General features: G+C 35.9%; 1 protein-coding gene across 1 annotated transcript; it reads left to right on the top strand.

Annotated features, from left to right (window-relative positions):
- The first annotated feature begins 67,279 nt into the window (after positions 1–67,279).
- On the top strand, positions 67,280–124,989 carry LOC124353670 (ataxin-1). Its single transcript, XM_046803621.1, has 3 exons — positions 67,280–67,490; positions 110,234–111,103; positions 121,387–124,989. Exons 1-3 carry the CDS (start codon positions 67,416–67,418, stop codon positions 121,621–121,623), a joined length of 1,182 nt encoding a protein of 393 aa, XP_046659577.1. The 5' UTR covers positions 67,280–67,415; the 3' UTR covers positions 121,624–124,989.
- Positions 124,990–144,179: the final 19,190 nt, after the last annotated feature.

Genomic DNA, 144,179 nt, shown 5'->3' with positions numbered 1-144,179 from the left:
TTTAAAATCTGTATTTTTGTAACTTAAAATAAATTTTGAACGTGTATAGTTTGACATTTAATAAAAAAAGCTTAATACATTCCATAAAATCAGTGTGTTCAAAATTTGAGCTCCCGGTCTTCATTTTCCAAAGATTACCTCCTATTCTTGTTTTGTCCTGGTTTCTAATCTAGGTCAAACAAAATTAGAGAACTTACTACAAACACACAAGTAGGTCTATGACACAGTTTATGTAAAGGAGTGTCTATGTAATTAATAATCAAGGCAGATATAGAGTTGTGCCCGTAATTCTTAATATTGTCTAAGTTCAGTTTTTAGGTTGTATATTTTTTCAATTTCCAAACCAAAATACTTCGAGGAACTTTTCTGAATATAGGAAAAGTAGAACTCATTTTTATGAATCCACAAGACAAACAAGTATTTAATGTATAACATTTTGTAACAAAGCCAAATAAAAACAACGGAAAATTGTTACGAAATGTTATACATTAAATACTTGTTTGTCTTGTGGATTCATAAAAATGAGTTCTACTTTTCCTATATTGTTATAAGAATATTACGTATTTTAATAAAATATTATATAAAGAAATTAAATTGTTTATAAATAAACAATCATTATTTCCTCCATACATACTGTAAAAATGCGTACAGTTGTTTTCATCTGTTTTTCATTGGAATTGATTATATCTTGCCCAAAAATCCTCGTAAAACTATAAAAAATTATTTTTCTCTGTCTAGAAAAGGGATCTTTCGAAGATCCGATTCGAGCACAAATTGCACCACCTTTAAAGAAAATCTCCATAAATTGTGTACAGTTTAAAATTGACTAATTCTACAACAATACAAGTTTAGTCAATAATATAACATTGGACTATTGGACAGCTTTACAAAACTGTTCTCTTGGCCAAGGTAACAAATATACGCATTAGTGGCCAGATATACAATTTTAATCCATTGGTCAATTTTCCACATTTGAATCCAATCACTATCCTGTTAGGTACTCAATATAAGTAGTGTGAAAAATATTGTCTAGTTGTAACATTAAACGAAAGTTTGTTAATCCTGACTTGCACTAAAACTGATACCAAATTTCTGATCTGAGCTTTTTAATTTATTCCAAATTTAGTTCATCTTCAGGGTTTCTCCCGGCAAATGAATCAAATGAAAAAAACGGAGATATAAAATGAGATATAAAAAAAAATGCAATAACGATCATCAAATGTGGTGTTGATTGTATATTAAAATATAAATAAAAGTTAATGGAATAGTTCTAACAGGCATAATTTTTTCTTGCGAAACTGTTCGAGGCTAACTTTTTTGGATTTTTTAAGACGAACATGTCACCAGATTTCAGGAGTCGAGTCTGTTTCAGCGTCAGATTCCAGACGCTGCACTAAGAGGAAGGTGAGCTGGAGCTAAACTCAAATTTACATTAAATCAACCCTTTCCATTATAGCTACATTAGGTTATAGTTTGTTCACACATAATTTTATACGATTAATGCTATTTTCTCGTTTCAAATGTAAAAATTATAAAATTTTGAAATCCAATTTTCAAATCTCAAGAACCTCTATCAAGAATTATCGGTAAGGACTCATAGACAACGACACGATTTTAGAAGGCCTTATCGAGCTTTTAACGATAGAGATCCAAATTTTAAAATTCCCTTAGAACAGAAGTTCCATTATCACCGTGTTCTGTTGGAAAACTATTGCCATATTTCATAACTGTACATTGGATCAGGCTTTTCTTCATACTACTTTAATTTCCCAGTACCAAGGACGTAACCAGCGATAGTCCAAGGGGTCCGGCACCCCCTCCAAATTTTGTAGTTTTGTTCAATTACTTTTTAGCACACGATTATTATCATTTAAATAATTCAGTATTACTGGCATTTGCTGCTGAAAGATCGTTCCCAACACTAAAAAGGGTCAAGATCGTTTTAAGGAACAAAATTGTGAACGTAAGGTCGACTATTGTTGCCTTACTTTCTGTCCACTACGAGAAAATATCAGTCGTCTTGACCCCCCACATTTTTTCCTAGCTACGCTCTTGCCTGATACTACTACTATTACCTTAGACAAATCACTGAAGTGAAGGGCCCTGGTAATAAAAACATGGAGTCCAAATAGTGTATAATAGTTCTTGATCCTACCATCTATACAATTCACAATACCCTCTCTTACTTATCATGCTGGTTTAAGTTCGTGCGATATCCTCCTCCTGCAGTCCCCAGCACATAATGAGCCACTGGTTTTCCCGGCTACCCAGCGGTACCTCACCTCCTGCACCTCCGTATAAGGAGGCTTTTTGGCCATGCAACCCGCGGCTTTTCCGGAGGAAACGATCCGACCGGCGTCAGGTCTTTGAGTCCGTCTGGAGTGCCATCCTTCAATTGAATGGCTGCTAGAATAACCGCAGTAAGCAACTCCCTTCGTTATTAAAGCATTGAATGATTCATCATTGTTTAAATGTTCTCATCTTTGTTTGCTGTTATTGTTTCAGCTTATTCGATGTGGAATACCATTGCGTTGTTCGTGAGTAAATGAATACTACTAATACTTCGTATAATTCTTTGTTTAAAGTTTGTTATTGATAATAGAAGGTTTGGAATTATATTAAGATTTCAGAAAATTTGCCATTGTTACATACTACATGTATAATAACACAACGTTTCGAAGATTGAGATCCATCCTCTTCATCAGGCTAGAAGATAATTAATACATACATGTTAGAACGTTTGGCAATGGACTGTAACAATAAAAAGTAAAAATAGTTTAATTTTACAATAGAATATGGCAGAATGTTACATTTTGTATGGGTCTCAAAAAAGTGCCAATTCGGGGTTATTGCCCCCTAAAGTTAGTAAAAACACTTGTTAGGCCGCTACGCCGCCGTCCTAGTAGTAAGCATAATAAGTTAGGCTCTTATTTTTCTCGATCGCGATCTCCATATTTGGCCACTAGTTATCCATTAGTTTTGTCATTCACCTGAAGAAAAAGATAGCAGATCTCGAAACGTGGAGTTACTGATTATATTGTCACTGAACAATGGCAAATGTGCCGGAAAGATCTTGATCCCTTCTAGATAATTCTGCTGTTAAGCTAAATATTTCAAGTTAATAACGACTCTTCCTTTTACGTTTTATTCACCATCAAACAATACTTAAGAACTTGATATGCTGCTATCACAATAATACTTTATTGTAATCAAAGGAAAGATCATTAAAATCAATGTCAGTTATACTGATGACAACAGAGCTCTGACAGTCTATCTCGACTGTTTCGGAGTTCATCATTCCTTGTGCTCTTTTAATAACAGATATCGCTTTGTTGTTGTGCGTGACAGTCCATTATCTCTTGCTAATCGAGAAACTTTATCTGAAATACAAATTCTTAGAAAAGCCTTAGCCCTACTGATAGTTGCATGTCTATTACGCTGCAGTTCCAGACTGCCCTTTCAGTTGACTAGAGTTTTGATCTAGACTTAAATTTTATCCCAGCAATAAAACTAAGACCTAAATAAGTTTGTCAGTCCGCGCGTTGTCAAAGTTTTGATCACTCCAAAATGTACTGGTAATTATGATTTTACTCGATGTCCACAAAATAAGGTGTCTGAGCTAGTACAGTAATTTAACTGCGAATGCTGAATTTAGCTCCAGTTCGCCTTACTCTTGCGTGTGCAGGATCTGAAATCTGATGCTGTTGCAGACTTGACTCGTGAAATCTGAAGTCACGTTCGTCTGAAAGGATTTAAAAATAGTCGGCGAGGAAGAACGAAGAAGCTCAAAACGAACCCTCGTATCGTTTCGACATCAGAGACACTCAGACTACAAAAAGTAGTGCAATCTAGGTTAAGAGGTATTCTCAATTCTAATTCTAATTCTAAATTATGATTTCTTCCCAATATATCCAGGAAATGATTATAAATATTGTGTTGCTTCTTTTATTGTTTTACACTATTCCCGTCAACTTGGAAAACCACAACATGACGGTAATTTATAAATACCTTACGTTTCTTTAGAATTATAAATTTATCAGACTACTTCCTTTGTTATTTAAATTGTTACAAAACGATTAAAAATCGCATGGAAAAGTAAATAAGTATAATAAACTTAATTTATCCTTGTCACTTTGAATTTTGATTTATCAAATACTTAGTAAGTGAAGCCATACAAAAGTGTTGAAAGGAAGCACTATAATGCTACACACATATATTGCTTAGGTATTCGATACTATTAGACATGAGTGTTCCATTCTTCACTTAAGACAATGTATATTATGCCTTCGTATTTCTTTATTCTGAATAGTAGTGTTTATTCTAAGATGCATAATCGTGGTTTATATCGGTATTTGATAGAATAAATTGACTATCTCATTACCCCATTATCTCTTTTACTAAATATAATAAATATGATTTTGCCAGTATAAAGTTTACTGTTAAAATTAAAAATAATTATACCTCTCAGGCAGAAAATGATGGCGTTCCTCAAGGACGCATTCTTTGTCCATTTTTCTTTAACATATTTACTGCTGATTTGGTAGCTTAGAAATAGTTAACGACGTATACGCAAATGAATGTCTCCTTTACAATCTTTATTGAATTTACTCACTGATTCAAGAATATCTCAAAAGTATAATAATTGCTGTCAAAATAGCGATTACAATAAAATAAATATAGGTAAAATATTTTTATTCTTTATACCAATAGAGATTTCTAATTTTATTACGTAGGTAAGGCAATTTCGTGAAATCCACCTGACAAAACATTCAAATACCTTTTCTTGCGTATTTTTTTAACTCAATTGGAAATTCTTAGTAAAGAAAATAAGCAATATGACATATGCTCACCTGTAACATAAATATTATTAGGGTGCAGTTTCTTTACTTCGACTAAATTTTAAATCTGAGAAATAAAAAAAAATTGAAGAACAAAACATTTCTTTTCGTGAAAGGTTATCTGATTTTATTGTTTATAAATCATTCAACAAAGCTCCAAACTTAATAATGATGGGAACTATTTTAATATATTGTTTATAATTATTTGGTATAAATAAATACTAAATCCTGTTATTTTATATTCTCGATCCTAGTCTAACGAACAATATGATTCCCAACTAAAATTTTGTTTTATTGTTTTTTATGTTATTGTAATGATTAGTATTACATGTTTATAATTTAATTTTGCTTTATTTATAGTTACTGTTATAATTTCATTACTGTTTTCAATTCTTATCATTGTTGAATACGTTTAAAAGGCCTAACGGCCGCCATATTGGAATAACGTACCGAACTGGCCAACAATTTAGCCGAGATATTTATGAAAGGAATGTTTGTACCGGTACAAGTTTAATTTTTGGCCTCTTTTTGGGACAGTATCGTTTCCACAAGCAGCGTTATATAGCATTATCTGGGTATCGTGTTCGGTGCAGTTATGTACGAAGTTTCAGGGCCGTCGAGAGCAAAGGGGGGCCCGGGGGAAGCGCCCCCCCACATATTGTAATCTATTTGTTTCATTACCATATTTTCATGTTCTCGCCACCATACATATTGTTACAGTTACAATGCCTTCCTAGTTTCACCATATATTTATCTATACATATATAATTTCCTCTTAGTTCTACAATATATTTATATTTACAGCTACAATGCCCTCCTAGTGCCACAAAATATTTATTGCTACAGCTACAATGCCCTTCCAGTACCACCACATGTTTATTTTTACAGCTAGAATGCTCTCCTAGTACCGCCAAATATTTATTTTTACCGTTATAATGCCCTCCTAGTACCACCACATATTTATTTTTACCTTTACAATGCCCTCCTAGTACCACCACATATTTATTTTTACCGTTACAATGCCCTCCTAGTGCCAGAAAATATTTATTGCTACAGCTACAATGCCCTTCCAGTACCACCACATGTTTATTTTTACAGCTAGAATGCTCTCATAGTACCGCCAAATATTTATTTTTACCGTTATAATGCCCTCCTAGTACCACCACATATTTATTTTTACCTTTACAATGCCCTCCTAGTACCACCACATATTTATTTTTTACCGTTACAATGCCCTCCTAGTGCTACCACATGTTTATTTTTACCATTATAATGCCCTCCTATTACTACCATATACTTATTGTCACAACTACAATGCCCTCCTAGTGCAACCACATATTTATTGAAACGCATTTTAAACAAAACAGACTACTGCATGGTGAATTTTGCCAGGATGAGAGTACCACTTGACTGGAAGGACTCCCTGGTATCGTAGTTGCCTATACGGTTAAAGCTGCGGCTTTCTGATCGAGAAGTCGTGGGTTCGATTCGAACGGAAGTCAATATAAATTTGCAAATGGATTTGGACCGTTATCTTTTTAAAGTGATTGAAATTACGGTATCGATTAAATATTTTTTGTGAAAACCCCTCAAATGAGAAAAACGCCATCAAACAGCTCGATGTCCTAAACTAACTGAAGAAAACCTCAGAACTGTTCCGCTTTATTGGTTCTCATAGTGTTTCTGGCATCGACGTTCTTATAGAGAGTGGGTGTTCGATAAGGTCAAGTTCGCTGTTAAACCCAGTCAGAGCGGAATCCCAGTTCTAAAGCAGATCCTACCCAACCACTACCCAACCGCTTTATTGGTGGATTAATTTTAAACATACATAATTGGCATGAACTATGGAACAAATTTAAACCGTGGATAGTTTATCAGCACCTTTGGAACAAGAGAGTGGAGCCCCAAGACCAATACATTTTCTAGTCATCTATCCTAATTAAATTATGCATGGATTTTAGACCGATCATAACTAAGAATGTAAAGTTCAGATCCAGTTCATCTTAGACGTTAGACTTCGATGCTGCACTAAGTGGAAGGAAGGTGAACTGTAACTGATCTTAACATTCTTATTGAATAAACCCGTCCCACCATTGCTCTACGTTATGTGTAGAAAACTCGGCCGCTCCACTGTGATTTGAGATCGTCTCAGAAATATCGTAGTGCTCTCAATTGTGTACATGAGACAATGAGAACACCACTTCATATTGATTACGTCTGTTTGTAGTCCAGGTGTCTCTGATGTCGAAACGATGTAGAGAGTTCGTTTTGAGCTACTTCGTCGCCGACTGTTTTGGATCTCTTCAGATGGATGTTGATTCCAGATTCCAAGAGTCAAATCTGTTACAGCGTTAGACTTCAGACGCTGCACTAAGTGGAAGGAAGGTGGACTGGAGCTGTACTTAACATTCTTATTGAATAAACCCTTCCCGCCATTCCTCTATTGTTGAAACCGCCTTCCGCTTCATTCCGCTGTGAACATAGTCTCGAATGACAAATTAATGTTAAATTAACACATTTACTCATAGAGTTTACGCAAGCTGACGGCTAACTATGTTTCACAATATATTTTAGCGATTGGCGCACAAAGAATAACATTATTATATACAAAAACTTAAAAGTGAAAGTTTTAATATTTGAGTTTTATTTTAGACTGAATAATGGGATTCAATATTAAAAACATATAATTTAATATTTATATTTACAACATAACAATTCATAGACTTCAATATGAATATTTTCAAAGTTAACGTTCGTTGTTTGAATTTTATTTCAATTTATAACAAGTACTCAATTTCTTATTTTACTGCGGGAGTAAGACAGAAGTGTTCAACCATTAGTCGGGGAACCGAAAACTAATATAATAAAATCGATAAAGGGATTTACCCTTAGAAAGAAATCAACCTGCAGTCACTCTAAATTTTGGTAGGAATAGAATAGGAATGTAATAAAAGTGTGCCAACGATACATTCTTTCATAACTCGTATGATTATACACGATGCAGTTAAAAGCAAATCAGTTAAATAATAGATAAATAAGCTTCAAAAGAAGAATAAAATTAAAAATGATGACTTGAACACGATTTTCAGAACAATGAAAAAATCCCAGCAAAAATTCTTTTATTTTGAGAATCCTTTGTGAGGTAGACACTAAGGAGGAGGGTGCATCCCTCTTAGATACACCAATGTCTGTAGTCAATGCAGCATACTGATATACAGCTAAGTCAGCTACGTTGTTATAAATGTTCATGCGGATCCCATACATCAACTTAAACAAACTGATGTGTAACATTTTATTATGAATATTGTAAGAGATCCTTAGCTACCATCGCAGTCAAAGTGTTGTATACTGACTTAGTTACGTAAACAGGTACAGTATTAGTGAAGTGTAAGTACGGATCCAATATCCAGATGTAATTAAATCTGAAACATCTCATTGTAAATTTTGTACGAGATCCTCAGCTACCGCCGCAGTCACAGTGTTGTATACTGACTTAGTTACGTAAACATGTGCAGTATTAGTGAAGTGTATGTACGGATCTCATACCCAGACGTAATTAAATCTGAAAGATCTCATTGTAAATGTTGTACGAGATCCTCAGCTACCGCCGCAGTCACAGTGTTGTATACTGACTTAGTTACGTAAACATGTACAGTATTAGTGAAGTGTATGTACGGATCTCATACCCAGACGTAATTAAATCTGAAAGATCTCATTGTAAATGTTGTACGAGATCCTCAGCTACCGCCGCAGTCACAGTGTTGTACACTGACTTAGTTACGAAAAACATGTGCAGTATTAGTGAAGTGTATGTACGGATCTCATACCCAGACGTAATTAAATCTGAAAGATCTCATTGTAAATGTTGTACGAGATCCTCAGCTACCGCCGCAGTCACAGTGTTGTTGCATACTGACTTAGTTACGTAAACATGTGCAGTATTAGTGAAGTGTGCATGTACGGATCTCATACCCAGACGTAATTAAATCTGAAAGATCTCATTGTAAATGTTGTACGAGATCCTCAGCTACCGCCGCAGTCACAGTGTTGTATACTGACTTAGTTACGTAAACATGTGCAGTATTAGTGAAGTGTATGTACGGATCTCATACCCAGACGTAATTAAATCTGAAAGATCTCATTGTAAATGTTGTACGAGATCCTCAGCTACCACCGCAGTTAAGTGTTGTATACTGACTTAGTTACGTAAACATGTGCAGTATTAGTGAAGTGTATGTACGGATCTCATACCCAGACGTAATTAAATCTGAAAGATCTCATTGTAAATGTTGTACGAGATCCTCAGCTACCGCCGCAGTCACAGTGTTGTATACTGACTTAGTTACGTAAAACATGTGCAGTATTAGTGAAGTGTATGTACGGATCTCATACCCAGACGTAATTAAATCTGAAAGATCTCATTGTAAATGTTGTACGAGATCCTCAGCTACCGCCGCAGTTAAGTGTTGTATACTGACTTAGTTACGAAAACATGTGCAGTATTAGTGAAGTGTAAGTACGGATCTCATACCCAGACGTAATTAAATCTGAAAGATCTCATTGTAAATGTTGTACGAGATCCTCAGCTACCACCGCAATCAAAGTGTTAAATACTGACCTGGCTACGTAAACAGGTAGGGTATTATTTAAGTAAGAGTAAGGATGCCATAACAACATAAAAAATACAATAAAATACAATATATAACTTTAGTTACATACAATATTAACTTGGGTTAAGAAAATCCTATACGTTAGGTTTGAAATATAATACGGTGCATGGACATTTGAAATTAGTTAACTAAGGTAGTTTTAATTAACAAAAACTGTGGTTAGAGGCAAAGATTAAGTATAATTTCGAAGCTTAGGCTCGCAATATAATCCTGAATACTATTATAAACAGTTGCAACAGAATCTCAGATGTATTCCTTAACACGTTTGAGTTCTGCGATAGGAGATATCAATATTAATGAGATAATATTTAATAACATTGCTTCTGAATTCGAAATCCAATCTAGTTTTTTAAGGTATTTTTGATCTAAAAGTCAATGTCAAATCAGTCAAAGTGTCTTTACTCAGTTAAGAAAGTGTGCATATCATATAGTTTTGACTTCGTCAAATAAGAATTTTTCATTTCGACTTCTAACAGCGCATTAGGGTACTTCGTTTGTCAATTCTACACTGTTATTCAGTAAACAGAGTTTTGAATTCCTGTGTATAATCAAAAAAACATTTATTTACCTAGACCAACTGAATCTTTATATTGGTAACTTATGAACTACATTCTGTTACAACACAAATATCCGTTACGCTTGTTCCGTTGTACATGCGTTCGGTGGGAGATTGAATTGAACTCGTCGCCTCTTACTCCTGGACCAGTCCCAAAATCTACTTCGCCCCCCGAATTCTCGTCAAGATACGGCCCTGATGGAGGCCGTGCGGCAGTCGCATGGAACGGAATGCGGCGTCGGCAGGCGAGCGTTTTTTGTCCGCCTGCTCCCTCTTATCCGATTACTCCAAGAGAGAGGAAGAGAGAAGAGAGCGCAGAGAGAAAGAGCACAGAGGACGGTGTAAAAAGTGGTCAAAAAGAGAAAGAAGCGAGATGACTCATCGTTTAGAACAATACCACTGGCGTCTGGTCGCCTAGCAACGTCCCCCGCCCATTGACGTGCCTCGTAACCTTCAGCGCGACCTTGGTAGTGGAGGGGGACCCCCTACTGCCCCTCTCCCCCCTCTCCTATCCAGCCCAGGTTCATTTACCTTCCTCCCCTCTCATGCTCGCTACCACCCGGACCCGTCCCGTACTATCATTACGCCCATTATCCTACGTTACTCAAGCGTCGAGCGAGGCGTTGGGTTATAAAAATACGCCCTGCCTCTGTATCCACACACAGGTTGAGTCGATAAATCAAGAAGGCACACGTCAGAAATGATAAACGTCGCGGTGTATCGAGCATAAAATCGGTGATCGGGAGCTTTTATTTCACTCTTCCACTGAAACGTCATTTAGTCTCTAACCTGACTATTCCTTACAAACTTATGCAGCTATAAAACTAGAACGTTTATAATTGTTTGTAAAACGTTTGCAGATTTCGTTGGAAATGAGATGGCTTTTTATCAAAGAATAATTTTGGGGATTAATTAGTTTTGCGTTAAATCGTAATTCATAAAAGTATGTTTTTTTTAGAAAAGGAGAAACCGATCCCCTTTTATGCCTTATTCTGCCCGTCCTCATGGGCCACTGGCCTGTGGGAGAATCTTATCAAACAGAATAAGTGGGAGAGTCGATACAGTACAAGGCCGATGGTACTGATAAAAAGTGCAAGGTTCACAGACAGGATGCGAACCTGCGCTATCTTTAACCCAGACTCAAAATCCAACGCCTTAGACTCCAGAATGCCGATGTATAAAATGTTACATTAATATGGTCTAATGTCGGTCAGGTGTGAAGAGCGGAATGTAGCGTTCTCTTTGTAAATGCTTGTGATTTGTTCTCTTTGTGTAATTATTGTGATTTGGTGGCATAAAGATCTTCAAAAAGATAATGTGTAAGACCGTCGCTAGGGTAAGAGAAAGAACACTTGCAGAACAAACATGCCTTGCTTTTGTTGTACATGCCTTGCAGAATGTACTTGTAAGGCTTACTGTTCTTTAGAATAGGTTGATCTCTGAACAAATCTATTACCTAGCTAGGCTATACTCTTCACCATATCTTTTGACCAAAACATTTTATCAGCATTCGTAATGTACGATTAAGTAGCTACTATTAGAATACGTACAACTGAGTACTCCAGAATACCCCACGACCGCAGCAAACGGTTTTCTGCATATGTGGCAGTTGATAGTTGATACCTTTCAGACAGTTGTCACTGGAGTGCTGAAGAGTTGGTGGGGGAGGAGGGGTGTTTATTACGTAGTATCAGACATCAGGAGACAAACTCGAGTTAGAAAAAAAAATAATAGAAACTTTAACTTTAACCACAAACTTCCAGTGCTTCGTTTTGAAACACGCAAAAAGTTGTTCCAAACCTATGTTCACAAATTGTCATTTGAACAATTTTGGGGTCTTTTGCGTTTAAGGGCCAGCACAAAAGACTCTAGCTTGCCTATTCAAAACTCAGATCACGCGATGCTTGCCCGCTGAGCAGCGCTTTGCGCTGCTTGCTCTTTTAGAAAAAAAAATTAACTCGAGCTTGCAAAGTCCAAGCCCAGATCAACTCACCACGCTTTATTGAACAAGAAAAACTAAGTATAACTCACAGAACTAACGCAGGTTTCATTACAAGCAAAAGATAAGCGGCCCGCGTTTATCACTGATAAGATAAGACGAGTTTATACTAGAAGTAGTACCTGGACTACTGCCCTACGAACTAATAACACCAAAAAAAACGATTAAATGCACTGTCAGTCAGATGTAGTATGTTTGTAAGGTGCTGGCCCTTAAACGAAAAAGACCCCAATTTTGTTTTATCACGCAATCACAAACATTGAAATGAAATGAAATATTTCTTTATTTGAGGCGAAATTAGGGCCTCGTGGCTCTTTCTTACATTTAACCTCATATAGAAACTAGAGAAAAATATTCTTATTTTTAAATAATAATAAAACCAAATATTTTATTGTAAACATTTTCAATATGAACAACAAAAAGTACAACTTTATTTAATAATATGAAATAAAAAAAATTATAACGATAAAAAGGTATACAAACATATTTATAAACACATGCTCACACGCAAAATAATAACATGTACTTGTATATAATGAATATAAGAAACACACTATCCACACACTACTCATGCCAGAGCAACCGCAGCGAAAAGACCTATGCCGACCCCGCCTCAACCATCTGCCCCAGATAGTGCTCCTTCAGCGACGCCACGAACCGAGGACGACTCTCCAAGGATGTTATACTACAAGGAAGGAAATTCCACAGGCATTGTGACACAAACTACTTAAAGAATGTAATTTAAACATCCAAAAGAGTTGTTGTATATTAAAATGATGGAATGAAAACAATAGGATTAGGCACATTCAGTTTGATAAACTTTGTAAAGTTTTTTGCTTGAATAAAGTATTGAAGGAGAAAATTCAATGCTTTCCATGCAGTTCTAGTCGATTCTTTCACCTCTAATATCTATAGTATAAACAATATCTTCGTGTACTTGTATATAATAATTAATTTCTTTATAAACGGTAAATTCGGATTTGTAAATAACTTCACCACTATATTTTAGACAGTTCCTCCTTTTGTTATTAAAAACAGGCTTTCTCCATGGGTTTGTAGGTACAGACAGTTTCTTGAAGTGTTTGTAAACACGAGTTCCTATTTGTACTTATAGACAGCCCCTCCATGAGCTTGTAAACAGCAGGCTATCTCCACGGGTTTGTAGACAGTTTCTCGAAGTGTTTGTAAACAGTAGTTGCTCCTTGTACTTATAGACAGCCCCTCCATGAGCTTGTAAACAGCAGGCTATCTCCACGGGTTTGTAGACAGTTTCTCGAAGTGTTTGTAAACAGTAGTTGCTCCTTGTACTTATAGACAGCCCCTTCCATGAGCTTGTAAACAGCAGGCTATCTCCAATAGGTTTGTAGACAGTTTCTCGAAGTGTTTGTAAACAGTAGTTGCTCCTTGTACTTATAGACAGCCCTTCCATGAGCTTGTAAACAGCAGGCTATCTCCACGGGTTTGTAGACAGTTTCTCGAAGTGTTTGTAAACAGTAGTTGCTCCTTGTACTTATAGACAGCCCCTACATGTGCTTGTAAACAGTAGGTTATCTCAATAGGATTGTAGACAGTTTCTCGAAGTGTTTGTAAACAGTAGTTGCTCCTTGTACTTATAGACAGCCCTTCCATGAGCTTGTAAACAGCAGGTTATCTCCACGGGTTTGTAGACAGTTTCTCGAAGTGTTTGTAAACAGTAGTTGCTCCTTGTACTTATAGACAGCCCCTCCATGTGCTTGTAAACAGCAGGTTATCTCCACGGGTTTGTAGACAGTTTCTCGAAGTGTTTGTAAACAGTAGTTGCTCCTTGTACTTATAGACAGCCCCTCCATGAGCTTGTAAACAGCAGGTTATCTCCATAGGGTTTGTAGACAGTTTCTCGAAGTGTTTGTAAACAGTAGTTGCTCCTTGTACTTATAGACAGCCCTTCCATGAGCTTGTAAACAGCAGGTTATCTCCACGGGTTTGTAGACAGTTTCTCGAAGTGTTTGTAAACAGTAGTTGCTCCTTGTACTTATAGACAGCCCCTTCCATGAGCTTGTAAACAGCAGGCTATCTCCACGGGTTTGTAGACAGTTTCTCGAAGTGTTTGTAAACAGTAGTTGCTCCTTGTACTTATAGACAGCCCCTCCATGTGCTTGTAAACAGCAGGTTATCTCCACGGGTTTGTAGACAGTTTCTCGAAGTGTTTGTAAACAGTAGTTGCTCCTTGTACTTATAGACAGCCCCTCCATGAGCTTGTAAACAGCAGGCTATCTCCACGGGTTTGTAGACAGTTTCTCGAAGTGTTTGTAAACAGTAGTTGCTCCTTGTACTTATAGACAGCCCCTCCATGAGCTTGTAAACAGCAGGCTATCTCCACGGGTTTGTAGACAGTTTCTCGAAGTGTTTGTAAACAGTAGTTGCTCCTTGTACTTATAGACAGCCCCTCCATGAGCTTGTAAACAGCAGGCTATCTCCACGGGTTTGTAGACAGTTTCTCGAAGTGTTTGTAAACAGTAGTTGCTCCTTGTACTTATAGACAGCCCCTCCATGAGCTTGTAAACAGCAGGCTATCTCCACGGGTTTGTAGACAGTTTCTCGAAGTGTTTGTAAACAGTAGTTGCTCCTTGTACTTATAGACAGCCCCTTCCATGAGCTTGTAAACAGCAGGCTATCTCCACGGGTTTGTAGACAGTTTCTCGAAGTGTTTGTAAACAGTAGTTGCTCCTTGTACTTATAGACAGCCCCTCCATGAGCTTGTAAACAGCAGGCTATCTCCACGGTTTTGTAGACAGTTTCTCGAAGTGTTTGTAAACAGTAGTTGCTCCTTGTACTTATAGACAGCCCCTCCATGAGCTTGTAAACAGCAGGCTATCTCCACGGGTTTGTAGACAGTTTCTCGAAGTGTTTGTAAACAGTAGTTGCTCCTTGTACTTATAGACAGCCCCTCCATGTGCTTGTAAACAGCAGGCTATCTCCACGGGTTTGTAGACAGTTTCTCGAAGTGTTTGTAAACAGTAGTTGCTCCTTGTACTTATAGACAGCCCCTCCATGTGCTTGTAAACAGCAGGCTATCTCCACGGGTTTGTAGACAGTTTCTCGAAGTGTTTGTAAACAGTAGTTGCTCCTTGTACTTATAGACAGCCCTTCCATGAGCTTGTAAACAGCAGGCTATCTCCACGGGTTTGTAGACAGTTTCTCGAAGTGTTTGTAAACAGTAGTTGCTCCTTGTACTTATAGACAGCCCCTCCATGAGCTTGTAAACAGCAGGTTATCTCAATAGGATTGTAGACAGTTTCTCGGAGTGTTTGTAAACACGAGTATCTCCTTGATCTTATTGATAGCCCTTTCATGAGTTTGTAAACAATTAATTTAGATCCTTGTAATTACTACCTTCATGGATCTCTAGACACCGCTTACTATACTGTATAATATATCCAAGGGTTTGTACATAGTACACAAATATACCTGGGTACACTATTCCTCTTTCACATAGAAAAAATAACTTTTATTAATACAAAGGACCTCCATCTGTTTATAGATAGAAATCCCATTTGTAAACACCCTTCGCAAAACAAAACTTAAGATTTTAAAGTAACAAATAATTTTATGTTTTGTTTTCGATTCGAGTATCATTGTATATGGCATAGAAGTTTATTGTATTATATGTCTTTGGTTTTTATGATTTGGTTACATGTCATAGTTAATATTTTTAAATACTGGTTGCCAGAGTGGTCTGAATTCAAGGGGAAACTGATATAGCGGTAGAGAAATAACCCTCACCATCCTGTCATGCCAGTCTACCAAGGTGGTCTATCTATGTAAGTGCCGCGGCACCAAGGTCACGGAAATCATACAAAAATGGAATTTCCTGCTTAGTTTCTAATTATTACCTGTTCACGAGTGTATATCATCTATTGCAGATGTAGGTAGATCCTATATAATAATATTTTGTTTGGCCATTATTGCTTTAGAAATTCACAGGTAAAGGCATTTGTTGGGTATAATACTCCTTATACGATCGCCTTTATTGTTTTCTTATTTGTTAATTTTTGTGAATACTTAACCCTTATCATAGGTTTTAACCACTGAAAAAGAGTTCTGATACTTGTTCTCGAAACTTTGTGTTTTAAAATGTGTAACATATTGTACTTAAGATGTCATATGTCCAAAATCTTGTCATATTTTATAATTTCCTTTAGTCGACAATACAAAGAAATACGATACAACTATAAGACACACATAGATGTAAAATATGAATAATATAATGAATATTATTAGAAACTGCTAAACAAAAACATTTCGGCCACTCTCTGTACAATATAGTAAATAAGTTATGATCTTTTGGGTAATCTTGAATACATCCCGGAATATCATATATGATATAGATGATACGTAATATAAATATGTATATGTTATTCCGGGATGTATTCCAGATTACCCAAAAGATCATAACTTACTTACTATGTTGTACAGAGAGTGGCCGAAATGTTTTTGTTTAGCAGTTTCTAATAATATTTATTTTAAAATGTATGACTGTTTTCTCATATTTAAATCATCTGCTTCAAACTACTCCTATTGAGAATGGCAGCAACATTTAAGGATTTCTTTTAGTAGAACCCGCAAAATATGAGTAGAAATGTGAATGTTTGATGAGTTAAAACGTGACAGCCTGTTACCTCACACTGCACAATTAAAATTGAACAGACATCAGACCACATGGGTTGAGATGTTTTCCAGCTAATAATGAACTGTATTTATTTTTAACAGTGCCTCAATGAAGTTGCCAGAGTCCAAAAAGATCGGTTTTCAGAGGTGAGACTTTCGGTAGCATTACGAACATTTCGTAATGTGCATCTGAATCAAAGCACATTTTTAGAGTATCATCCTTCACTGTTATTTTGTTAATCAAATTACAAGACTTACCGTTATAGCTGTACAAGTTGAAACATTTCCAGGCAGAATTTGACGCAAATCTTACAAATAAAAATGAATCGCAAAATGTATTGCTAAGCACTAATCTTGAGAACGGCTGGACCAATTCAGCTAATTCCTTTTGTCAAATATTCGTTGACATCCGAGGAAGGGTTTTTATAAAGAGAAATATTAGTAAAGTTACTTGGAATATTTTGGAATTCATAAAATCTTTTAGTACTAATGATTCATTATTCAAATTAAACTATCACTATACAGCTATTGACACTTTCATCTAAACTAGCTGAAACATCTGTTTACATTTAAATGTTAGATATTAAATGCTTAATTATTAGTAGATAGCAAATAAAAAGTCAAATCTGGATTTGACTAATGTTTAAAAACTATGTATACACTGTTAAAAAACCAACCTTAATGAACAAAGCTGTAAATGTTTTCACATAAGGTACTCGAAACTGGTGGACTTCCTTGACATTTTGACATGCCATTGTAACAGTGGCTTATGGAAAACCTAAGAAAAGAACACTAACCTGCCTCAACAACCCATTCTTTCCAGACTACAGTCAGAAAAACAAAAAGATTTCTATAACGCAAAACCTGATAAACGATTATTTTGGAATGTTACACAAACTTAATAAGGATTTCCTTCTCATACCGGAAGTAGATAGAAGTAGGAAGGACTTCCTCTTAGGCCGTATCAGAAATCTCATTCCTACGTATGTATGTGTATTTTTTTTATCAGGACAACGAGTCAAACTCTACTATGGCACTTGAAATACTTCAGACCAATAGTAGTTTGTAAGAGCTGAACACTTTTTGACCATAGTAGATTTCCTAGAGTTAGAGCCACAAACGTATATAGGTTTTTGATCGAAGCATCAAAGCAAGCTAAACTGTGGTGCCGTAAGTGAATTTAAACGACAAACGTAGGCACATTTTAACCGAAGTAGGCGTTTCTGTACATATGGCGTTTTTCTCCATCGGTACAAGAAGGAAAACTACTGTGGTACTGGAAATATCTTAGAAGGGCTAGAGGTAAACGCTTTTTGACCGAAGTAGGTTTCCGAGGCCTGTGTATTTGTATTTTCTTGGTTGGGGTAACAAATTAGACTTATCTGGGACGTTGGAAATATAATTAATTAGAACCAGAAATGATTTTACAGATGCAAAGCATGTTATAAGAGTCAGGTTAAACTCTGATACCCCTAAACATGAACACTTAAGTCATATCTACCTAATGTAAGCGTACTTACGTTTGGACAGTTTTATATGACTCCGTCGTATTACAAAATAAGTTCCTTCACTAAGTGGTATGAGGACTTCGATTTTTAAAAGTGTGTGCGAAGCCGCGGGTAACAGCTAGTAGTGAATAATTATATACGGGATAGTACCACTGGTAATGGTTAGATTCCATTAACTGCTTTCTAAACCTGTTATATACCTCATTATTTTGTACATGAGCCTGTAATACTCTATCGGGTGATCACTATATTATAGAGTGATCAATTGATTTTTCAGGATGATCAGATCCAAAATAGTGAAATCCAGCCAGGCTGTTTGGAACTCATGGATGCTTAAATTGCAAGTTTAAGTTTTTAGGGCAAATAAGGCTACTTGTCACAACTTGTTAAGCGTTTTGGATGTTTCAAAGGGAATATCCAACTGAAATTTGAGTTCACGCAATGAAATATTTTTCGCAAGACCCACATTTGCACCGTACTCAATGGAATCTGATGACAAATGAAAACATGTGCGAGTGATTTCATAACACCCCGATAGCCGGCGTTTGCAAATCTTCTAACCGATTAAAGACTTATAATAGTCTTATCAGCAAATGGACATAACTTTCTATCCAGCACGTAAATACGTATAATACTACCTCAAAATGACTAGAATAGCCTTTATAGGCAATTCACACGAGTCTTTTATTTGATTATCACACCTTTCTCGAACTATTGTGTTGTAAGTGAGTTATAAAACTCCAACATTGTCATACTCCTGTTAATTACTTAACAATCTAGTTTTCAATTGTGAAAACCAGTTAATAATATCAGTTAAGGTAATGTTATTTTTCAAACTGATAAACTGCAAATTTTAATGGAGAAAAGTTATAGTTTACTTACATTAAAACATTAAACCAATATTTAACACTTTTATTATTTTGTGAGGCCTTTCGATATCAAAGATATCTTCTTCAGACACATCACAAAAATAATAAAAGTGTTAAATATTGGTTTAATGTTTTAATGTAAGTAAGTCATCAGTACCAATATAAGCTCCATCTACAAAAGTTATAGTGTTGAAACTCTTTAGTTGTTAACACAGAATAGAGTTTCCTCCAGAATAATATAGGAACTTCTAAGATCAAAATTGCCTTGGAAAATTACTTTCTCCGATAATTTCCCTAAATTACTAGAATTTCTTAAATATGCATGTCCGATCATCTATTAGAATACGACCTAGAACAGTTATATATAGCTTAATTGCATCAGTAATTTAATTTATCGTTACAATTCCATTCTCAATTATTATATCAGAAAAAAATACTACGTCCAATTCAAGTATTTTCAAGGATGGGAATGCATGTGAAGTTAAAAGCCATAATAAATAATTTTAAAACTAAAATAAGAAACATTCTGTTAACTTTTGTCGGTATGAGCGAAAAATTGTAAGATAGTAATGAACGAAATTAGAAGTAGACCAGTTGGCGATGACGGTGTATCACTGTCACAATGAGTCAATGAATCACTGTTTAGTAAACATTTTCCGGAAAGATGGACAACTAGTTCATCCAAGTCCAGCGGAATAGTAGTAAATGTGCTCATAGCAATAATGCCAGCCACGTCAAAAATTCGGAGAAAGACCATCTTGCACCAAATTCTACCTTATGTGAAAAGTATAAAATTATTTCCGTCTAAATTCAGAAAAGGTTATTCAGGAAGTGCACATGCTCTGGTCTTGTGAATTGACAAGTATATTTAACTAACTGATGCAAAAGATATAGATAATTTAGCACTTTGGAATTACTGGACTAATCCCATATTTACGACTGTGTTAATTATGACTTGCTGAGAACTAAAATTCATTATCGTGGATTTGGCAAAAGTCCAATCGGTTATTCAGATAGTATTTAGATGGAAGATCAAAGTTTGCAAGCTGTACTACAACAACATGGTGGAGTTCCTCAAGGAAGATGCTTGGGACCTGTGTTGTTCAAGAAGAACGCTTCTGACTTCTCCATTTTAGTTAAGAGCTGTACTGTTCTTCAATAATGCAGATGAATGTCATCTTTTTTTCCTACGTTGCGGTACTCACTGAAGAGTCCGAGTCCGTTTTTCAGATGTATGCTGGCCTTGAACGTATTGTGTTAGCACATAGATGGCTTTAAGCTGCACATTGAGAAGTGTAATGTGCCTTCTTCTGGCACAACAAAATTTGATACAGATGCTCAGTGAAAATATCTTAGGGTTGAACTTGGTGGCGAGTGCTTTTCGCTTATTAATAAGTTGAAATTGTACTTGACAAAGACCTTTCATTTTCTTCAAAGGTCAAGTCACTTATGCTATTCAAGGGAGCTGTTAAAAGTCGAATATAAACGAATATAAAACGCAGCAATACGCCATGTGCTCAAGTCGACACGTTTTGATCATATGTCTCCCTATTCACGAGAAGCCAGTATTTTTAAATGCTAGGGATTAAACAGCTGTATGAAATACAACATTCAAAATAGTCTTGAGAACTGTAGTAAATGTGCTAGAGTAAGCGGTGGTTGTCTTGCAGCGTAATTTCAAATAGCTATAACAAATAGCTACAATTCCGCTATGTGAAACTGAGGTGTGCAACAAGAACATCTGTTATTTCTGCCATATCATGTATAACAATAACAAACTGAAAACATAATACTTTTTACAATATAACAACCATAATTTATTACGTAAGGATCATATTTAAGTTATCAAACATTAATAATTTAACCTGCAAACCAGGAGTAAGTCTGAAAACATTTTAAAATCATTAAATGATTTAAATAAATCATTGAAAATAAAAATAAAGGTTGATAAAACATTTCTCCAAATTAAATTTCAAAAGAAATTAACATTTTATAGTTAAATAGTGTCCCTCTCCCAACATTCCAAAGAATAAATGTATGGTTGATTTCATCAGGGTAATATGTAACATATTGAACAATGTTTCGTATGCTGTTGATTTGTCTGAAAGCTGTTGACGTCGGGATAAGGATTCCTGAAGGTCACTAATACGAAAAGCAGCTGAGTCAAGTGTTGAGTTAGAAACTCGCTTCGAAGTTCGTAATCTCTGGAGACAACGCGGAGGCTCTTCTGCTGGCCACAAGAAAAACTGCTTTTATCAATTTGTACATGTCTTTATTTCATTCTACATTTTATTTTATAGGCTACGCGGCATGTGATCATCTACGTTTTCTGCTTCACGCCGCGTCGTATGAATGATGTCACGATTAAAATCTTGAGATTTGTTTCTGAAAAGGGGAGTCCAATCCTCCTTTGAGCCTTTTCTGTCCATCCTCATGGGCCTCTGGGCTGTGCGAGGATCTTATCAAACAGAGTTAGGGGGAGACTCGATACAGTACAAGGTCAATGGTACTGATAAAAAGTGTTAAGGTCAGAGACTGGATTTGAATCTGCACTATCTCTAACTCAGATCCAAGGTCTGACGTCTTAGACCACTCTGCTATCGGCACTCACAATGTGTTTCGACGTTGCTGTGGAGAGCCATGTTCAGTCAGCGGATGTTAAACAAAAACTGGCAGAGCCAGCAATGCACAACCACTTATGTAGAGGGCGGAGCCGCATCGTGATTGGCAAAAACTCGTATTTATGGCTACTTGGTAGGTTGTGTTTCAGCAAAATTCAAAATAATTCCAAAAATTCAACAGCCTAAATGCTATGCAGTTTCTGATTAAAATCGGATTATTCAGCGAAACAAAGGTTAGCAGTTTCTGTTTCGCTAAGACAAAGCAATTCGTCATTATATAAAAAAATTTAAAAAACCACTATCATTAAAGAATGATTTAAAACAATCGGAAAAGTTTTAAAAAGTGATTGCAGAAAAACTGTGTACCCTTTCGGTCACTTACCTTTCATAAACACATCTTATCATCACCTTATCGCACAGTTTAATAATTGATAATTTTGTTTACGAGACGGGTACGAGAATTAGTTCGAATTTTGAAATGATTGTTTAGCTTAATAATTATAGAACCATAACTGGGCATTTCATTGACACCAAGATGTAACTTGCCCAACATGAAGATTTTATTAACTTAAATAAATTCTTTAGAGAGAGTTAACCCATACTAAATCATACAATATTTAAACTACATTGATCTTCTATCAAGTTTTAAACTTATTATTTTAAAAGTCTCTTGATACGCCTTCACAGCTACGCCAGACTTTCGTTCCTGACTCTGAACATCGTGGCAAGATCATCTCTAGGCATCATCCATAATTTATTATTGTAGTCCTTGTCGTTTTCTCTGGACAAAAAGTTCCAAAAATGATTAGCTGCGAGGTAATATATTTAAATATTACTCACCAAATACATTTAACATATTCTCTAGTGAATATAAGTATTTATTCTAAGTTACACCTTTTAGAACGACTTTAACTAAATTCGTACCTCAATAAAATGAGGTAAACATATTTCTTCTTGAGCGGCAAGCAAGAGAAAGAAGAGTCCAGTCCACAATTCCTTAGTTAGAAAACTGCTGAATCGTTCCTAATAATTGTACACAACCATTAATTTACAAAATTTCCATTTTACCATAGATGATTGATTTCCTCTATTTGTTTGGTTTTCATTGAAATTATGATGAAACTGTTACTTAAAACTGTTGTGAAATACTGCTACATATAAAATATAATATAAATTCGTTGCAACTCCTACAAAACCGTTGTTAATGGAATTAGAAAAACTCATTCCACCTGTACGAACGAGACATTGTAGTTGACGCGATGTAATTAAATTCGTTCTACTAAATTTAAAGTTTTTGCCATAATAACTTATAATATGTGAATTTGACACTGCCATACTCAATATTTTTTACTTTATTTTTACAACTTTTTTAACTGTACTTGAATATAATATCACAATGATTAATATTGTAGACCTAGTATTAATTTATATATTATGTGAGAAAAATAATAAAAATACAAATGCTTATGTTCAGACAGGTTTCAAAAGTTTAAAATTGTATGTAGACTTGAACCTAATTAAAAATTATGAATGTTATTTTTATATTAATTGTACTGTACAATTATTGTTAGATGGGTAATACTTATAAAATTTGACTTGACACTTAAAATATCGCTCAAGGAATACTTTTCAGGTTAAAATAATTAATTGAATAAATTAAAAAATAATAATTGAAATAGAAGATTTATAAAATAAAGTTATTTAAATTTACACAAGTGCCAAACGTGCAAATTATGTGCAGGTTATTATGGTTTAGATGCAAATCTAGGAGAGAATCTTCTATCTTCTAATTTGAAGTTCTCAACTCAGATTTGTATGGCTCGAAGTGGTTTATCAATCTTAAAATTTGTCAAACTCTTTAAGATGCCAATGTATGTGAAACAAGCGAGCCACTGATAGGCTAATTTATTAGACCATTCCCTAGTATAAACCATTATCAGGATGCAAGTTTTAGCCCTGGACTGCCTGGTTTTACAAAAACAAATACAGGAAATTCGCGTCAGTCTTCCTTTCTAGGAATAGCTTCCAGGATGATGTAATTCTACCAGGATAATGTAACATACGAAGGAAAATTATGGTCCGAATGAGAATTGTTATTGTTATTAGTATGTATTTTTGTGGGAGTAAATAAGGGAAATATGTGTACCTGCAAAGAAATTATAATAATATAAAATAAAAAACAGAAGAGGTTATGTGTACAAAATCAAAATCAGGGTATTGTACTTATTGGTCAAAATCACCCCCTGTTCCAAAGTTTTTAATGTTAAGTTTATACATACACACACACACACACACACACACACACACACACACACACACACACACACACACACACACACACACACACACACACACACACACACACACACACATATATATATATATATATATATATATATATATATATATACAATTTCAATAAACATTGAATCATAAAAGGTACTTGCTCCGTTGGAACTCAAACTCGGATATTTCACTTGCCGGGTGAGTGCGCTACCACTACACCACACAGCCCTTACTTTTTACGATTCCATTGTATTGTACTTCGCCATTTCTGTCACATATTTATTTAAATAACCAAACTAAAATATTATTGGAAAACCAAGTACCTGTTATTTACATTCATTAATTGGCAATAGTCGAGTTTTATATATATATATATATATATATATATATATATATATATATATATATATATATATATATATATATATATATATATATATATATATATAAATTAATGCGCAGAGGCTTATAACAACAATAAAAGAAAAACACAATATAATTCTTTAATATTTCGAAGAATGTCGTTTTCAAAAAGGATAAAAATATGTATCAAAAATAAAAGAAAAGCAAAGAATAAAAATAAATGTAAAAATAAAAGCAATGTTTTTTGCTTTTATTTTAACTTTACTTTTATTATTTGCTTGTATACATATTTTTATATTTTTTGAGAACGACATTCGTCGAAATATCAAAGGATTATATGAATTAGATTAGGATTATTTCGATTAGGATTTTGGTTTTAATACAATAAAAATACTTTATGTTATATAATTGATATATGCTACATAACACGGCTCGTGGATATGATAACTGACCAAAGAAGTTCAAACAAGAACTTAGTGAAAAGCTAATTTTACAAATATTTCGGCTAAACTTGTTAAGTCAGCTTGTGACGCCATTTTGTTTTTAGACTTACACATTTTTCTTATTTCTTCCTGCGACCGAGCAGGAAGCACTATGAATGATTTTACTCATAGTGTAAATTTTACCCGCTGGCGGTCATGTGGCTGTTTTGTTTAACTTATTTGCTTATTTATACATGTTTTTATAACGCTTGTAACATTGTAAATGTCTACTTGTTTGTAGGCCACAAAGTAAAAACAACATTTGAGAATCAGTAAAAAAACATCGTTGTTATCGCTGATTAAAACTGATTTCTCCAATCCACACTCGTGTTTTTGGAATCATGATAATTGGTCGAGTTGTTCCTTGTAGGGAGGTCGTTGAGTTTGGCATTTAAGGCGTTCCAATTAATTGAGAAAATTGGCTGTCAACCAATGCAACACAGGTGTATTTGAATATTGTATGCATTCTAGATTGGGACAGCATCTTGTCAACAATATCTCGTGCAAGGCAGTTTGCACAGATACCCATGTTCCCTCAAAAATGCTCAATCATAACTGGGTCTGCTGTCTGATTTCTGAAAGGTCTTTCCTCATCAAATTCAGTAAGTATTGTAAATTCTGCAACCAAGTAATCTTAGATGGTTATAATTCTTCATTGCAGTTTTCTTAGACCTTCATTATATTTATTGGTACTTTGCTCTGTCCCCACTAGACATGTCTGGGTGTAGAGTGCCGTACTTTAATTTAGATTCTTTTAAATTTTGAATAGCCTAAATAATTTTTATTTTTAATACAAGCGCATAGCAGAAAGGATTGCAGATTTGCCACTACTGTCACGTAATAGCCATGATATGAAGATGTATTATAAGAATCAACTAAAAACAAGAGCCCATCCTGAAAACACATAACAAAATACCATACCAACTAAATATTTTTTTAGCTAGTTAATCCTTTCTTTTAACTGTCTTTCCATGCCACTGGATTATTTTCATGTACTTTTTAAAAATCAAGTTAAAGGGTTAAACGGTTTAATAACAACTAGGCTTATTGAAATAGCAGGAACTTTTCAGCCAAATACAACGAAGTTTTGGATAGAAGAAGTTCACGTTACTTAGCAGGTGCTCATCAAGAGTTGGATTTCCCCACAGAATTGATGGATCTTACCCAATAGTCTTCAAACTTTAGAAGCAATTACTGAAATATCAGTGATCTCTGGACCAAATGAAATGAAGCTTTGGATAGAAATTCAGTTTACTTCATAGTGAGAATTGAGTTTCCATTCCAAGTTCAGGACTGAAATTACTGAAATATCAGAAGCTTCCCAACTAAATACTTTGCAGGAACTCTAAAAATTGAGTTTTCATTCGAGTTCAGAGATCCACTCCACTAGCTTTGAAATGTGCAAATAGCAGCTGAATTTCCGGGAACCATATGCTTTGAAGTTTTGGATAGAAATTAAAGTTAATTTGTAGGTGCTCATTAAGAATTGGGGTCCCCTTCTGGGCTTAGAGTTACACGCCATTGACCTTCAAAGGATCACTAGCAACTACTGGAATATTATAAATTTATCAAACAAATGTAGTGAAATTTTGGATATTTGGATACTCATCATCTTACTTCCCAGGCACTTATCAAGCAATTTGTCTCCCCTCCTAATTCAGGGCTCTAACCCATTCGTCTTTTAAGCCTTCAACAATTAAGAAGTGCTTGCCGAATTAATGGTGTCGTCCGCTAGCCATAAATTATCCCAGGAATATCAAATGTTGTTTAAACAAGGGTTGCATTTGACACCTAATACACGCGGGGGAAATCCATGCCCACCTTGTAATTCATAATTAAAAAATTGAAATTTTCTAACTAAACTGTTTTTTTTTTTTTTTTTTTAGGATGGTGGCTTTGTTATTGTACCTCATACCGAGAGAGAGCATGAATCTTCTCTTTTACCATATTTCTGGAATTTTTGTTTTATAAAAGATGTTGGCGTACTTTCCAACCTGATTCTGGCTGACCCACCAGCCATAAGCATTCACGAGGATTTTACTGAATAGAAGAAGAAGGCTTGTGCATACAGTACACGATCCACGATCACAGACCATACTCGCATTTGACTCTGCTATAACGACTGGTCATCCAGTCAATGATTGTCATTTATTACCTAAGTTTCCCATTTATACTACTAAAACCAGTTATTTACGCATAACAGGAAAATCTCTAAAGTGGTTAGCCTTATCGACCAGCCATTGATTTTCATGGATATTTGCTTCGGTTACTTATCTAGCGGAGATCTTATGTTGGTCCGTTGTGTTTCTGGTACATTGCACAAACATTAGTAACTTGCACACCTCGAATACACCACAAGATCCCCGAGGTATTCTACAAGATGTGAGTTGACCGTACGTCAACAGTCCACAACCTGAAATCATCGGAGAAACCAGATCTCCGCCCAACCACCCCACTTCTGTCCAGACACATTAGTGTCTGTACCGGACCAATTTTCCAGCACTTATCGGAAATGCAAAAAGGTGAGTTTTTGTGTGGAGCCCTCGATTTACCGGCTCCCCGTCCACCTCTCGACACCGGTACTGCTCTTTTTGGCCCTTGTTTGCGAGCGCGTACCGGATCGGTCCGCGGGCTTGACAAGCCGGTTAGAGCAGCACTCGCACTCACACACGCGCGAGGTGACCTTGGCAAGGTCGCCGGGAATTAGGTTGTGTTGGAGCCGGGACAGGACCAGGAATGTTGCCCCGGCGGCAGGAGACAAGAGTCCCCGCAGTTGGCTTCCTCCCAAGAGTATCTCTTTCGTATGTCTCTGGTCTGGCCAGGACACGACTTGAGATCAAAGTTCTTCGGTTGTTGAGCTGTCTCGTATGTTATCGTCCGTGACTTCAGCATATTTCGGAGCCATCTTCCTGCAGGCAACCTAATCATAAGTTTGATGCGTTGATTGAACTCTTCTAAGAGAGAATTGTTCAATTCCAATTATGAAGGATACAGGATTTTTCCGGACATTTGCCATTGTTTAGTGAAACAAAATATCAGTAACACTACGTTTCGAGATCTGCGATCTGATCTCTTCTTCAGGTAAATAACTAACCTATTAGGGTAAATATAGATACCCGAGTTTGAATGTGGACCACAAACTAACTAATACAGCTACAATAACGAGAGTTATATATTAAACTTTAGGTTGTTTAGTTTTGTGTTTCTACATACGAAACTGTTTACTAAAAATAACTTCCAGTCTTTATGAAAATAACAACGAATAAATACAGGATTTTGGCGATTTTCAATCAAACCCCAACTTTAATCATTCATTACTCAGAAACTTGTGATCCGATTAACCAAATGTCTGTACAAGTTAAATAAACGTATAGGCCTACTATCATTGTAATTGTGCTAGGTAAATTTAAGAATAGTATGAAAAAAATTGTTATTAAATTACCACCTTAACTGTTATTCTTGATCGTATAGTCCACAAAATTCGGCATGTCTCACATTATGAAGCTGCGTCATTATTATCTTGAGCCTGTAATTTTGTAAATCACTAATTAAATATTTTAAACTTTTAACACAGATTAAATTGAGCAAGTTTTGTTAATTCACCGTAACCCCTAACTGTTCGTTTTAACACGCAATCGCCAGACTGCCCAGCAGGGTGTTGCCTCGTAGTGGCAACGAACGATATATCGGCAACTCACTATTGTTACTCATGGGTATACCGCAAATCGAAAGTACCCGGTACAGGTAACTGTTAACAGATACTTTTACGGTACAGATACTGTACACACCTACCGTCGTTCTTGATGCAAAGTACTCACACTAGTTTAGCAGTAACTGTAACATTTTAGGAGTAATCTGTATCGTATGAGTAAAAATCAGGACGAGTACATTTTGTACTTGGTTACTTAAGCCAGTAAAAATAGTAAGAACAAACCTCACTTTCGTGGTCGCAGCGTGACTGTGAAATTAAAATATTTAGTGGTTGACAAAAATTTAATTACTATATGTACAATGCCGTGTATTTCGTAAATAAAAGTAGTATGTTTTGAATTTTTATATTTTATTGTGATTTATTTCAAAATTCCAACATAAATGTTATTTTTAGTCAAAAATAGACTATTAGGTGATCGATTATTTTGAAATAAAATGCCTTTGGGGGGGGGGCAGGTCCTGTTCGTCACCCCTGCCCCCGTAGGGTCGGTGCGCCCTTGACGCAAAGCGTTATTTTTGTAATTAAACCTTCCACTGCCAAATTCGCACCTAATTTTTAAAGCAGTTCTGAACCCATTCTTTATTTCGGATAGAAGCAAGAAAATTAATAAGAAAAACTACGAGTTTTCAATCCTTGAACAGTGTTTTCAATTCTCTTACACTTGCACATCGAAACAAACAGAAACTAAGTAATAAAAATAAATATCCCGTAGGTTTTGAAAGGCGATGATAACAGCAATTGTATATTGAGACCAGCCTTGGTGATGACATAACTTAAACAGATCTTGGGTAAGTTAATTTTGTATCACTATTCAATAACATATTTTGAGCTGGTGATAAGTTACATTACATGTTTTACTTGGCTACACAGTTTTCACCAATAAAGTAAAATTCACAGAAAGATCTGTAGTCTATTTTCAAACTCGCACATTTTTCGAGATCTCTTGAATGTTTCGAAATGGCGACGGTGTAAAGTTCCAAAAAGAATTTACATAAAGAATTTTAAAGCAAAACTGGAAGGTGTTTAGAAATTTTAGAACCATGCACAATAACTGTTCTTACAACATTGTTCTTCAATACCTTGAGAGGTTTTGAGATAGCGAGCGTATATTTATCGCAATAATGTTCAAACCAATATTAAAATTAAAGTTCAAGCTAGTGACAGTTTATCTTATATAATGCATAATATAAAGAACAAATATAAAAATTTCTTTACTCTCAAATATTGAGCATCGCGAGCAACATTAGAAAGTTCTTTAACCAATCGTAATAATTGGATATACAACAGTTTTAAGAGTACATAAAACCATCGGCAACACGAGTAAATACTATCGTAATTATTTATGGATTCTAACAAAACTTACTATGCAAATAATATATAAATCGTTCAGTACATTTCCTTGTTATCACCACGTACTACACAGTTTTAAAACGACCGTATGTATACGCTAAATTGATTCTCTCAACCGTTTAATAAAATAAACTGTTATAATGGTGGCCTTGATTCCATACGATTGTGTTTTTTAGGTTATTCATGTTTATTAGATTCTATATTTATTTAATATGTTAAAAAGAACTTAGTAGAGATTAAATAAAACACAGTCTAGCGAAAATAAAAATACGTAAAAAGTAAAACGTATATAACTTCATTCGTAAATTCAATTTTAACATGATTGTCAACTCTACATAGGAGATAAATTATTTGTAACTTTCTACAACCGGACTGAAAACATCAAAACCGGTCTCGGGCGCGAAAAGATAAGATAACGAAAAACAAGGTAGGCTACTTGTCGTATCTATCTAGGTTAGGATCGCAAAATGGGCAAAAATAAAGTGTTTTCCAAACTCTAAATTCTAGATTCTACTTATGAGGTGAATACTATTTAGACATTGTAACTTAACAGGATATTACATACTGCAAGATTTTAGATGTGGGCTTCCAAATTGTATAAAATACTATATTAACTCCTGAGCTGATGATAAAGCAAACAAGTACCAATTTCTAAATTTAGATTTCAGATTTCAATACCTTACATTTTATAATTCAGAGCTAGTTGTTTGTTCCACATAAAACAATTTTTTAATCCATTCAAATATTTCCCATCTAAAATATTTCTTTCGGCACGGCCCACAGTGAAGTAAAACGTTATTCTTGCAGTGCAAAAGTCTTCATTCTAAAATAGGATCCATATAAGGCACTTTTTGTCACGAAATATAATTAATAATAACAAATAATAATATTTTAAGTTTTATGTACTGAATTCTACTTACCAATTACCTTAAAAATATTTAATATGTTTAGTATGTTGGAGCATTTTAAAGCTTTCAATGGATTATGCTCAGTTTTTACCTTATGAAATTGACAATTATCTCATAAATAATATGTACAATTGTAATGCAGCGAATATTTTAACTGGAAAGTAACAAACAAAACAGTAACATTGTTAATAATATTCATAATTGATTTAAATACAAATAAATATTATTATAACTGTAGCGTTGTGTACATGTACACATGTTTTTAAAGCCTAAAAAGTAACGTTTATTAAATATTTAATGTTTAGCAGGAAATAAATAATGATATTTGAGTTGCTATCGCCAATAAACAAACAAAGGAAATAAATCTCGTTTTACCTAGTTATTTACCCTTTAAATTACACAAGTTTAATATTTTAAATCTATAGTGATTTATTTTATAGTTTTAGTTATTATATATTTTATTAAACTTACATTACCTAAAATGATTTATATACTACTATACAGGGTGATTCATAAAAGGTGTGCAAAATTTTGAACGGCCGCCATTTTGAAATGCAATGAGATATTTGTTTTATTTTTTTTCACTGAAAAGGAGCAACACTAGGTTAACATAACTGTTAAGTTTGAATTCTGTATCTTAAGTGGTTTTTGAGTAGTAATTTTTTTCCCAAAAAACACAAACAGACAGACAGACAGTAAACGGTACGTTTCCGGACCCATGTGCAATGGAGTTTTTTCCTTGTTTTGATGACCTGTATCAAGTCCTGAAATGTTGCACACCTTTTATGAATCACCCTGTATTAATAATATTCAAATCCTAATAAATACGTTCACAGAAATTTCTGAGGCTTACAATAATGCCTTTGAATCACATCGTTAAAAAAATAAATAAAATTTATAAAATAAACACGAACAAAGAATATGTATAAAATATTCAGTTTAACAATGTTGAAAGTTCTTATTCGCTATCAGATTCGGCAGATAATTGTTCACCTGCTTGTACAAGTAATAACCTTTAAATTTATTCGTCGAAAATTGATTTGTTTCTGTTTTTTTACTCTTGATTAAGAGGTATTGATGATATAAGTGGATTTGATGTGAAGAACAATGCATGGGGAAGTTTCATATACTCGGGATTTTTCCCTTGTTTTGTGCTCTCGAAATCTTCTGATATCTTTATTTTTAGCTCTCAATGTTGCTGCTTCAGTGATGTCCGCCCCAAGAACCATCAGAGATGAACAGGACATCAAGAACCGTAAAATTGACGTAGCTCGCGACGAGTACAAACTTTCAACACTACACGCTCACATTCGATGTATGGAGTGTTTGTTTCATGTGCCATATCGTTTAGACGTTAAGAATTGGCAGATTAGAGACCAAGAGGATAAAGAAAAGTGGAATAAAAGAAAGGAACACATTCAAGATCAACCAAAAAGACAGATAGGATTGTTGGCTGATGTCAAAAAGATCTTTCAGTTAGTATGAATTACCGTCGAAGATCACCGGAATTGATTCAAATCTTATCAAGCGTGTTAAGTGTTGCTAAAAGCTTGATCTGGAAGCTTTGAACTTGATTCGAAGGCATTGGAAATGTACGCTATGGGTACAACTAAATTGTTTGTAACACCTTACCCTTGGTACAATATGCCTTCTAGTGTCACATACTACGGCACTGCTGGAAACTGCGCACTTCCGGTTCTGATTAGGAAATTTAATACATTCTCCGTAATCTGCGTCATTTCTGGCTTACGTTCTAGGTGCTAAAATGTCCGTAGATAATCTGCGCATGAATATTATGAAAAGCTATAAATTGTTATTTTGCAACCATTAGGCCTAAGTGATTAAGCCTCCCTTATCTAGTTGTCTGCCAGCGATAGGACAATTGCTTATCGGTTGTAAATACAGCAACATGGAAAAATATAATTTGTGAATAATTATCATTTCATATTTGTAACCTTATCGATACTCTCCCATTTCGATATCCACAGGACCGAGCGTGGTCGACTATCGATTTATTGCTTTGGAACGATTCCTCCATCGATTTCACGGAAAATAAGGTTGTGTGCATGCAGTGTAAATTGGCTCGCGGCTACTAGCTAATTATGGGACACGGGAATGCACTAAGGGTTCATTCTCGTATATGCACTTCCTGTCACTTCTAATTCGAGGCGTTCAAATTATCCGGGATTAGTGAATAGTTATTAAGGGGTGTCGGAACGCAAAATAGGCAAAAAATCATATTTTATTTTTTGCTGTTATTATTTTCTGCAGATATTTATAATTAGTTTAAAACAAATAGAATAGAATAGAATAGAATAGAATTTATTTTTGAAAATATTACAATAACACATTATATACATGAATGTGAATTAAATCAGGCGGTCAGACCGAATTCGGCATTGATTTTTGAGAAACAATGTCATACCGTTTTCAGCTTAAGTGCAATGACAAGATTGACCCAGACATTTTTTGTTATATATACTCTGCTGGTCAAGTGTATTTTTCCCCTCGTGTTAGTAATAGCCATCTGTTATACTACTACAGCAAGCAGATCTTACATCTGCTAGTTATTTTGATTGTTTGCTGTGAAGTGAAATATTGTTTGTTAGAATTGTGATTTTAGTTATATTTATTAAAAGTAAAAATGTGTTTGTTTCCTTGGAAATCCCTGAGGTTTGGTGCCCTTGACGCTGTTGCTACATGTAATAAAGGCAATTTTGCTTGAGTTTCTTGAGTTTGGGAAACGGCATAAATTTCAGCAAGCATTGCGCTCAAGAGTTGAAAGACATTTCCTTAATTAGGATACGCAAAGCCGGGAAATAAATGTTTGAGCTGCAAAAAAAAAAAAAAAAAAAAAAACGCAGACAATCAAGAACAACTTCAAGAAGAAAACTATAAGAGTTGTACAATGAACAAGAGAACCCAGACAACCCTTCTACTCATCTGGGTACTATTAGAGGTCAAATAACATATATAAAAAATTAATTTACTAAAAAAATAAAGTTTAAATGTGATTCCTGCAAATTCACTTTTTTCTTACTCATGTACCACCTTTTTCTCAAAATCCTCAGATGCTATTGGGCTGAATTTGTTTTACAATCACATATGACCTAAATACAAAACCAGATAACATTTCAATAAAAGCTGATCATCATAAAAGGAATACAAAAATGATAAATTTGATTTTTTATGATCATTGACAAAAAATAAACTCACTTAATTTTGCTGTCAATTGTTACAGAATTGTACAGCAAAAGTTTTTTAGAAAGTTGTTAAAAGTTTCAAATACTAATAAATTTAACCTAAGAAAGATGCGTCGATCCGATTCCCCTTAAGATATATTTTAGTATTTTCAAAGTAACAGTTTACTTTTAAAAAGTTTTGCTTCATTGACAATCAGCAATATCTCGTTTAAGATAAAAATCGGATTTCAGAAAGGTCGATCTCATGTAGGCTATAATAACAAAAACTCTAAGTACAGGGATAACAGGAAAGGCCATACATACTTTATATATTGCTTCTAAATAATTCAAGGTCAAAAGGTCATGCAAAACATAATATTGTAGTAAATACAATCGATTCGGTAAAGATAACTTTTACCTCCGAATAAAACAAAGAACTTAGTTAACGCATCAATTAAAGCATTTTAGTGGATAATATTGCGTGGACTTTCTGTCTACATGGTCAGCATTTAGAGTTTGATATCCAATGTCGGAAAGAAGCAAATGTTTGCGAGTATGAGGGTATGGATATGCCATACGCAGTGATGAAGTCTGCGGTTACCTCTAGTAAACTCTTTTTGAAAATTTGGTGCTTTAAAATCTATGCTTTTAGATTCAAGAAGGCAATGATTCTTTAAGTTAACTGTTAAGCAACACTACACACTAGTACTTTTGCTCAGAGAGCAATCCGTCACTAGGAAATTTTTCATGGTGAATTCACACCTAAAGTTTTTTTCCTTTTATTTCCGGATTCTGTTTAGCGGATTCCTCACTTACACCACGTAACTTGAATTTTGATTTTGGAGAGAAACTAACTCGCCGCTACATTGCATTACTAAGACAAATTTTGAAAAAAAAAAAAAAAAAAAAAAAAAAAAATAGGATTCAAAGTCAGTTTTACCAGCCCAAGACAGTCTTGTTTTTCTCAATTAATTCACGTACACTTCCTTCAAGGACCCCCGCACTATCTCAGGAGTTCCTTGAAATGACAGAACTTCTCCATACATTGTTCTTCACATCAGATCCACTTATATCATCAACACCTCTTAATGTGCAAGGTATGAGTACTCCGCGTAACGGGTTTCGTCGAGGCTGCTTACAAAGTTTCAAATCCATGGTCCTGCGGACTGATAGATACACAAACAATTATACAGAACATAAGTTTTACATCCATCTCCTCCCCGGCAGATAAAATAGAAATTGTACCAGCTTACTGAATAATACTCAGCAAAATCCTATGGTTGGACATGTACCATTGTTGAACTTCTTGTCTACGTAGAAATGAATTTTTATGCACAATTTAAAGCCAACATCTCTTAATGTGCAAGGTATGAGTACTCCGCGTAATGGTTTCGTCGAGGCTGCTTACAAAGTTTCAAATCCATGGTCCTGCGGACTGATAGATACACAAACAATTATACAGAACATAATTTTTACATCCATCTCCTCCCCGGCAGATAAAATAGAAATTGTACCAGCTTACTGAATAATACTCAGCAAAATCCTATGGTTGGACATGTACCATTGTTGAACTTCTTGTCTACGTAGAAATGAATTTTTATGCACAATTTAAAGCCAACATCTCTTAATGTGCAAGGTATGAGTACTCCGCGTAATGGTTTCGTCGAGGCTGCTTACAAAGTTTCAAATCCATGGTCCTGCGGACTGATAGATACACAAACAATTATACAGAACATAAGTTTTACATCCATCTCCTCCCCGGCAGATAAAATAGAAATTGTACCAGCTTACTGAATAATACTCAGCAAAATCCTATGGTTGGACATGTACCATTGTTGAACTTCTTGTCTACGTAGAAATGAATTTTTATGCACAATTTAAAGCCAACATCTCTTAATGTGCAAGGTATGAGTACTCCGCGTAATGGTTTCGTCGAGGCTGCTTACAAAGTTTCAAATCCATGGTCCTGCGGACTGATAGATACACAAACAATTATACAGAACATAAGTTTTACATCCATCTCCTCCCCGGCAGATAAAATAGAAATTGTACCAGCTTACTGAATAATACTCAGCAAAATCCTATGGTTGGACATGTACCATTGTTGAACTTCTTGTCTACGTAGAAATGAATTTTCATGCACAATTTAAAGCCTGCATATACAACCTTTTCAAAATACCTTTCCACATGAGAAATTTACAGTTTTGTTAATTAAGATAGATTAAGTAGCACTGTTAAAATAATAAAAGTTTCGGTGAGCTAGGGAGGGATGCTATAACGCATGAAGGCTTTGAAATAAAATTTTGATACCAACTTTTTTTATATTTGAAAATTTACTTACCACACTATATTTTGTCTCTTTACCCTAAATAAAATATCACATTTTAAAATATCGCATGCCTGTACTCAGTTTTCTTATACATTTATTTATTGTATTTTCTCGTTGCCATCGTGATTAACCGTAAGACCAATGTTAAAACATGAGCTAAAGCTCAGCCAAATCCCATAAAGTGACTTGCACTATAATTGAACTCAGTGTTGCTTATATAAATATTAAGCTTCATACAGGCTTTCAAGTCTATTGGTAAGTACGTTTTAGATATCGTACAGATAGACAGACAGACAGAAATGATAGACTTCGCTAACGCTCAGCCAATAAAGTAATTGTTTTTGTTTCGTTATTTGTTTAATTTATTATTTTTTTAAATTAACACCGTATTAAAGACAAAATTGACGAGTATCATCAGATACAATCTGATCACTATTTCCTGTTCATTTATGAAAGGCATTGATAAGTTATCAGTGGATTTATGTAATTGCAAATCGGATTCAGCCTAATAAACTAATTCGCTTGAGACAGAATAATACAGTTAACTTGTATAAGTTTAGTTTGACATCTCTTGGCTGAACGACTCTTCAGGACGAGGCAAATATAGACTATCAATATAGCAGTTGAGTTAATAATGTTCCGAAACCGTGTGAACCAGAAGACTTTGAAAATGGCAATGACACTGGCTGCCTACACGCAATAGCTTAAATAAGGCAAGCTAATTTGAATTGCTATGCTATCTAGTTTTTCATAGTATCCATTGAGGAAGTTCCTATAAGAAAGAAATCGGCCATTATTTTTTTCTCTAAGGACAAGAAGCTTAGAAATTACACCTGGACCTTTGCGCTGCTTCCGGAGTGAAAGGATATTCAGGATTGATAAGGTTGGGAGTAGGGGCCGCCTCCTGTCGAGATTCACAAGGCGGAATTTAGGGCACTAATCTGAGTCATGTTCCCTCGGAAGAAGGGGAAGCCAGCTCTGAACCAGCCTCGCCAGTCAAATCAGGCAAAGGGTGGCACGCCCTTATATCTAGCCTAGCAAGAACCTCTGACTCTTAGGGAACCCCACCAACTCCAACAGTCATCTCCCGCAGTAGATTTGACCTTTCGAGCTACCCTTGCACCCCAAAATCTCGACATTTGCGGATAGATATGTGCCGCTCCTGAACATCCATAAGGTTGCCCATATTTAAGTGACACATCGGTTTTTGCTGTGCCCAGTGGTGAGTTCAACTGGAAGGTATAAACTAGCCAAATGGGAACCCTCCTGGGGTAAATCGGCAATCATAGGTGCTAGTTTTGTTCGGAGTCGAAATGTCAGGGTCAATCATTTCACGAAAACTAGGTCGTGTGCAATACAAGCAGACTCTTCGCTCCTAGAATATAAGGTCCACGAACCATAAAAACACTCAAATTTGCAGGGAAATTTTTTAACTTGCGCATTTTTATTTATACAAAAATTAAAAGAGATGTTTGTGGCAAATGTCTACTACCATATTATGGATGGGGGGAGACATTAATAATCAACCTACTCCCCATTCAACTCCGCCTCTTCATCCCCCCAATCCAAATTTTAAAAATTGACATTTAAAAACTAGACAATTTGACAAATTAAAGAAGATTAAAAATTAAATATTTCTTATGAAAACAATTATTTAATTAGATAACTCGTTTTTGTATGTTTTAACCCTTTGAGTGCCAAGTATTTGTTGAGTGGGTATACTGAAAAGTGCCAGGTATTTTTTCTAGTGGGTGTACCTAAAAGTGCCAGCCCTTTTGCAGGCATTTTGCAAGGTTTTAGTAAAAAATTCACAGTTCGATTATTTAATAAGCTATCAACATGATTCTTTTTTTTATTTTTCTCTGAAAACTCTCTTTAATTAACATAAAATAACAAAGTTACCATAACACTAAATTTAGGAATACCAAAAATGGACTTACCTACAAAAAATTCAAAAATATTTTTTAATTTAATTTTTCAACCAAATTATTATGACCAAAAAAATTCATATCCTTTTCTTAGTCCATATCACTGGAAAGTGTATGCAATTGTCTGTAAATCTTGAAAAATTTATATTATTATCTTCAATAATGAGTAAGTTATACAACTTTTAAGAAACTATTGTCTCATTGTTTCTGGTAGCTATGGCAACCAAAAATGTTTATATGTGAGTTTCATAATTTAAAGTTTGATCGGAAGTCTACTATAACAATTTATTTTGAAAAGAACGATTCTTCACAAACATTTCAATATGATATTATTTAAAAAATTAAAGGTTACAATTTTTAGTGACTTTTTCCCGAAAGTCCGGTAAAATCGGACGTCGGCATTTTTCGGCCAACTTTTGTCGTCCGGTAAAATCGGACGTTGGCACTTTTCGGCCAACTTTTGTCGTCCGGTAAAATCGGACGTTGGCACTCAAAGGGTTAAAGCAAGGTTGACACCATCGTTCCAGTTGTTTTTTGTAAGATTGTTTTCATTCAACGTCGCTAAGGCATGTGAGTGTGGTGCATTCTTTCATACTATGTAGTACCGTGTTATGTACCATATGTACGCGGTTACACAATATACGTACGCACTGAACAGCACAGCTTGTTCAGGCCGTCAATTCAGTGTGAGTGTAGACCAATTTACATACATTTGTACACAGCTCAGCGTGTTGATGCCCACTTCTACTCGCAGAGCAATGTGTGCAGTTGTGTATATATTAATACTTCAGTGCGCATGCGCAAGCAAGGTGGGTGCCGTGATGACTGAACTGAACATAACCTCACATTGTTAGTTATATTTGTCAAAACGGTACTTTGCTTCTAAACGGAGGCCACTCTGTCCCGTTCTACTACTTATTACTACGCGAGATACACACACACACACACACACACACACACACACACACACACACACACACACACACACACACACACACACACACACACACACACACACACACACACACACACACACACACACACACACACACACACACACACACACACACACACACACACACACACACACACACACACACACACACACACACACACACACACACACACACACACACACACACACACACACCACACACACACACACACACACACACACACACACACACACACACACACACACACACACACCACACACACACACACACACACACACACACACACACACACACACACACACACACACACACACACACACACACACACACACACACACACACACACACACACACACACACACACACACACACACACACACACACACACACACACACACACACACACACACACACACACACACACACACACACACACACACACACACACACACACACACACACACACACACACACACACACACACACACACACACACACACACACACACACACACACACACACACACACACACACACACACACACACACACACACACACACACACACACACACACACACACACACAGATGTACGTATATAAGGGCGTAATCACAAATAGTAGATAAGGATATAGTGGCCTCCGGATAATGTTCGATACAAATTCAAATATCTTTATGGTCGTAAGACACAAAATCATCTGTGACTAACTCAAAGATGTAATTATTTATAAACTAATCTATATTACATACAACAATTGTAAAACAGCAACTTAAACAAAACAGATTAAAAACCATGTGTCAAATCTACAAACTAAAAGTTACACACCAACTGGTACTTTATAAAAACCCCCAACGAATGAAATCCCCATTGGCCAAGAAGTATTTCAGGTGACTTTTAAATCATGTTTGAATGGGTTCGTTTCTTATATTTCGGGGTAACCTAGAGAAGAATCTCGCTCCACCATTATGTGGTAAATTGCCCCCTGAAGCTAAACGAACGATGAGGGGTCTGACGTAAATTAATGCCAGCTCTAGGTCAAAGTATTTTTGCTTTTGAATTCGGAAAAAACAATGGTTTAAAACTTGACGATAATATTGAAGAAGCTAACAAGTTTCAGACAACATTTACATAAGCTTCCCATCTTCAACAGTCATCAATTTTAATTCCAAGAAACTTAACAACAGTAGCCTGACCTACCATTTCCACATGAGTGTGAATGCATGGATAATCTGAGTTTCGAACATGAGAGAACTCAATAAAACAAGTTTTGTTTGTTCAAATGTAAATTTCAGTTATTTAAGCATTGAAATATGTCTGACAAAACTTAATTATAGTTAAATTCAATAGTTTCCAATGTTTCACATGAAAATACTATAGTAATGTCATCTGCGGACATAGCGATTTTTTATAATTGACTTATTTCAACAGACTGTTAATGTAAAGATTGTAGAGAATAGGTCCAATCACTGAGCCTACAATACACTGAGGTGTACTCCATGTGAGTCCGATCGTTGTTACATAGCCTCCACACACTGTTCTCGCTGACGGATGTTAGTCCAGCCATCTCATCACAGCTCCGTCACCTATTACAGCCCATGACCCCCAAAATCTTCAGAGATTTCGAAAGACTGACATAGTCAAAAAAAGCTTTTGAGATGTCCATCATCACACCGACCATTCTCTCACGCTGTCCAGACTGCTTACCAACTCAGCAACTGCTTCTGTTGTAGATTTTTAGGTTATCATGCATTAATCAATATTATACCAAATTACCTTAAAAACAAACTCATTAGTTTTTATTAGTCTCATAATTTTGTGTGAGGTTATGGTCCACAATGTGATCAGACGACTGTATGTACGACAGAATCGACTGTATGTACTGACTGGCTTTACTAGTGCCAGAACTGGTATAGTGTAATCGTTTCCGAGAAACCGACACGGGTGTACGTACACGAACGTAAAGAACACAACGGGGGGCGGGGGATGTTCATAACACAACCGTGCACTGTCCAGGTCCGAGTGAAGCGATCGGGAACGATCGGCCCCGGCCGAACTGTCCCGAACGCCGAAGAGTAGATAGTGTGTGTGTGTGTGTGTGTGTGTGTGTGTGTGAGAGAGAGAGAGAGAGAGAGAGAGAGTGAGTGAGTGAGAGAGGACCTCTCCTTTTACCACCTCCGAAGGATTCTCGCGTAATTTTGCCGCGGAGCTCTTTGTTAGTTAGTGGCGTGAGTGGAGGGAGTGTGGCGAGAGGGGTCGGAGGGGAAGTCCCCCCTACCGGACCCGGCCGCCCCCTCCCGCCACCGCCGTAGCTGTAGTAGTACTAGTACTACACGGTCAGTCGTTGTGGTCGGTGTTGGATAGTGGTGAACAAGGATTCAAACCGGGGTCGATTCTCTACTTGTTTATAAGGTATGGAGCATTTCTATCCCATAAACGATCGAGGAAAAGAGTTAGGAGCACCATACGCTTAGTGGATTCAGTGGAAAACGACACAGTTTTGTAGAGAAAATAAAGAAAGAGAATTGTAACACATGCCTTCTGTAACGTTTCTTCGCAAACTGACATTTCTTTAATCACTTTAGTAATATATTTGAAGTTACAGTTATATCAACATTACAGTTATTACACTGCTTTGTTTCATTTTTGAGAACTAAATCTCTTCTGAAACATATTCCCGTAGTTTGACATTTACACGTTGTCATTTTTACCCTAATTGTAATAATTAATTTACACTAGGCCTAAGCTAATTATTTGGAATGGTCAACAATAATAAAGTACAGACAAGCTTTGTAGTGTAACACTCTTAATGATGTTCGAGCAACAAAGATGCATTTGTTGATACAGTGATCCTAATAGATAAAAGAATAGTTAAGGACAGAAAATCCAAATAGTGTTTGTTTTGACATAATGACAAGTAGATGATCAAGTATTATTGAAAGATTTTGTACAATCAGTTGTATATTAAGAACTGCAATCGGTGTAATTAAGAACTGCTTTTGCTTTACACACATCCTATCTAAAGCTGAATTGATATAGGTTTGTTGTTAGCAATATTTATCATAATGACAAATTTTTAAATAACTATCCTATAACTTTTATTATTTTACGTTTCAGAATTCCATAATTTCGAGATAGCCTACATATTGGTTACATTGTTTATTACAATAGAAATATATCCACAGTTTAGAATTTGCTTCTAGACTTTATATAAAGTAATAAATATAGCTAATATTAATATTTAATCAAATATTATTAATTACTACTAGTTTGGAATGTACTCAATAAAATGCTGCAGATGATACACGAAAATGAACAGTTGAATCAAGGCTATAGTATTTATACGGAAAGCCTAATCGACGAAAATGAATAAAAACTGAGTTATTGAATCCTTGACATATTCATACATTTTGAATTAAATACAGTTTACTGGGGTTACGAATTATTCATAAATTATTCACAAATTATTGCACTGCAGTTTCGTTACATATTGTGATTATGTTGTCAAAAAAGTCTAGCAATAGCTAATTAAATCAAAATAGTATGAAACGTTCTTAAATCAATCTATTTATTTAACACAACTTAGAAAATTTTGAGAAGCAAAAGTTTTAATAGTTATTGTTAGCCATATTAACTGGCTTTGCGTTCTTTGAAATGAAATAGGCAATTAGTACTTAATTAATGTGCAGCCTATATGGCCTATTTACGACCATCGATTTAATTAGCCTAAAATACTACTTTAACGGGGTACAATTGGTTTTTGGTAGCCTTAAGTAATTTTTTATAATTTAACTTTATTGGAGATATGGAAAATAGAACAAAATCTTGTTCGCCATAGGGATTTACATATATTTTCAGTAAAAATATTGAGCTGTATAATAAAAAACGTAAAAATATTGTATTTTACGTTTTTTACTTCCTAAAACATTACATTAAAAATAAAAGATATCGAGCTCTTCTTTCATTTTTCTTATACATAGTGTAAACATATCATATACTAATCGCAGTTTTGCTAAATATCTTCAGCAGTTTTTCGGTGAATCATTTTCTGCTGATTACTGGATTCGATTTTAATTATTATTTTAAATGTCCATAATTCCACGTGGAATTACACCTTTTTTCCATTTTATTATAATAGGAAATGTATCTTAATGGCCTACTGTGAATAAAACGTGTACAAAAATTGAAAACCCAAACCGACCTCGATTGCACCATATGAAATAATTGTAAGAACATCAGTAAAGTAAACAACTAGCCATTTCTGATAAAAATAATGAAAAACAACACAATTTGAAACAAAAGAAAATCTGCAGGATTAAAATATTTTGCTATCTAGTGTATTAACGGTCGATTAGTGTTATAAATGTAAAAAATAAACGTTCATGTCGGGGTTATTTTTTAAATGACATTAATAAAAAAAATATAAAGTTTCTCCACTGTGAAAATAATAAAAAACCATGATCTATTAGTGTTTTTGTGGTGGCTGGCCGGGATTGTTAAGGGTGAATGGATTTCTCAAGAAGACTTATTTGAGTTGTAATTTATAAAATACTTCGTTTATATAAATATCACACTTGCAAAGATAAATAAATATTACATAGCCTCTGTCGGTTGGTAGGGACCTAAAATTAATTTAGTATAATAAATTTAATTACTTGGGTATTAACTAAAGAGTGATTAAGGTAGTGATAAGACAATAACTACAATTTAGTTACCGTACTTGAGTGAAAATTGAGTAGAAAATTTGAATAAAAACTTGAAATAGCTTTAGTTTAGTGATTAAATTTTAAAAGGATACAAGGATTAAGGATATATTTCGGTCGTTTTTGTTACAAAATCATGCAAAATGTCCTTAAACGTTTGCTTTATAAATTACCCGTCAACAAATAAAGCATTTAACAAAATATTAAACCCTTAAATTTTGTTCAACTGGACAAAGGTGCTTTGGGTTTATAAAACTGTGCAATATTCTTTTTAGTCGGTGGTCTTTTTCAAGGAGCAGCTCAACTTTTATAAAAAAACAGTAGCCACTCTTATTCCGCGAAATATCGGAGATACGAATGTTACAGTCATTGTTCTTGTAACGGAACAAACTGAAATACGGTTTTCAGAACTCGTATCTTATTTGTTTCTTGTGGAAAATTGGAATTATATAAATATCAACCTGCCAGGCACACGTCACTGAACAAGCCATAGAGTTAAGGGTCATAACCGAGAGATCATGCGTCATAAGAATTAGGGGAGACCGGGCAAGTTGACGACGTTAAGGAATAAATATTTTTAATAAAATATTGTGATAAAAATAAAAGTCTTACGATACATAAGAGTTAAGTATAAAGTCTTTACCTACATTTAATTTTTTTTTTAATTATCATAATATCAATTTTTTGTTTGTAAATTTTAGTTTCTTATGAAACAATGCAAAAATGTCATCTTGCCCCACCCCCGGGGCAAGATGACTTTTGCATAGGGGCAAGATGACCGAATGTTATGGAGGTTTAAATAAACACGCTACTTTGTAAAAGAAAAGGCTGCTAGTCATTTTTATTTATGTACAAAAACTGACAAACTAGCAGTAGTCACAAACAAATTCCCCACCTTCGTAGCTTGTACAATTCTCGTGCCACCATTCACTGCACTTGGAACACTGGATCCACTCTTCAACTGGAGGATCGGAGTATTTTTCTTCACACCCAGGGACATCTAACTTCACTGCCTTTTGAAGTAGAAGCTGTGTTCATACACCTAGGACGTTTTTTGTAGGGTCCCAAACTTGAGTTTCTTTGAAACCTTTGAAGCTGCGAAGCTCTTCTCTTTTCTTTTTTTAAGCGCTCTTTTTCATCCTTCATTTCTTGCTTTACTTCCAAACACATTTTTACTGGCGTGGCTTGTTATAATACTAGAACTTAACTTCTGAACTTTTCTTTTCTTATCCTTTGGTTTACCTTTAGGTAAAGGCTTAAAGTCGAAGACACTTGTATTCTTCTTTACCGGGATTGGGGCACAGTCTACTAGGCCTACTGTTTCTTGGCGTTCACTCAGCTCAATGGTTTCTTCTTCAGGTTCACCTGGAGTTTCTGTTGTATTTGATGTTGTTGATTGGATAGTAGGATTTTCATCTTCATTATAGCTAGGGTCTAGGCCCTACATCCAGGTTCTGATCAGTTGTTTGTGATGCAGCAAAGTCATGTTCGTCGAATTACAAGTGGATATAAGGTTCTATTCCTGTGGACCTGAACCCACTAACGGCATTGCCAACAGTTGCAGCCTTGAAATAAGCAATGGTCAAAAGCTCACCAATTTTTTAAAGTCACTGATGGTCTGTCCTGGATTATTGACCATGAAGTTGTCACAAGCTTGACTGTAAAAGGTTTTCAGCGAACCAAAGAATGAAACGTCCAAGGGCTGAAGACGGTGTGTTGTATGAGGAGGAAATCCAACCATAACAATATGGTTATCTCTGCATAAGTTGATTGCCTCTAGGGTTATGTGGGTTCTGTGATTATCGACAAGTAGCAGGATAGGAGAATCAACTGTGGGTTTTGCATTGAGGATAAAGTGGTTCAAAAACTTTACGAACAACTCTCCGTTGCTCCAGCCATTATCGCTGCAGTGGCCCACACTACCTGGTGGAGCTCTTTCCCATGAGTTCAGGTCGCATTCGCTTTCTGGCAAATACCAAAAAAGGGGGTAGGTAAGTTCCCGTAGCATTGATGCAACAAATAATAGTGACGTTCCTGCCTCTCTCCCCAGACACAACTTTAGAAACTCTTCTACTTCCTTTTGGTGAAATTACCTTAGGTAATTTATTGGGCACAGTAGATAGTCCTGATTCATCTGCATTGTAGATATTAGCAGCGGGAAAATTGTGTTTTTCTCGCACTTCCTTCAAAATGGAGAAAAATTTATCAACACTAGGTTTGTTGAAACCCATTGCTCTTGCAACAGATGTTGCTTGTTCTGGCTTATACGCATACACTAAAGTTGTGTTTTTTCATAAAGGTAGCCAGCCAATCCTCACACCAGCCATTTTAGTTTCTTTATTAAACGGATGAGAAATCCCTAAGTGTTCTGCGTATTCAAAAACGAGTTTTCTGCACTGCAACACTTGGTCATTCCAAAAAACATTTGGTCCATTACCGTCAAATAGTTGTGTAAATCTTGGAGCTGCTCTTCATTGAATACTTCTCTATATCTTCCTCCATGGACAGGCATATCCTAAAAAAAAAAACTTGTTTAAGGGAGCAGGAAAGGTAAAAAATTTATATTTATTTTATTTCATTATTTTAAAGTTTGGTACTTTTTAAGGTTTGGAAAATGTAAATAATAATCGTTGTAGGTTGCTTAGAAATGTTGTGATGAAGTAAATGAAAATGTTATGTGTATTTGCGTAAAAAGCTGGGGTACGGATTATAGTCTTGTCTTTGTAACGTGAGAAGTTTGTTATACCAAAGTAAATTTTGTTTTAATATCAAAAACAAGGTGGTAAATAATTTAACTTAAAAACAAGTTGTAAATATAAACGTGGTGCAAGGTGTAGGTGAAAATTAGTTACCGAAAACGTTCTTTTTCAGTCGGCGTCGAAGTGTTGCCTCTGGAACATTGTAAGTTCTCGCTGCTCCCAAGCAAGTCATTCTTCCCTCCTTGACCTCTGTGAAAGCAGTATCCATGTTGGTTTTTTTCCCACTCTCCTCTAGAGGAAGTCTTTTTGTAGTTTCTCACCATCTCTGGAACCAAAGTAAAACTAAAAATCTGTACCCCGCATATTAAATTAATAAAAATTCAATTCTAAAGTAAAATTGTTTAAACAAAAGTGTAGATTAAATTTTTTTTAAATAAGTGGTTAAGTCTCACAGTGTCGTCAGTTATTAGTTTACTTAAATCAAAATTGTATGCATAACCATACTTCTTAAAAGTTTCAGCTTTGCACCAGTAAAATTAACCCGGGGCAAGATGACGAACACGCCCATCTTGCCCCCACGTCCATCTTGGCCCCGAGCGGCCGTAATAGAGTAGGTAAATTTTATTGGCATTAAGTTTAAGATAAATTATAAACAAACATGGTATTTATGAGTAGCCTAGATACATAAGGTAAATATAGGTAAATATTGAAAATTAACATATCTTACCTGCGTATTCAATAAACCTTAACGATGCAAAGGCCGAAAGTTACAAAAACGCACTCCAAAAACAACAAGCCGCTGTAACAACACACACAATGGCGAACTTGTCTTCACTGCCAGTTATTTCAGAGGCCATCCGTGTGGAGCGGCTACTGACATTCGACCGTGCTACTACCTAGCAACTAATTTGAGAAACTAACCATTCGTCGTCTTGCCCCGGTCGTCAACTTGCCCCGGTCTCCCCTACCTGGGTCCAAAAACTAATACGAGAGAAACCACGATCTACGACACGATCAACCACGACTGTAGTTTGGTACAATCAGCTGTGACTTAAATTTTTTTTAGTTTTTTTTAATTTTTTCTTTTAAAAAAGTAAGTAGGAGAGTGGGGGTGGTTAAACAACATATATTTTACTAGTTGTATCTCCTGAATCGTTAACGGTACTAATTGAAGTGGTGTATATATTTATTTTTGTAATATATATATATATATATTTATTTTTGTAATATATATATATATATATATATATATATATATATATAAAATTTCAATATAGGGATGCAATGGTAGCACATTCACCCGGAAAGTGAGAGATCCGGGTTCGACTCCCGGCGGAGCAAGTACTTTTTGCGATTCAATGTTTATTGAAATTAAATAAGGCTATTGCCATTTATACAAATTTAATGTATATATATATATATATATATATATATATATATATATATATATATATGCATGGATACAATACGGCTATGCTGGCGGCCATCTTAAATTCCATTCCATTAGAACAATTAATATTAAATTCATCAAAAACTTTATCACGTAGGGGTTAAGTAAGGTTTTGGTCCTGGAATGTTGATATATTCATATTGATTATTCAAATAAAACTGGAACTTTTCTTACTAAGCCGTTTAAAAATTTTAAATAAAAAGTATATGAGAGAAATTCATAGTAATTTGCTTACCGATTAATTATATCTTTTAAATAATATTATATGTTCCTTAATTCAATGGCCAAACAAGTTTTGAGGTTAGGCATCGTCAAATAGAGTATAAATAAGGTCATTTCCATAAAGCTGTTTCCAAGAAATGCGATAAAAACGTATCAAATCTACCGTCGTCAATGATGAACTTCAAACAAAAGTTGCACCACGTTATAAATAGGTTTTGTAAAGTAAAGATGACTTTAGGAAAGAGTTCATCCAGTTATCTCAGTGATGAAGTTTGTTGTTAAAAAAACAGTAAAGAGATTTAGATGGCCTTTGCCTATTTACGTTCAGGAAGTTGTACGTTATCTTATCTTACTTCAATAAACAGAGAGTAAACCAGCGTCGATGTAGAGAATAGCCTTATCAGAGAAATTTGGAATTGCAACATGAAAAACTACAAGGTTATTCAACATCAGCAGATAGTATAACCTATTGTGGATAACCTATCTTGAACTATATAAAGTGCACTAGTTGCGGGCACATCTAAGACGCCGGCTTTAGCTTAGTAGCTGCCCTCCCCCTCCCGTGAGGGGGTTGGAAAGGAATTGGGTTCACCCAGTGGTGGAGACATCAATGAACTTCCCCCGGTATATTTTAAACTATGTGAACTTATTCGAAAAGATAAATTATTTCATAATATTGTGCAACAAAGTAAATAAATAAAGGAAAAAAGAGATGAAGATATGGAGTGTGTTACTTACGCTTACGTATAGTTTCAAAACAAATATTCGTTCAATAATTCACCCCTTTCGTCCCTATTTATAAAACAAATGTTGCTCTTTGCTACAAAAATTAAGGCGTAACATTGAAATTCAACTTTATCTTTCCAAAGCTAGCAAAATCTACTTAAATGGTGACTAAATATTAAAGAAATTCAATTTCTACCTAATAAATAAAATGTTTACAGATGTCCAATATAAATTTGATTTAGAAATAAATTTTGTAATGAAGAGAATGATTTGATTGTGTTTCAAGTCTATATCACTTACCATCAATTACGATAGGCTACACTTTAATTCTGCTTTACAATCAGATAATGTTTACATGAATTTGATACGTGTTGAAATAGGCTTTTTTCTATTAACGGAGATGTCCTCTATAGCAAACATCCTACAAATCTTAATGTTGTGTAATCTAATTTGCTTTAACTAGCATTTTTACTGTCCCTAGTAGCCTATAATACAAAGTTTCTTTTTCCCAGTCGTAGAAAGGATCCGGCTAGATCCGTTTTCAACCACCAAAACTAAACTTTTAGAAATTGTATCAGATCAACGTATCAAATTGTTCAACCCTGATGAATTTTGATAGTTTCGTTTTAGGTACTATCTCGAGGGATATTTTAGTTCTTTGCCTTAGGTGGTGTCCCGCAGAGATAGGCTGAGGAATTTGTTCTCACAAGGATTAGATTCGATAAGATAACAATTGAGATACTACAAATACTTCCTAATTTTGTTCAGGCAATCGTAAATACTGGGTTTGTTTGTATTTTTATTACAGTTATGGGGATGATAATGTAAATTAACCGAGGATTCAATGGACGAAAATAGAGAAGGTGCATAAATTACCTTATTTATTACTTGATATGTTTGACGCTTGTAAGCTAATGTTATGTTATAATTTTGCAAGGACTTTTTATCAAGTGGAAGATGATGACATAATTTATACGGAATCAATAAATATACTCATTTGGATTCTATTAGGCATTACTTTGTTGGTTTTTTGGATTCTCGGTCCCCATTAACAATAAACTAATAGCAGCAAATTCATAACATTTTACTATCAAGCTCATGAACATTAAAGTTACGTAGCACAGCTTAATTATTTACAATCGTAACTCCACTCAATACATTATTTAATATAAGACAAATTTAATTTGTTTTAATAATCGTTAAAGTTCAATCAAAGAGAACATTTTCTGTCTTTGTTTCGGCATTCTTCAATAAAATTAGCGTTCATTATTTGTAATATACGCATATAAATAATATCCCATAAATATAATATGTTCCTAATTAAACAATCGATTAATATCATTTACCCCAACTTTCGTATTGGTATCAATGCTTCGCCCGTTTTTTGTTTTGTTTATAACTACATTTAAAAATGGTTCAAATCGGCCAACAATTTTACGTTGTGGACGGAAATCGTCTTTTTAATTAACCAAGCAAGTTCCTAGACTCAGTAGTCAACAGTATTTTGATTATGTAAGCCACACTGTTATAAGTTATTTTAAATTTGATTCCGTGAGATTAAAATTAATAGATCTAAATATATATATATATATATATATATATATATATATATATATATATATATATATATATATATATATTTAAAAAGACTGAAGTTTCGTTGTTGAGTAAAAGTGTAGAAGATGTAGAAAATATATATTTAGCCCTTCAGTACAAATATTTTGTTCTTTATAGATTTATGTTTTTATATTGAAAATGGGCTGTAGTTCTCTAATTAATTTCAGTATGTTTATAATTAAATTTGTTTGTATTTTTGTATCCTTATTGTAGAACTTAGGCTTGCTGCTTATGTTTTTTAAGTTAAGAATTGGTGTTGCTTCCCATCCAAGCACAGTTTTTTCTTTCTAGGTTTTTTTAGGTGTATATTTTTGTAATTGAATGAAATCAATAAACTCATTTATGTACTAATTTTTTTATTTAGTTGCTTTATTAAGAATAAATGAATTTATAATTTCTGTTAATCATTACAATTGGTTTTTGGTTCTACGTTAGACGGCGCATAAACATTACAAAATTGTTCCCATGCTTGCAGGGGAAAAGGCTTATGGGTACAGCTAGAAAAGTAGGCAGCAAAAAAGGGAACAAATGCCGACCCTGAGGTGAAGATTGCGACCAGCGCATTCGTCTACAGATATGTACAGGAACTATATACATGCGAGAGTACGTCAGTGTGTTGAGCTCTGTGACACCTAGAGCCATCGGTCCCCCGGTGGAGAGCTGGGCAGGCCGCAGAGTATATCATCCGTCACGACCCCGCGCTCCACCGAGAACTGAACTTTTCCACATGACGGCATGCCGGCATCGCTCCATCAATCTTGACTTCAGTTGTTATTTCGTTTCCACGGCAGAAAACTAAGTGATTCGTACAGATTGCCGTGTTTGAAAATTCCAACTTGTACATTATAGTTTAGCGTTTGAATATAACTGTTATAGAGCACCCACTATACCACACAATAGAAAACTAAGTGATTCGTACAGATTGCCGTGTTTGAAAATTCCAACTTGTACATTATAGTTTAGCGTTTGAATATAACTGTTATAGAGCACCCACTATACCACACAATAGAAAACTAAGTGATTCGTACAGATTGCCGTGTTTGAAAATTCCAACTTGTACATTATAGTTTAGCGTTTGAATATAACTGTTATAGAGCACCCACTATACCACACAATAGAAAACTAAGTGATTCGTACAGATTGCCGTGTTTGAAAATTCCAACTTGTACATTATAGTTTAGCGTTTGAATATAACTGTTATAGAGCACCCACTATACCACACAATAGAAAACTAAGTGATTCGTACAGATTGCCGTGTTTGAAAATTCCAACTTGTACATTATAGTTTAGCGTTTGAATATAACTGTTATAGAGCACCCACTATACCACAATATGTTAAAGTGTATAGTATTAACAATTGTACTTATAACCAATAAAAATCGAAAATTTTGAATCATTCATGAATAATACTTTTTTTCGCATCCAGCTCGCAACATTATTTTGCACTTTTATTTTATCTACTTTTTCATCTTTTTTTTCCATTTTTTTTTTTTTTTTTTTTTTAATTATTTGTGTTTTTTCGTTTTAGACTGGACTATATTAACTAAATTTGTTTAGATAATAATAATATGTATATTATTTATTATTCTATATATCATTTTAAAATTATTTTGCTTTAATTAATGTATTATTTTTAAGCTAGTAGTTGTGGGGTGACTTTTTAACCTTTTAACAGCCATGTTTTATATTACCCACAGGCCGAGGTTTTTTAGCAAAATGACATAAAAAAACTTATTTTTGTCTTATGGTTTCATAAAATTATATATTTACCTTGTATGCTTTTAAGGTGTTCACTAGGACTAAATATAGTAAAAATTGAGTTTTTTTAACTTTATTTATTTATTTTTACATTGTAATACATTTAATTTTACATGGAAATTGTAACCTAACATTGATCAAAGTGAGCAAATTTAGGCAAACCTAAGAAATCTTTGTAATCTTAAATAAAAAAAGACAAATGAAACCTATTGATGAATTAGGTCAAAATTAAATAGGTTCGGAGAGAAATTGTTATCATGTTCCCATGGAAACACAGTCTTTTGTTTAGGGCTAGTTCTGTTAGTTTGTTCCGTTGTAGACCTAGGTAATTGGCGAGTTTGAGTTAGGTTATTTCAGCAGGTCTAATTGTTTCAAGGGCCGGATAGATGTTTTCATCAATACATATGTTATTTTCAATTAAATTGACATTATTACTTTCATATAACCTAGGTTCATTGATAATGGATCTGTCGCCGCTTGGTCCTGGAATGATGTCAAAGTCGCTCACCTCACTTACAACATTACAACTATCTGACTCTATTTCACCATCACTGTCACTCTCTCCATCATCTTCTGACAATTCACTTAAGTTATCACGACTAAAGTATTCATTTATGTCGTCTTCTTTCAGTTTTCGTGAAGACATTTTACTTTGTTTACAAACAAACTCATCAATACACAGCAAACTATGCAACAGCAGTTGTGACAGCTGGTGGACCACAAGAAAATTGATACTTGCAGTGATGCAACCATATTGAGAAAAAAACAAAATATTTCACGAGAATCGCCGAAATCTCCCGAAGATTTCCGTACCAAACACGACGTATTTCCGATCGTCTATGACGGAGTAAGGCGCGAAATTCAAAACCCTTACACTCGCTCGCATATATGCGGGCGTGGCCCGCGGGAAGGACACGCTGCCGCTCGCATATATAAGAGTTTAGCTCTTGCTAAAAATAAAAAAAATCAATTGATAGAATATTAAATTTTCCAAATTTGGATAAGAATGCTCCTAGCGAGCGTAGCGTCGAAATTATTTTTCGCCGTTAAAACGTTTCTATAATGTTTCCGAAATGTTTTATAGCCACACGTGTATGTTCAATGTTGTGGCAATTTATTCGAAATTTGTCTGTACGCTTTTTGACTGAAATGTATATACAAATTCATTTACTCACTGTCTGTCCAGAGTTTATATAGAACCTGTTTAAAATATCGTTCCATTCTCACCAGTGAGTCACACTAATAAAGAGATGTTTTACAAAAGGCCCACACAACTAAATAAGAGTGTACATCATGAAAATATCACTTGAAAAATCTTTAACCGTAAAAATAATAGCATTTCAATCATGAACAAATTATAGAAATTGATTCATCCTTAAAAGAAGTTTCATTTAGGCCTCCAACGCAAATGTTTATTGAAGAACAATGCAGGGAAATCCTAAATTATATTAATATAAGAAGAACTTGAATGAAGTTCCTGCAATTTACTGGCTGAAATAAAAAACAAAGAACAAAAATATAAAAGTCGGTTTAATTTGGAGTACAATATTATTTACTGCACTCCTGATAACCCGGCGATAACCTTTCTAGAGAATCCTGAGTGCAATAAGTAGATTTATCTTCAGAAGACGCTAAATTGGCAATTGTGCTATCAGAAACAATTTTAGTTCTATTCATCAACAGTTTCCTTGAAACCATTTCGAAACTGTTTGGCTCAAAGTCGTTTGCATTCTTTATCACATGGAATAAAGTAAACCTCGGCTTCCCGGAAGAGTAAACAGTGGATCCCTAACAGTTCGTTAATTGCATTGTTAGCAATTACAGAAAATTGGAATTTGATCATTGGAAACCATTCAATAAATATGCAGGGGCAATGTTTTATGGTAATTGTAGTTTGAAAGGTCGATAACGAACGTTTAGACTTACCGAAATGGTTTTATTTTTGTCTCGGATTGAACAGTGTAAGCATACACTATCAAAAATTATTCAGAACTAGATAGCTATATTGATTAGCTCACTTTGGAATGTCAACCAATTATCTTATGTCAATTTAGAGGGTGATGTCCCCCATATCCCATTCACTAGGCACGCCCATGTGGACAAAACTGGTTTAACCTGTATTTTCATATTTCCGAACCATTCATATTCTGGTGATTTATTCACAGTTACTTTAAATTAAGTACGGAAAACATAATTAAAACTAATTATGGACTATTGCTGAGTAATTGATGTTTAACGGTGGAAAATAAGAATAAGTACTAAAAAAGATAGATACAAGTGTCACAAATTAATTCGGGTAGTATTAACCAGCAGGGATCACTTCTGGCTGGTTTATACCTTCCAGTTGAACCCACCACTGGGCACAGCAAAAACCGATGTGTCACTTAAATCTGGGCAACCTTATGGATCTCTAGGAGCGGCACATCACTAAGTGCAAATGTTGTGATTCTGGGGTTCGACAGGTCTAGTCTACTGAGGGAGATGACTGTTGGAGTTGGTGGGGTTTGTTTCCTAACTATAAGAGGTTCTTGCTAACCTCAACAAGGGTATGCCACCCCCTGCCTACTTTGACTGGAGAGGCTGGTTCAGAGCTGGCCTCCCCTTCTTCCGGGGAGACATGACTTTGAGATGTAGTGCCTTAATTCTTTCTCATGGATCTCGATAGGAGGCGGCCCCTACTCCCTAACCTTACCCATCCTGAATATCCTGTCAGTCTTTCATGAGTACGTGCAGTTTATAAGCTTCTTGTCCTAAGAGAAGAAAAAAATTGGGTAGTAAATAAAAGTACATTATTTAGTAGCCTACATTTGGAAGCGGTCGTCATAGCAATGAAATCGTCACCGCTGTGGCTCGGATGTCTTGTAAAGTTGACGATGACGATGTGTCAACCAACCGGAATGACAGCGCGAACTCGGACTCTCCTGTCTTCGGCAGCGTAGAGTGCGTGAATCACGGAGTCTTCGGTGACCTCGGCCACCAAAGGCCAGAGGTCAGCAGCTACCGGCGGCATACCAACTCAAGGTGACTCACTGAGATAGCGGGAGGGCGGAGCCCCGGCGATCTGCAGTGGGAGGTGAAGGACAGTAGGAGGAAGGAAGGAGAGAAAGCGATATGCTTAGCTGATTATCTTCCTCTTGGTAAGGTTGAGATAATTATGCAACATCAGTAGATACGGATCTTAGTAATTTACCATCGTTCAGTGATACAAAAAACAGTAACATTACGTTTCGAGATCTGCAATCTGATCTCTTCATCAGGTAAATAACTAACCTAACACATAATTAAAAACTAGGTGAAACTAAGTATGATATGTTTTTGTGTTAGGTTAGTTATTTACCTGAAAATGAGATCAGATTGTAGATCTCGAAACGTAGTGTTTCGACTTTTTTGTATCACTAAATGATGGCAAATGTCCGGAAATCCTGTTTTCTTCACAATCCTTCCATCGTCAAAAACAAACTTCAAACAAAGAATCATTAATTTGATAAAAAAGATTATAAATTAAATATTTATAAAAATGTGTAACAAACATTTTAGTAAAATGTTGACAAATAAATCTTTGAAATTATATGGTTCATTTTAAATGCGAGTAGTATATTTTCTGAATTTAAATTGTTGGGGTTTGTAAGTATAAGTTGTTCAAAATTTAGAAACTTTATCTTGTAGATTGTTTTTGACGACTTACCTTGGCCCATAATTTTTAGTTTTGTAGCGATTTCTATGATTTCTAAATATAGTTTGAAGTTTTATTTAAACATCAAGCTCTATGAATCAATCAACGAGCAAAATGAAAGAAAGAACACCACTTGGGTTACTTAACAATTTAAGAGTCTCAAACTTATAATTCTAAATTGAATAAAAAATAAGAATTCAAAGATTTCTAACGGTGATTAAAAGCTGAATTACCGCGAAGACATAAAAACCACTAAGGTACGCTATGTAAAAATTAATTGATACTGAGAAATTTTCAAAAAGTGTGTGGGAAATATTTAGAACCTCCACAACTCAATCACATTCCTCAAACCTCCCTTAAAACCGAAGATAAAAATACACGGTAAAGTTGCTGTGTCGAAGCTAATTCTTAATAGGAGCAGCACAAGCAAGAGCGGTCTTGGTCATGGTACGGGTGAGAGAAGTAAGGATAGTCCTTAATGTGCGGGAGTCAAAACCGAAACGGTCTACATATAACGTAGACTACTACAATAGTTACTATAAAAACATCTGCCTGGTTTACCCAGCACCAGTTCGTAAAGAATTGAATGAATTCACATAACGTAATGGTGGGAAGGGTTGATTCAATGTGAATGTTGAGTTTAGCTCCAGTTCACCTTCCTCTTAATGCGTCGTCTACACTATAATTTGTTGTCTATGTGTCTCTGATGTCGAAACGAGTACACAGTTCATTTTAAGCTTCTTCGTCGTCGACTTTTATTGGATCTCTTCAGACGAACATGACTACCAATTCCAGGAGTCAAGTCTGTGACAGCGTCAGATTTCAGACGCTGCATTAACAGGACGCTAAACTCAACATTTAATTTAATAACCTCTGTTACAGTATTCATTATCTTCAATATAATGATCTTCATTATTTTGTATGTAACTTTACGAAAACACTCTGTTTCCATGTTGCTTATATCTTAATATTTCGCTTTCCCGTATGTATAATTAAATATGGTAAGAAATCGAGAAGATTGGAATTTGAACAATTTTATGAGCCGCTTTATAAAGCCTATCTTTAAAGCTGTGAAGCTGAGCGGCTTCCTTGGTGTGCCCAGTTCTTGAATTCTTGGATTATTAAGCTGAGAATCTCCGATGCGGCAGCGAACGACACAAGCTTGTACGTAGTCAAGGTTACACGTTCTCTCGCCAGACTAACGTAGTCTTCCTTCCTCATAGTTTTCCTTGATCTTACTTTCACATTGTTACAATGCAAGATCATCTTCTTCACAATCACCTCAGGTTGAAATAAATCAGTCGACTTTGACCGTTGCGGTATTGATGCTATGATTGTATCAACCTTTTACCAAATCCTTGCCTTTGTGTAAAAATGTATAAGTAGCCCAGAAAAATAACATTTCAAATATGATAGGCTATGGAGAATAGACTGAAATGCACTACTCTTCCTAATATAAGATCATGTCTCAGATAATACTTTGGAATGTTCGTGGATAAAGGCTTTGCATTTGGAACACCCGGATTTTGCAATACCATCTTTTACGTTGTCTTTTGTTTGGTTTATTTGTAAAACGAGATGTAAGGATTGTGAAGGAAACAGGATTTTTCCGGATATTTGCCATCGTTCAGTGAAACAAAAAATTAGTAACACTATGTTTCGAGATCTGCAATCTGATCTCTTCTTCAGGTAAATAACTAACCTAACACATCATTACAAACTAGGCTAATAAACAAATCATACCAGAGCGTTGTGACACGCCTAAGTCAGGAAACACAACCACCGTGCCAACGTCGTAGGTGGTTGGTTGGTCGACGAATGCAGACGTATTGTGACCAATTCTGTAGTTCAATTTGAATAATTAGTGTTGTTTAGTTTTTATTAAGTGCATGTTTTAGAGTTAGTGAAGTTGACACACAACACGAGGTTATGTTTCCTGACTTAGTCGTGTCACAACGCTCTGGTATGATTTGTTTATTTTAGCCTAGTTTGTAATTAAATGTTAGGTTAGTTATTTACCTGAAGAAGAGATCAGATTGCAGATCTCGAAACGTAGTGTTACTGATTTTTTGTTCCACTGAACGATGGCAAATATCCGAAAAAATCCTGTTTCCTTTTACGTTGTGTTCTGGCCTTTTAAAAGAGGGCTCCACAATTTTTAACTTCAGATGGGACAACACTTCTCAGACTAATGCTCGAAAGTGATGACTAGAATTTTTGGTTGGGTACAAAGACGTTCAAGACCAACATGAGTTGGATTGGATCAGATTCAAAGCTCCAGCTCCAGAGAAGAGGCAACTGGAACTGGAGTTGCCCCTTGAGTCTCGGCAGAGCCACCATTGAACCACTCAAGGCCACGCATTGTCTTGGTAGTTTAAGGACTTTTTGTCACAAACCGGTCGCTGCCGGCGATCTTGGACTTGCGACCTATTTTATGGCGCGGCGGCGACTCGCTAGATCATCAGAGGTCGAGGTCTGTTCTTTCTCTTTTCCCTCAGCCACTTCTTTCACGGTCCCGCCATTCGTACTCCGTCTATCATCGAGAGCCTTACCTGTTTCCTTGGGCGACCGGTTGAAAACTCTTGTTTATTTATCAAATTTTAATTTTTCTGTTTACGAAGATCTTATAGATTGTGACTGAAATTTTAAAAGATTAACTAAACCAAACATCTATTACATCGCCATCACTCAAAATTCTCTAACTCAGAGGGGTTGAACAGTTCTGTATGTTCATTTGCTCCTTCAATTGCTCAATCTTAAAAATCATCAACTTATTATCAACTATGTAATTTCGTGCTTGTATGGAACGATTTGACATTTAATGTGAATGCATTGATGCTTTGATGGAAATGCAGCCAAATTTACCTGCAGACGATGAAGAAATTTGACTAAGAACATAAGGTCAAATTTAAGTTCCAATGGGTATTGCAGTAACATTTGCAATGCTAAAATGCTTTGGAATTTATTACTGGAGTGTTCAATACCTACCAAAGAAGATTGGAAGAGGTGTATGCCACGTTAGGAATAACATTATTAGGAAAAACACATGTATTGTCCACTCTTTGTTTGGAAAGACACTTGTTACTGCGAAAAGTGGAAAATGTTCTGTCAAATGTAAACAAGCAAAATTATTCATGGAATGACCCAATTAAGCTCAATAAAAACCTTTTGCGCCAGTTGTACTGGTTACGTCATAACAGAGATTAATTAAACACAGGGGCGTATCCAGAATATTACAAGCGTTTGGTGTGCCCAAAGCCATGGACCTTTGTGGCGGTGGCGGTTTTTGGAAGGAGGAGGGGGAATTTTTTAGGTTTGGTGGACTTAGGACTTCCTAGTACTCCTCAAGAGTTATTTTATTTTATTTAGAATTTTTATAAAAGTTTGTTTAGTAGACCACTAAAGTTAGTTGAAGTACACACTTGTCAGAGGCCTTTATTATTTTCCTTCTGAACCCTTCTTACAAAATTTTGAAAATCAGGAAATCTTCCACATTCTTTAAGGGTGTACTGTAGTTCTTTAATGGGCACGAATCTGGCAGTCATTCTAAGTCCTAGATTGAGATAAGCCTTTTGCAACGACGAGGGTGTTCAATGGAAGGAGATTTTTGTCGAGTCCTCTCTCCTTTAAGGACCTGACCTCCGAAGATCGCACTGCCGCCCCAGAGCACTTGACGCCGTCAAACCCTTGTCATTGCTGAATGGCCTGAGGCTGTAGAGGGGGTGGGGGGAGACCCAGTTGTGAAAAACATAACCGTGACGACGGCGTTATAAAGGTCTGCAACTCCCTCGCTGTCCACCCCCTGCAGCCATCTCAAGTGGGGGGGGGGGCGGTCATCTCACCGTGACAAACAATAATTGCGTCCTATAGCCGAAACATTTAGTCCTTAGAAAACACAGTTATTGAAACCACTAGACTGTATGGTTTGGATTTTAATCACCAAAATGAGGACATCACTTGACCAATTCAAATGGATTAAAAATCCACACAGAAGGTTTAGCATGGTGGCGCCATCCTACATGTTGCCGCACTAAACTAACTTTGTCGTACATACTTTGTGCCACATAATCCTCGCATGGATGCAAGGTCATTTCTCTCATAAAGTCAGAGGTATTTTGTCCCTTATCTACTAGTATTTGATGGATAATACGAACTAATTAATATGCGTACTTAATGGAAATGTTGATTTTACCTCCAGTTTTACAACCTTCTTCGATCGTCTGAAAAGATAAAAGTCGGCGACGAAGAAGCTCAAATTACCTCTTTACAACGTTTGGACATCAGAGACACCTAGACTATAAAGTATGGTGTAAACTTGGTGAAGAGGTATTCTCATTGTCTCATCAGGTGCACAATTGATTCCAAACGCTGCTCTAAGAGGAAGGTGAACTGGAGCTGGACCCAACGTAGCTACGTTATGCGTATTTACTTTCTCAAATAATATGTTTTGGCCCGCTTGGGGAATAGTTTGGATTCAGCTATAATAAAATCCCACTCAAGATTAACAAGTAGGCAATCTATAATTCCAGTTTCGAATTTAGACTTTTTTATTTTTATGATATTTTCAAAGAAGATTCTTACCGAATACACAAATTTACAAACGTGACTCAAATTTACGGTTACACTCTCATATTGCTTTTACACATTGCAGGCTTTCAACAGATTTATGGAGATTTGCTCTAATTTTCAATCATCCCGGTTTAAGGCAGGGTAGAGTCCTGACATCCTCTGTTCCCGAAAAAAAATCCAGGCAGGACTCCAGTTCGACCCTTCGGTCGACTCTCAGGCTAACCCTTACCACCCTCTTATCACAAGGGCTTTATCACTCTCTTCGCCCTTTCTCTATGAGTCCTATACTCTTCTGCACGACCCCTTGATGCAACCTCTCCATCATCTCCGCCCAGATCATTATATCGCCCCTACTACAATGATACTACAATGAACACTTCTTATACTGAGGGCGGCTCTTGACTGGTCGGAAGCGGGATTTCCTTCAACAATCGTAACAATGGGAAGGTGAAAGAAAGGGGAACTTGTGTTATGGTGTTCTAGAACGTGATAACTGTTTAAATCTATTCTTTCATTTCACGTTCGATCTGCTAGTTCCGTAATTGTTTAGTCGACGCACTTATTCAATTGGAATCACGTAAACATGTAGTGTTATTAAAAAAAGCAAATAAAACCAACCCAGTATTCATTTGTTTAATAAGTATTGGTTTAAGTTCCACTCAGAGTTGGAGTTAAAAATGGATTAGAAATGGCAGCCTATTTCTTCTTATAAAAAAAGTTGATAATACTAACACATACGTTTAAAATATCACTATAATGTTATGTTATATTACAAATGCCGCTTCTAATTAAAACTCACAGGAGATAAATTGAAATTCTCTTTAACAACGATAGTTACTCAATAAGCGAACATTAATTAGGGTTTTGATATTTCAACTAGTACCTTTATTAGTTGAAATGTAATCCCTAATGAACTGTCCATAGTTTACAACGTTTTATCACCAAGATTTATTGTTCTCTCTCTCTCTCTCTCTCTCTCTCTCTCTCTCTCTCTCTCTCTCTCTCTCTCTCTCTCTCTCTCTCCATCCCTCTTTCCCTCCAGAGACATCACCAGGTTTATGTGAGATCAGTGACTGTTTAATTTTATTTGGTAATTTTTATTTGAAAATAAATTCTGCTTTTTACCACAACAAATTTTATTGTAATAGCCACAAGACCTCATAACTGAAAACAGACAAAAAAGACTTTTTGTTAAATAGAGTTCTAAAACAATGACTGTACAGTAGATTTCAACGGAAATTGTCAATGACTTGCGTTTGGGATGTCGTTATTTGTTCATGAGTCGTCCGCTTAGCAGGACACTAGAATACCACAATAAATTGAAATTTACTTATACTGTTGTTCTATTCTTTTATTTTTGTTAGGTTTTTTATTCTTCTCGAACCACACGAGGCATAACGATCAGCTTCCGCCGTTAATTCTAGAACAACTCCAGAAGGGAAAAAGAAACGGAAATTTCTGGTGGTCAAAGAAAGCGTTCCAAATTTTTAAGGGGCATTATTCAAATAATCCATAGGGAAGTTTTCAAATGTTTTAACTCTAAAGAAGTTGGTTGGAAACGAAAAAAATTGTTATTCGTAGTTTTGATTATGCAATATCAAAATTTCAAATGGGTGAACAGAAGTGTAATTCTGATTTAATCGTTCGGGACATCTGACTATGAGTGATTGTTGCTCAGCGGCACTTCCACTTGTGAGTGTGGCACTGTCACTTTGAAGCGGCACTACCACTTCTGAGAATGACATTACCACTTGTGCATGTGGCACTACCACTTATTTGTATGAAACTACCAATTGTTAGTGTGGCACTACCACTTGTGAGTGTGGCACTACCACGTATTATTAATACGATACTACCACCTATTAGTATGACAATACCTCTTTTGAATGTGGCACTACCACTTGCAAATGTGGCACTACCACTTATGAGTATGACACTACCACTTGTGAGTGTGGCACTACCACTTGTGAGTGTGGCACTACCACTTATTAGTATGACACTACCACTTATTAGTATGGCACTACCACTTATTAATATGACACTACCACCTATTAGTATGACACTACTACCTATTAGTATGACACTACTTCTTGTGAATTTGGCACTACCACTCGTGAACGTGGCACTACCACTTGTGAGTGTGGCACTACCACTTATTATTAATACGATACTACCACCTATTAGTATGACAATACCTCTTTTGAATGTGGCACTACCACTTGCAAATGTGGCACTACCACTTATGAGTATGACACTACCACTTGTGAGTGTGGCACTACCACTTGTGAGTGTGGCACTACCACTTGTGAGTGTGGCACTACCACTTATTAGTATGACACTACCACTTATTAGTATGACACTACCACTTATTAGTATGGCACTACCACTTATTAATATGACACTACCACCTATTAGTATGACACTACTACCTATTAGTATGACACTACTTCTTGTGAATTTGGCACTACCACTCGTGAACGTGGCACTACCACTTGTGAGTGTGTCGCTACAACTTTTTAGTATGACACTACCACTTGCGAATGTGGCACTACCACCTATTAGTATGACACTACTACCTATTAGTATGACACTACTTCTTGTGAATTTGGCACTACCACTCGTGAACGTGGCACTACCACTTGTGAGTGTGGCGCTACCACTTTTTAGTATGACACTACCACTTGCGAATGTGGCACTACCACTTGTGAGTGTGACACTACCACTTATTAGTATGGCACTACCACTTATTAATATGACACTACCACCTATTAGTATGACACTACTACCTATTAGTATGACACTACTTCTTGTGAATTTGGCACTACCACTCGTGAACGTGGCACTACCACTTGTGAGTGTGGCGCTACCACTTTTTAGTATGACACTACCACTTGCGAATGTGGCACTACCACTTGTGAGTGTGGCACTGCCACTTATTAGTATGACACTACCTCTTTTAAGATAAAAAATACTTTTACAGCTACGAGGTTCGAACCTCGCTCGGAGTTGCAGTATCTTATTGAGACATTGTCCTGTATTTTGTTTGATCGTAACGCTGATGATTTTCACTTACGATTATTTTCTTGATTTAAAAAAGATATATACAGCACTAAATTATGTATCTATATCATGTAATAAAATTTTGATGTGGAATATCTAGATGAGGAATGCAGTAAGACACCTCCTGGTTTAACCAAAATTATTCATTTTTAGTTCCATTACCAGAATGCGCCATAAAAGGAGAGTTACTACTTCAAAATATGAATTGAAAGAGGGAGGTATTTGTCGTTCAGGGGAAATTTCTCCAACATGTACCAAAAATAAGTTGCATTAGAAGGCGTAGAAAATTCCCTTTTTCCTCCTAGTTTTCTTCTGTCTGCTGTAGTTAAAGCATTAAGAATTAGTCTTTCAATCACGCTCTAAGAGGCTCAAGAAAATTACTGGTTTTCTCTGGAAATCGACTTGTGTTTAAAATGGCACTTAGTTCCTTGTAAAATCATCAGACTGTACTACATACGGCTCTTACTCAGTACAAGAGTTCTTGCAGACACGCCTAATTAATTCAGACAGATGTCCACTCCTTTAAGACTTAACCCAGTTTGCAAAGTCACCGTATAATGAAGATGTTGTTAATGAAACGAGAGCCTCCTTGGAGCAGCCGTGTTTCGGTTTTACTCTAATTTGTACCCGTAGAGTCTAATTAATTAGAATGTAATTAGTCGAGTATTTTTAGAGTTCTCTTAGTCAGAGTGTCTTTAGCAGCGTTCAACCCTTCATGTACAGAATAAAATGAAACATCCAGTTTGTTGGGTACAGCAATGTGGAAATAACGGAATATTTCGAACTTTCGGCGTAGTTCAGAAAAATGTGTAGAACAACGTTTCGAATCTTGCAATCCGATCTCTTCCTCACGTGGATAATTGACCTAGCACAAGTTTTTATTGGCAATGGAAGTTTTGAACGGGTAGTAGGATTTTATTTGCCATAGTTACGTGTTTGAAACGGTATACCGCAACGTTTCGAGCGTTGAAATCTATCTCTTCGTCAGGTGACAAGTGAATTACTAAATGTACATATACTTAGAAATTGCAATGTGCGACGATCCAGTTGTTTTGGGTACAACAATGTTAAAATAACAGCATTTTTCGAACATTCGGTAGTAAAAGAATTTGAAAACAACGTTCCGATGTCTGCAGTCTCTTCCTCAGGCAGATAATTAACCCAGCACAAGTTTTTATTAACGATAAAAAGTTTAAAAGAGTAATATGAACACCCTGTATTTTTAGCGTTCTAAATGTATTTTAATAAATTGTATATTTGGTACCGCACATTACAATTTAGTAAATTATCATTTTTATTTTTGCGAGGCCTTTCGAAATCAAAGATTTCTTCGTCAGGTAATTTTGAAGATGAACTTGTCAATGTATTATCAATTATTAAAATCCTCGGAAAAATTAACATTATCACTGGAAAATGTGTGTTAACTTACTACTAGTATCACAATAAAATCTTTCAACTCTCCAAAGAATACGTGTTTTTATGAAATATTAGTAAATATCGCCATATGCAGACTTAATTTTGAACGCGAATGGTGTGTAGACCAGTATGGTTCGGCAAAATCCTTTTTAAAACGTCTCCTAAGTTCAATTTACTTTATCCTGACCACCATATAAAAGGTAACACAAAAAAACAAAAAACACAACCCATATCGAATCGAACATCTCGGAAAGAAATTGCACCCAGGTACTTCTTCGAACCCTAATCCGACTATCGAGTCTGAGACCCGTTAATATTTTGGCACACGCCTTTAAGTATTTTGGGGGAACAATGGCCCTTTCCAGGCCCTTTCTTCCAAATTCCAGGAAGAGATGAATGGCAGCGCCAATCTTGGGGCTGGTTGAATTTAAGGAAGGCAGTGCCTAAAGGCTTTCGGAGAAAAACACTCGTACAGTACCTGTGAAAAAGTAACTTTTATACTAGTCTTATAATCATGGTAACCAGGAAAGCATGGCATGTCTGGTGTTTTCATCATCTTGGGAGAGGGATGGGTTAGATGTAGGGCATGCAAGAATACCACCTTTTACAATTAATATTGGTCATTTTACAAAGTCAAAATGTAAAATAGCCATGATTAAACTATATTGCTGTTTTGCCAGTATTCTCAAAGAAAATAGGAGATTATTACAATCTTTTAAAGTTATGTCTTTCAACTATTAACTTTTTAACAGTTTAAGGTGAACAACCCGGAAGAGTTTACGGATTCCAGGAGCAAAGGTTAAATAATTTCGATCTTTTCGGGAAAATTTACCAACATACAATCTACGTATTTCCTCTGGACTGCTGTCAAAAAGTTCTAATACCAAAAAATGTATTAAGAGCCAAAAACTAAAACTCTTGTATGGTATTCACAAGTTAGTTAAGTCATCTGACAGAATTTAAGATTTTTCCTCGCGAAATTCGTACCTACGTAAAGAAAATTATGAACTTTCAAATTTTGACTGTGACAACTTTCATCTCACTCAGTTGTGGGTTTAGAATGGAAGCTGACTGTCCAATGAAGATCAAAATAAAAGAAGCAGCCTGTCAACTTGCTTCCGTATAGACCAATATCATACTAAAGTAAATAGGCTACAGTGGACCAGCCTGTAAGAGAGCTTCTGATGAATACAGCATAACAGCCTGAAATGCTAATTGAGAATGCTGCGCAGCATTTACCTTTTTGGTACATGCTACCTGGATTTTGGTCAATTTAAAATGCTCAATGTAATTCATTATGTTAAACTAGATATCATTTCCTGGCCAAAGTGGATAATTTCAATCTATCAATACAAACTGGATGTCTTAGCATACGTAAGTATATCAAACTGTATGTAAAATGTCATACCATAAAAGATGCGAAGCAAAAGAACTCTACATTTAACTGACATTAATATAGCGTTGTGTCCACGTAATTAAATGCGCCTAATTAGGCGCTCTAAGGAAAATAATTAAATTAGGGCGCAGAGAGGAGGAACAGTAGAGCTACTAGTGTCAATCCTTGCGTTGGCATCTCGGGTGTTATTTAATTGCAATGTTCTCCAATTAAAAACTACTATCGCTTAAGATGTAATTATATGGCCATTTAATTATCGTAAATGTACATTCATAATTTTGAAAATAACTAAAAGCTAATTTTAGTAACTTTAATTAACTGTATTGTCGTATTTACCTAGTTTGTTCTTTATTACATATAACTTATGATATAAAATATTGTTTATTATGCTACCAGTAGAAATAAACGATGATTTATTTAACCACTGGATATCCACCAACGTTCGCATTTAAGTAATACGTATTGTCTACCCTCTGGCGGTAAACTGTTTCAAAATAACATTGACACTGGAAACTTTGATCAGATGCGATAAAAAATGACCCAACCTTTCCCCAACCGAACCTTTGTAACCAACATTCGACCCGTTTTGCCCCGCGATTCCGATCCAAAACAGTTGCATCTTTTGTAGAAAGGAGGGTAAAAAAGCGGAATCGATTACGGCGCCTTTATTCTGATGACGGGACCCGCGCTGCGATGTCCTGCGAAGATTACAGGTGTAGCGGTGTTCTAGAGCAGGTAGAATTTAGGTTAGGTTTTGGGTCGCCAAGTCACCCCCTCCCTGACTCTTCCCTCCCTCCCATGCCCCTTCAGCCGCATCGGAGGCTACCAGGGATCTTATCTTCTACCTCTGCGGGAGTTACGCCGCCACCTCTGTCGGGGAGAGTTCAGTCAGTGTTGTGGGTCCAGTTGTGTGTGTAGTTAGTGCAATGTTCGACGACCACGGATTAGCTCTCCAAATGTGGAACTACCAGAAGATGATCATGTCCACCATGAAGTTAAAGGTAGCACCTTATAGTTTTACGAGCCCTCCTCGTTTTATTCAGAAGTCAGTCGGTTGCCCTCGGTTCTTTGCATTGTGCCTCTGTCCAATTATCTTCACACTGTAAATTATTTATAAACTAAAATATCCCTCTTAGCACGCTATTGGTCGCTCACCATTCCATGTCTACAGGAATCGTTTACTCCACCACCTGTATGACATGCGATGTTCGTTGTAACGCGTTTTGAATCTGTTGTATATTTTATTTCCATTTTCTGTGATATTTAATTTATTCACTTACATTTATTGTTTGTTTGGCTGATGAGTTTACGGCTCGATTGAAAATGTGATTGCAACTCTAAAAGCACGCTTAAACGTTATTGAGATGCAATTTACTCGGGGCTATGCTTATTTATCCACCTGTCTTTGCAACATTTTTTTACACCACAGAAGGATATTTTGAATTCGGTAGTACTGTATTTGAAAAACGCAGTTTGCTAATTTTGTACACCACTATTTTTATTTGGACGGTGTCTGCGAAGTAATAGACTCTTCACAAATAATACGATTAAAGATTTTAAATTTAAACCAAGATAAAGTTTGAAGGACGCTCGCAGAAATCCACTTTATGTCGAGATCTTTAACGTGTTTATCAATGGGTAACTCGGAAGGATGTATGGTATTCGCGCCGATGATCAATATTTTAATGATGATAGGTTAATGTCCGTTGTAGCAAATTACGCTTATAGCCATTTCAATTGTTGTCGTTGCAGTATGGATAGGACAAGCTCTTCAAAGAATCTCCCACCCCCTCTTTTTATCTGCAAAATAGCAGTACACCATGAGATCCGAATTTTCACCCTTTTATCAATAAGACTTCCCTTTGGGTTCCATATAACAATAACTTTTAAAACCCTGTATCAAAATGAACGTCCTAGTTCATAACAGGTTTCCAACTAAATAACCACGTACAGTACATATATTCGTAGGAAATTTCAAAATGAATTTAAATTTCTAGTTAATTCCTTTGCTGGTAGATTATTTCACGAAAATGTATAAATTTGGTTCATTTGTAATTCGCTGTGTTTTTATGAACCAAGTGACACATTTGTCACAATCTTAATGGCTGAAACGTTTTTTTCCAATCACAATAAGCGAACTTTTATCTGTTCTCCGTACATACGATGATGTTAATGTACAGGTATACACTTTGCATATGTTTACAAAACGATGTCTTGAATAAAGCCGGATGTTTGTTTTGGCGGTCAAGATATTAAACATCCTGTTCGGCGGTTCCAGGAAGTGATGCCTCCCCAATCTTTGCGGTAGGTGACGCAATACCTAATTTTGTCTAGGTTTACAATTCCTACAATCTATTCGAAAGAAAACGTATCAAACACAGGTTCCTATGGATTTCAAGTAAAGGAAATACGTCTGTGTGTGGTGGAAAAGATGTTTTTTTAATTAATTTTATTCAGCGAAATTTTACACATTTTAATATTTGACACGGGTTTGGAAACTTTGTTGGTGTTAGGGTAAATACATTCATTTGCCTCTAAATTGTTCAATACTCATGTATTTGTACCTCCGATTCATCAGATATAGAGTCCATTGAACAAAACTTGTATTAAAGCCAAATTGTTTGGCAGCTTTAAATACAACCAAACCATTCCTCTCCATTAACCTTGATTCATGAACATTTAGGTCAAAATGAAGCGCAAATCTAGCTAAACTGCATAGCAGCTACTGAATTAATTACCATTAAATACTGAACCTTGAGTTCATTGTTAAATTAGAATAGTTTGGCAATCTTGCAATAACAACTGATCCTCTTCTAATCTTGATTGAAGAGCTCAAAGCTTTGGCTAAAGTGGAGTGCAAATCTAGATAAACTACTAGTCCCTTCTGAATTATCATAAATGACAATCTTGAGTCGCTGTGAATTAAAAAAAAATCTCTAATCTTCCTTCGTGAGCTTTGGCTAGAGCGGAGTGCTAGACTAGAAAACTTGCTAGTCTAAATGATCATAAATGATAACCTTGAGTAAAAAGTTAAGTAAAGAATCTCTTCTTTATCAGGCTAAATTAGAACTGCGAAGCCTTCTCTAACATTTAACCTGAGGTACCAACGGCTTAAAGGTGATTTCAAAACCAACACCAATGGCCGGGCAGGCGGGCTGCTTGCAAAGAAAGACAAGATCCCTCAGCGGTCACCCACTCCAAACAGCCACTGTTAAATCTAAACAGTTTGTCAGGCTTGTTACGCGTATAACAACTGATCCTCTAATCTTGATTCACGAGCCCAAGTTTTGGCTAGAGCGGAGTGCAAATATAGGCAACCTGCTTGTTGTTGCTAAACAATGAATAATGATTTATTTCCACCCTTAAATATATATATATGAACATTTGAACATATATGCATATATGTGACATTTGTATGAACAAAACATCTTATCTGGGCAGAATAGTAAAAATATAACAAATAGATAAATCTACTAAATCAAGAAAATTATAACTACAAGTTGAAAACACTATATACAAAAACTAAAATATAAAATTTGTAGATATATAAAATTTATTTTTTAACCTAAAAAGTACATCTTGCCCACGTAAACATTTCGTTCTTAGTGTAAAAACATAAAGGTAGAAAAAATACACCAAAAGTATACTCTAAGATTAATTTATCTAAGTGTTTGTTGCCATTAAAAATCGTCAAAAGCATTTAAAGAAAAATACAAGTTTTTACTTTACAACAGAAGTTTTTATTTTATAAGAATTTGTTAATTCTTTTATATTAATTTGAGTTTATTAAAACATTTTGGACCACTGTATAAGAAATATTGCTTAAAGACTGATTTTAGCACTTTTGGAGTTCTACGGGTTTATCATAATGATAGATAATCTTGAGTCACTGTTATATTCTAAGGGCAATCTTACTATACGACTGATCTAATCTGATAGACAATCTAGATAACCTTCTTGTTGCTGCTAAGTTATCACGATAATCTTGAGCCACTGTTATATTCTAACAATTTGGCAATCTTACTATACGACTGATCTAATCTGATTCACGAGCCCAAAGCTTTTGGCTAGAGCGGAGTGCAAATCTAGATAACCTGCTCGTTGCTGCTAAGATGAATGATAGATAATCTTGAGCCACTGTTATATTCTAACAATTTGGCAATCTTACTATACGACTGATCTAATCTGATTCACGAGCCCAAAGCTTTGGCTAGAGCGGAGTGCAAATCTAGATAACCTGCTCGTTGCTGCTAAGTTATCACGATAATCTTGAGCCACTGTTATATTCTAACAATTTGGCAATCTTACTATACGACTGATCTAATCTGATTCACGAGCCCAAAGCTTTCACTAGAGCGGAGTGCAAGTCTAAATAAGCTGCTCGTCGCTTCTAAATTATCATGAATGATAGATAATCTTGAGTCACTGTTATATTCTAAAAATTTGCCAATCTTACTATACGACATCTAATCTGATTCACGAGCCCAAAGCTTTGGCTAGAGCGGAGTGCAAATCTAGATAACCTGCTCGTTGCTGCTAAGTTATCACGATAATCTTGAGCCACTGTTATATTCTAACAATTTGCCAATCTTACTATACGACTGATCTAATCTGATTCACGAGCCCAAAGCTTTGGCTAGAGCGGAGTGCAAATCTAGATAACCTGCTCGTTGCTGCTAAGTTATCACGATAATCTTGAGCCACTGTTATATTCTAACAATTTGGCAATCTTACTATACAACTGATCTAATCTGATTCACGAGCCCAAAGCTTTGGCTAGAGCGGAGTGCAAGTCTAGATAACCTGCTCGTTGCTGCTAAGTTATCATGAATGATAATCTTGAGTCACTGTTATATTCTAACAATTTGGCAATCTTACTATACGACATCTAATCTGATTCACGAGCCCAAAGCTTTGGCTAGAGCGGAGTGCAAATCTAGATAGATAACCTGCTCGTTGCTGCTAAGTTATCACGATAATCTTGAGCCACTGTTATATTCTAAGAATTTGGCAATCTTACTATACAACTGATCTAATCTCACGAGCCCAAAGCTTCGACCAAAGCGGAGATAAACTGCACATGCATCTTTAACCTTTATTACAGGCCAACCTTGGAGTCACTCAGCGTTAAATCCAGTTTTGCAGCCTCAAATCAACGACCTTGTACAATTGCGTTTGGCCTTATTATGGAAGGTGTAACTAAATGTGTGTGATTAAATTAATTATGTTGTGAGAATCTGTGGGTTGTCCCGTATTATGAGGCGGATAAAGACGTGGGAATATTGTCACCCCGATTATTTTAACGTCGTAGTGGTAGGTTTACCAAGTCAGTGTTACGTCGGCCAGTAATGGTCCTTAATGGGCCCATTACTTTAGAATATTCCAAACGGATTTAGAAACATTAGGTATAGTAATGGTAGTTGATACTCCCTGTATGAGTTAGCCATTTACATGGGAGTTATGTTAGCTTGCACATGGGAAAAGCATAGCCTGGCAATGTTGTGTTCGCTCTTAGATCGTTTGTTTGTGTTGTCACTGAATAAGGAAATCATAGTTTTAGAATGGTGTAATTGGTTCATAGTTTGGCGGTTCTCCTAGTTCCAAAATCATATCCCTTTAATACTTTCTTGGAGAAAGGAAAATATAACATTTTTCACTACTCCAAGAAGTTCGCCAGGAAATTTGGTGACCAGATCCGAGGGATAGAACTGCTAAGATAACGTGAAATTCATATAAGTGAGTCATCTTTCGCAAACATAAAGTAAGGAAATCTTATCCGTAAGAGTTTTGCTGTTCCCTCTATTACCAAATTAATTACTAAGAATTTTTCGTGAAATAATTTATATTTTTACATGTTTTTGTTGACAGACACGTTTCATTATATTTGACCTCGATTAGTCTGCAACTTTGCCATTTTCTGTAAATGAGGAAAGTGATCAAAACAATAAATAATTAAATGCAAAGCTACGAGATCAAAACTAGTAGCATCTTTACTTTTGTAGATATAGCAATTCGGGAATCTTGGTCAATTTCCTATGCCATCGAGGTAATCGAGCTCTACATAAAAAGTATGTCCAAACATGTACAACTTCTCGATAAGTGTGTGGTCTTCCAAATTCGCCACCACCGTCGTCGATTAGTTCTCACGTATGGTCAATTAGAGGCGATTTTAGGACTGTGACCGTACCTGTACTGTCTGTCTGTCTGTGTCGCCTGTCACGCCGACTCGGCATGGGACGGTCGGGAGGGGAGTGAGCGAAGCGAAGAGACAAGGTCATCCAAGGTCACCGAACGTCTGCTACTTATAGTGGTTGTGGTCGTGGCCTAACCAACGCTGTTCCGCTTGTGCGTGATTTTACCGAAATCTTTCTTTCTGAGAAGTCTATCTAGTCAGAGTCTCTCGAGTAGACTTTACTTTCCAGAAAGCATTTAATTCGTGTCAAAGAGGATGAAAAGTAATTTCTTCACTTTGATAAGAGCAACAGTCTTATGGTCAATCAAGCGCCGGTTTTCTAAAACTCTAGTTTAGCTGAAGCAATTTACATTAAAAATAAATAAATCAGTGAAGCGTGAACAGAAGAGATCGGAAAATGACAGAAATAAGACCCATCATTCCATGGTTCGGAATCTAAATTTAATACATTTTGTACATGGATTAGTTGTACAGGTTATAGTTAATTCGTGTGGTAAATTGAAGCATATCTGCAATGCTTGGGTGCAAATATTTTTTTCCCTTTGCACACTATAAGATCTCAGAACGGCCTAGTCAAATCTGACGTATACCATTCTAATATTAATGCAGCTCTGAATCTTCAGTTCATATATTCTTTGGATCATAAAATTTCTTGTTATTGCCTATCTCAGTATACCTGAACATCTCTAAAACCCTCGAGTGGACTTTCAATTTTTAATTTGTCAAGACCTCGTCAGTACCGGATAAAATATCATTGACGACAAACCATCAGGAATACTCGGGGACGCGCGCCAAACGTGTGTTTATTCGGCGACTATGTACGTACTTAGTGTTGGGAAACGAGCAGCTTGGCACCCGTGGCAGTTGGGCGTCGCGGCGCGCGTCAATGGGCGGCTGGCTAGCGTATATAGTGGCCCCCGGCCGGGGTACATACTTGGCACCCGGGCCTGGGCTACTTTGGGCCTACAGCGGCTCCCCCCCCCACCGGTCACAGAGGAACCTCCACAGATCAAACGCTCAGTGGGCCAATGGCCGGGAGATTGTAGGTAGATGTCCGATGTGAAGCATCAAAGAATTTCGTTGCTCTTGGACACGTGACTGTAACCGAGTGAACATGTTCTTGCAGGAATATTTTGACCTTTGAAGTAACTTTTTTTCTCTTAGGACAAGAAGTTTATAAGTTGCACTTAGTCCTATAACAACCTTAGGGCTGCTTCCGGAGTGACAGGATACTCAGGGTGGGTAAGGTTAAAGGGTAGGGGTCGCCTCCTACGAGATCCATGAGGAAGAATTAGGGCACTAATCTCAAATTCATGTCTCTCCGGAAGAAGCGGAGGCCAGCTCTGAACCAGCCTCTCCAGTCAAAGCAGGCAGGGGCTAGCACACCCTTGTTGAGGCTAGCAAGAACCTCTGAAGTTAGGGAACGAACCCCACCAACTCCAACAGTCATCTCCCGCAGTAGACTGGACCTATCGAATTGCCCTTGAAAACCCAGAATCTCGACATTTGCTGTTAGCGATGTGCCGCTCCTGGACATCCATAAGGTTACCCTGATTTAAGTGACACATCGGTTTTTGCTGTGCCCAGTGGTGGGTTCAATTGGAAGTGATCCCTGCTGGGTGTGAAGACACCCTTAGTTTAAGACTAAGAAAATGCTAAAATATTATATCGTCGTTTATCACTCATTATACTGATGGTACGGCTGCAAGTGTGATCCCCATGATTATTCCAGACGGGTGTACTGCAGGATCCGGTACCAGGAACCCCACGCCGGTATGTGCCTACGGTCACGCGCTCTCGGCCCGTCCGTCCGTACCGAGAACTCGTTTACGGTCCGTGGCGTCACAGCATGACCTGACCAGCATGGCAGCTGGCACTCTTGATTAGCGGGGCTGACTCATGGTTAAATACGTTCCATCAGTAGAAGTGGGGACAGGAGAGCGCCTAAGGACAATCCTTGGAGTACGCCTTCTTCGGACTTAATTGTCAGGATGTTTGGCTGCCCATCTGGTTCAAGGTCACGACATGATGCAATGGTTGATGTTTGTGTAGTATTTCCCATCATGTAGGTCTGATCTTAATGTGACTCTTGTTTTAACTGTTTCATAAATAGGTATGTACAAACCCGTTAAAATATAAGTATGGCACATATATGACGAAAGTCTTTGGTTTTGTTTGACAAAAATGTCTTTAAAACAGAAGCAATTTTGTTGTTATTAGTAGTGGTATAGTAGTTTATAGACTAATAATTGTTGTGTAAGAGATTATTATTGAGAGATATACATTATTGGCTGCTGATACCAAACGGCTTGGCCGATTTCAATATTTGTTTTTACCAAAATACAGCATTTTTATGAGTTTCAGTTTGAGGTGTCACAAGGTATTAGTTGCCATTTCAAAACTTTGGTTTTTGGTACGGGGGGGCATGGGGGTAAGCACCCCCATTTTGAAATTAAAGTTTTTTGTTTCCCCAATTAGTACTATACACTCCCGTTTACAGATTTTTATACTTGGACTATGTATTTTAATACGAGTTTGAAGTTTTCAAATGAACACTGTATATGAGATTTGTAAAATATTGGAGTTGCAAATTTTGAAGGAAAAGGAGAAAATTTGGCATAGCGTGGCTGGCACTTTTGATATATACAGATTGTCCGGAGACTCAAGGACCCCAGAGGATTAGGCGACCCTCACGCCCCGACGCGCACACACCGTCGTACGCGCAGCCCGGCCAACTTGGCGTCGTCTGCAAATTTTTTTTAGGTTAAAATTCTAGTAATTTTTTATTTCTGCATTTTATCTCATGAAAATGGAGTCCAAACACGAAATGACTACGACGTTCATAATAAAGGGACCAATAATCAACTCAACTATGTAATATCAGTTACTTAGACTTGATTTCGATATAGGCGTATTTAAAAGCCTAACACTTAAAGAATACAGTTTGAAATTTTGTTTTGCATTAAGAATGTAGAATTTAAATTGGACACATATTGCATGTTTCACAAATGTGATGTAACACTATTAAGTGTACCAAATACCGGATGTGGGGAAGAAATTTTTAATGACAATCCTATAACATGTGGTTGTGAATGTTGCAAGAAGTGTCGAGTGAAATTACAAAAACTCATTGAAAATAAAATGTTCAATTTTCAATGAGTATTTTTAATTGAATGAATATTTAAACACATACAGTTTTGGATTTTATAGTTACACTCGGTGAAAATGAACATTCAAGTGTTGTGTAATTATTCTAACTTTGGTTTATGTGCTATAAACTACGGAGACTTTAATAAGCGGCCTACACTCGTTATTCGATATCTATTATCGAACAATTCGATAAATCATACAACTTCGATCTGTAAAAATCGTACACAATAAGAATTATAATAAATTACCGAAACAAGAACAATCTCGTATATTACAATTTAAAAAAAAACATAAATTTAACACTAACGTTACAGAACAACTAGACTTAGATATCGAAGAAACCTTACAATATTTATAACTTGCCCAGCTTGATATCAACGTGTAACCGCTTTTGTGAAATGGAGGAAATAATTCTCCCATGGTTACCAAGATCCAAACCCACATGTAGAAGCCACTTAAACAAATCTCGTCATTTTTTTAGAAATATCTCAAATATTTTCCACAAATCTCATCGCCATTTTGAAAATCTCAAAATATTAGTTACTTCTTGCTGTTTATTGTTTACATTAAATCTACTGTAACTAATAAGTTCAAATCATATGCTAAGTTGATCCGAATTATTATTCGGATAAAAAACATGGAACTATTCGATAAAAACAACCGAATAAAGAGTGTAGGCCGTTTATTAAAGTCTACCCTAAACTATTGTAATTATAAATAATTTAATGTAATTGTAATGTTGTGTACTGAATTTATTAAGGCAATAATCGAATCATTGTGTCAACCGGGGAGTCCTAATAGAAAGTTAAAGGTCCCCAACTTTAACTAAAATTTTAATAGATTTTGTCAAAAACGTTTGTACAATACGTTAAACTGATTGAAACTGATTTCTGTGCGTTCTTAACTGATCAACCCGAAGATCGGTGATTGACAAAGATGACAGATTTCTCACGATGGCGTCCCCACGCTGGTGATATCTGTTACAACAGTCCCCACGTCATTTGTTCTCTACGCGCTGGTGTTGTTAACACTGTGGTTCTGTCGAAACATGTTTGTTTTGTCTGCGATTGTAGTGTTTTTATTTGTTCAACTGCTTATTGTTCCCGAATAGGCGTTGTGTTTGTGAAGTCTACAATGAGTCAACGGGTCATTCAGCAATTCTGCTGTACTGTTCGTCTCACGATATTACGCCCAGGTTTTGTCCAAATTATCGTGTCTTGTCTTTAGGTTTATTTGAATAATAGAAACCCGTGACTTTTAATACGTAAACAAAAAAATAGATGCTAAGATAACGACCATCTGTTTTTTCTAGCTTTTCTGAAGATCAAAAATACTGAACCTCACATTATCTCGCGACAGACAAAAAACAGATGCTAAGATAACGATAATCTGTTTTTTCTAGACTTACTATGAAGCTCAAATAATACTGTACCTCACATTATCTCGCGACAGACAAAAAACAGATGCTAAGATAACGATAATCTGTTTTTTTCTAGACTTACTATGAAGCTCAAATAATAATGTACCTCACATTATCTCGCGACAGACAAAAAACAGATGCTAAGATAACGATAATCTGTTTTTTCTAGACTTACTATGAAGCTCAAATAATACTGTACCTCACATTATCTCGCGACAGACAAAAAACAGATGCTAAGATAACGATAATCTGTTTTTTCTAGACTTACTATGAAGCTCAAATAATAATGTACCTCACATTATCTCGCGACAGACAAAAAACAGATGCTAAGATAACGATAATCTGTTTTTTCTAGACTTACTATGAAGCTCAAATAATACTGTACCTCACATTATCTCGCGACAGACAAAAAACAGATGCTAAGATAACGATAATCTGTTTTTTTTCTAGACTTACTATGAAGCTCAAATAGTAATGTACCTCACATTATCTCGCGACAGACAAAAAACAGATGCTAAGATAACGATAATCTGTTTTTTCTAGACTTACTATGAAGCTCAAATAATACTGTACCTCACATTATCTCGCGACAGACAAAAAAACAGATGCTAAGATAACGATAATCTGTTTTTTCTAGACTTACTATGAAGCTCAAATAGTAATGTACCTCACATTATCTCGCGACAGACAAAAAACAGATGCTAAGATAACGATAATCTGTTTTTTTCTAGACTTACTATGAAGCTCAAATAATAATGTACCTCACATTATCTCGCGACAGACAAAAAAACAGATGCTAAGATAACGATAATCTGTTTTTTCTAGACTTACTATGAAGCTCAAATAATAATGTACCTCACATTATCTCGCGACAGACAAAAAACAGATGCTAAGATAACGATAATCTGTTTTTCTAGACTTACTATGAAGCTCAAATAATACTGTACCTCACATTATCTCGCGACAGAAAACCTTTGTGAAATGTTACTTTGATTACCTACTTGATGAATTTAATTTCTTGCCTTTTCCCAAAATGTGGATAGAGAACACAAAAATGTTTAAAAATAGGAATCCCCATCTCATGATCTCCATTAGAATTTTATTACATAAATACTGCAATCCAAATTTTTAACGATCACCGTTTTATCCTGGTCGGAGGAAGATTTTCATGAATTGAGTGAAATCTCTCACTTGATACGTCACATAATGGGTATTGCCATTTGAAAATGTTGATTTCTAACCAATTCCACCTCATTTTGGGAAATTAAATGACAACGTATAACACAAATAGTTATTTGAACAACTTAACAGTTTTTAGGGTATTAAAAAAATTAGGTATGACTTGTTTTTAAATTTCTTCAATGTTGCGCAGTGGTATCACCTTGCTACTAAGATCGTGCGTTTGAAAACTGCATGGGGAATGACTTTACAGTGCGTGTACGTGTCCGGATTTAAACTTCTGTCTTTCAAAAGCTGCCACCAAGACAGTTTCTTTTAAGGAAGCACTCTCTAAAAAGGTCTTTCATGCTGCAAGGCTGGTCACAAAAAGTTTTGTGAAGATAGCCAGAAAACTCTTTGTTTAAAAGTTATAACACAACGTTTCGAGGATTGGAAAAAGATCCGACATCCCCATTCTTGTTAGTATCCTATTGTAGCCTGTGCTAGTGTGATGTGTAATTGTTATCCTCGTATTTTTGATTTGTGCTCGGGACTTGCATCTTGTGAAGTGACAAAAGCCTGGACTGGACTCCAAGCAGCTTTTGGGTATGCTTGTACCCTTTTCACCTCCTTCCTTATTTCTTTTAGTTCGATATTTTTGTAAGTATTAATACCTCCCCCACCTCACGAAGAGGATAGATTTCAACCCTAGAAACGTTGTGTTACTCGGCCAGAAAACCTTGTAAAGGTATCCAAGGAACCGTGTAATAGTGTCCAAATCACCTTTTGGTAAAGACATTTCGTACGAATACCGACGAATCATTGTTTCTAGAGAAAACCATCATAGCAACGTGAAAAAGCGCTGTACTGCAGAATCTCGCTTAGTCGTCCTAAGTTTCCTACGTTCCATAGTATCTGACATAATTTTGATGTATGAAACTTCAACTCAAGAAAATAGGTGACGAACTTTTGTTTTACTAACTGTAACCCAGTATATAAGATTACTATAAAGATTATTTATTTTTGTAATACTAACTTGAATTGGACTAATATATTTGGAATAATATCGAAATTTGAATAAAAATACTATCAAATCTTTCAGTAAACAACAAAATGCTTACGTATTAAGTGGTTTTATGACAGTATTTTGTATTAAAAATAGTGTTCAAGTTTAAATGTATCAGGATTGTAATATTTCAAAGTCGTAATTTTTGTTAATCTCATGTATCGCTCGCCCATTAGACGAGACTTCAGTTCAGGGCTCAATTAATCTTTAAGACTGATATGCACGGAATGTAGGAATATAATGCAGGAATGTAACAAGTGCCTATCGATTAACAAGTAACAAGGCTCTACGTCAGTAGCTGATTACATTCACTCCTCATTCATATTTATCTAAAATTAATACTGGGTATAGGGAGATGTGAATTTGAACTTTGCTCCACTTTCCTTTATAGGATTTAAAATAGGAGCAATTCGTTAAAATTGCAACAAGAGCAGGTATGAGGATAGAAATTAGTTTCAGTGCAAATCACCTGGCAGTATTGGAAGTGTTCCTAGGAAGTCAGTCACTCTATATTGATAAAACAAAAACAACGAACATTCTCTGCTCTTTTTCTCAAAGACTTTATCATATCTATCGTGTTTATTTCCTCCGAAATAACTGGGCTACTGATTTTCCTCGATAATACGTTAAAAGACTATAGCGTCCAATAGATTACAAAATTATCTAAAGAATTTGTTGGATAAGGACATTCTAAGTAATGATCACCGAGATAATAATTTTTTATGGTCCCATAGAGATAATCATAGCAGCTCAGTAAACCTTTTCACTGCAGAGCTATTTTAGTCTTTGGGTGGCTTATCAGTCATTGGTTTTACTACACATATTTGACCAACGATAAGCTAAGCCATTGTACAACGTAGTAGTCGTAAGCAACCAACCTGTTTTTTTTTTTTTTTTTTTTTTTTTTTTTTATCGATGGAGGAATTTTCCTATGAAAGAAATTGTTCGTCTGAGGCGCTAGTTTTGGTGGAGGTCCAACTGGGAGGGTAGCAAAAGGGTTAAAAATATGAAATTATAATCTTTTTCTCAGATAACATTTTTCTTAACTGAACACACTTTACACTGACTGTCCTTTTAAAAATTTCAGTTTGTCACCCTGTCTAAGAGAAGAAACTATTTTTTCACGCCGATTCCGAACTACTAAGATATTAAACCTTAATACTCGACCGAGTAAAGTTGGCAAGACCGCTGCGCTAGACAGCTCTAAAATCGCGGAGTTCGCTCACCCCAAATTGTGCTGACCTATCGCGGAATAGAACCCGACACCTGCGGTAACCCGAGCCGCTTGCCCCGGTCTGCTCAGCGTACTTTACCCATTCAAGACATGTCACTCCGGTTTTGCACAAACACTGAGGTCAGGCGGGTTCATCGAGTCATTGAATTGCAATTCGCCCGTGACGGATGGGTCGAGTCGGCGAATATATTGCAAACAGCTTTTCTTCTTTTTCCTAGCGAAATATAGCAAATGTGTTAGCGAACACTGGTTACTCTAATTTAATGGTCGAAATGGATTCTATTTTTTGTAACTTTAAGTCCAGTATTCGTTTTTAACGCTGGAAAAATTATTGTTGTTGAAAAAGAATCGAGTTTTTAGTAAAAATATGGCTGTTATATAAACCTCGGAATAAAATTGTTTTTTTTTTTTTTAATATCCATCCATTGGTATGTATATCGTTGGCTAATATAAATTGACCGATTTTATCCAAATTTAGCAAGGAGATTTAGTTTATAAGTATACAGTTGATTTAATTTTTCAAACTCGAACTTTTTTATAAAAAACAAAAGCTTTTGGTAAAAAAATAAAAGTTACTAACACATCTTCATTTCATTTCAAGCTGTTATACTTAATTTATTAGGTTCTTTAGTAATAAACGATAGAACTTTTATTTTTTGATTTGTGCATATTACATTTGCAAAGATTAGCATGCAAGTTTAATTAATGAATTATAATCCTTGATGCAGTTTTCACGTTGTTGCTTTCTTACGAAATCGCATTAATAAATACATTATTTTTACCTAAAATATATGCTTTTGGTCTACAGTAAAAGAGAAAACAAAATTTTTTAGTGATTTCGTTAATTTTTCCCGTTGCACGGGTAAAATTTGTATAAGCCCCAAAGCTCAAATATGATTTTGAGGTTATGAAGACTCAAACTACTTGTAAAGTGTGATATAACGTTAATGAACTTAACCTAGTAATTGTTGTAATACATTGCTGTATTTTATCGCTACATGTTCTTATAATTGGCTGATTTATTTACACACAACTTGTTTTATGTGTGCAATCGATTTTAAGTTGGTAAATTTCTTTAACTTTTATACTCACAATTCTTCAAGATACCCTTATTGAAGACAGCGCAAGAAGAAACAATTATTTGGGGTCACCTCACCAGCAATTGTAACATTTGAAGAAGCCATTTTTGAGCCATTTTATAATCAGACCCAATAGAAAACTGGTGCCAATTCAAAGTGAATTGTGATGAAGAATGAGTGCGTGTTTATGACGCAAAACGCTTACACACTTAGTTCAATTTCAAAGGCGATTAAAATATTTCTAATTTGACGCAGAGTCCAAACAATGCGAATTTCAATCTCAATTATGAGAGATGACCCAATTCGAATGGAGTGTTTGGGATAATGTGTATCGATTACTTTAGAGGTATTGACTCTCATTCTTGGTTCTTGAATATTTAGAATCATGACGACAAACAAGCCAAAACAAGACTTTCACTGAGCTAGCAATAAGTCTAATCAACAGAATGCGCTAGTGATGCGCTAATCTCACCAGCAGTAGTAGTCTGGGAGTCTCACCGTTGGAGTTCAAAATGTTCCAATAAAATTTATGTTCCATTTTTCCTGTGAACATGATCTTGGAAACCTTTTCACCACATTCTGTACTCTTGCCATTTAGAAACTTCCATGATAAAAGTAATGCTTGGAAACTTCACATATCATACACCAACCAACATCTCAACCCTTTCTTGAAGTAAAACTGTTGGTAGCAACAATTTCGAAATTCTTCTAATTTACATGGAAAGAAAACAGATCTTTGAAAAGAAGCATAGAAATCGGGTGAAATTATTACAAATCAGTTTCGAAACGCGTTTTAAATTATAATTTCAGGAATTTATTGGTTTTATTGCATGTAAAAACTTAAATTGTGCTTGCTTCCTTGGGGATTCTTTTAAACTCACGTTCCAAACCGTTTGGGTAAAACACTTTCCTTCTCAGGAACAGGACTCGTGATCTATCTGTTGTGATGAGTCCCACCTTTTCCCCACGCTGTTGATGTTCTTTATACTCTGTAAGGCCCCTTTCCAAAGTAAACTTAACCCTCCCCGAGGCCCTTCGAGATCGAGAGGTGTTTATAACGAACGACGGAGTGGTCAAGGACTCTGGGAAACCTAACCTAACTTCGGCATCAATGGACGCTGGTGCCAAGATGGCAGCTGACGTCACATGTTTACCGGCGCGCGCCAGCTGATCTGTTTACCACACCACATCTAACAGCTGATTCCTCTCAAACCCGACTTTGTCACGTGCCTTGGCACCATCGGTACTCTGGGTGTTTCTCAGAGAAAAAATAAAAATGGATCGGCTGAACCTCTTCATAGTAGGTTATACATTTGATGAGAGCTGTCTAAATGCGTTTTAAGTGTATAGGTACAAAGATAGTATCGATTGACGCTTTTCTATATTCTGGATTTTCGATGTTTAAAAGTTCGATGTAAGAGATATCATGAATTAGTTCTATAAATCGACATATATTTCTATCGGCTATCGATGATTGATTTGTGTTATAAAATCGATTATCGGATTTTTGTATTAAATAAAAAAGCTTTTGATTATTTACCTTTTGTTAATCCACGTAATACTGTAGTACACATGGGAAACATGTTTCTATAAATACACCCTTTGTATATATATATTAAAAACTAAAATGTGTGTTTCATTACAATAATTATTTTCGTTAGAGAAATATCAGTAGTAATCTACAAAGTGTACATTTAAAATAGAAAACAGTTGAAGAATTGCTGAGCTTGTGCCAATAACGCCGCCAATTACAAATTGTGAAGAAGCGATAAAAACTGGTTTCCGATCGAGCTCGCTGCAGATAAGATAACAGAGCGATAAGGCATAACATCGGGTTTGTATTGTTCAGTACAGTCTCTTCCTTGTAAAGTGAAGTGAGAGTTAGGTATAGTGAAACGGCCTTGGGGTTTACCCCATATGACAAATGTTAAACTTCTAACATTTACGACTTTTTTTAGTCATAGAATCCTGGTTCGTGTCTTGTTTTAAAGATGTGATTAAATACTCATCAAAACTGCTTTTAGTTTTAGTTGTGTTTGTAAAGTGTATACTTTGTAAGTACTTTTAAGATAGAGCACAACAAAGTTTAAGATGTTTTAACAACAACGTAATAAAAATATAGAAAAATCTGTTATAGAAAATATAGAAAAAATGCCACCTTTTGAATTTTGGGTTTCAAAATCATTGATTAAAACTCGTAACTAAAAATGTTTATACCATATACAAGTAAATGTAAATTTTGACAGCCAAACTATCCGGTATGTTTTCAAAATTAACCATAGTATGCCAAAGAATTTTTGGTAGGTTGTTGTTATCCGGTGGCCACTATTTGTGGAAGAGCTTTCCTGAGCACCTGAACAATTACATTATTAGAAAGAAGAGACTTATTTTACTTACTGTGAAAATTACATTATGATTATTATATGGTCACGCCTCAGATAGCTTGCCAGATCCAACGATCTGGGACGTGATCTGAGTTCGAGAAAGTACTGATCGGAAATGCCCCTGACCATCAGATCTGGTTTCGGTGTCACATTGTGCATTTTTGGGGAAAAAGTAAAACACCCCTCTTGATGGTAGGTTACCCAAATTTAAGCTCAGATCAGAGAGCGCCCAAGAAGGTAATCTTATTTTTGAAACCCCACTTATATAGCCTATATACCAATAGTAGATAGGGACAAAGTGACCTCCTCGTCGACATCGCTTCCATGCAGGAAGCAAGAACACAATGTCATAACAACACGTAATTTTCACAGAAAGTCAAATAGTCTGTTTTGCTAATAATGTAGTTATATTAGGTCCCTGGCAAAAAAAAAAAAAAAAAAAAAAAAAAAAAAAATCAAAGATCGTGGCCTCCGAATAATACGAAAGTACCAAAGTCTTTGGCATACTATAGTTCATTTTGAAATATGTATAAATTTACATTTACCTGTATGTGGTAGAAATATTTTAAGTTACGATTTTCATCAACAGTGATGATACTCGACATTCGTATGGAATACTTAAGATTGTGTTCTTTCACGATGTTAGTTCACGCATCCTTCTATAACTGGTTTCACCTTCCTACAGTTATGTGAAAGACCGTAGTGTCAGCAAGTCGATTAACTGCTATCACCGATAATTAATTACGAAACCTCAACTGAGCGAGTCTCCGCACAAATGCGACTCAATGGAATCCACTACTAACAGGTCCTGGAGGGTCGGAGAAGCCCAGAAAGGATAAGAACAGTTCTCGTTCCGTTTCCGGTTTTCCCGCTAAGGCCGGATTGACGGATTAGCGGCTCTCAGCCTTGTGTCAGGGTCCCGGTAAGGCACTCGGACAAAGACAGTTAAAAGAGAAACACAGCTGAGAATGTGATATATGTCGTAGAATGCAACTGAGACGTCCTTGCACCTCTGAGAGCGGCGTGGCGGGCGCGCAGGTGTAGCCCCTAGTTGAAGGTCGCCAGGTGACGACATTCCAGTGAATACTTGAACGCTTGCATTACCGACCTTGGCAACCGATTTACCAGGAGTAAATTGAGTTCACTCTAATTTTTGGGTCTAACTGGATTCTTCTTTTCCCTAATCGAAAAGAGTTAGTGGCGTGAGATTCCTTCTGACGGAGAAAGAGAATTATGAATGAAAGATTCCTATTGACTCATGAAGGGTGATTCAATGGAAGCTTCCTACTGAATAATAAAAAAGACTTTGAATCGATTATTGCTATTGATCGGTAAAGGAAGATTGCAATCGATTGGCGAAGGATCTCTCTGCAATGAAGAACACTTATTATCTGATCATGAAACTTATTATCTGATCATGAATGGTTCTAGTTGAGGATTCATATCTAACTATACAGGTTGTACTGATTGTTTTACCCATTAATGAAAGGAAGTTCTAAGAAAGGATCTGTAATGATTGCTAGAAGATATTCATCGCTTCTAATCTCTATTATCACTTCTCGGAAACGCAAATGAGAACAAGCAATTTCAACTGAATTGAGCAGACATTTCTAAACCAAATATAGTTGTATTGTTTATAAATAAAGCTGTGAACGTTTACTTAGTCTGCAAGGACATCTTTCCTTCTAATTTTGTACATCTGAGATTAATTCAACATCACCCATTAAGTTATAAGTACCGGATTCCAGCTGAGAAATGATTGATATAATTTACCTCATATTGTCTGTGAGACTTTAAAATTGCTTCAACAATTCGATTCTTCACTAACCGAAATTTATTACATTGTTCAGTTTTGATTTATTATTAAATTATATTTTATGTAATTTTATTGTATTTTTGTTCCTAACTTGGAGAGACCATTTTTAACAATCTGCGCAAATATTAATCTGAACCCGAAAATTATAGGGTTTTTATGAGTTGGTATTCAATCTCCATTACAACAACGTTATTAGAATGTGTATTTTTCATAATGCAGTTTTTGCACAACACATTCATTCACCCTTACAATAGCAGTTGTTCGTACCACAATAACTTAGGCGAGGTCAGCCTTATCAATCTTGGTGTGTTATCAGCTCTTTGATAGCGCCTTGGTATCAGAATTGTGGTGAGGCAAGTCAGTCTGAGGTCATGCCTCAGACCCGTATCCTGAAAATGTCGCACCAGTGCCAACTCGGCAATTTGAGAGAGAAGCTTTAACTCTGCATCAGAGCTAGAAAATCGCAAAGGAGTATATCCGAGTATTTGGACTAACTCACGAAAATTCACAGGTACAAGATTTTTCCACGAAAACTATTCTCCGACAGAGTGCTTAGCGGTGGTGGATGTAAGACAGCAAAGAGTCCCGTGTAGGTACCAGTTTATTGCAAGGAGTACAACCTCTCTTGCTGGACACAACTGACACAACTCATTGGTCTCTTTCCTAAGTCTTCAATTTGCTCATTGTTCGCCAAACTCTCGTTGATCAGGAATCACTGTAACTTATTAATGCAGAAAAGCAGTTCAGATATTCACGAAACGGATTTTTATTTTTTATATATAGGTAGCATTAACGGTGGTCTGAATACTAGATTCAAACATTGTTGAAAAATGTGTTTCGAGAGAACTGTTCCCTTAGTGGTGACCACAGGCTAGTCAAACATACACATTTCCATTAATACATTAAATCTAGCATTTAATTCCTGATCTTCAGGTTCGTCATCGAGTGTCATCGAGGTTTAGAATCGAACGAGTGATTTCGTACTACCCATGGTTTTGTAAAAAATCTAAACCAACAAATGCCACTACTTGTTTGAAGTGTTGTTCAGCATTGGATTGCAGATCTGGTTTCGACCTTAGAACACGCAAACCTACTCGTCTTTCCTGGAATGATGGTGAGATGTTCAATTCTTCTGCGGCTATTGTTGATTTATGAAGAATATTCTAGTAGGATTGAACCTATCTTTAGAGATGTGGTTTGGTTTGCTTGATGGCGCTTCTTTCTTTTTGTATTTACAACAATTGTTCCTACATATGCTGTTTTCGTGGAAGGTTTTACATATCTCTAAGACTTGAAAAATCGTACCTGAAATCTGAAAATACATTAGAAAAAAACCTGAAAGACGAGCCAATGTCGAAAAAACGCATCCTCACCAACACGTACTCAACTAAGAGCTAAGCCAATATTAGCGTTTTTACTACTTTGATATTTAAATGTGCTTATGCAATAGTGGAACCTGATAAAGTAGTCCGGTATGCTTCCAAGATGAGACCCATGCCATTATCAATATCTTGCTGGCTCGCCAATTGCTGATACCACTCGTCTCTACCACTGATAGCCTACTACTGGAACGCCAAGCCGAATAAGAGCTAAGGTATCTCAGAGAAGTCTAGACACAGCTGACGTCTCTAGAGTTGTGATCGAAATTGTGAAGGGAAACAGCGTGTTTTTATCATTAGCAAGAAACAGAGGTCGTTAGGGGACGGGCGGAAAATTCCGTGGCTACAATTAGCAGGAGTCGGTATCAGCGGCCCGTGGCTGCCTTATCAGTGAGATAACGACCTTGAGCTGTCCGTCCGTCCGTCCGTCTGTCTAGCCGTGATTCTCGCCCGAGACATAATTGGTCAGCGATACAATGAACTAAACAGTCGCGTGTTTGTCACACCAAACGGGCTATCTAAAGGTGTAGTTTTAGAACCACTTATCTTTCTATGAACGTTTTACTTGTGCAGTACAACAAGTGCAGTGTTGATAACTTAATGCCGACTTGAACCGGTTTTTAGTATTATCTGAGTTAGTTTCTAGGTTACGTTGTGAACGACCTCTACACTCCAGGTATCAACGCATTTCTTCAAGTACTTTCAATTGAGTAATGCAATTATCTATCACCAAACAATTGTACTTAAAACTTTTTAAATAGGCTACCTATGCTAAAATTGAAATGAATTATATTTCCTGTACAGGCTTAATAGCTATACTGGTTAATACCAGTTTTATCTTGGATAGAGATGTTATGTAGATTTCGGCCCACGCAATTGTCTCGTTAATCTTTAGAAAAGACATCTATCCTGATAAATTAATGTCCCAATGTTTCTATCAATAATTGTGAGTTTCGTGTGAACTAACACGTTGTAAAAGTACATTTTTTCTGGATTTAACAACCATAGTTAATACAAACAATGCCACACATGTTACACGTTTCTTATAAACAAGACGTTTGTTTTAAAACAGCAGCCTTAGAAGATAGTGTAAATCCGTATTAACACCACCTTGCGGTAGTTGGCGTTTTAAATAGAATTTATTCAGTTTACATTACTAAAGCTTCGCTTGCGTAACTTTCATACAATTCGCTTCTCACATTAACTCCTGGTGAAATAGTGTAGTAGCAGATGTTTGGAATTTAGTAGCTAAGGTTATACAGCAGTCAGATCGGTATTTGTATGGTTCTGAATCCTCAGAAACCCAAACACGGTGCAGGTGTACCTTATCTAGTTTACAATTCAAATTACCAACAAGTTCATGTGGAACTCGAACCGCGTAGATATGGGTTTGATAACCCTACTTGTCCCATCAGTAATTCTTTTGGTTATGAAGCCTATAAATAAAGTACCATATTAGAATTTAGAAGACTATTTTAGGGTTAATCCTTCCCTACCTCATCTCCTTCCGAAATTATTAGAAAAGAAGAATCCTACTTTTCATGTTACATTTATTCAAGGTATTGTATTAACACATTTATTGAATAACACATTAACATTGCTAATTAACACATTAGCATTATTTACAAGCTATACCTTGTGTCAATTCAACGTGCATTAAAAATCAATTTGTTTTGGAAATTGATTTATTATTTTTTAGTTGATAATTAGAAATTTTTGGATTGGTCTTCAAAAGTGAGAAATTTTTATTGCCCTTCCTTTCGTAATCGATGTAATGAAAATTTACGTAAGTTGCATACATTTTGAAAGTCTTCCTATTATAAGCTCTATTCTAACCTTAAATTAATTATCAGTTGTAGTAAACAAAACCAAATTTAATTTATTTTCATATTTTTATCCCAGACAAAATACAAATAAATTTGAAATAGTATTTCTTGGTACAGCACTGATAAAAATGATCTTTAGTTCAAGGAAAAAACCTTACTCCATCTTGAAGAAGGCCTAAAGACATGACAAATCATTTACAAATACTCTTCTATAGCATTTGTACTGCAAAGCCAATCTGTCTAGCAATTTTCGCTTATCCGCGACCTAGAATGCATCCTGTAATATAGATAAGTTATCACTCTTTGCTCGAACAGCTGCAGACTGCACTGTGCCCCCCGCAATGTCACTGCCTTCCGTTTGTCGTTACCAGTGCCGTATCATATATGGGGGCACGTAGGGCCCTAAGATTAATTAGGGGATAAGGAATTTTAAGCAGGAAATTATTTTAAAATCGATTGCATTGAGGTTGGTTGATAGTTTTGAGGTCTCAAATCATGCTAAATTGAAGGTGATAAACCCTTTGATCTGATTTTCATCTCTATACAATTTACAAATTAAATCAATTATGAATTTATAATTATCTCTGGCAAATGGCCTTCAGTGGATAGCTGTAATATAAAACACAATCTAGGATGTTGGTGAAACATTTGTAACGCTTTTATTGCTTTATTTGGATCTATATTCTTTTATTTATAATTTTATTTCTGTTTCAGGTAAGGAACACAATTCAACACTTGAGCATAGTGCCGTGAGTTATTTTAATATGTATTAAAAATAAGCTTATTAGCTGAGCATTAGCGAAGCCTATCTTACGTGGGGCTTGGAAAATTAGAATTTCTGTCCGTCTGTCCGCACTATAACTCGAAAATGAAATGATCTATAGACTTGAAATTTTGCATGAAGCTTCTATGAGGAACACTGCTCGAGTTCGATTAAGGTGCATAACACTCCATGGGATTTGGCTGAGCGTTGGCGAACATCGGCCGTATGGGTAACCACGATGTCAACGAGAAAAAAATAATGAGTATATTAATTCTGTAAAGAGACTCATACACGAGACATATTTACACAGGTTGCCTAACCATCGCAACACACGACGTATTTTTATTGTGGGTTGGTGTGTAGACTTTATGATTTAAACACTGATATGAAACTCAAGTTTGTGAAAAAATCTGAATGTATCATGTGGCAACATATGTCGGGGAATATTTCATATGTAGAATTTTTGAATAAAACTTCATTTATACAAGAATGTTGTGTAATTTTCGTGTCGACCTCGGTCCGCAGGGCATGAGCTATAATGAAATCAGCTATAGATTCGAAATTTTGTTTGAAATCTCAGCGAAACTTGTTACGACACATTGTGAAACGTACTTCTACCCTGTAAGATGTTAGATGTACAGTGGTGATGAAAAATTACTATCTAGCGTTAATTTTATATTGGGGTTGAAATTGTACTTATTATTTTGTTTTACAATTACCACGTCTTTGAACGACACGGCGTTTTTAACTTTATTATTTGCTAAATAATTTTAAATATCAATATATTCCAATCAAAAATGTAGGCTAAAATATTTAAGTGGTTGTGGTTATTTTAGATACTCCTCCGCCTCTTATATTTGACCTCTCTTAGTTGTATGGCTTTTAGTGTAATTTCACGTAAGTATCGTGTTTTATAGTAGACATATTTATAAAGACGAGGATCGTAACAATGAGATAAACCAACACAAAGTAACCACCGGAGGAAGGAAAGGTCCTGTAAAGTTCAGCGTCCGTAGCGGTGAGGCGCGGCGGTGCGTAAAGTAAGCGTAATGTCGTAGTACAAACGCGTACGCTCTTACGCACGCCCGCACACGCCCTTGTTTACGGTGAACAGGTGTGTAGGCAGTCAGACAGCTGAAAATAGCCGACATCCGCGCTGTACTCTCTCTGTCGGACAGGTTATACATTACACTCTGTCGGCTCGGAATATGGTTCTCCGGGCTTCCTTTGTCGCTGCAGCTTCAAATATCGATTAGTTCAGTGACTACAACAACCGAATTATCGATAATGTTTCGGTTGTCACTATTAGATAAATTTTAGACTTGAGAAGAGTCAGTGAAAATCTTGCTTCGTATCCTTAGCTTTCCAGAACCTGCGTTGCGATCCCAGAATATTTACTAAGACTTATCAATTTCCGTACCTTCCAACAGTTTTAATCGAATTCTTCGATTAAATCTTCCAAGGCGTACTCAAGTTGTACACACACAGTAAGTTGCCCTGGGTTTTCCTCTGCAGAGAAGGGGGTAGGGAGTGACAGGGAGCGCGATGGACTGGAAGGGATGAGGCGAAAGTGGGAGGTTGGGAAGCGTTGCTATGCGACCATTCAGCCATTCAGTACGAAACGACCTTGACCCGGTGATCGATAGACTTCCGGTAGCTGAATGGCCGGAAGTGCTTCTGTTACGAGCGCCGGAATCGTAAAGTGGCAGTTGAGAATAATTCAAGATCATCCAGTATGGGAGATTTATTGTGATATTCTTGTTTAAAATTTTGAAAAACTTAAGCACGATCAATCAAAACTTCAAGCAAGAAGTAAGAGATTATTGGATGTAACACGTCCTATGCATATTGGAGTTCGATTACGATGCATGTCACTCTTTGGAATTTGGCTGAGCGTTAGCGAAATTATTGACTTTGGTCGTTTTGGGTAACCTTGATAGCAACGAGAAAATGTCAGAATGACTACACACATCAAACATCAAACATCATTTTATTGTTACTTCGTGTTTAGACTTCTATTATTTAAACACTGATACGAAACCAAATTTAATGAACAAAAAAACATGTGGTTAAATATGCCGAGAAAGATTTTATATGTAGACATTATATTGTACATGAAACTTAATTTCTACAACAATGATTTCCATGATGTGCCTTTTTCGTGTCAACTTCCCTTTTGTATGATCGTATATTTCTCCGCAAGACATTTAGAGAATGAAATGACCTTTGAAATTTTGGATGCAACCTCAGCGAAGCCTGTACGACACGTGGTGTGGCGTACGCCTACTTCAATCGTGTTTCAACGAGAAACACGATTCTCTGAAAGCAACAATGGCTACGCATTTACGAAGAAATATGAGTGTCGTTTTGTAGAGCGAGTAGGCGTGATACCTAATGACCATGTGAACCAGCCTTGTTGACTTTAACGCTTTCAGTGGGTTCGTAATAGCGACAAAGGCGCGGGTTGAAGATGGGTGTGCGTGTTTCTGTAATAATTTTCGCTAGTAGCAACATAAGACACGTACACTTTAAGTTTTCTGTTTCCTCCAACGAACAAGTGGCGTTAAGCGGTGCTGCGAGGTTCAACCAGTATTGATTTTCCTCATATGAGTATCCAGCTTTGCACCTTGGGGCGCATACCCAATGTAAACCTAGACATCCAACTCAGTAATTAGGGTCAGTCAAGAGAATTCGCTGGGGTTATGACAGTCATGTCAGTTGTAGTACTAGGACTGGCCGTCGGATCGCGCTGTCCTCTTGAGGCTTCTGTCTTTGGTCGTTTCCGCGATTGGTCGACACAAGTTCAAACAAATCGTTTTTAATCTTATTCACACAAATGAATGATATGATGAGAGACGTCAATCTAACCCTTTCACTGCCAGACAATTTCTTTACTTCTTGTGTAACTAGTCCTAATGAATGTAAATTCTTAGAAAGTTAATATTTACTCTGTGGTATCTGCCAATCTATTAGTATTGAACACAATAGTTGGCCTACGATTTAAGGAAGACATTTTTCATTTCATACAACTTTGCTTTTGTTTTGTTTTAACCGTTTGGCTTAATAGATTCTTTCTTTTACAAACCAATGGCTTTTGATTCAGTTGATTTCTTCTTTTTACCTCAAATAAAGACACTAAACTCAAATAATAATCAAACACTAATGCCGCTGTTCAATTTCGACTGACTCACATAAAACGGGGTATATAACATAACCTCTAAGAAATGTCACTTGCCCGAAATATCATGTTTGAAATATTATTTGTTCGAAATATCGTTCATCCCAAACTTATATTCATGTTGAAATTTGAGGTTAATATGAAAAGGACAGTTGTCCTTCCTCAATTTTCCATCAGCTAATCTGCAATTTATTATTAAAAATTGTCTCAATTAAACTCAAGCTATTTTTTCAATAGTTTTTCAGTCCTAGGGGAAGGTAAAAAAGGACTAATTACAAATTTAAAATAAAATTACCTGACCGAAAACTTGTATAGAAAATACTGGCGAAAATATTAACTTTAGAGGAAAGAACGGCGATAACTGTAGAATCAGTTTTCCATGTTACAGTACACTGTAGGAGAGTAAACATCTTGCCACGTAGAGGAAACCTATACCTCTAGGAATATAAAGTTTGTGTGAAAATAATTATTTTACAAGACAAGAAAAAGTTAAGAGGGGTGCTATACTTTTGAACTAGCACCGGGAATCCTTAAAACGAGTCGCATGGAGAAATTACAAATAAACTATCAGTTATCCGCGGCTTCGCACGCAATTTCGTAGGACTTTCACGTGTTTGAGCACTGGTAGTTCGAGTGAATTATATTTTGGACGCTAATATTGAGTTAGCATTGAGTCCCGATCAAGAACATACATACATACACAGGTCTAAGAAGCCTACTTCTTTCGAAATACAGCTAAGATGAGTGTTACAACAGCATTTAAATTTGTAATAAATGTCAGATAGTAAATTTGTATGTTATATCTAATTCTTAATATTTGCAAAAACTTTACAGAGTTAAAAGTACATTTTTACTAAAACTTTGAATTTTAAAGTATTAGGTTAGTTATTTACGTGAAGAAGAGATCAGATTGCAGATCTCGAAACGTAGTGGTACTGATTTATTGTTTCACTGAACGATGGCAAATGTCCGGAAAATCCTGTTTCCTTCACAATCCTTCCATCGTCAAAAATAACCTTCAAACAAAGAATTTGAATTTTCTTTACATGTTGTTACTATCAAGCTTACTTTAAGCTCTCAAAACTTTAAACGTAAACCAATTGAAATTAATTAGACATATATTTGCGCTACCATAAACCGATGTTTACACAGAACAGTTGATAACATTTAGCGGGCTATTTCAATTAAAATGAGTATTTCGTAAGTTTAAAGACCAAGATAGGATTTCTCGCTTCTTTTGAGACCAGTGGGGCGTAGCCCGGCAGAATATTTGGAATAGGCCTATATTCATCCCAGACCCTAAGAATGTTCATGTAAAATTTCAGTACAATCACAGTAGTAGAAAAAAAAAAACAAAGGCACTTTTACATTTGTAATATTAGGATTTTAGCGAATTAAATCAGTTGTTAGCAACCTGGAACCATAGTGAGAAAATTGTGACTTGATGAATCTAATAATAGCATGCTTTCAAAGCAAACAGTTCCAGTATGTGCAATTTATTTTAAAATTGTGTGCAAAGTAAGTAAACAAATCAATAAAATACCGGTGCCTTTTAAAAACGACCGTGACCTTTCGGTTACCGACACCTTTTCTTATCTACAGAGCTGTCAGTCAACGGCGTGTACTGATAAGATGGGTACAAGAGGAGGTTTAGCGCTTGCACTGTCAGTAATCTTTCAACTCTCGGGCGCGCTACAGCTGGCATCTGAGCTATACCTGCTGTAGCTGGCAGCTATAGTTGTAGCTTCTACCTTCTACCATGGTCGGCTTTTACTGGGTACGATGACTACCTTCACTTAGTTTATAATTAGAAGTACTTTTGTGTAAAGTTTACAATTACGCAATAGTTATTGACTATCTTTCTATAAATTTACACTTATATTTTTATGTTGTTTACTGAAAATTACTTTTAGTGACTGCATACTTATACAATATGCCTTATTTTTGTATGAATTCACATTTATCGTATGTATTTTACTTAGTTCTCCATTAAAGTTTTTTCAATTAGACTTGTACTGTAAGTTTTTACACCACACTTTTACACTTTAAGTTGAGTAAACGATGTGCCATATTGAATGCAGTATAATACTAGTTCACTCGAAAATGTCAAATTAATTTATAATTTTACATGTAGCTTTGATTCATTTAAAACTGTAACTATGATTATTGTGAGCTAACTACATAATAGTTATTTGTTTGGAGTTTGTTTTTGACGATGAAAGAATTGTGAAGGAAACACGATTTTTCCGAACATTTACCATAGTTCAATGATACAATACAATCAGTAAAAAAACGTTTCGATTACGTTTTTTTTTATTAAGTGCATGTTATAGAGTTAATGAAGTTGACACACAACACGGTGGTTGTGATTCCTGACTTACGCGTGTCACAACGCTTTGGTATGATTTGTTTGTTTTAACCTAGTTTGTGATTTCGTGCTAGATAAGTTATTTACCTGAAGAAGTGATTAGAATTCAGATCTCGAAACGTAGTGTTAAATAACATACATTTTGACAAAAATAAAGTTAAAATAAGTTGTAAACATTTTACTTACTTTTTTAATATTTTTTCCGGGATATTGGCTACAAAGTTGAGATAGAAATATATTTGTACAGTGTAGACAAAGACGGTTAGCAGAGACGTAACTTTTGACATTTTAATTCCAAGTTTTAAAATATTTTCGGTTATGTGAGAAAGGAGTTTACAGCATGTTATTGACTTTAATGACTACAGGATAGTGAAAATACCATTTTAATTTTATTTAATTGACACAAATATAGATAAAAAGAAAATTTGTAACATTTTAGTGCCTGGAATATTTTATTGCGTACTCCTGGCTTACAGGATAGTAATAAAAATTTGTTTTAGAGTATTAAACAACACAAATGTTCATAAAGAGAAATGTCTGTCACACTTTAACAACTCGTATTGATTATTCTGGTCTGTTACTTCAAATTGAGATATAAGCGTAATTATAGTAAATTACACCAAATCTTACATGATCCGTTAGTCTAAGCTTCCACTCAATCAAGCGTAAAGCGTAGAGAAAGTAAACAAACTAAGCCGGTATGAAGAGCCAAAGCTTAGTCTAAGTCACAGCATAAGACCTGCAGTAAACACTGTGCAGATATTCTATGTAGTAATCATTCATGGCACCTATCGATGATTTACTTCTGAAAAGTATGAATTGAAAAGTGGGAACTATGATATGAGTATTGTTCCATAATGGTTGCTTGCAAAAAGCTAGACGCTAAAAACGGTGAGAGTTTTTTTTTTTTTTTTTTTTTTTACTACGGATTATTAAAGCTATCGTAAAATTCGTATTGAATAGTTGAAAGCTAGGGAATGTTTTTGCGTTAGAGTTTTAGGAAGCTAAAATATAAAGCTGTAACAAATCAGGAATGTGTGAATCGGAATATTTGCGGTATTTGCAAACACGATTAACTGAGCAGAGGCGGAGCGCTCAATTTTTGTTTTTGGATATATTATTTAGTCACAGCCTTTTTATATACCTTTCCTAGAAACAGGACAAATTTGAAAAAAAATTTAGATCCTTTCACTCGTAAAATTGTATACATTTAAAGTAGGGGGCTTAAATCAAGCTCAGAGAAAAAAACTGTTAGTGATGGATCTTGGAAATCTAGTTTTTTCATTAAATTTTCATAAAAAATACGTGTTGTTTCCTAAACTCTTATACCACAAAAACCTCTGTAAAGACCAGGGTATTTATACGTCATAATAATGAATATTTAATCTTATGACCATTTTTATAAGTTACTCGCGAATATTTAAAGACATCTACTACAGGGGAGCATTAAAAGGGTTATAACGAAATTAAAATTAAAAGAATTCAGGCAAAAACTCAACTACAACACGTATTACGCTGACATTTTGGATTAACTCGTACTATTTATAGTATGAGTTAATCGAAAATGCGTATACTTCAGTATACATGAGTGTATACTTATACGAGGTATAGCACTTGTCCGAAACATCACTTGTTCCGAAACATCACTTGTCCGAATCATCACTTGTCCGAAACATCACTTGTTCGAAACATCACTTTATTGAACTAAACGCATGCATCGAGCACTTTTCAAAGATAAATCTAAAAACTAACTATGCCAAAACTAACGTAATAAAATTTTGTCTCCGTCAACAAGAAGACGAATACAGACCAATGGTGATGGCGGATGAAGCTATCTTAGATGAAGCCGAATCCACCAAGTTTCTGGGGATGTACCTGGACAGGGGACTGACCTGGAGCGATCACATTGACAGAGTTTGCTCCAAGGTTGCCTCAGGCACTTATACGCAATCTAGCAAAATTCTGCTCGTTTGATGTACTGAAAACTGCCTACTTTGGCATAGTACATCCACATTTGACCTACGGTTTGAGACTATGGGGCAGCTGTTCTAAATACAAATTTGACAGAGTATTTAGAACACAAAAGAAAGCTGTTAATTAAAAATGTAAATTAAAACCCAGAGAGTCGTGTAAAATTGCCTTCAGGGAGCTTGGATTTCTAACCTTACCCAGCCTCTATATTCTCGACGTTACCCTGTACTGCCGATTCAAATGTGAACTGGTTCAGGGCAGGGACGTCCATCAGTACGAGACCAGAGGCAGGAACAATTTCAGGACAGAACAGCATAGAACGGCTATGTTCGAACACTTACCATCTCAAATGGGTGTCAAGTTAATCAATAAGCTCCCTGGAGATCTCAAACGAATTAATGAACCCAAACAATTCAAATCTCGATTAAGACACTTTTTGTTGTCAAAGGCATTTTACTCCGTTGATGAGTTTACGATGGGCCGCTGGGATGAAAATTAATATTTTATTATTATTATTCTATTTATCCTTTTCTGATATCCAAAACATGCAAAATACAATATATTGTTAGGTTCACACATGAGTATGTGGAATTAACTGTTCCTATGATAAGATAGGTTTTAGTTTATAGATTTTTAAATCAAAATGTTGAAATGACGCTTGCAATGCAATTTTGTTAATTGTTTTACTGCAATAAAGAATTATTATTATTATTAACATCACTTATCCGAAACATCACTTGTCCGAAACATCACTTGTCCGAAACATCACTTGTCCGAAACATCACTTGTCCGAAACATCACTTGTTCGAAACATCGTTGTTCGAAACTTATGTTCATGTTAAAATATAAGGATTGAATACCTAAAGAGACAGTGGACCTCTGATCGTCCACCCTCAACTGTCCATCATTGCGTCACGTTAAGGCGACAGATTACACTAAGAAAGCGAATTTGTGTGACAGGCGCAAGAAAGACACCGAACCGAGGCTGAACAAAAAGCCGAAGAGTCCGGCATCAGGCGGCAACGACCGCGGCTCCTGGCGGTGCGGAATATTCGCGAACATGAATAAAACACACCGGAAGTCCACCTTGGCCACAGAAATAGCCCGAGAGCACTTGCTATACAGAAGGTTAGCGATTCGGCGTCTGACATCGCTTAAACATGAGCACGGAGGGTAAAATAGCAAACAACTTAGTGACTGAATGGTTTCCTATGGAAATACACTGATTTGAATCTTGTTGTCAATTGTTCAAAAGTTAAATCCTTAAAGGGAAATGTCACGAGTAACAACCCTACGTGTCACAATGAGGTTGTGCTAGAACTTTGCTTGGACAAAGATTTGTCTACTGAGGTGTAGGCGGCGATTCAGCGTTTGGCCATCGCTTCTTCGTCCTAGAACTGAAATCCGGTCGTATTATCGACCAGTTTCCCTTTGACCCCCTATAAGAACTATGTTCAAACACTTTTATGACAATATATTTTGTTGAAAAATGAGTTGATGTCTTATTTTACATCTATAATTAATACCCACACACGGTTTTTAATTTGAAAAAAATTGGTTATTCAGGAAAATTCTTTTGTATTTGATCACCTAAATTTCATCATTAAATACTCTAAAATTATAAACTTTACAAGAAACTCTCAAAACATCTCCCACTATTCTGCGATTAAAACTAATATCGTTAAATTCAAGTCTATTCTTATAAAGTAAATCATGTTCTTTTTATTGCGGGCGGTCGTTAAGAGTTCTGTACCCTCAAATTCTCTACTTATTCTCTTCAGGTAAATTCTCTTTTGTAGACCTCTCTTTCAAAATGCCTTACCAATAAATAATACCCCCTTATATCGACTTTCTCTAGGTCTTTACTTAGATCAATGTATTTCATCCGTAGAAGAATTTCATTTTGGCACAGTCGAAAACATGTTTTGAATAGTTTGGAAGCGCTCATTACTAGAGAACGCAGCTAAAATGTATCTAGCATAATTAATTATAATTTAATTAATAACTTCGTAAAACCTTAAAACAAAGAATAACATTACTAATTTGAGATATTTACCATTGTAATGTTAAATGGTTAAGATAGTGCTTATGTTAAGATAGTTACCGTTTTAATGGTAATGTTCGTGAACTGTTTGGTGATGCTTATCCTACATAAGATAATCCTTTCTAGGAAAATGAATTGTTCGAATAGTGATCGGTAAATACCACTGTAGCAAATGAATTTATGTATGCAGAGGAAGACAATGAAAAATCAAAAGAAGAAGCCTCTATAGCCCAAATCAGCTAATGTTATACTCTACAAGGTCTGATTTACTGACCCATTGTCATCAAAAATTGATTACTCTGACAAATGAACTAAAGTCAAAAACTTCCAAAGTGGAAAATTTCAAATGACCCAGACCTGAAAATGGGCCAACCCCACTAAAGTTTAGCAGCAACAGCACCATCAGCATCAGTCCACGTGAATTACAGAGCCTGTCAGTCTGCGGAAGCTGCTGATGATAACGCCGTTATTTCAGTCGAGTGTTTGGCCAGAAATAATCTCCATTATCAGCGTTATCAGCCATGTGATAGTGGAGTGAGCGCTACGTCAACCCTCGGTGGCGAATCGGATTGCCATGTTGCCGAAAACACTTGAAATTATTGCCAGATATGGCGAAAACTCGGACGGCCTTTATCTCTGTTTTCAATTAGAATTGAATTGAGAGTGGTAGACACGGAGTTATCACGTGCAAATTGAAGCCTCTAGAGGACAATTGAATTGGGTAAGTTCTCAGAAAGATAAGAAGATTGCCATATTTCAGGTAAGTGCTGAAGTGGTCACATGCAAATTGAAGTCTGGAGAGGACAATTAAATTGTTGAATTCTCAAAACAATTGAACTGTGAAACATATTTTTAGAAAAATTAGGAAATCCAAGCGAATTGATGTCTTGACAGCACAATTAATGTTATGTCAAATTGGAAAAGTGGAATTCTCGGTGATATTTATAATGGGGAAGGGGAATGATTGTATGATTTTGTCAGTGATTTATTAATACATATTTTGTATTTAATTATTCAATTAATAACTCCGAACATGGTTGCCACACTCCTAACCGACTAACATATCAAATAGCCAATCCGTTATGCCAAAACATTTCCAGCTAATTGAAATTGGTAACAATGATTTATCCTAGTCCAGTAGCTTAAAACGTTTGAAATTTGGAGCGTGCTTTTTATATCTTCATTATTTTAATCCAACTATGTTGACGGATTCCTTTCAATATATTTTTAAAAATTCACATATATTACGCCCACTTAAAAATGTTCCCTTGAAAGAACAATTCCACGCATTGGTCAATAGTGATTAACAGTAAGATTTCAGTGACTGCAAGCTTTTGTAAATATGCTAAAAGGGCACAAAATTACAAACTTAATTTCTTATTTGAACGCAACGTAAACTATAATGTTTAATAATAATACCAAACATTGTCCTACATAATGTCTACGAGAAAGAGTATGTCAGTGTACAACAATTTTGTGTTTGCACTAAAGAATAGCAGCCTTTAATGAAGACGCTCCACGATTTTGAATAAATCTTGCACAATTCCAACTTTGGCGGAGTCGTATCAAAGGTAAACATATTTGAAAAAATTCAAAGTTGCATTAGTTAAACATTATCCTTCTGTCTTCTATTTATACATTATGAATAAAGGGTCGATGAATTGGTAACGGCCCGTTTGAGTTAAGCACAAACATCTTCACAGCAAGAAGAAATTTAGTGAAAACCGTGATAATTTCTGGGATGCTCTTAAAAGTTGGGTGAACGAATTGAGGACTTGTCAGTGCAAACTTGTTAGCGAAGTCTTGTGATTGGAGCATTATCTGTGGTGATGCGATTCTGTTTGTTATTACATAGTGGCCATAATGAAACTACCTTTTGAGATTTACGCCATAAAAATAATGTTAAACCTTAACAACTTTATTTATGTGATATTGGTGGATGACTAATGAAAGATGTCAGTCATATTTTGAAGATATAATAACTAATACGTTTTCAGACACTATACTTTTTCGTGCAAAGTATATTGTATTTTATTAGTATTTGATCGTAAAGTGTTAAAACAATTTCCGATTGTTTACAATGCCCATAGAAGTTAAGTAAAACTTATTTTTAAATTTTTAAACTTTTGTGGTTCATTTGGTCTTTTGAATTACCTTTTCCTAATTTTGTCCGTATTTCTTTAGAAATCAATACCGTAAACGCAAAAAATACCAACTATAACAAGAAAAATTAAAGTCTTCTTGCTATAATCGATAGCTTCAAATGCCACATTGTATTAGCTATGTATGAACTAATGTTTCATGCCTAAATATGCTCTTGTATTTCATTAAAACCTACAAATGAATGCTTCTACTTTTATTTGTTATCATGATCGTATACCTATTATACTCGTCCATTGAACCTAGTGGAAGTTGGCGAACACGCAATTCAATTATAGCAAAACAGTTATTTTACTGTTATAAAACATTGCCATAATTGCTTATTCTGGCAGAGAATCTTTGTCTTTCAAGACGTTGCGATCAATGTGGTATATTGTTTTATCGGCCATTTATGGTATAAATATATTTTTTAAATTCATAAGCCAAGTAGAAAACACAAATATCATAGTGGTTTATTTTTATTCCATCTTCTATTTATTCTATCTAGACTCTCATGTTCTGCGCACAGTGTGTTTAACAGTTTCACAAATGTATTGTATATATAAGGTCATGACGTCATTGCATCACCTCACATGACGTCACCATTCCACCTCCATCAACTATATAACATGAATCAGCTAGACACTCCTGTATCTCTGTCATACACACACGCACACATACACACACACACACATACACACTTACACACAGCGGTACTTGCAGAATGGGCGATAAAGGCCACTCGATGACGTAGCGGCGACCTTGTGGGGTCAAGTGTGTGTTTGTGGGGTCTCGAGTGTTTGTTTGAGTTTTTATTTGAAATTTTCGAGTGGATTGAAGTAGTAGTTGCTGATTTAATTCATTTATTAGCACTCGATGACGTTTCGCACGTCATTGTCATTGTTTTCGCGCATATAATCGTAAACAATAATTTAAAACTGAGGTTCAAACAGGTTTGTCTCTATTCTAGGCATCCTCGGTCTTCGTCCAATACGAATAAAGTAGCACTACACTTTAATTTATAACTGGAACAAGTTTACTATTATTTATTCTCTCAATATGTAGAAACGTTCACTGTACTATACACGGAGTCAAACCATTTATTATGCAGTTCTAGTGTGTGAAAAGTTGTTTTATTTTAACAAACTTAGGAATGGAAGGGGTAGAGAATTTCAAAAGCTAAACAGATATATGTAGTACTTAGAAATACAACTGTTTCTCCTTATAACAGAACAAGAATAAAACAACTACGAATAGATCAATTTAAATGGTTGGCTTCACAAGACTTAATTAAGATCAATTGATTGGATAATTTTCGGATCTTTTTTGTTTAAGGGCCAGCACCTTACAAACATACTATACTTGACTGACAGTGCATTTAATCGTTTTTTTTTGGTGTTATTAGTTCGTAGGGCAGTAGTCCAGGTACTACTTCTATTATAAACTCGTCTTATCTTATCAGTGATAAACGCGCGCTGCTTATATTTTGCCTGTAATGAAACGTGCGTTACTTGTTCAATAAAGCGTGGTGAGTTGATCTGGGCTTGGACTTTGCAAGCTCGAGTTAATTTTTTTCTAAAAGAGCAAGCGCAGCGGGCAAGCATCGCGTGATCTGAGTTTTGAAAAGGCAAGCTAGGGTCTTTTGTGCTGGCCCTTAAACGAAAAAAAAACCCTAATTTTCCTGTGTGAATGTAATCCTAAGTATGAAGAAAAAAATTGTTCATTCACACGTGACGATGGCATCTGTGATATAGAAAGGCCTCGTGTGAAAAAATAAAATTATTGGATTATTTGAGTTTTGTCGAATAAATGAAAACAATCAAGTAAAAAAGTGTATGCTGACATTCACGTTTAAACTCACATTATTGCTGTGATAACCATGTTGAATTCACATTTTAAGTCCTGTTATGCCACGTATAAGTTCTAGGATTTCATGCTTTCAAAAAAGAAATATCTTCTTGCATCTTTTGCAGTGTACTAGTATACCTGGTCAGGTTTTGGGCACGGTTTGAGGCAAAGGAGGCATGTTAAGGACTACAGGATATTTTGTCCAAATGGACATTGAAATGGAAATGTTGCACTTCCCGTGGTGTGGTTTTCACATAAAAGTGTAGTTCCATATTCAGCGTTAACGTTCAAACGTCAACATGTCAGATTGGTAGTTATAAACACGTGTTCTAAGTCAATGACTTGTATTTCGGTTATTATATTTGTAATCATCGTTGTGGCAAATGCTTTTGCAAATTCCACAGTACACTGCAAGATCACGCACGGTAGGGTACTTAACTTGAAAGTAGTGGCCTCTGAATATAAGGAGTGTTAGGAGGGGTATAACGGTTGGTGACTCATGCCTTTCCATTCACGTCTGCTTTACATATTGACTCATTCACTGCGGAATCTTCCGCTTCAATCGCACAGATCGCGTTGATTCGCCACGCTCGCAGTGCAAGTGACGCGAGTCCGATAAAGATTCCCTCAGTTTACAAGCATACACTTGTGTTATCATGCTGTAGTGAGGCCATATCGCACAGCTCAGTTTTAGAGATGACGTATAATTGTATTCGTTGACAAAGGTGAGTAGAAAGTTCAAAATAAGCCATATCATTCATTCTATCCACCAACAGTGAGTGTTGTTATTTGTACGATGAAATTTGATGTTCCCTATACTGTAGGCCTAAATAATGGCACTCTGTGTGTATCTAGCTGCAACAAAGATTCTGGCAAAGCTTACATTCCACATTATGACACGTTTATGCTCAGACTCTGAGACTAACATAAACTACCTCCTCAGCCGTTGCACTTTTTTGTTGTTGTTCTTTTAGGACAATAGGCTTATAAATTATACTTAGTCCTATAAGGACCGTAGCGCTGCTTTCGGAATGTCAGGATATTCAGGATGGGTAAGGTTGGGGGTAGGGGCCGCCTCCTATCGAGATCCATGAGGAAAAATTAGGGCACTAATCTCAAAGACATGTCTCCATGGAAGAAGGGGAGGCCAGCTCTGAACCAGCCTCTCTAGTCAAAGCAGACAGGGGGTGGCACACCCTTGTTGAGGCTAGCAAACCTTCTGATACTTAGGGAACGAACCCACCAACTCCAACAGTCATCTCCCGCAGTAGACTAGACCTATCGAACTACCCTTGCACCCCAGAATCTCAACATTTGCGGTTAGTGATATGCCGCTCCTGGACATCCATAAGGTTGTCCAGATTTAAGTGACACATCCGGTGTTTGCTTTGCCCAGTGGTAGGTTCAACTGGAAGGTATAAACCAGCCAGAAGTGACCCCTGTTGGGTGAGATGTTGCAGTTACTTTTCATGGTTTTGGATCCTTGGTCATGCATGATAGAGGTCTAGCAAAGCCTACATTCCATATTGTAACAATCAAGGTAAGCACCAGTTAGTGAGAAATTTGCAAAAATGACTTGTCCTTGGGTTTGTGGATACTTCTTGAAGGGAATGATTTGTCAGACAGCTTGAAGACCAAAGACAATCAGCTCAGAAGCTACAGTGATTAGTGTAGTGACAAACAGGCAAGAGCTGAGAAGCTGTTTCATCACAGTCTCTTCTTTGATTACTGGTAAATGTAGTTGAACCTATTCATTTTGTCAAGAAACAAAAATCTAGAATGGTTTTTTTATATTATTTACGGCTGTTCACATGTTAATTAGTTCAAGAAGTTATTAATAACTACGGGTAACTTCACGCAATAGACCCAACCATCGATCAAAAACTATTTAAACGGTTTAGGACATTTTTAGTCGTACTACACCAAGTATAATAATATTTTAGAAACAAATGGAATACTCGTCTTTTGACTTCAAACTTCGACTATAGTCCTGTGCATTTTCACAAGATTCAACTCAAGTTCTCACTTCTTCACAATATATGCCATCAAAATCTGAATTGTATCCGTCATATTCCACTATTCGTATCCAAAAACAAAGCAAAAGGGACAGGGTGCAAAAATATAATTGGAATGCATCAATAATAATTCGTGTATGGTGAATATTTGTAATCATCACATTACTACTGTTGCGTTCACCTTGTTGGTCAAACTGTCGTATTGTATGTCGATTAGTGACGAAGAGCATTTGGAAATACCCAACACTCGCCTTGGGAAGCCCTTGTCATGCTCACCGAGATACGACGATGATGTGGGTATATTTCTGGACAACAATCAATCAATATCATTTATATTGCTATCCACAGATGGATACCAGATAGATTACTTGGTTGTGTAAACTAATACACTTTGTAATCTGCAGTTGCTAGTATTCCACGAAAGTTATTAATTGTTGTTTTTGGCTTTTGTTATTTATGTATAGATCTGTTTTTGCTCTCTTTATTATTAAGGATGGTCGTTTGTATTTGTAAAATGTTTTATCTTGTTATGGCTTTTGTTGGTATTTATAGATCTTTTTCACTTGTTATTCATTCTTAGTTTCTTGTATTGCTACTTATTTAAAAATATTTTATTAGCATTGTTATTAATTTATAAATTTATATTTTTTTACGCTTGTTATCAATTTATAGTTTTCTGCACTGTTACTTATTTCTTGATCGTTTATTTGAATTTTTTATATAGCTGTTTTTTCATTCTTATTTGACCATAGAACGTGTCACATCATGCGATGTACATGTATATTAGTTAAATAATTTTCTCATTTAATATTTATCATTACCGTTATTTCATTATAATTAATACATATTTTATATATTGTTAATTATGCCACGGAATACAAAGTCTAGTTGCGTGTTTGGCTTGCCCCTATGGTTTTAAGCACTGCAGTAATTAGCTACCTTGTAGTATGGTTATATTATAAATTGGTCTTAGACCATTGGAAGGAAATAAAAATGGGAACGTCAAAAACCTAGTCAACTTTGTCGGCGTAAGTCATGCGCAAAAAAAGACAGATGTATGATTTTGAATTTTTGAACTTAAAAAGCTATCAAAAGCTTTTGGAATATCATAATTCACTCGATTTTTCCATTTTGAGTAGCCTACTGCTAAGAAATTAAGAAGTAAAAGCCCAAAAGTGGAATGATTTCTCTAGGAGATCGTACTACTTGAATTATCCGCCTGCAAACAAACTGGGCAAAGTTTCCACTCAATTCAACTAACTAGTCTTTCCTGTTGACTCTTTGTACTGCCGAAGCGGGTCGTAGCGATCAAAATAGCCGTGGGCCGATTCCACGTACAGTTGGCTGGGCATTATGAGTGGCCGATCGGCTCATTGTACTGTGAATAGCCCTCGGCCGCCATTGTCGTTGGTTGCCGCGTCGCCCGACAGATATCGCTGGGATAGCCTACCGAAGGTCGCGTCGCCACCCACACGACGCTCTGCTGCTTCTCGCTCTCCGATCATCGCGGCAGTGTTACAGTCACTCTACCGAGCTGTAAGTCGCCTACGCTCATCGATTGAGGCATGCGCGCCTGCTGGCTGACCCATTGATAAATCTCTTAATTGATGCCACCAGCCATTCGGACCAATGGGCTGATTAAGCTTCCGAAGCGAAAGTGTCTTAGAGTATTTTCTCAGTTGTTGTTTTTTTTTTTATCGTGATCAATCACTTTCCAACCAGGATCTTTTGTTATTTTATGTTCTCTCCTAGCGAAAACTAATTTTCTTGTCTCTTGTTTGCGTAATTAAAATCTTAATTGTTCTTAGTGTAATTCATTCTGTTCTTCTCCAAATATTTGGTGAACCTTTATTCTGCTTTCATCAAGAAAGGCTTTGATGAGGAATAGAATCAAGTGTAATAGGTAGAGCCCCACAGTGTTTTCAAAGTCTGCTCTGAAAATCCACTAGAAACGTTCTCATTCATATTGTATTGAATTAATCAATTTCAATTCCTTCAAAATGAAATATATATTTGTCCAGTCTGAGTAACCAAAAATATAGCCATCAGAAAGGCTATTTCTACCAAACTAGCTATTTAGTTAAGATTTTGCAAAAAAAAAAAAAGAAAAAACAACAATGTAACAAGAGTTAGCCCGTTCTAGCAGTTAGCTATCACATATTGTGTGATCAACCTTCGTAGCTTTCAGTACTAATGGTAGAAATTCAAATTTAAAGCCTCACAACCAAATAGTCCCAAACTTTATGAATTTTGGAAATTATGGAAAAAATGAAATTTTTCTGTCATCAGATCACTTTTTGTATCTCCCATTTTATCTCTGTCCGTAGCAACGTCTCTGATTATAGCTGCATTGATGTGAAAATATCAAAATGTTAGAACTTCTCTATTTACCCTTTCTTAAAAACACTCACAACCAAATAATCTCAAAATGTATGAATTTTGAAAATGATGCAAATAAAGAAATTTGTCTGTAATCCGACGACCACTTTTTGTATCTCCAATTTTACCTCTATTCCAAGCGACGTTTGTGATTATAGGTGCATTGAGGAGAAAAGGACAAAATGCGAGAACACCTTTATTTACCCTTTCTTACGAAAAAAGTAAACTTGCGTCAGGTCAGCGGGAGTCAAAATGTCACTAGCAGCGAGTGACTCGCAGACCGGGTCAATGGAACCATAAAACTGCCGTAACATGGGCCACACCTACAGTAACAATGGATCTCTCTGCCTCGTTGTTGGTTTGTGAGCCATTACTTCTGTGTATTTTAGTCGCCGCGATAATTTACAGCAGTCTGAGCTATTCCCGTTGCCAGTGCTGCTACGTTTGGCTATAAAACATTTACACTGCATTTTATTTGGCATCATAGCATGCATTATGATTTCCCGTCATTAGGTAGACAGTAAAATGCCAAATGAATTAATATTTTTCAAAATGAAACATTATTTTGGTTAAAAATGTTCAGTATGGTACGTCGATCCATTTGCATTTTTATTAAGAGTAAACTTATTCTTCCCGTAAAAGGGATGAAGAGATTAAATACAAAACTATTCAACGATCTTTATTCTTCATAAGAAAATGGTAAAATACAGCGCATTTTTCAATTATCCTAAACAATATGACAACTCTAATTACAGGACCTAAAATCATATAATTGTCTACATGGACGACCCATAGTGCTATCATGCATTTTGAGCTTACGAAATACTGTGTGCCCTCATAGATAAATTAATTTAGAACGGGTATAGTATTTTAAAGTATTGAGATATTTTATTGTGGTATATCTTGAAAATGCTGTCCAATTTAAGGCTCAGTGTAGTTTGTTGCAATTCATTAAATTGGCCAATGTTTTATTTAAATGAGGAACTTTCCTGTCCGTTTTGAAAATATCTGAAGTTACTATTATTAAGTTATACTAAAATTTTCCATAAGGCGAGCTTTGTCAGCGTGCTAACAATTATCGCCCTATTTCATTCTTCCCGTTTCCAGTAAAATGTTTGAAAATTTGTATATGACAGACTTGTATGTTTCATAGAGTGATTCGAAATTTATTGTTTGGGTTTTTGACGAAATACATACAAAGTTATTGCCTTTTAAGTATCATTTTTAGGTTTTGAAGTACGAGCAAATGCTCAGAGTGTTTCTTGACCTTTAAAAAGGTTTTTGACTGTGTCCATAATGATGCACTGTTCCGCCAGTTGCTTGTGGTATTCCAGGTTTGCCGCGGAAGTGTCTTATTTCATACCTCAACGGTCAAGGTGGACTCTGGATGTTCTTAAAAAAGTTTACGTAATCTTTGAAATTTACATAGTCTTTTCTTGGTATAATCAGTAATCCTATACGGAAACTAAATTTATTATAAAATGTTATCTTCTGAGTTAGGAAAAAGGTATGAGTTGCATTCAATGCCACTACCGTACTGAATTTGGAAATCGATTCAGAATCAAATGTCATTTGTATTAGCTGGAAGGGTATTTTAATACTAGTTGATGTTTTTAGACACTGAATCTGCCAAATTTCTAGTTCTTGAACAAGGGATCTAGGACTGACACGTGACGATTAGTTCAGATTGTTCCCACTGAGAAATTATATGCCTTAAGGACCTGGCAAATATTTGTACGGTATCTACGTCATTTTAATGATGTCCTAATTTACCCATACTTAGCATACGGGATGATACTCTAGAAAGGATGTACATCCAACATTGCTAAATTGAATTTAAAATAGGCGTAACGGGCGCTTTCTATCATTGGTTTCTTTCTGAAGCTTTCAATGTGATGATGTATTGCCGTTTGGAATGCAATAAGGGTCAAATCAGGAACGTTCTCCCCTTGAGATTTGACGTTGGAGACAACTGTCGGATTCAAAGCCGCTTTGATGGCTAGAATAATTGCTACACATTGATGTCAAGGTACTCGAAAGCTCCACACGGTCAAACATTTGAATGATTCTAGTCAATAAGTGGATTATGCAAAACTGTCATCTGGTGATGGATGAGTTGTTTGTTTGATAGTTGATGATGAGCCGTTGCAAGTGTGAGGGAAACGGTCTTGATTTGGTGACGATGTGCATGGTGAATGGTGCAAAGCAAATCGAAGCAAACAATTAGAGTCTAATTTTGTACTCGACAATTATTCGAGTCAGTTTGAAACGTCGTTACACAAGTCGAGTATATATTGTAAACCTTTTTAATAATTTGACACTTTTTTGTTCCAGAATGACACCTCGGTGGGGACGATGATATCGAGCGGCCTCGTGGCGGAGGGGTCGCACAGCGGCCTCGGAGCCGGGACCTCGGCCCCAATGCACTTCCCGCCTTCTCACATGTCTTTCGAGCCGTTCCTGAAGGGAGGAGGCGGCATCCCTCCAGTCCCAGAGTTCCTCCGTCCGCTGCCCAAGCCCGCACCTCTTGTGCCGCGCTACAACGCTCCCCAGCCCCGACCAGTCAGTCTGGTCCAGCACAAGGAGGAGCCTCCAGAAGACACGACCTTCCCGTCCAGCATCTACAACTCCCGGCTGTTCCCTCCACCGCCCCCGCCCTTTTCTCACTACCCGGGTTTACAAGGACCTTACGGAAGTCTCTATCCAGCTCATTACACCCCTTATAGAGACCGCCCTCTGCCTAACCCGAACCCCCCTCTGAGCCCTTTAGAGGCATATCCTGGACCTCAAAGCCCTCAGTACAGCCCTCCGGCACCGGCGAAGCCAGGACAATCCCTTTTGAAAGACAAAAAGTTCAAAGTCCCCTCGGGGAAGGAAGGGTCCTTAAAGCATAGAATCCTCACTCGGCCCGATCCCAAGAAGAAGAAACCCACGGTGACCATCCAGACACCTCCTGAAGTACAGACGCCGGTCGCTACCAACAACAACATCCCGACCCCGAGCTTCAACAAGGGCTCGTTGATACAACTCGCCAGTGGGGAGCTCAGAAAGGTCGAGGACATGAGGACAGAAGACTTCGTCTCCTCGGCGGAGAAGAGTCCTGCCTTGAGGCTCGACCCTAGCACCGTGGTGCGGATAGACAACTCCACGGCTGCGAAGGGTTTCAACCTCCTCACCCTCAGCTACGGGGAAAACAGGAACCAGGTAAGGACATTCTTCCAAAGAAATTGAATCTATGATTAATCATCGAAAAACGTGTATGAATACGATCAACAATTTTGCAATTTCGTCTTGAATGATTTATCAGAAACACCTGTAGACTTAGAGAATGACCATATGTCACAAAATTAGAAAAGATGAGGGATCAAGCGAATCCCAAAGCGAACAAGCGAGTCTATTGATGGGTGTTGTCCTGAATGCTAATTACTAGTGTACTGGAGTCGGGTCTTTCGTAGGTAGGAACCTGGCATATCCGGATAACGTAAGATAACGTTATAGTATTCCGGATTATCAAGAGATGGTGGGGAAACTAAAAATTGAATTAGAACGCAAATGCTAATGTAACGTGTACTATGTCCCAGTATTGGTTTAGTGAAGAACCCTCGAGGATTTAAGTCAAAATAATAAACGTTTATGATTTTTTCTTACCATCAATCATTGGTCTTGCTGAATGAGGTAGGTTTTCTTAACTTAAATCGGGTTACTCGTTAGTTATTGTTCATACTTTTGAGGGAAAATGCTCATGAAGTTGTTTACTTCACTATTAATCTTGCTCCTTTATTTGGATTATTCTTTCCCTTTTCGAAAAATCTTTGTAGCACCTTAGCCATGTCCTATATTTGGGCATTTTGATCCGAGCTTTCGACATCCAATCTGGCGTTATTCCGATCACGGCTCAGATTTGTGTACCGCGTACGCGAGCAGGGGTTGCCGCTGATGCATCCACAAAAAACGTGACTTGCCAGTAACGTGGTGGGAGTGGTGGTGGGGGGAAGAGATCCGTGTCGTTGCCTCCAGAGTTCGACCTTGACAGAGGAATGCGGTGACCCTGCCTCCCCTCCTTTCCCCTCACCCCCTCCACTCACATTAGCCGTACTCTACTACGGTGTACAACTAATACAGGTAGTCGGCAGGTCGTCGACCCCCCCCCCCAGCACTATACCGAGTGATTCTTGGGATAGGAGAGAGAACTGACTGTGCCTTGATATTGGTTGGATCTTGAAGGATTTGTGGATCGGTTAATCCAGACTTTGTTGTATTCACGAGATAGTACTTATTGTGTTGGAAGTGAATATTTTTGGTCTATAGCAAGTAACGTTGAAATAACGGAAGAGAAATTGAAAATCCCTGGAATTGCAGAAACACAACACAATTTCGTTAAGTAGCCCATTTTTCGTTGGCTACATAGCCTATTTAAGCTAGAAGAGTACTGTCAATAACGATAAGATAGAAGATACAAATGACTTTACTCCGTGTTATCGTCCTATCCCTACTCCATGCTCGGTCATCCTTTGGACGTTTTCAGATGTTTTGAATAAAAATATAACAATGCATATAATCTCCTATTGCTGTTCTGTTAATTCCTTTGTGTTTATTTCTGAGAAATACATCGTGAAAGATTTCAAGAAGTGGTGAGAACAACGTTGTCAGAAACGTCAAACTATTCTATGTTTTATACCGCCGATAACCCGCCCAGTAGTATCCAAAGCATTTTGTTTTTACGAGGCTGTAACAAAAGGAAGGATTAAAATAATGTAATAAAGTACAAACATCCTTATCTTCTTGTCAACAGAGAAAGAAACCACTCCAAAGTTTAACTTTATTTATCGTGGCCGAATATCGAATCATGTGTCCACAGCCACCGATCATTGCGGCACTCGCTGAAGATGAGGCATTGGTTTGCCTACGACAACGTAATCCAGACGGCAGTGGTGGAGCATGAATCATCAGCTATTGTTGATCATGACGCCATGTTTACTCATGCCGCTTCGCGCCGCGTCCCACTGTACATAACCTCACTTTATTCAATTTGTCCACACTGTCTGCCATATTAATTAGGCGTCTATCCGTCTGTCTGGCTTTTTGTCGACCGCCGCCGCCATCTAGGATACTCCTTTGTCTGAAATTATTAGATACGTTATACAGACTCCCATTAATGTCAACGTCATCCACATTTCCGAATAGTGTCTTTTACTTTCCTGATGTTATTAAAACACGTTTACTACGGTTGATGTGCTCGAATGGTCTCTGAGTGAATGCGTCACCACAGAAATTGCGTTAACAATATGAACTCTAGCTAGAGAACAGAGACGCATTAAAGTTTTTAAAATCCAAAACGTCAAAACCAGTTATATACGCATTGGTAAATTTGTTAATAAATACGACCCGTATGTTTTCAGGATGGAGTTTCAAATTAAAAGGCGAAGCCTAGTAGGTAGGTTAAACTACCTTGACCTAGGAAATAGAGGAATTCCGATAAAACCTATGCACATTCCTAATAGTTATGCGTCTTACAAGGAGATGAAAATATTTAGTCATAGTATGTTCAGATCAAGTTTGAGCAAAACTGATAAATTTGCGTAAGTTGGCTGTTTTAAAATGACCTTGAGTTTTCCTCCGTAAGTAAAATGTTAAATTTCATTCAATTTTACGACCTTAATTTTAGTCTCAGAATTACGGCATATTTCTAATTTAAAAGATATAATTAATAAGCCTCGAAACGCATTTATCTTTTTTTTTGATATTCAGAAAAAATCTAAATTTTTGTTGTAGTTCAATAGCATTTAAAACAAATACATTTTACAATACAAGAAACCCCAAAATGTATTAATTATATTTAAAAAATAAGACATCTCGCATAACGGTACGTTCAAAAATAAAGGCGTGAAACTGCATAAGATCTAGTAATATTCTTATGGGAAAACACAAGGTAATTTTACTAAATCCGGCTCCTAAAGGACCTACATATTGGCCGATGTGACTAGAATGAAAAAACGACGAAATCGTTTAGAGTTCGTTTGATTTTCGAGCCACCAACAAATATTGGTAGTTCTCAATTTATAAGTGCCTCAATTTATTCATTTCTTAGAATAGTTTTTAAGAGTCTAATATTTCGTACAATAAATTCGAAAGGTCGATTTCATGAGCAGAAAACGAATTTCTTGTACAGACATAAATGGTGCCAGTACCTGACACAAACGTTCTCCCATTCCTGATGACTTACAAAATTGAATTGAAAATTGAAATGATTGATGAATCACAAAAAATATTCCTAGAAAGTTTTAGTGAACTTCTAATAAATCCAACTGAATTATTTTCTCCCCACAGTCACATCTGTCTCTTGTCAGCTTCAAAGCATTATAACGTTTACCAACCTTCCCAAAACTTCCCTCGCATTGCTTTCTTGGAAGCGTTGGAATTTCATTAAGTTTCTCCAGGAAAGCTATCTTACTTGTTTCATGTTATGATTGAAAATGTTGCTTTTCCGGCAACTCGACTAATTCAGGACCAGGACAGCATGAGAAATATAACGACTTTGCCGACTGCCCTACCACATCCGCTTGATTTGCATGCCTAACCCTAAATCATCACCCTATACAGGAGACCGGTGTACGAGGGTGCTCACTAACATTCCCCACAATTCCACTTTCTCAATGTACCCAACGATTTCATAGGAGACCTATCCACCCTATACCACTGCCTGAAGGCGGTATTAAACAAACTGACTCTATGCCATCCAATCCCAACTTATCCACGGGATTAGGGAAATTGAACTTTCCCGCAACCCTGAAAAATGAAAATCGTGAATTACGCCAGATCAAAATGTGATCAAGTGTTATAAAGCTTGATCAACTCTTATCAAATCTGATTTCTGCCGTCATATCTTGATCGGTTTGACGAAGACTGACCGAACTCTGACTAATAATATGATAAGAAGTTTAAGAGCTGGCTGTAGTAATGTGAAAATGAGTTTTCCCCCATAAGAACAGTGTTAAACCTCATGCAGTGTATGGCCTTATTTTTTATTCGTAGAATTGTGGGATGTGTCTCATTTCAAAGATACAATTAAATACGCATCTAAACGCAAATTCATTTTTTTAAACTTTGCTGCATTTCATCATTTAAATACAAAAAAATACAGACAAAAATAAAAAGCGTTCGAATGCTTGTTAATTGTATATTTGAAATGAGACATCTCCCATAGTTGTTCTTCGACTAAAAAATTAGGATTTAAAAAATGCTTCTTTGTTCTATGTTCATCTTGTTAAAACTATTGCTATGGTTACGTAAAACCAAACCACCCACAAACACCGATAACCCAAAATGGTGCCCCAAAGCACCGTTAAAAAAATCGTTTGCTAGTTAGATGTTGTGCAATTTGTTTCATTGATTGTTGTGTTGTGTGTTCACTCAGGCCATTCTAGTACACCTACCGTAGTATATCTACTTGATTTAAATACATTTAAAATGTTTTAAAATACATTCAAAATTCCTCTGACAAGGCAACAAGACGACATTACAATTGGCAAGACCACGTGCGGTCAACCCCCATTATCATTACAGCACCCCAGCTGATACGGCCACCCCCGGAGATACTGCAGCGCGTGTAGAAGCGGGTGGGTGGGGGAGGGGAGGGGGTAATTGTATTGAATGGGCAACATGAATGGAGTTGTCATTGATTGAAGGGGTGCGACGCCTGCGCCGTGTACCGTACAACCGGGGTAAGTCGATTGTACGGTATTCTACAGTAGCACTACGTTAACCAATGCGGTGCCAGAATCCTTGGCGGCTCGCCAATATCTTTTTTTTTACCAAATATCGATTACTTTTAACGACAACCTCAACTTCAAAACAGTTTTTGCAGTGAAAAAATCATCATCAACGTGTAATGAGAATACACGTACTATACAAAAACGGAATTTGTGAGATATTTTTTTTCTTTACTTACACAAATGTTTCAAAATATTATTTGTTGCCAATTTTCTAACGAAAACCTAAAACTTCAAAACAGTTTTGCAGTGAAAAATCATCAACGTGTGATGAGAATAATAAACGTATTCAAAAACGGAAAGTGTAAGATAATTTTTTTGTCTTTACCTACACAAATGTTGTATAATATTGGTTGCTGCCAGCTAACTTGTTTCAGGTAGCTAACTTACTTTTGTGTGTAAAAAGTGACCGTGAAAATGTCTGGCAGTTTCTTCATCGGAATCTACTTATTTACATGAACGAACCGCAGAGATATTGAGATGTGTAACAGAAATTATCCTAAATTTGAGAAAAGCATAATGACGTGTATTGTATTTTAAATAAAATTTGTAGGATATCAGATGTCGGACGTATCTTATTTGTAGGAATCAAGTGCGAGGAACCTCTGCACACAACAGACACAGATGTGACGCACATGTGTGTCACTAGCAGAGACCGTGTGTTATGTTTTTGTATAGTATTTGTTCGAATCAATTTCCGTGATTTATAAACATAGAAGAAGTTAAACAGGATTATACATTTACTCATGTAACATGACAAAAAAGGAAATAATTGGTTTTATTTGTCGATTTGTGCGCTTTTTGATAAAAATATTGGGAAAATCACTAAATATTGATCACATACAAAAGTTGCCACATATTCCACTGGTACTGCTCCCGTCCATGTCCAGACAGTATTATATCCCAGGGCCGTATCGATTACAATCCTTTGTCCGGGCGAACCCTCGTGACCCCCCACCCCCTGCCATCCCCTCCTCGACCGAGCTTTATTTATTTGTCCCAAACATGTAAAGTCGGGTTTCTTTGTTACCGTGTCGAGGGATACGTGAAACAAAGGTTGAGTTCTCTCCAACCGAAGACGAAATTTCATCTTCGATTCCATTTTCTCTTTTCTTCTTTGAAGTTAACCGGACCGTGGGGTGTCTCCCCCCCCCCCCGACCAGTCCAAAATCAGGCGAACTGACTCGTAAAAAGACGTAGTCGAAATTGAAATATTTGCCTCGATAACTGTATGAATCGGCGATAAGAATGTGGAATGGGAGATGCGATTAAAATGTCGTGACCTTGGCAAACCTCTAAATTCACATTGTTCAAAAGTTTCATATTCCGTCAATACAAGGATTGGAATATACATTTTGTCGTGAAATCGATGTGCATAATAAAGCTTAATATGAGTAATGCCATTTTATCGGTAATTCTCATTTGACAGGGAAGAATACAAGACGATTACCCCCTTACGGGAAACTCTGATGTCTCTATCAGCTGGTGCAGGACTATAATAAGGGTTAAAATGATTCAACAGGGATGTCGTTAATGATTTTGAGTTTAGTGATACGTAGAGGGAAATCGCTAAATTGATTGTTATGGTTATAAACAGCCCACCTATGAATTTCCATAGCAACAATAAGGATTGCAACAATAATTATTGGTATGGAATTAAACAATGGCGCATTGCCACCACCGTTAGATTAATGCAGTTTTATTGTTTAACTTCCAAAAGGCAATTTAATGGAGGTCAAGTGCCTTATCTGGCGAGCTCGCTTACCGCACTACTTGCATGCTTCGCGTGTATTGCATTTCTACAGCTGAAGGCGTTTTACATTTTAAACCGTCTATTAAATCTTTGAATTTACAGCCCCGCCGTGTAAATAAGGGTGTTTATGCGGCCTGCACCAGACGGCGCCTGCGATGCCCCGCCCGCAACACAATACAATGTTGTGCTGCGTGACTTGCATTCGTGAAATGCAGGGGGAGGGGGTCGCGTTGTACTTTTTATCTTGCTGGGGTGGTTTAAATCACATTAATGTTATCGTCATTTAGGGTATTAACTTGCTAGGTGTTGGAAAAGGTCTTTCATTCTCGGTGTCTTAGAATCTGCATTTGGACGCCTTAGCAGTGAAACAGTGTAAGGATGTACATTGTAATCTTATCTGCTATTATTTACAATTAATATTAGTTGTTTCTTTCCAGTGCTGTAAAAGGTTGCTTAACCGTGTTTTGCGCAATAAGTAACTTGATAAGAGAAGCACCAACACTTCATAGAAGTACAGTAATTGCTGTGTCTGTTATTCTGTTATGTTTCGTTCTCCAGAAAATCCAGCAGAATTAATAATGAATGTAAAATTCAGTGTATTAAAACAATGAAGAAAAATCTAATTTAAACATTATCAACAAATTGCAGTCCCTCAGTGGAAGTGCATTAAAATCTTTATAGAGTGATAAAAAATAATGTAATATTATTATCTAATTTAAATTAATTCAGATTCAAGCCTACGATACGATTTATATGATTGGCGATGGGTGAATGTTTGTTCATTGCCTTCCAGTTTTTATTTTATTTATTTATTTTTTAATTTCATGAAGAACCTTTTTTATTTTATATAAATATAGATTATAATTTTTTTTAATGTAAAGCAGTAATGTAGACTATACTGTGGGTCTTTTTACACTATAAGTATCGCGGTGTTAGAGAGGTCTTAATAGTCCTAACCTCTCCAATTAAATATGTTTTGCTTGTGTTCAATAAAGACATTTTTCATTTCTTACAATTAGCACTAAACATTCTTTATTGGCGCCTTCAATAATTCAAGTTAAGCCACGCATTACACCCCTGTACTGCGGGTATTGCGTCAAACGATTTAAGGGGCAGACCACATTTTTCCACACAAGTTAATTACCACAATTCTCGTACAATGCCAAGGGGCGTGGGGAAGTAAGGGTTACGTTTCACAAGTTGCGTGGCCATGGGTGCGACAATAACGTGCAAGATAAGAGTTAAGGATAGCTTGGGGCACGCCACCTCATGTACCCTTACCACTTTCTTATCGCGCTGATAACACAGTGATGTACTGTCGCCTTGCAAATGTAAAACCTTCTAGGCGTATCGTTAAGATAGACGTTCAACACGATCGTATTAGTTTTTTGTCGATTTTTGTAAATGTTATGTTGAATGACCGATTGTGTGTACGATTATGTTAGTTTGTATCGATCTTTTTTAGATGTTTTGATGTGATGTAGATTGACCGGTTGTGTGTACGATTATATTAGTTTGTATCGATCTTTTTTAGATGTTTTGATGTGATGTAGATTGACCGGTTGTGTGTACGATCATGTTAGTTTGTTTTCGATATTTTTTAGATGTTTTGATGTGATGTAGATTGACCGGTTGTGTGTAAGATCATGTTAGTTAGTTTTCGAAATTTTTTAGATGTTTCCATTGTGATATAGACTGACCGGTTGTTTGTACGATCATTTCGGTTTATAAATAATTTTATTTTTACCCTTAAAGTTAACATTAGTAAAATGCTTAGGGCTACTAAAGACTCGATTCTTGGCCCAATATAGTCTGCAGATTGGAGTCCTACCAATTTTTGGAATTATAGTTATTTTATGTGATAGTAGGCATTTGAATAAGTTAGTTTATCCGCGGCATGGGTCGCTGCTGTGGTCGTTAGAGCCGTTTAGACACGTGTTGCTCCGTTTCCCGATGCTCTCAGGGTCGTACTTATAAGTGGTGGAGGGGGGTTATAGTACGGGTGATTAATTTTATCTCCCCTCACTCGAGTTTTCAATGCAGATTTATTTATTCATCATCAGAAAACAATTTTATACTCATTTACAAATCAACTGTTTGATACAACATTTCATTGATGTTGGTGAACATTTCTTTGAGATAAACAATACCCCCACCGGATTTATATCAGTTTTCACCATTTTATTGTTTTTTTGGGTAGGTGCGTTTGAAACTTGTCATACTCCCCTTCAATTTGGAGGACAGTGAGACAAATTTTATTTTAATTTAAATTTATTCTATCCACTTACTATTATTACTTGATTATTTTACCCCCCCCCCCTCCGCCGTTTAATGAGGAGGCCGAGCATGTGGCGCTAGCACCTTTGCATTTATAGTTAAATCTATAGTTAGCATGCTTGTCCAATATGTTTTGCTAAGATGCGCGGATTTCTTAAGAGGAAACGCATTATAAATTGCATACGGAAGATAACATCGTCGTACACGGGCTTTAAGGACACAATTGAAGGTTTCCAGCGCTAACTCAATTCCCATTTCCCTCTAGATTTCGTTGAAATTTAAAAACTATACTCATCTGACCCCTTCACCGTGAAACTATTTTTGATTTAGTTCAAATTTGGAGAACCATCTTATATAAATTTAACAAGCGCCTTGCTATTACCTTCACAATTGTTTTAAAATCTGGAATTCTTTATCTCATCAGGTTAGAGTTAGCTAAGCCAATCCAAAGAAGGTTAAATTATACAGGAACCTACATCCTACTTACTGAAAGTAAAACTTCGAATTTCTCCACCCTAAAACCTAAAATAACCGAAACAGCCAATCAACAAAATTTACAGCGCCATAACATGGTGACGGTCCCCACAAATATGATTGAAAGAGTCGTTTATGTCCACCATGTCAAAACCGTAGATTAAGCGGCGTCGTCGCATAAACAGGCGATGTGACGGCGCCCACTGGATAATAGATCACGGAAATAATCCAGCGGTAGAAAATAACCGGTGTCTAGACAGAGTGTATTCTGGGCAATGCTGGGTGGACACGGTGTGATCAAAGAGTGGAGAGCGAGGCTGCATGACATGAGACTGAGCCTTGAGACGAGCTAATCGTAGCGGAACACCTGCTCTACGTGTCGTAGCACCTGGAGTGGATAAGACGTCTTCATCTTGATCACAGTTCTCAGCTGTGTGGTCTCAGAAGGACATAAAAGAAATGCTGTGGTGGAAACTTTGACTACAAAACTTCCACCTTTCAGCATGCTATGAGTATCTGGATAATGATCCAAGAATTGTGATAAGATACTCTTAAGTTCATGCAAACGGTGGTGTTTTTATTAGCAACACCAATGGGTTTTGAGGAGGAAAGCTGGGCCAGATTCTTAGTAAATGGTCGAGATGTAAAATTGGTGTACACTACTTTTTAAACGTTGCTCTTAGCATTCGTGAAACTGGAAGAACAGCAATATTCGTGGAAATTGATAAAATCCAAAAGCTAGAAATGGATACTTGATGTCCGCTTGGGTGCGGGAAATGGGGACATGAAGTTCTTGAACTCGCCTATATCAATCCCATTGTTCATTTACTTTGAGCAAACTACAAAAATGGCTATTTGATGTTACTTGTGCATTTAATAAAAGATGTAAGTGAAGAATTAATTTTCAGCAGACCAACAAAGGCCAAAAGTAGAATTTGGATCTCAAAGTAAATTAGTTTCTCTTCCGGGAATTTTAGATTTATTTACGACGTCCACAACAACTGAAGCAACAAACCGAGTCTCCTCTGAGACGAGACCTTTCTGTGATTTAAGTTCTTAATTAAACTTATCATCTCTGCTCGCCACCAGACCAGCAACTTCAATGTGTTACCTTTAGTTTTAGACTATAAATAAGCAGACTACTTAATTCTTCCTCAAGAGGAGCTTTTGCTTTTTCGGATACCAGATCTGATAACGTTTTCTTCTGTCCCCAGGTGGAGTTCGAGTCAGCCCTCGGACATCCTTACTTCGTCTATGGGCAAGGCTGGGCTTCCTGCGATCCCGAAAAGACCTTATCGCTCTACGGGCTACGCTGCCATCAGCTACAAGTGGGTGACATCTGCATCTCCCTCTCTCCGCGGACCACCTCCTCTTCCCCCGGCCAAGGCAAGAAACGCCGATGGTCCGCTCCAGACCAGCTGCAACACTCTGCCAAGAAAAGCAAGGAATAGTTCTTTGTCGAGCGGTCGTTGTATCGGCAGATCGGGTTAAGCTCTCAGAAACGTAATGGTGATAAAGTGGTTTTATACAATTATCGACCCATTTCAAAATTGCTCACTTTTTTGAAATTTTTAAAATAGGTTAGTTTGACCAAGAAGAATCTAAATAACTAAACAATTTAAAACAATACCTTTATTTCCCGATTATCCAAAAGAATTTATTCAACTAAGCATTTACACTTAAGTGTATGTATTTTGAATTGGTGTTTGAAGAGCTCAGCAGTCTAAACTGAAGGGTTCCAATCATTTCACAATACTTCCATTCTTGTCATTTAGATGAAAACTGATATAATTAATGTAGTAGCATCAATTCAGAATGCATCCTTAGTGTTTAAAATGTGAATGCCGTACGCAAATTATACATTACATAAATATAATTTTTAAATCTTGCAACTCAAAACCGTAAAGTTTAAAACCTTATAGGCATATCTTAATAAATATAATTTTGTTTGTTGATATAAAGCTTACAATTTTTTTTAATTGCAAGTATAGAAGTCTTCCACGGAAAGAATAGCCCGATCAGCGCAACCTCGGTGAACAACATTGTCATGTATGCGATGTATATGTAAATAATAATCAGTGTGCATGCGGCCGGTACTCACATGCTGTGCGTATTTATTTTGATTTTGTAACGATTGGATCTCATGGATGATTCCGGTGTGTGTGGTGATGACGTCATTCTGCGTGGCGTCACGTGACATTGGTGACGTCACAGTGTGATGTTGTCTATTCCCCTCCTGTGATCGCGCTACATTTGTATTACTTTTGTACCCGTCTTCTGGTCCGCCCTCATTTTACTGTCTTAGTCTCTGTGTGCTGATTTGTCAAAAATGGAGTTCGCTTAGATGTAGTCGTCTGGAACAATGTGCCAAATTGTTAGCATTTTTATGTTTATTTATTAGTACGTTACTGCTATGTAATTTTGTGCCCACTCATTTGATTCAAAATCAAATAATATTACGTAAATATATATTTTATTGTAAATTCATTATGGTCACCCGTTTTTGTATGTATCACACCAATATAAATTTAACAGCAATTAAGTTAATTTAATTTATTATTTAATAACGTATTTATTTGAACAAACCGAAAAATATGCTTATATAACGTAGAATAATATGATAGAATTTTAAATTAGCTTAAATTAAATGTGAAAATAATTTTGTAAAGTTTTTATGTAATGTTTACGTGGACATTCAATATTGTGTAACATTTGTTTGCAATACTGTTGTGTTTGACAAAAATAATTTTATACAGAACAGATGCCGTTCATGAAACACAAGTCCTGATACAAGTTGATATTTAGCATAAATTCCTGACTAGAGTAAAATACTTAGTCCTTGCTCGTACACAGCCAGCATAGTTAGCTTTCAGATGATAATTAAATTGCACATAATGAAAGAGATATAGTATATTTATTAGCTGATAAGACATTATTTTTTATTATTTTGACACTTTTACTATTGTGTGTATATAAGAGCTCATTGACTATAAAGTAGAGCTGTGTATAGGAGACACGTTGACTCAGTGTGTACAAATGTAAAGTGGTGATACAACTAAGTGTAAAAATAATGCTTCATCAGTGTATACAAAAGGGGCAAATGTATAATAAATTAATGGAAGCAAGACTGACAGGATATTGTACCTAATTATTTCCGAAGTGGATCAATATCAGATGAAACAATCAGTTTTTATTACCCTAATGTTTTGACATAATTTCTGGTTTTAATCCACTTATTTATGTTGATAAGCTTCTGGCACCAGATCCACATACGTATTATTGAGATCTCACCCTTTGTGTTGGTTCTTTATAACGTTGATGAAGACTTTATAAATTTAGTCTGTTAATTATTACGAAACCTTTGAAACAAAACTTATCAATAAATTAGTGACATCCTGTGAAATACATTAAAACTTAAATTTTGTCTATTTCATACTAAAACTATTTCAATCTAAAATATTGTTAAGTTTTGTTCTATGTTTGTATTATATAATGTGATAAGGTAAATTTATTAATAAGTGCAATATTATTAGTCCTTTAATTACATAATTACAATCAACTTAAATTTTTAGTTTGAACACTCTTAAAAGAGTAGTTTATAGTGTTTGAAGTTGCAACAATATGTACATACGTTTAGAATATTCTTTTCCACTTTTTAATATTGTTTATTAAATTATTATCTGTTTGTTTCATTTATTGTAAAATTAATGTATAATATAAAGATTTTGCCTTGGTATAAAATGTTGCAAGAATTCAAATACTTTAACTGCCGTTGAATCATTTCATTGTTATTTTTATACCAATATACGTTATGAACTTTATTATGTTATTTAACAATGTGCCAGCGTATTTTTACCTCAAAACACTAAACACTGCCTTGTCCTTTATTTTAATTGGTTGCTTCAAATGAAAATCTAATTCTAATTTATTTATGTTTTATCTACATCATTGCAGTTTACATTTTAAATGCTATAAAATCGTAATTAATTTTTGTAAGGCTCTTCTTGCTATGTGAAAACAAAATTCACGAAGGCGGTTTTTTGAGATAGTCTTATGGTACATTGTGTAATGTTTTTGAGTAAGTGTCACATGTACATATTAAGTGACGATATATGGTGCTATACAGGGTTCATATGTATTAATAACCAAATTTTAAAATGCTCTTATCATAAATGTTCACCAGTAACAAATTCAAATCAATATTTTACATTTGTTATTATTTCTTGTGATAGTAATTTTATATACTATAATTATATTTATTATTCAAATGACTGATGTGAGTTAAGTTGTGTATTTTTTAAAATCTATTTCTTTTTAGTTTGGTTGTTTATTTAAGACGATTGATTTAATCTTTTTTAATTTAATAATATTTCTTAATTTATTCACATTGTAATGAATTGTTATTAATATAATGGAACAAGTCCTGAGAAATTTACAATAATGTAAAAAACTTGTCAACATTTTTTGTACTAAAGTTTAAAATTGTTTATTTCAGTTACTAAAAAAGTATTAACAATGTAAAAATAATTGAAACCCCTTGGAAAATTAATCTTGTGAACTGATTAAGGATTGTTAAAATTCAATGACAGAGCTCTCTTTAGCTGATAGGCCAGTAAATAGACTTCTGTAACTTGACTTAGTCCTGTATGACAATCTTGTACATACACTAACTCGTCCGTTCAGGTATAGACTAGGATATTATAGTCTAAGATAGATACGTAAGTCGTTATAAAGTGCCTTGTGCCATTCTTGTCAATACCTCAACTACACGATGTCTGGGAGTGAACAAATAAAGACAACCAGTTCATATCTTAAAATGCAATGTGTTTTGTTGTTCTTTTGATCCTATATGCACTCTAAGATTTACATTGTTGTGATTCAAATCAAGATTAACTCTCAATAAGTAAGCGTCTGGAATGCGACGCTGACACAGACGTGTGTCCTGGGATCTGAAGTCAGACGCTGACACAGACTTGACTCCTTGGATCTGAAGTCAGACCCTGACACAAACGTAACTCCTGGGATCTGGTCTGAAGTCAGACGCTGACACAGACTTGACTCCTTGAAGTCTGTGAAAGTCAGACGCTGACACAAACGTAACTCCTGATCTGGTCTGAAGTCAGACGCTGACACAGACTTGACTCCTTGGATCTGAAGTCAGACGCTGACACAAACGTAACTCCTGGGATCTGGTCTGAAGTCAGACGCTGACACAGACTTGACTCCTTGGATCTGAAGTCAGACGCTGACACAAACGTAACTCCTGGGATCTGGTCTGAAGTCAGACGCTGACACAGACTTGACTCCTTGGATCTGAAGTCAGACGCTGACACAAACGTAACTCCTGGGATCTGGTCTGAAGTCAGACGCTGACACAGACTTGACTCCTTGGATCTGAAGTCAGACGCTGACACAAACGTAACTCCTGGGATCTGGTCTGAAGTCAGACGCTGACACAACCTGACTCCTGGGATCTGGTCTGAAGTCAGACGCTGATACAACCTGACTCCTGGGATCTGGTCTGAAGTCAGACGCTGACACAACCTGACTCCTAAGATCTGAAGGCATGTTCGTCTGTAAAGATCCAAAAAGAAGTCGGCGATGAGAAGCCCAAAATGAACACTAAATCTTTTTGACATCACATACAGCTTGACTACAAAATATAGTGTACTCTAGGTATTCTCATTGTCTCAGGTACTCAGTTGAGTGCACTACGTTTTAGAAACGACATCTAAACAACGGAGTTTACTACACAGAAAGTAACTATCGTGTGAAGTGTTGATTCAATGTGAATATTGAGTTTAGCTCCAGTTCACCTTCCTCTTAGTGCAGAGTCTGGAATCTGACGCTGTGACAGACTTGACTCTTGGAATCTGAAGTCATGTTTGTCTGAAAAGATCCAAAAAAAGGTCGGTGTCGAAGAAGCTCAAAATGAACTCTACATCTTTTTGGCATCAGAGACAGCTAGACAACAAAATATAGTGTACTATAGGTGAAGAAGTATTCTCATTGTCTCTTTAGGTAATCAATTGAGTGGAATGCGTTTTAGAAACGATATTTAAGCTGGAATCTGACGCTGTCACAGACTTGCGCCGTTACTTGTCGTTTCGAACTAACCCATTCCACAATAGCTACAGCTTACAAAATGAATATGTGCTATTACAGAAGAGCGATAGTAACAGTTGACGGTCCTAACTACTGACTCACATCCGATGCAGAGTGACTTCCGGTTAGTGAATGGTCAACTATGTATTCTGACGACATCAAGATTGCAAACAATGCAAATATTGCTGATATCTTCAGTATATGATACCATACCACATATAATATGATTATTTTAATTCATAATATGCACTGAAGGTTATTCATTTGATTATAAGTTTCGGAAGCCATGCAATATGATGCTATAAACATTTTTATCCTCTTATTTCATAATATAAATTTAATTTAAATAAATAATTGAAACATTATGAGTTACAGATCGAAAATAAGCGATTCAAACAAATACATTTTTGTACAATTATCAATTACTTGAAACTATGTAAACCTTTCTGTAAAATTGTAAGATGGAGAAGTTCCAACATTATTGAAAATAATGTATTAACTTATCTTAATACTAGAGAGTTGACATAGTCTCTCGGTATTTCCAGACAATAGACTTAGACATGAAATCTTCTTTCAATCATTTGTGTTGGAAGGGATGTTTAACATCTAAAGCAAAGAGAGAAAACCACGAAATATCGCATTAAAAGAATGCAAGTAGCAAGGACGTAGCCAGCGACGGGTCCGACCCACCCCCCAAATTTTCAATTTGTTCAATTACTTTTTTAGTAAACGATTAATATTATTTAAATAATTCAGTATTACTGACATGTACTGCTGAAAGATCGTTATCAACTAAGAAACGGGTTAAGAACCTTTTAAGGAACAAAATGTGGCTTTACTCTCTGTCCACTATTAATAGCAAAATATCAGTTGTCTGGACCTCTCCCCCAACTTTTTCCTGGCTACATTCTTGGTAAGTGGAAATATAGGAAAGGATAGTTTCCAGCAAATTCAAAGCACTTTCTATTCATAAGGAAATTTTTGTAGTACAAAGATAGTCTCGGATCGAAAAGTATAGATATCTGAGTTTGAAAGTTAACCATAAACTAACTAGTAGAGCTACTTCAAGAGGAGTTACAATAACCTTTAGCTTGTTTATTCTGGTGTTTAAAAGTATAAAGCAAATAATTTATAAAAAATAAATTCCAGTTTTTAAGTCGATAAAAACGTAAAAATTACATGGTCATGGCTCTTTTCAACTTAACTGCAACTTTGAAAATTCACAACTCAAAAGTTAAGATAACTTTTTTATTCTAAGTAGGAAAAAATCTACTGTTTTAAATGTGTAGAACAGTATTTTTAAACTAGTGTCGCTCTTCGTTAGGAGTTTTAAAACTTAAATTAATTAGTGTAGGTAATTCTCTGTCTATTGGATATTATACAGGGTGTCCAAAAAGTCCCAGGTCGGTTAAATATTTTTCAAAATATTTAAAATAGAGCTACAAAACCTTACACAAAGTTACTGGACGTAAAAATCTATTTTATCACATATTCAGTGATCCGCTACTTCCTCAGGGGGGGGGCGGCCCGCTAGGAGTCAGAAGAAACTCTTAAATGTAAGCATAGGTTGATATGCATATCAAATAAAAGGACTTTATTAGTAGAGTACAGAGCCGCAAACCCGACCTCAAACGGATAACCGAGTCAAAAATTACAGCCGTTCAAAGATGACTTGAGTTTGCAACTTAGGTTAATGTAAAAAATAAACTGATGAGCTTTTTGATTTTAACTTAACTGAACCCAAAACTGTTTACAATTAGTTGTTGTTGTAGAATAATAAGTTTCGTTATTTCTGAGAGGGATCGGAGTTTTGGGTTACTAGTTTGGGTTTGAACAAATGGTGAAATTCTACTGTGAAAACATAATATGAATCTAAAGTTTGAATATATTTTTAGACATTTCGTCATTTAGAGTATTCTTTTCATATTGCACGGGTTTTTCAATATTATTACCAGAAATAAGTGAAATTATTGAAACCGTGTCTGAGATTGTACAAAAAGAATTTGTATTAACTTCTGTCTTTAAATCCATGCAGAACTCATACTGTGAACACTTATGGAACACTCCATTTTTTATAACGGCGAGGAGGACTATATACCACATAAAAATGTTGACTGAAATAACATTCATTTTGAAAGATTTTCAATCAAATATACTGTTTTGGTCCCAAATTAGTGACGATGCCATTTTATACCACAAATAATTGAACTGAGTAAAGGTGAAACTTAACTTTAACTGCACAAAACTTCTTTGATTCCTTGACAGAAGAGTTTGAAATGTTGAATAAATTAAACCATTTTTACTTAACCCCTCACTGAAACTTAAAACATAAGTAATTCTCTGTCTATTGCATACCACACATTTGAACAAATGGTTAAGAATTACTCTGAAAATGTATGAACCTAAAGTTTAATAATTTTTTGGAGATTTCGTCATTAAGTGTATGCCTTTCATATTGCACGGATTTTACAGCATTATTATCAGAATTAATTGAAATTATTAAAACCACGCCCGAGATTGTACAGAAAAATGTGTATGTACTGCAGTCTTTAAATCCATGGAAATCCATCTACTGTAAACACTTATGGAACATTTACATTTTTAGATCGTCAATGAGTACTAACCACAGTAAAATATTGACTAAAATAACATTAATTTTTAAAGATTTTCAATCAAATATTCTGTTTTGGTCCCAAATTAGAGACGATACCATTTCATACCACAAACAATTGAACTGAGTAAGGGTAAAACTTAACTTTAACTGCACAAAACTTCTTTGATTCCTTGACAGAGGAGTTACATAAATTAAACCATTTTTGCTTAAGCCATCACGAAACTTAAACCCTTTGGTAAAGTTAAACCTCTAGTCGACTTAACCTCTTGATGAACTTGGACCCATGAAGCCACACCTCTTGTCGGATAAGCTCCTTAGTGAACTTAATCCCGGCTCAGTGAACGTAACCCATTTATTCCCCGATAATTTTACGGCTAGTCGATATCTGACTGACAACTTCTGCTCTTTCCTTCTAGCGTACAAAGAGTAGCGAATGTATGCGTTTCTTCCTACATATAATGCGTACAGGTGTTTCAAAACTATGAATACAAACAGTAGGATATTGTTTTATGGATCAAGATCAACCAAACACTAAAACAACCAAATAAATTCAATCTATCTATCTCTTTTAGTTTACCGTCTGTTTGTCTGTATGTTTTTGATAAAAACATATTTTAAAAGTAATCAACGAATTTTAAAACAAACTTTAGTAAACTTTATGTTGAGAAGATCTATTAAGAAAATAAACAGCTAACAAATTATTTTCAATGTGTTAATTTATTTATTGATCTATTGTCGTAGTGTAACTTATTGTGAATAAACGTGGCATTGGACATGCATGTACGAACTAAACATGCATGTCCAATGTTGTATAGTCAATAATATATAAATCAATAATATAATGTAAAAAAATCATTGTATAGTCAATAATTATTCAATATACAATGTAACAATTTAAAGTGTCATTTGATTTGTTGACAAATTGTGTACAAAAAAATTACTTTTTGTGTCTTTTTTTGGAAAAAATCAGACATCAATCCTTGGAACGGCCCTGCAGGAGAACTAAGTTTCATAGTTGGTAATGGCCTGAATAATATCTCACAGTACATAGCCTGCTCAAATGATCCAATATAACAATATACCTATGTATTATGAAAGATACATTAAAGTCAGTAAATATTTTAAAAGTAATATAATTTCCTTGACTAGCTGAGGGTTCAGAACCACCCAACTATAGATGTGACAGCACCACCACAGTATGTCTCGTTATTGGACAAATAATCAATCCAGATCTGCCTTAAAGTTGATTTGATGAGGCTTATGTTCAGCGTAAGAAAATAGTTCAATTTGCACAATATAAGAACTTAATCTAAATTCCGTGAAATGGATAGAGGGAATTTCCCTAAGAAGTGGATTGCCAGACCCTCTTTACTGGGGTTTGAAGTAAAGGGTAGAAATATCAAACTATAAATGTTTTCACAGATAATGCTTGTTATCTTCATACAATTAAAACAAACAATAAGACCATTAAAAATAGTTAGCTAACGAGATTTAAAAATTACAGAAGACTCTCACCATTTGTTATCTCTCTCTCTCGGAGGTTGACGTTGATATACGAGTACTCATTATTTACCTGTCTGGCGGTTGTTTTTAGTAGATCTAGATAAAAAACATAAATGAAATTGATTTTAATTTTTTTACTATTTTCTTTTCAACTCCCACTAAAGTTAGCGTGGTCGTCAATCAATTCCTTTCTGAGAAGAGACTCCTCAATCGATTTTACGAAAATCGACTAAATCTGTAGCGGTCTAATATTTAAGTTGTATTAATTATATTTTTACTCTGGCATATACAATACCCTTCTCATCAAACAAAAAGCGGACAAAAACCTCTGGAAACAATAGCGACTAAAAATGCCACATGTATTTTTACCACAGGCTGGGTTCACCAAACATAATCAATTGCTGTCGCCTCGACTTCGTTGACCGGTTATTCTCGTCTCCTTTTGTTTTCTTCGTTTCTTTTTCTGTTTGTACATCGCGCGTTTTAGTTTCTTACATTTCTCTTTGACACGAGCCAAGACCACACCACAGTGGGCCGCATTCCTTCTGTTATTTTTTTATTTTAAAAATGTGTATTTATTATTAGAACCATACTAAATATTCTTCGTTTAATGTTTGTTGTAAACGATGGGCGATTTGTAAAAAAAGCAGGATATTGGAATATTGTATCATTACATAAAAAACACCACGTTTCGGGAATTGGAATCTATCCTCTTCTTTAGGTGTAAAACAATCTTAAAACAAGATTAAACATTGTATAGGTCAATTTTCACCAGTTTCTTTACCTATGACTTATTATGTTATAACTTATTTCATTGCGAATGATGAATTTAGCTCCAGTACACATTCCTATTACGAGCAGCATCTGAAGTTTGATGTTGCACACTTGACTCCTGAAATCTGGAGTCATGTTCGTCTGAAAGTATCCAAAAACAGTCGGCGACAATGAACGAAGAAGCTCAAAACGAAACCCCTCGCATCGTTTCGACATCAGAGACACCCAGACTACAAAAGAAAGTGCAATCTAGGTGAAGAGGTATTCTCATTGTCTCAACAGGTGCACAATCGAGTGCACTACGATGACGATCCCAAAGCATAGTGGAGCAACCGAGTCTTCAACACATAACGCAACAATGGTGGGAAGGCTGATTCAATGCGAATGTTGGGTTTAGCTCCAGTGCACCTTCCTCTCACGTGCATCATCTGAAGTCTGATGCTGTTGCAGACTACTCCTGGAATCTGGAGTCATGTTCGTCTGATGAGATCCAAAGAAAGTTGGCGACGAAGAAGCTCAATACGCAACATATACATCGTTTCCACATCAGAGACACATACAAATAGGTGAGATTTCTTCCTTCTTCATGTTTTTGGATCCCTTCAGACGAACGTGACTTCAGATTTCAGGAGTCAAGTTTGCAACAGCATCAGATTTCAGATGCTGCACGAAATAGGAAAGTGAACTGTAGATTCAACACTCAACATTCGCATTAAATCAACACTTCCCACCACACCTACGTTTTTCAAGAGTTTTTAAACTTTGATGTGTACTTAATCTTATGTACCTGAATCTCGAAAAATTGGCAAATGTCCGAAATCCTGTTATCCTTTAATATTAAACATTTGCTAAATATTTGGTATATTTATGACGTTACAATATTTGTCATCATGAAGTGTAACAAGAATAACAGTCACGTGACGTTGTGTTTCATTTTTTGTAACACTAATAATGACAAACGTCTAGATTTGTTCTATCTTTTTTTTATAACATTAAACTGCCATCGTCGAAAATGAAATGTAAACAAAATGTTCATACATGTATTCAAGTGCCTTTGAAAGAATTACAGATAAGCAGGAATAGCAAATAATGTAATTTTTATGATTTTTTATAAATTAATAACTATTTTTTATTACGTCTTACAATCATGGGCGAACACTTACTACAAACTGACCGACATATTCAAGAAAAATAATTGTTTACTGTAAATCCAATATTGAACCCACTGTACCCATAATAATTAACAATAATTTTGGGCGAATGGGTCGTAGTATTTTTAGCTCCACTAGTTATTTGTTATTACCTTAATAAGTTAATTGATACCCAATAACTAATGGAAGAGAGGTAGTTTCATATGGAATCCGAACCGTACAACTGTGGCGGATGCTCGATGAAGCTTTGATGATTGATGAGATCATATAAAAAAGGATATTATTATTTTAAATAGAAACGTTTACGGCGTTTCTGACTTCAAATATTCTAAGTCAATTTGCAGTACATACTACATATTCAAATTCAAACTTTTTATTCAAGAATAACTATTTGTTTACAATGCAGGAACGTTTTTTATCCCCTCTAGCCGAAGCTATTTGAGAGGAAAATCTAAGACAAAGAAACACAAACACATACTACAACTAACTATTAATTACAAATACAAACGTGTATATGAAAATTCGTATCCAAAATTTAAATTCCAAATACACTGTATACAATATCTTGCTAAACAACAACAACAAAAAACATTATATATATGCTATATCAATAAATATTTTACATTTAATAACACATAATTTTACATATTACAATTTGGTATATTAAACATATTTAAGATAACATTCAAACTTTAGTTTTAACCACCATTTCGTATGGGGTAACATTAGCAGAGATTTACACATAGCATAGCTATGGTGAGAAGGGTTTATTAATTGTGAATATTACGTCTAGCTCAATATCACCTTCCATTTAGTGCAGCGTCTGAGATCTGACACTGTTACAGACGTGACTCCTGGTATCTGGAGTACTCATCTGTCTGAAGAGATAAAAAAATACTCGGTGACGACGATCAAGACTACAAGAGGTCTGTCTGTCTGATCTACCCAGCAGCCATCACTGTGCACCTGATGAGACAATGAGAACATCTCTTCATCTGCTTTACACTAGGTAGTCAGACAGAGCGTCTTCGTCCAAAGATTCTTTTGGATCTCTTCAGACAGATGTGGACTCCAGATTCCAAGAGTTAAGTCTGCAACAGTGTCTGATGCCAGACACTGCACTAAGCGGAAGGTGTAATTGAGCCATAATTAAGATACATTTAGTTTGAATTATTTCTTATTATCTTTTTCAATACCCCTAAAATAATGTGTCAATTGGGATTTCTATTAAAGGATTACCCTCCAAACTACCCCATTTCCAAGGAGTTGAATTTTTCATACACAAAATCTCCTCGGTTGGCCATTTAAACATTCCCTGAAGTAATTCTCTTTATGTACATTTATAAAATAATTAATACGACTTCAGATTTGGTCTCGTGTGTTGAATCTTTCAGCAAACGTAATGACGCTTGTAATTTTGTTAAAAGTTGCAGAATTTTAAAATTAATGCTGCATTCAAAATATACTTCAGTAACTTTTCGAAAATGCTGTTTTGATATTGCAGCACTAATCTTTAACCCTGTATTCCTCAAAGATGACTGGTTATCATTTGGAAACGTCTCCTTATAATATTGCTTATGACCCCTCCCAAAAAATAGCTTCGAACTCAACATAACAAATTTGCCGCTCACAACGATCAAATATCTAAAATGGGTAAGAATTAAAAGGACTAATTTCCTTGTCAACCCATTCTGTACTATCCCAGCTGTACAACCTGATTGCAAATTCTTGGAAAGGCTGAGAATGCGACCTGGTAGACCGGCTACATGATCATAACAGCTGCCGATAACCGCGTGACTCTGCCTCCATGATCTCACCGTTCCGAGAACAGCCTGAATCACCGCATTACTATAACAAATGTATCCCACCGTGGTGACTGTGCTCTGTGAATTATCAACGAGTACTGTGGTTGGAACTGACCAGATAACTAATACATGATAACATGGCCAGTACGCACGTATCTTCCAGTACATTCAAAATATAGATAAGGATAAGTGTTTAGTAAAGAAAGTATTTTCTGTCGCTCCCCAAATATGTTTATTTTAATAAATCCTCCTACATCCTTCTAATGAATATATAAAAATGTTTCATGGAGGATTATTTACTACAATTTGAGAGTAAGTAGTAAGTACTACAATTTACTACGTGTCGCGTAACAGGTTCGTTGAGGTTGCATTGCAAATTGCAATTCTATAACTCATTTCATTCTCAAGACATCCTTTAGAGACAAAGACAGACAGAAAATCATACAGAAAAGACATTTTTTCATTCTACCGACAGACATAAGAGTAAATTTGTCAGCCTAGTGAGTCAAATAGGCTTCAATGACGCTTAGCCAAATTCCGTGGTTGTAAATTATTATTATTATTTTTTTTTAAGGAGAAGCCGATCGCCTTTCAAACCTTAATCTGCCCGTCCTCATGGGCCACTGGCCTGTGCGAGGATCTTATCAAACAGAATAAAGGGGAGAGTCGATACACTACCAGGTTGATGGTACCGATAAAAAGTGCTTCAGTCACAGACAGGATATGAACCTGCGCTATCAGACTAACTCAGACTCAAAGTCCAACGTCTTAGACCGCTCGGCAACCGGCTCTCCCAAATGCATAGTAGATTGCATTTTACATATTACATACATGCATTATATAATTCATTCTTGTGTATGTAGAAATACAATTTCATGCAAAATTTAAGGCACACAAATGAAATTTTACTGCGGTTATCTTGAACATGATACATTCACGTTTTTGTTCATTAAGTTGTGTTTCATATTAGTGTTGAAATAATAAAGGTTCCGGTGGCCTAGGGAAGATACAGCAACGCAAAAGTATGCTGAAATCGAACTTTTATTTTTACTCCATTTAACTTTTCGGCCATTCGCCTCTGTTATTTATCTTACCGAATAACCGAACTCACGTTTTCGTAGGTTGTCAGCGGAACTCTTGTACATAATACCGGGAGAAAACAGATGCTGAATAATTAATTGTCGGACAAATGATCGCTCCTTCGTTGGTAAATTATCGCAGCATGCAGTCTTTGGCAGCCTTTGAAGCAATGTTTAGCTGACAGAGCTGTTTAGAGGCCGGTGATGGAAATCTCACCCACGAACTAGTCTGCGTTACATCAGTAAACAAGCTTCAAAACGTAACAAATTCTTTGTAAGGAATTCCGATTTCCGGTTGTGGTCGAACATCAGATTTAAAATTTGCCTTTCAATGTACTGGCGTTGTTTTCAAAGGTATTTGGTTACTAAATGTATTTTTAATTTTTGTTGAGACGATGTCTTAATCTTCCCTTTTTATAGTCTAACTTTATTTTAATAAACAAAAAAAATATGATTTTTATATACTTACCAACATTGTTGAATTAGCCTTTCAATGTACTGACATTGTTTAAAAAATATTTGGTTATTAAATATATTTTTTATTTTTGTTGAGACGATGTCTTAATCTTCCCTTTTTATAGTCTAACTTTTATTTAATGAATGTAAAAGATTATGATTTCTATATACTTACAACATTGTTGAATTAGCCTTTCAATGTACTGACATTGTTTAAAAAAATATTTAGTTAATAAATTTATTTTTATTTTTGTTAAGATGTCTCAATTTTTACTTTTTATAGTATGACTTTTATTTAATGAATGTAAAGAATTATCATTTTGTTACACTTACCAACATTTTTGAATTAGCTTTTCAATGTACTGACATTATTTTAAAAGATACTTGATTACTAAATATAATTTTTATTTTTGTTGAGAAAATGTCTCAATTTTTCCTTTTAATAGTATAACCTGTATTAAAGAATGTAAATAATTATATAGCCTACTTACCAACGTTTTTGAATTTGTGTACAAATTTAGGCACGGTACCAAAAAAATGGTTTCAGCAATGTGTAATGAAAATAAGAAAACCTTTTTACAAACTAAGGCTTTAATCAACACAATTCAACTAGATAACCTTAAATATTCAATGTATAAACTCAATCAGAATGTATAACAATTACTTAATATCTTCTTTAAATTAACATATGATCTAGTTATGTTTACATGGAGTAAATTATATAACATTCTCCCCCACTGAATTTAAGAGGTAGTCATTGAAAACGTTCAGGGATCCTTCTTATTCTTGATCCTCTTCGAGGAGAAACTATTTTATTTTCTTGATTGAAACTGTTCAGATTCAACTTCAGTGTCTTTTGAAAAACCTTTCTTATTTCCTTGTGATGCATCTTCATGTTCATCCTCCACCTCCTGTACTTCCGACCAATTGGATAAGTCTGTCACCATTAGACTTTTATCACCTCGGGGAGCTAAGTGTTTTAGTGAAACAGTAGATTCTCTTCCATTGGGGTAACGAATTAGAGCGTATTGTGGATTTGCTTCTACTAATTCAACTTCATCAACTAGTGGTTCGTATTTGCTGCTTCTTACATTTTCGCCTAGTTTAGTACTGGACCAGGTTGCAGTAAACCATGCTGGTAGTGAAGTACCTTTAGTTGATCGGCGTGGATGTATGAACATTCTCTCGTGTGGAGTGCAGTTTGTTGCTGTGCTTAGTAAAGACGCGTATCGAATGTAGAGACTCTGGAAGTACAAGACTCCCAGTATCGTTGGTCCAGTCCTTTGGATTTTAGTGACAGTGTAACGGTCTTCCATATAATTCCATTATACCTCTCAATTTGTCCATTTCCTGCAGGATTGTATGGACTGGTTAAACTTGTAGCAATCCCCTTTTGATGAAGAAGATATGCCCTTATTTCATCAGACAAAAAATGATTTGCCTCTATCAGAATGGATGTAATTTGGTATCCCATAAACAGAGAACAAGTTTTTCCAAAACATTCTATCACAGTACTCGAAGTCATCTCTTTGCAGGGGGTAAGAGAAGGGGAAGCGAGAGTACTCGTCAATAATATTTAACATATATCGATTTCTACTTGACGATGGTAGTGGTCCTTTAAAATCAATATTGAGTCTTTCAAAAGGTGAAGTGGCCTTTATCAATGTGTTGGTTTGTTTGTGGAATCTAGGTTTGACCTCTGAACAAATAGGACAAGATAAAGTCATTGATTTGATCTCATTCAAAGAATATGGCAAATTCTTGCTGCGTACCCAGTGATAGAAACGCGTTATTCCTGGATGACAAAGAGCCTGGTGCATTCAAAAAGTTTGTTGTCAGTCGTAGATGCATTACAGATCCGAGAGAGTGCGTCTGCAGAAACGTTTTTCTTTACCAGGTCGATATTGAATGTCGTACGAGAAAGGAGAAAGCTCTAGTCGCCAGCGCATGATTTTGTCGTTTTTAATTCTGCTAGAATGTTTTTGGTCAAAAATAAATGACAAAGCTTTTTGATCAGTTAAGAGAATAAAATTGTCTCCCTAACAAAAAATGTCTCCATTTCTTAATAGATTCTACGATGGCCTGTGCTTCTCTTTCTACTGTTGAGTGTTGTTTTTCACTTCCAGACAAAGTCCTAGAAAAGAAGGCAACAGGACGTCCATTTTGGCTTAGTGTAGCAGCTATTGCAACTCCTGAAGCATCAGTTTCGACTATCAATTGATTTTCCGGTTCAACAGTCACAAGAAATGATCTTTCTATATCCTTCTTAATGTTTTGAAAATCACTAGCGGCAATGGAGGTTGGTTCAATAGGAAAATTCTTACAGCTTACCAAACTTCTAATTTTGTCAGAAAACCTTGGTATCCATTTGGAGTAGTATGATAACAATCCAAGTGTTCGTTTAAGAGAAGCAGCATCATGAGGCAGAGGCATGTCCAAAAGTGGTTGTAATCTCTCTGGGTCGGGACGTATAGTTCTATTTTTGATTTGATAACCAAGGATAGATATAGTATCTTGAGCAAATTTACATTTCTTCGGGTTCAATGTTAGATTGTATTTCTTAGCCACAGCCATAAACTTTTCTAAATTTTTATCATGATCTTGTTTACCCATTCCTCCTATTGTAACATCATCAATATATGCGAAAGTACCTTCGAGTCCTTCTTCTGAAATAATCTTATTTATAGTCCTTTGGAAAGCGGACACGCCGTTGGTTACTCCAAAAGGAATGCGTTTGAACTGATACAATTGCCCATTAGCTTCAAAAGCGGTAAGTTGTTTTTCATGCTCTGGAATTGGTATCTGATGATAAGCACTAGACAAATCCAATGAACTGAAAGTATCAAAATTTAGCAATTTTTAACACAAGTGATTCGATATCGGGCAAAGGATAAGCATCCAATAATGTAAATTTATTTACTGTCTGAGAATAATCTATTACAAAGTCGTTTCTTGTGGTTTTCATTTTTGGTAATGAGCACTTGAGCTCGCCATGGAGAAACACTTTCCCTCGATAACACCATCTTTCAGAAGAGACAGTATTTCACATTGTATAAATTTTTCATCTTCCCCAAAAAAAACCGCCTTGTCTTAGTCACAACAGGTCGACAATCTTTAGTCATGTGCTGAAATAATGATGGTGGTTCCACATTTAGCACAGGCAACGTTACAAACAGAGAAAGATGATCTTGGTCCCCCAAAGTCTACAGTAACATTTGTATGTAGTTTCATGATATCATGTCCTATCAGTACATCAGTACATAACCTTTCAATTACAAGCATTTTGATTTGTTTGTAAGCATTGTCTTGTACATACAGATCTACCCTAACATACCCTTTAATCGGTGAAACGAGTGACGTAGATGCCATCGACACCTGTTTGACTTCTGGAAATGTTTTAAGGTTGTTAGCCTTTACAAAACTACTATCAATAAAACTATCAGAACTTCCAGTATCAACTAAAAACTTAGCAGAAATTCCGTTTACATTTCCGGATACAATTGCTTTAGATAATACTTTGGGTGTTACTGCTGAAGTTATTATGGGACATGTTGTTAAAGAGGCTGAATTTATCTTACCATTTTTAAGATTCTTAGATAAACACAACTCTGAGAAAATGACCAGTTTTCGAGCAACCTTTACAAATAGCATCTTTTGCAGGGCAGTCATCTCTTGAAATATGTCTTGCTCTTCCACAAAAATAAACATTTCTGTCGGAGTCTGTGTGCTGATACAGCAGCAGCAGTAGAATTTGTCTTCCTGAGTTTTTAGTTTGTCTGAAGGAATCTTTAAATTACTACTCGTATCAACGTAGTGACAATATGATTGAGGTACACCTGAAGTCATGGAATAAGCGTCCGCATGTTTCTGAGCTGACTCTAAGGAACGAGCTATTTCTTCAACTTTTTCCAAGGTTAAAACGTTATGTTCCAGAATAACGTTGTCTGATTCGAGAAGAATTTAAACCACTAATAAAGGCATCTCTGATAGACTCATCACTATAGGTTTTAGCATCGACATTTACGAAATCACACTCCTTACTAAGAGATTTAAGCGTTTGCAAATAGTGATTTATTGATTCTCCTTCTTGTTGTTTATGATTAGCAAGCAAGTGTCTAGCAAAAAGTACATTTTTCTTAGGTATGAATAATGTTTCTAAAGTTTGTATAGCATTGTTTGTAATCTTTACACTCACCTGATAAATTCATAGTTTTTCATAGGTTAGAAAGTTCACTAGTACTCCAAGTTTCTTATCTTCTTTAACTTCAGCATTTTCTATGAATGTATTGAACGTTTGAAACCAATGTTTTTCCATTGTTTAGAAGCATTTGTTGTTTCAGGGCTGCATGCAAATTTCTCAGGTTTCAGTAGTTTTTCCATTACAGAGTATTGAAGTTAGTATAGCAAAAATGTTGATTAAATTGTAATGAAACTAAGAAAACCTTTTTTACAAACTAAGGCTTTAATCAACAAAATTCAACTAGATAACCTTAAATATTCAATGTATAAACTCAATCAGAATGTATAACAATTACTTAATATCTTCTTTAAATTAACATATGATCTAGTTATGTTTACATGGAGTAAATTATATAACACAATGTAAGGGGAGGTTAATCGGGAACTATAAAAAATTTATATTTATATCGTGTTACAGCAAAAGTAATATTTTCAGGAAACCAAAACTTTTTTGGCTACCCCCCATTTACCCATTGGCTACCAATGACGTATAAGACCCGTCATAAGATAGCATCAGCGTAATTACCTATGACTGGTACTCCCGATATCGATTATTTTGATATTGTAAATACTGTTACATCGATGGCCTGTTAAAATATAACATGTTCGGTTCTGAAGCTGGTCGACTCCGAAATCGATTATTGTTTACCGTTTCATCTGTTGATTGTTTGTTTTGATTAGTTACCGTCTGAAATGACGTTGCGGTAATATGACGTCGTCTTTTCTGATAGCTTTAGTAGCTTTATGGATAACATAAAGTGTAAATAAAGTGAGAGATGGTAACTTTGATGACGAGATTTTGATTTTGAGTGAAAGTGACGACGAAAATGACCTAACCTTCAACATAGGAGTGGCCAAAGACAATCTAATAAACCACACCATTTTATGTTTGAAGGTAGATCTGGTATGAATCCATTAGCAGCTAGGTAACCAAACATTTAAAATACAACACATAAAATACAATTTTATCATGTCATATGGTCGTTTATTATTTTTAATTGACCCTAAGCATCGATGCAATGATTTCCAATTAAAACAAGTAGTTTGTAATAAATATTTAAAATGCAATCGGATTTAGCTCTTGTTCAAAAGAAAATACGTTCCTCTTTTTGAAGTAAAATTAAGCAAATTAAAAGAATATGAAATAATTAATTAGATGGTTAGCCTAGAAAAATTGTCATTTTCCGATGACTGTGTGCACCACGAGCACAAGTGTGAGCAACTCACACATTCTCATCTCGTGTTAAGGTATGTGGCTAGTTCCAAATCCAGTTCCTATCCAGTTCCTCGGTTATGTTTATTAAATAAAGATATTTCAAATTCACTTACATATTTCGTTTTTAAATATAATTATTAATTTAGTATAAAACATTTTTTGAGTATGAACTTTTTCGTGTTTTTCTATTGCACACTTTTCGGGTCTTTTTCGTTTAAGGGCCAGCACAAAAGACCCTAGCTTGCCTATTCAAAACTCAGATCACGCGATGCTTGCCCGCTGCGCAGCGCTTTGCGCTGCTTGCTCTTTTAGAAAAAAAAAAAAAATTATGGTTGCCTGTAAAGTCGGTTTTTACGGGCGAAGGTTTTACGTGACAACGTATTTTTCTCGGTAGAATATTTATTGATATGAATATTATTAAATTGCACAATAGGAACAAGGAATTGAATGAAAATAAGAATTGCACAAATTTTAACTATAGAAATATATTTTGTTTACTAAAACATTGTACATAATTTGAAATTAATTAAAATTTGTTATTGTACATGGTAAAGTTGAATAAAACATTTACTAAAATTGGAATTTGAAATTCTTGCTAAACACAGTTAAATTCTAACTCCGCGCGTGGTGATTTGGTCGGTTTAGTTCGTTTGTTTGGTCGCACTGTTATGACAGGTTAGAGGTTATAATTTGTTATTTTAAATGTTTGACTAGCAATACGCGCTGTTTCTTCTCAATCGACTGAATTACGATTGATTGCAGAGTGATTTAAACTAATAATTTACTTAACACTATCAACATTTGTCAATAGTATGACATAAACCTATAAACTCAGTTTCTCAACTTTTGTGTCAATCTAACAATTAATCAATCAATCATAGTTTACGATAATGAAATATCAGTGTACAATTATTTACCTTTATTGTTGTTTATTGTTGTGTTGTAAATGACGAATCTAAGCACTCCACATTTTCACGAATAAACATAGTTATCTGCTTTATCCCGTGCGGCGGTCCCACAGTTATCTGCTTTATCCCGTGCGGATCCCGTGCGGCGGACCCACTGGACGGGCATCGTAACGTTACCGGGCGTTACACTTTTTCATGAGTGACTCCGAGCCGCAACCTAATTTAAGACGTTGTCACGTCAAAAAGAGCAAGTTCCCCCTTTGAGCTAGTTCGAACCAAAAATTGCACAAAAGTGGTCACAACCTATGTAGATTACATCGTCTGGAAGCAAGAAAATTATTTTCTTAAGTCAATAAAATGTTATTTAGTCTACTTGCTAGGTGATTTTCCCCATGTAAAATAACATCATCTGCTATGGTTAAATCAGCACCATTGAACTATTTCCCGAAATTTTGATCATATGATCAATAAACCTAACTTTAATAATTAATACTAAAAATACATGAGGTCAATATAGTCCCTTCCCTTCCACCAAAGTCCAGTATGAGATGACGGGTTTGAACGCCTGTTAACTGAAAAACTGAATAAAATAATTGATTAGAATAATTAGTTATAGTAAACTTAGGCTGTTCTAAATTGTGGCAAAACTGTACGTGTTCTATTAGAGTCGCATATACAGGGCCGTATATAGTTTTAGCGAGCCTCGGACAAATCAATTGGTCGGGCTCGTATAATTATATTTTTAGGGCAGCCCTAATTCCGCCTCAAAAATAAAGACATATATTTTTATTCTAGTGTTAGGAATTATAGACGTGATATGGAAACCTATACTTTACACGATCAAAACATTATACTGTATATTATTAAAGGTATGCTCGATGTTGAGTTTTGTATATTTCCCCAACTTCTAACTGAAGTACTCTGCTTGAAACTTGTCCATATTTGCTTTAAGGTTAGAAAAATGTCTATATTGTATACTGTATCGAAACTAGTTTGTTTTTAATATTATAGCCGTTCTAACTTTACCTCTGGGAGTTCCACTACTTTGTTACACCGCAAGATTTCCCTCTCAGCTTCAAAAATCCTTCCTCTCTTTTTCGTTTCTCCTTCAACTTTAGCAAGTACTAGGTACCGTACTTAATTGTTTCAGATATTGCAATTCCGTCTTCCAGCCATAACATTGGGTGTTATGTTATGGTAAAGTTATACCCAGCTGAGATCACTTCTGGCTGATTTATACCTTCCAGTTGATCCTACCACTGGGCACACAGCAAAAACTAGCTTCTGAGCTGTTTGTTTCTGGTCTGTAAGCTGTGTCTGACAAATCATTCCCTTCAAGAAGTATCCATAAACCCAAGGACAAGTCATTTTTGCAAATTTCTCACGTTCTGGTGCTTCCCTTTTGTTGCAATATGAAATGTAGGCTTTGATAGACCTCTATCATGACCAAGGATCCAAAATCAGGAAAAGTAACTTCAACATCTCACCCAGCAGGGTTCACTTCTGGCTGGTTTATACATTCCAGTTGAACCTACCACTGGGCACAGCAAAAACCGACGTGTCACTTAAATCTGGGCAACCTTATGGATGTCCAGGAGCGGCATATCACTAACCGCAAATGTCGAGATTCTTAGGGTGCAAGGGTAACGGTAGGTCTAGTCTATTGCGGCAGATGACTGTTGGAGTTTGGTGGGGTTCGTTCCCAAACTATCAGAAGTTCTTGCTAGCTTCAACAAGGGTGTGCCACCCCTTGCCTGCTTTGACTGGAGAAGCTGGTTCAGAGCTGGCTTCCTCTTCCTCCGGGAGGACATGGCTTTGAGATTAGTGTCATAATTGTTCCTCATGGATCTCGATAACAAGTGGTCTCTACCCCCTAAACTTACCCATCCTGTCACTCCGGAAGCAGCGCTAAGGTTCTTGTAGGAGTGAGCAATTTGTAAGCTTCTTGTCCTAAGAGAACAGAAAAAATGGCAAATTTAGAACAAACCTAGTTTAGGAAACGAAATTGGGCATAATTGTTTCGACTAGCAGTTCAGACAGAACGTGGATTGGTTGTAGAAGATTGTAGTTTTCATGACATCATTATAGTTTATTTCAAGGAAGCCCCTCATGCATATTTTTCATGTACGGGTGGGTGAGTGTCCTGCTCGAAGTCAC

The sequence above is a fragment of the Homalodisca vitripennis genome, chromosome 2 (assembly GCF_021130785.1).
Source record: "Homalodisca vitripennis isolate AUS2020 chromosome 2, UT_GWSS_2.1, whole genome shotgun sequence".
NCBI lineage: Eukaryota > Metazoa > Arthropoda > Insecta > Hemiptera > Cicadellidae > Homalodisca > Homalodisca vitripennis.
Note: the sequence above shows the minus strand (reverse complement) of the source record. Positions and strands in the feature narration are given on the sequence as shown.

Excerpts from the sequence above, each read along its gene's own strand:
- LOC124353670 (XM_046803621.1), top strand. The coding sequence starts at position 67,416 with ATGTTCGACGACCACGGATTAGCTCTCCAAATGTGGAACTACCAGAAG. Across the intron at positions 67,491-110,233 it reads TGTCCACCATGAAGTTAAAG|AATGACACCTCGGTGGGGAC; the intron begins GTAGCACCTTAT and ends TTTTTGTTCCAG. Across the intron at positions 111,104-121,386 it reads ACGGGGAAAACAGGAACCAG|GTGGAGTTCGAGTCAGCCCT; the intron begins GTAAGGACATTC and ends TTCTGTCCCCAG.